General features: G+C 43.9%; 1 protein-coding gene across 1 annotated transcript; it reads right to left on the bottom strand.

The window, feature by feature from the left end:
- Positions 1-43,377: 43,377 nt before the first annotated feature.
- Positions 43,378-44,870, bottom strand: LOC105179578 (uncharacterized). The gene is made up of 2 exons (XM_011103217.2): positions 44,564-44,870; positions 43,378-44,348 (listed from the first exon to the last, which is right to left on the bottom strand). Exons 1-2 carry the CDS (start codon positions 44,868-44,870, stop codon positions 43,378-43,380), a joined length of 1,278 nt encoding a protein of 425 aa, XP_011101519.2.
- Positions 44,871-144,179: the final 99,309 nt, after the last annotated feature.

The raw sequence follows: 144,179 nt of genomic DNA, 5'->3' as shown, positions 1-144,179 counted from the left end.
ATGGAGATTGCCATGATTCGAACTAACATTATAGAGGACAATGAAGCAACTATGGCTCGTTTCTGGCATGGGCTCAATCGGGAAATCGCCGATGTTGTGGAGATGCACCACTATGTAGAACTTGAAGAGATGGTACACCAAGCCATCAAGGTGGAACAACAACTCAAGCGAAGAGGACATTTGAGGAAGACTTCTAACTCGTCGGCATTCGGTCCATGGAAGAACAACCCTAAGAAAGACACCCCTACTACATCAAGATTCAAGCAGGCAGATCCTAAACATGATGACAAAGTTGCTACCAAAAAGGTACAGCCTGAACCCAATTCTTCAAGAAATCGTGATATAAAGTGTTTCAAGTGCCAAGGAAAAGGACACATAGCAAGTGAGTGTCCTAACCGACGTACAATGATCTTCAACAATCATGGAGAGTTGGAAACCGAGGAAGAAATCATCGACAAAGAGGAATCATCAAAAGAAGATGGTGATGGAGAGTATGCCGAAGAAGGAGAATTGCTTGTTACTAGAAGAACCCTTAGTGCCCAGATGTTGGAGGAAGATAATTGCCAAAGAGAAAAACTTGTTCCATACACGCTGTCAAGTTCATAGAAAGGTATGTAGTATGATTATTGATGGTGGAAGTTGTTGCAATGTGGCAAGTACTGAATTGGTTCAAAAATTAAGTCTACCTACTTTCAAGCACCACCGCCCGTACAAGCTTCAATGGTTGAATGAGTGTGGAGAGCTGAAGGTGACCAAGCAAGTAAAGGTATTTTTTTCAATTGGAAGATATAAGGATGAGGTTTTATGTGATGTTGTACCAATGAAAGCATGCCACATACTGTTGGGAAGACCATGGCAGTTTGATAGGCAAGTAACACATGATGGATTCCAAAATCGTTACTCTTTTGTGCTTCGAGAAGAATCAATAACTCTCAATCCGATGACACCAAAACAAATTTTGCAAGATCAAATCTTGAGAGAAAAGAAAAGAGAGTGTGAGAAAAGGAAAGAGAAAGGAAAAGAAGAAAGTGAAAATGAGAGTGAAAAAAGAATGAAAGATTCAAAAGAGGGAGAAAAAGAGAGCAAAGTTGCGAGAAGAAAGAAAAAGGAGAGGGAAAAAGAAGAGAAAGAGAGTTTACTAGTTGCTAGGAAGAGTGAAATCAAGGAAGCTTTGTTTTCTCGACAAAACCTCATAGTACTTGTGTACAAAGAGGCTATGTTGAATTCTTACGACCTAACCTCTTCTTTGCCTAGTGTTGTTACATCTCTTTTGCAGGATTATGAAGATGTCTTTCCGGATGAGATGCCACCAGGTTTGCCACCCATTCGAGGAATAAAACATCAAATTGACTTCATTCCGGGAGCATCCTTGCCAAACCGCCCAGCATATCGTACCAATCCCAAAGAAACCAAAGAGATTCAAAGGCAAATCTAAGAATGGATGGCCAAAGGTTATGTGAAGGAGAGCCTTAGTCCTTGTGCAGTTCCGGTGTTGCTCGTACCTAAGAAGGATGGCACATGGCGGATGTGTGTCGATTGTCGAGCCATTAACAACATAACGATAAGATATCGCCACCCTATTCCTAGGATAGACGATATGCTTGATGAGTTAAATGGTTCAACTATCTTTTCTAAAATTGATTTAAAAAGTGGTTATCATCAAATTAGAATAAAAGAAGGAGATGAGTGGAAAACCGCTTTCAAAACAAAGCAAGGGCTTTATGAGTGGTTAGTTATGCCATTTGGACTTAGTAATGCACCTAGTACATGTATGAGATTGATGAATCATGTTTTGCGTGCATTTATAGGCAAATTTGTGGTTGTGTACTTTGATGACATCCTTGTTTATAGTAGGACTTTGGAAGAGCATGTAACACATTTAAAACAAGTCCTAGAGGTTCTAAGAAAGGAAAGGTTGTTTGGAAACTTGAAAAAGTGTGACTTTTGCACTAACAAAGTTATTTTCCTTGGTTTTGTTGTAAGTAGTGAAGGAAACACAGTTGACGAAGAAAAGGTCAAAGCTATTCAAGATTGGCCAACCCCCACCACTATTGGAGAAGTGAGGAGCTTTCACGGTCTTGCAAGCTTTTATAGGCGATTTGTGAAGGACTTTAGCACCATGGCAGCCCCATTGAACGAGTTAACCAAGAAAAATGTTCCATTCAAGTGGGGAAACGCACAAGAGAAAGCCTTTCAAGCTATAAAAGAGAAGCTTACCCATGCACCTTTGCTAGCCCTTCCCGTCTTTGGTAAGACTTTTGAAATTGAATGTGATGCAAGTGGGATTGGCATAGGAGGAGTTCTTATGCAAGGAGGTAGGCCGGTTGCATATTTTAGTGAGAAATTAAGTGGGCCAACACTTAACTACCCTACATATGACAAGGAGCTTTATGCATTGGTTAGAGTATTGGAAACTTGGCAACATTATTTGTGGCCAAAAGAGTTTGTAATACATTCTGATCATGAAGCACTCAAGTATATTAAAAGTCAAAGCAAGCTTAGCCGTCGACATGCAAAGTGGGTAGAGTTTATTGAGTCATTTCCATATGTGATCAAGCACAAGAAAGGTAAGGAGAACATTGTTGCTGATGCACTTTGAAGAAGGTATGTTTTACTTTCAATAATGGATGCTAAAATTCTTGGTTTTGAGCTCATCAAAGATTTGTATGCTAATGATGTTGATTTTGGTAAAGTGTTTGGAAATTCTATTTGCATGATGGATTTTTATTTCGAGCCAACCAGCTTTGTGTTACTAATTGTTCTATTCGTTCATTATTGTTAAAGGAAGCACATTCTGGGGGTTTGATGGGTCACTTTGGTATTTCTAAAACTTTGGGAGTCTTGAGCGAACACTTTTATTGGGCAAAGATGCATAGAGATGTTGAAAAGTTTGTGGGAAAATGCATAGTTTGTCATAAGGCAAAGTCAAAGCTTAATCCCCATGGATTGTACATGCCCCTCCCTATTCCTAGTGTACCTTGGGAAGATATTTCAATGGACTTTGTTTTGGGATTACCTAGGTCTAAGAGGGGGAGAGATTCTATTTTTGTTGTTGTAGACAGGTTTTCCAAAATGGCACACTTTATAGCATGCCATAAAGTTGATGATGCCTCTAATATTGCTAATCTTTTCTTTCAGGAAATTGTGAGGCTTCATGGTATGCCAAGGACTACAGTGTCCGATCGAGATGCCAAGTTCCTTAGCTACTTTTGGAAAACTTTGTGGGGCAAGCTTGGAACTAAGTTGCTTTTCTCTACTGCTTGCCATCCACAAACCGATGGGCAAACTGAGGTGGTCAATAGGACACTTTCGACATTGTTGAGAACAATTGTGAAAAAGAACTTAAGGAGTTGGGAAGAGTGTCTACCGCATGTCGAGTTTGCGTACAATAGGGCTATCCACTCCACTACTAAGTTTTCACCCTTTCAGATTGTTTATTGTTTTAATCCTCTTGCACCTATTGATTTAATTCCCTTGCCTTTGCAGGAGAGAGTAAATATGGATGGAAAGAAACGTGCTGAATTTGTCAAGCAAATCCATGAAAAGGTCAAAAGTAATATTGAGAGAATGACTCAACAGTACATGAACCGAGCGAACAAGGGAAGGAAACGAGTTATCTTTGAACCGGGAGACTTAGTATGGTTGCATCTTAGAAAAGAGAGGTTTCCCGACAAAAGGAAGTCCAAGCTCATGCCAAGAGGGGATGGACCATTCCGAGTCCTTGAAAGAATTAATGACAATTCTTACAAACTTGATTTACCTGGTCAGTATGGAGTAAGTGCTACTTTTAATGTTTCTGATCTTTCTCCCTTTTATGATGCAGATAATGAAGAGTCGAGGACGACTCCTTTTCAAGAAGGGGAGGATGATAGAAATATCAAGCGCGTCCAACAAGCAAAAGAAATTCAAGAGTCAATGGACCAAGATTTAACCATTGGAAGTGGGCCAATGACAAGAGAAAGGTTGAAGAGAATGCAAGAAGTAATTCAAGCCCAATCCAACTTAGTCCTTGCTAATGGGATCAAGTCACAATCGGAGGCCCAACATATGAGCTTAATTTCATTAATTCAAGCCCAAGGAAGCCCACAGTAGGAGCCCAACTCGTCCAAGTGCAGCCATGTGGTCAAAAGAGACCTTTCAACTACATTCAAAGTGCATTTATACACCAATTCTCGGATTCACATGGTCATGCATGGGTTTTACTCGGTTATGACCAAGAATGCATAGTTTTTAGTTATTTTTGACCAAGTATTGAATGTACGTCCACCAAGGAGTCACTTGGGGATATGAAAGGTTAATTTGGAAGTGTTTTAGGCCTATAAAAGGCACATACCAGCCATGCATGTGGGATACGATCGAAATATTCAAGAATTGATCTAGTTTATAAAATATTGAGTTTCTCTTACTTTGGAGAGTTATACACTTGTTTTAGCTTTTGTGAAACCTTTGCTTTGTCAATCTAGTCTATTAGATTGGTGATTCAAATTCACATAGCCTCCAATTCGTGCTCGACCCAAGTGTGTCGTTGTGTGGATTGGTTTACTCGTGCTCGTGGTTGGTTGAATGTTCTAAGTAGTAGGTCACGTTCATATAACGTGGTTGACTATTTACATTCCTCAGGTCACGAACCACTTTATCCATTTCTAGCCTACGCCGTAAAGATCGGGCCACCCATGGTCAATACCATATCATGTGGTATCAGAGCCTAAGTTGATACGGTAGGCTTTCTTTATTTCATTTGATTTACCTTGAATCTTTTATCTACCACCACAATCTTCCGTACCTCCCCCCTATTGTTATATTTAAAAAAACAAAAGAAAAACAGCAAAAAGAAAAGCTCAAAAAAAAAAAAGGAGAGCAGCAAAAAAAAAATATAGAAACAAAAAAAAAAATCGTTCATCACTTTACTTTGCTATTATCTTTGTAAGCCAATTGGTCTTCATTTCCCCAGTTATACCGAACTTCTTTAGACCTTAGCTACGGGTGAGTGTAAAGCGTCCACATACGCATACTTGGTTGAGAAAAGAATTGGCATTTGTGTTTGAGTCACTAGATAAAGCATTGAGTTTCACAAGAGCTTAGATTAGAGAGTGTTGAGTGAAGTGAGACTATTATTGAGGGCCAAAAGTGTGAGCCTATTAAGTGAGGAGTGAAACACGAGGGGAAAAATAAAGAGAGAAAAAAAGAGTGTGGCAAGAATTTGGTGAGGTTCCTATAAAAACACAAAAAAAAAAAAAAAATATTTTACTAAATGACAGAAAATCGAGATAAAGGAGTTGCTCAAGCAAGTGATGACAACAACTCGGGACAAACGATGCAAGGTGGGGTCGATGCATTCCATATGCAAGCCTTAGTAAGCCACTTTGAGAAGTTGCTTGACCGTAAACTAGAAGGACTTCATGAAAGATTGGATCAAGTAGAGAATCAAGTAGCCGGTCCAAGAGCTACAAATCAAAGACATGCTGTAAATCCACGTCCTCAACCCCCTATTTATAATGAGTATTTGGAGGATCCAAGCGATGGAGAAGAATATGAGGACATTCGGCCAAGAAGATTGAATCGGCCAAGAGATAGACCGAGACGACCTAGAGGAAGACGGTGGCCTAGGAGGAGTTAAGGTCACCATTCCTTCATTTAAAGGAAAGAGTGATCCCGAAGTGTATTTAGAGTGGGAGATGCGTGTCGAGCAAATCTTTTCATGCCACAACTACTCGGAGAGTAAAAAGGTAAAACTCGCAGCCCTTAAGTTTACTGATTATGATCTTGTTTGGTGGGATCAAATGCAAAAGGAACGGGTTAGGAATGGTGAACGTCCCATCACAACATGGGAAGAGATGAGAGCAACCATGAGGAGAAGGTTCGTTCCATCCTATTATCGTCGTGAGCTTCACAACCATCTCCAACGTCTTACTCAAGGTTCTAAAAGTGTTGATGAGTACTACAAGGAGATGGAGATTGCCATGATTCGAACTAACATTATAGAGGACAATGAAGCAACTATGGCTCGTTTCTTGCATGGGCTCAATCGGGAAATCGCCGATGTTGTGGAGATGCACCACTATGTAGAACTTGAAGAGATGGTACACCAAGCCATCAAGGTGGAACAACAACTCAAGCGAAGAGGACATTTGAGGAAGACTTCTAACTCGTCGGCATTCGGTCCATGGAAGAACAACCCTAAGAAAGACACCCCTACTACATCAAGATTCAAGCAGGCAGATCCTAAACATGATGACAAAGTTGCTACCAAAAAGGTACAGCCTGAGCCCAATTCTTTAAGAAATCGTGATATAAAGTGTTTCAAGTGCCAAGGAAAAGGACACATAGCAAGTGAGTGTCCTAACCGACGTACAATGATCTTCAACAATCATGGAGAGTTGGAAACCGAGGAAGAAATCATCGACAAAGAGGAATCATCAAAAGAAGATGGTGATGGAGAGTATGCCGAAGAAGGAGAATTGCTTGTTACTAGAAGAACCCTTAGTGGCCAGATGTTGGAGGAAGATAATTGCCAAAGAGAAAACTTGTTCCATACACGCTGTCAAGTTCATAGAAAGGTATGTAGTATGATTATTGATGGTGGAAGTTGTTGCAATGTGGCAAGTACTGAATTGGTTCAAAAATTAAGTCTACCTACTTTCAAGCACCACCGCCCGTACAAGCTTCAATGGTTGAATGAGTGTGGAGAGCTGAAGGTGACCAAGCAAGTAAAGGTATTTTTTTCAATTGGAAGATATAAGGATGAGGTTTTATGTGATGTTGTACCAATGAAAGCATGCCACATACTGTTGGGAAGACCATGGCAGTTTGATAGGCAAGTAACACATGATGGATTCCAAAATCGTTACTCTTTTGTGCTTCGAGAAGAATCAATAACTCTCAATCCGATGACACCAAAACAAATTTTGCAAGATCAAATCTTGAGAGAAAAGAAAAGAGAGTGTGAGAAAAGGAAAGAGAAAGGAAAAGAAGAAAGTGAAAATGAGAGTGAAAAAAGAATGAAAGATTCAAAAGAGGGAGAAAAAGAGAGCAAAGTTGCGAGAAGAAAGAAAAAGGAGAGGGAAAAAGAAGAGAAAGAGAGTTTACTAGTTGCTAGGAAGAGTGAAATCAAGGAAGCTTTGTTTTCTCGACAAAACCTCATAGTACTTGTGTACAAAGAGGCTATGTTGAATTCTTACGACCTAACCTCTTCTTTGCCTAGTGTTGTTACATCTCTTTTGCAGGATTATGAAGATGTCTTTCCGGATGAGATGCCACCAGGTTTGCCACCCATTCGAGGGATAGAACATCAAATTGACTTCATTCCGGGAGCATCCTTGCCAAACCGCCCAGCATATCGTACCAATCCCGAAGAAACCAAAGAGATTCAAAGGCAAATCCAAGAATGGATGGCCAAAGGTTATGTGAAGGAGAGCCTTAGTCCTTGTGCAGTTCCGGTGTTGCTCGTACCTAAGAAGGATGGCACATGGCGGATGTGTGTCGATTGTCGAGCCATTAACAACATAACGATAAGATATCGCCACCCTATTCCTAGGATAGACGATATGCTTGATGAGTTAAATGGTTCAACTATCTTTTCTAAAATTGATTTAAAAAGTGGTTATCATCAAATTAGAATAAAAGAAGGAGATGAGTGGAAAACCGCTTTCAAAACAAAGCAAGGGCTTTATGAGTGGTTAGTTATGCCATTTGGACTTAGTAATGCACCTAGTACATGTATGAGATTGATGAATCATGTTTTGCGTGCATTTATAGGCAAATTTGTGGTTGTGTACTTTGATGACATCCTTGTTTATAGTAGGACTTTGGAAGAGCATGTAACACATTTAAAACAAGTCCTAGAGGTTCTAAGAAAGGAAAGGTTGTTTGGAAACTTGAAAAAGTGTGACTTTTGCACTAACAAAGTTATTTTCCTTGGTTTTGTTGTAAGTAGTGAAGGAAACACAGTTGACGAAGAAAAGGTCAAAGCTATTCAAGATTGGCCAACCCCCACCACTATTGGAGAAGTGAGGAGCTTTCACGGTCTTGCAAGCTTTTATAGGCGATTTGTGAAGGACTTTAGCACCATGGCAGCCCCATTGAACGAGTTAACCAAGAAAAATGTTCCATTCAAGTGGGGAAACGCACAAGAGAAAGCCTTTCAAGCTATAAAAGAGAAGCTTACCCATGCACCTTTGCTAGCCCTTCCCGTCTTTGGTAAGACTTTTGAAATTGAATGTGATGCAAGTGGGATTGGCATAGGAGGAGTTCTTATGCAAGGAGGTAGGCCGGTTGCATATTTTAGTGAGAAATTAAGTGGGCCAACACTTAACTACCCTACATATGACAAGGAGCTTTATGCATTGGTTAGAGTATTGGAAACTTGGCAACATTATTTGTGGCCAAAAGAGTTTGTAATACATTCTGATCATGAAGCACTCAAGTATATTAAAAGTCAAAGCAAGCTTAGCCGTCGACATGCAAAGTGGGTAGAGTTTATTGAGTCATTTCCATATGTGATCAAGCACAAGAAAGGTAAGGAGAACATTGTTGCTGATGCACTTTGAAGAAGGTATGTTTTACTTTCAATAATGGATGCTAAAATTCTTGGTTTTGAGCTCATCAAAGATTTGTATGCTAATGATGTTGATTTTGGTAAAGTGTTTGGAAATTCTATTTGCATGATGGATTTTTATTTCGAGCCAACCAGCTTTGTGTTCCTAATTGTTCTATTCGTTCATTATTGTTAAAGGAAGCACATTCTGGGGGTTTGATGGGTCACTTTGGTATTTCTAAAACTCTGGGAGTCTTGAGCGAACACTTTTATTGGGCAAAGATGCGTAGAGATGTTGAAAAGTTTGTGGGAAAATGCATAGTTTGTCATAAGGCAAAGTCAAAGCTTAATCCCCATGGATTGTACATGCCCCTCCCTATTCCTGGTGTACCTTGGGAAGATATTTCAATGGACTTTGTTTTGGGATTACCTAGGTCTAAGAGGGGGAGAGATTCTATTTTTGTTGTTGTAGACAGGTTTTCCAAAATGGCACACTTTATAGCATGCCATAAAGTTGATGATGCCTCTAATATTGCTAATCTTTTCTTTCAGGAAATTGTGAGGCTTCATGGTATGCCAAGGACTATAGTGTCCGATCGAGATGCCAAGTTCCTTAGCTACTTTTGGAAAACTTTGTGGGGCAAGCTTGGAACTAAGTTGCTTTTCTCTACTGCTTGCCATCCACAAACCGATGGGCAAATTGAGGTGGTCAATAGGACACTTTCGACATTGTTGAGAACAATTGTGAAAAAGAACTTAAGGAGTTGGGAAGAGTGTCTACCGCATGTCGAGTTTGCGTACAATAGGGCTATCCACTCCACTACTAAGTTTTCACCCTTTCAGATTGTTTATGGTTTTAATCCTCTTGCACCTATTGATTTAATTCCCTTGCCTTTGCAGGAGAGAGTAAATATGGATGGAAAGAAACGTGCTGAATTTGTCAAGCAAATCCATGAAAAGGTCAAAAGTAATATTGAGAGAATGACTCAACAGTACATGAACCGAGCGAACAAGGGAAGGAAACGAGTTATCTTTGAACCGGGAGACTTAGTATGGTTGCATCTTAGAAAAGAGAGGTTTCCCGACAAAAGGAAGTCCAAGCTCATGCCAAGAGGGGATGGACCATTCCGAGTCCTTGAAAGAATTAATGACAATTCTTACAAACTTGATTTACCTGGTCAGTATGGAGTAAGTGCTACTTTTAAAATTTCTGATCTTTCTCCTTTTTATGATGCAGATAATGAAGAGTCGAGGACGACTCCTTTTCAAGAAGGGGAGGATGATAGGAATATCAAGGGCGTCCAACAAACAAAAGAAATTCAAGATCCAATGGACCAAGATTTAACCATTGGAAGTGGGCCAATGACAAGAGAAAGGTTGAAGAGAATGCAAGAAGTAATTCAAGCCCAATCCAAGTTAGTCCTTGCTAATGGGATCAAGTCACAATCGGAGGCCCAACATGTGAGCTTAATTTCATTAATTCAAGCCCAAGGAAGCCCACAATAGGAGCCCAACTCGTCCAAGTGCAGCCATGTGGTCAAAAGAGACCTTTCAACTACATTCAAAGTGCATTTATACACCGATTCTCGGATTCACATGGTCATGCATGGGTCTTACTCGGTTATGACCAAGAATGCATAGTTTTTAGTTATTTTTGACCAAGTATTGAATGTACGTCCACCAAGGAGTCACTTGGGGATATGAAAGATTAATTTGGAAGTGTTTTAGGCCTATAAAAGGCACATACCAGCCATGCATGTGGGATACGATCGAAATATTCAAGAATTGATCTAGTTTATAAAATATTGAGTTTCTCTTACTTTGGAGAGTTATACACTTGTTTTAGCTTTTGTGAAACCTTTGCTTTGTCAATCTAGTCTATTAGATTGGTGATTCAAATTCACATAGCCTCCAATTCGTGCTCGACCCAAGTGTGTCGTTGTGTGGATTGGTTTACTCGTGCTCGTGGTTGGTTGAATGTTCTAAGTAGTAGGTCACGTTCATATAACATGGTTGACTATTTACATTCCTCAGGTCACGAACCACTTTATCCATTTCTAGCCTACGCCGTAAAGATCGGGCCACCCATGGTCAATACCATATCACCTCGTGTTTCACTCCTCACTTAATAGGCTCACACTTTTGGCCCTCAATAATAGTCTCACTTCACTCAACACTCTCTAATCTAAGCTCTTGTGAAACTCAATGCTTTATTTAGTGACTCAAACACAAATGCCAATTCTTTTCTCAACCAAGTATGCGTATGTGGACGCTTCACACTCACCCGTAGCTAGAGAAAGGTCTAAAGAAGTTCAGTATAACTGGGGAAATGAAGACCAATTGGCTTGCAAAGATAATAGCAAAGTAAAATAATGAACGATTTTTTTTTTGTTTCTATTTTTTTTTTTGTTTTTTGCTGCTCTCCTTTTTTTTTTGGGCTTTTCTTTTTGCTGTTTTTCTTTTGTTTTTTTTTAAATATAACAACAGGGGGAAGGTACGGAAGATTGTGGAGGTAGATAAAAGATTCAAGGTAAATCAAATGAAATAAAGAAAGCCTACCGTATCAACTTAGGCTCTGATACCACATGATATGGTATTGACCATGGGTGGCCTGATCTTTACAGCGTAGGCTAGAAATAGATAAAGTGGTTCGTGACCTGAGGAATGTAAATAGTCAACCACGTTATATGAACGTGACCTACTACTTAGAACATTCAACCAACCACGAGCACGAGTAAACCAATCCACACAACGACACACTTGGGTCGAGCACGAATTGGAGGCTATGTGAATATGAATCACCAATCTAATAGACTAGATTGACAAAGCAAAGGTTTCACAAAAGCTAAAACAAGTGTATAACTCTCCAAAGTAAGAGAACACTCAATATTTTATAAACTAGATCAATTCTTGAATATTTCGATTGTATCCCGCATGCATGGCTGGTATGTGCCTTTTATAGGCCTAAAACACTTCCAAATTAACCTTTCATATCCCCAAGTGACTCCTTGGTGGACGTACATTCAATACTTGGTCAAACATAACTAAAAACTATGCATTCTTGGTCATAACCGAGTAAAACCCATGCATGACCATGTGAATCCGAGAATTGGTGTATAAATGCACTTTGAATGTAGTTGAAAGGTCTCTTTTGACCACATGGCTGCACTTGGACGAGTTGGGCTCCTATTGTGGGCTTCCTTGGGCTTGAATTAATGAAATTAAGCTCACATGTTGGGCCTACGATTGTGACTTGATCCCATTAGCAAGGACTAAGTTGGATTGGGCTTGAATTACTTATTGCATTCTCTTCAACCTTTCTCTTGTCATTGGCCCACTTCCAATGGTTAAATCTTGGTCCATTGGATTTTGAATTTCTTTTGCTTGTTGGACGCCCTCGATATTCCTATCAAAAATGGTGGTAAGGCACCGGCGACGCTCCAGCTTCCCGCGACGGTGACTGTTCGTGTTCCAATGACGGCGATTGGCGGAAATGGTGATTTCTCTTGTCGTCCGGCCATTCTTGGTGCTCGGAAAGCTGCTGGGAACGAGTCCGCATCTGCTAGAGCCCCTGGCGCGCTTTTCCGGCGGTTTGGTGAGTGGACGGAGCCTACTAGGGCTGATGTCATCCATGATGCAAGGGCTGATGTCATCCATGATGCTAGGGCTGATGTCACCAATTTTATGGGGGAAAAACAGCAACTTGGAGGAATAATTGACACCAATTCCCTTGTTTATTGGGAACATTCCGCTTCACACTGGTTCTAATGGGATTGTTAATGATAAAATTGCTGATGCATTCAACAACTCGTCCAGGAAAACGCTATCTTTCATTGCCCAACGAAGCAAAATGGGGAGGTTGTAGTTCGCCCTTCACTTCATACGGTGCGTGACGGAGCCAAACGATGGAAATCTACGGCAGTGGGATACTTTATGGGTAAGCGGCCGTACTATCACCACTTAAAGGAGTTTGCCCATTCGATTTGGCCGGCGCTACGAGAGGTCACAGCAACTGCTAATGGCTTCTTTTTCTTCCAATTTAAAACGGAAATCGATATGGAGGAGGTCATAGAAGGGGGGCCATGGCTATTTCAGGGCCAACCAATTGTGCTGCAAAAGTGGGAACCGGGTATGGCTATGAGAAAGTTGAAGCATACACAAGTGCTGTCTGGATAAAACTGCGACACCTTCCATTGGAATTCTGGACGACGGAAGGACTGATTACTGTGGCTAGCGGTGTGGGTAAGCCTCTATACCCTGACGCGATAACGAGGGCATGCACGAGATTGGACTTCGCTCGTGTATGTGTGATGATTGATGTTACTCAGAAATTGGAAAAACATATTATCATAATGACGCCAGATGAAGATGGTGGAGAAACCCCATGCAAAGTTGAGATCGAGTATGAATGGCTTCCCCCTAAATGCATAGGATGCATGGCGTTGGGTCACTCGGAGAAGGAGTGTTCATTGACCAAACCTCAGAAACAGACAAAGCCTCCGGTGAAAGTGTATGTACCAAAAGCCAATGTACCCCTTCCACCAGCCCCTGAGGAGAGAGAAAAGAAACATAAGACCGTGGTTGTGGTGGAGGATAAAGTGAAAGGAGATGAAGGTACAAAACAGAATAAATGCTACACCTCATCGCAGAAAGAGAAGGGTAAGGAAGTGGTTACTTTTAATCCCTTTGATGCTCTGAATTCACTGGACGACGCAGAAGAGAATACTAGGGGTCCTAACACATGCAGCCCCTCTAGTAGTGATCCATGTTGAATCTCGCGGTGTGGAATGTCCGGGGGCTGAATAAGAGAGACCATCAGCTCGCATTAAAGGACCTTATCTCGGAATACAGGTTAGATTTTATGGGCATCTTAGAAACTCGCGTGCGTGTTAACAACGTCATGCATATTCAGTCTTTTTTGCTTCCTCATTGGAAATGGTTTGTTGATTATGCAACTGTGGGTAACTGTATTTGGGTAGCGTGGGATGATAATGTTGTGGACGTCCATATTCTTGATTTGGGGAACCAATTTATGCACTGTCGTGTCACTCATAGGGCAGATAGTGAATCCCTCATAATCACTATTGTTTATGGTGCCTCTCAGATGATTGATCGCAGAAGTTTATGGAATACCTTGGAAATTTTAGCTCGAGAGCACTCGGATGAGCCCTGGCTGGTGGGGGGGACTTCAATGCGGTCCGAGAAATGAATGAGGTGTGTGGAGCTTCTGGGGATATAAGGATGGCCATGGAAGAATTCAATGTTGGTATTCAGGAGGCCGGGCTAATACCCTTGCCTATGCAGGGGGAATGGTATACTTGGCACAATTGCAGCACAAACTCGCGGAGTCTATGGAAGAGATTGGATCGAATCCTTATTAATGATAGATGGCTTGCGAGGTTCCCTTCCTCATGTTATCATTGCCTTTTACCGCGGACTTCTGACCACTTGCCGCTTCTACTGCATGGGGACAGGCAAAATCAAACAGGAGGTATGTTTCGATTTGACAACTACCTAACACACTCACCTGAATTTACCCCCAGTGTGCCGAATATCTGGCAGAATATAATCGTTGGGGTGCCTATGTTTGCGGTAACACGTAAACTTAAAGCATTGAAGCCAGTCTTCAGAGAGCAAAGGAGGAAGAAGGGGGATTTGACTCTAAACGTTCAATTAGCTAAAGGCTTTCTAGATGAGGCACAACAGCTGGTGAGTTCAGATAGACAGAATGAGGCCTTTCTACTATTAGAACACTGTTGCCTCCTGGTTTATGCAAAAGCGGCAAAACTGGAACAAATCATGCTGCAACAGCGAGCCAAGATGTAGTGGATGAAGGGGGGTGACCAATGCTCCCGAATTTTCTTTCGTAAAATTGCCAAGAGAAGGGTGGCAAGGAGGATACTCAGATTAATGATGACAACGGGACCATCCACACTGAACCAGAAAAGATTATCAATGAATTTGTTTGTTACTATCAAAATCTCGGTAACAGACGTCAGATTACGCTAGATATTGGCTTTCTCAGACCGTGGGCAAGACATATTCTTTCTAATGAAAGAGGCTGGCCATCTTATATTGGCGTTTACACCGGATGACGTGAAGCAAGTAGTATTTGACATTGCAGATGACAAGGCCCCGGGACCTGATGGATACTCATAAGGATTCTTTAAAGCAGCCTGGCCAGTGGTGGGACAGGAAGTTACAAAGGCGGTACTAGAATTCTTTAGTACCGGTAAACTACTCAAACAGGTCAACTCCACACTTTTGGCACTTATCCCAAAGGTACACACTCCTATGACTGTTGGTGATTTTAGGCCAATTTCATGCTGTAATGTGTTATACAAAATTATTGCGAAATTACTTGTCCAGCGGTTGAGTGTGGTTCTAGACAAGATAATTAGTCCCTGTCAGGGAGCGTTTATCCCAGGCGTAGCATTGGGGACAACATTTTGTTGGCACAGGAACTGCTCACGGGATACAACCAGGTGAGGCTTCCACCTCGTTGTACCCTAAAAGTCGACATCAGGAATGCATATGATACTGTAGAGTGGGATTTCCTACTTGCGGTCTTGCAATTTTTTGGATTCCCCCAAACGTTCACCAGGTGGATTGAGGAGTGTGTAACGACGGCGGCATTTTCGATTGGTCTTAATGGAAACCCTCACGGTTTCTTTGCAGGAGCACATGGATTAAGACAGGGAGACCCTCTATCGCCCTTTCTCTTTGTTCTCGTTATGGAAGTCTTGCATTTGGGATTAATGCAACTTATTGAGAATGATTTGCAATTCTCTTATCACTGGAAATGTGAGCCGGCCAAATTCTTCCAGTTGGGATTCGCAGACGATCTCCTGCTTTTCTGTAGAGCTGACTTGAATTCACTCAGGATCCTCAAGAGGGGGTTGGACCGATTTGCAGAATGGTCGGGACTTCGGCTGAATTTACAAAAAAGTCATGTCATTATCTCTCGATCGGCGCAAGGTTGGAAGGATCAGATTTTAACAATTATGGGCTTTCGAGAGGGCCAACTACCAATGAGGTACTTAGGTCTCCCTCTACTGTCTTCTAGATTGTCTATATCCGATTGTCAACCACTTCTATTGAAATTTGATGCTCGCATTAATGGCTGGGAAGGAATTTCATTATCATATGCTGGACGTATACAAATCATTAAATCTATACTTTCAGCAATGAGCATTTATTGGGCGTCTGCATTCATCTTACCGAAGGCTATTATTAAACAAATTGAGAAACGGCTCAGAACTTTTCTTTGGAAAGGCACTTCTATGTCGGGATACGCCAAGGTAGCGTGGAAGGATGTGTGTAAACCAACTAAAGAAGGAGGCCAAGGAATTAAGGATATCGGTATCCTTAACCGCTCATTAATAGCAAAGAAGTTATGTGATGTTATTAGATGTGACCGAACATCTATATGGGTTGAATGGTTGAAGCAGACACGATTGCACAACACTTCAATTTGGACAATTAATGAGAAGGGAGGATCATGGGGATTGCGGAAATTGCTCCGACTTCGCAGCTCTATACTACCTATGACAGAGTTTCTTATTGGAGAGGGGAGGTCATTCTACTTGTGGAAGGACCCGTGGCACCACTTGGGCCCACTTATTGCTAGATCCCAAGGGGACCGAGCCTCCTAGGAGTTGATGAGTCCGCCAAACTACAAGTAGTCATTAATGAGGGGCAATGGCAGTGGCCCTTCATTACCGATTTGGAATGTATGGAGATTAAATACATGTTACCCCAGATTCATGGAGGGGATGACAGGATCAACTGGCGGTTTTCAGAGGGACGGCCCACTACACAATCCCTATACAGACTTTTCTGTCCACCTGGATCGAAAGTAGGATGGTCTTCACTACTTTCGGGTTCTTTGAAGATTCCCCGTCATAACTTCATTCTTTAGTTAGCAATTTAGGAGAAGCTACCGACAACTGATAAACCATGGATGACGCATCTGGGGGGATGTATTCTCTGTGACGAGGGTGCAGCGGAGACACACACTCACATGTTCTTCCGATGTCGATATAGCAGAGGATGCCTTGCAGATATACGACATCATACCCGATTTGTTGGCCCAATCGTGAGTGGACAAGAGACGTGGAATGGGCATTGAGGAAGTGGAGGGGGAAGCATATTGTTAATGTTGCTTATCGAGCATTACTTGGTGCATGCATATACCATATATGGCGAGAGAGGAATTTGAGACGATTTGAGCACACCCATCGGCCGGAAGCTGTATTAGCTACTCGCATCATAGAAGACGTTAGACAAAGGATAATTAGTATTAATCTTTCCAGTTCTATTAGTACATGTGCACTCTATAGACTTTGGCGTATCCCTTGGTCTGTTGGGGGTACCACCATTTGATTGTTGTACTTTGTACTTTTTACCTATTTTTTTAATGAAACTTACATTTCCCCGAAAAAAGAGTCTGGTTGCGCGACTTCCCCTACCACTGTTAAATAGCACCCTCTTTCTTCCCTTAGTATAGTAAGCTGGCGGGCTTTACCTAAGAGAATGCCTTCACTCCACTCCACCTTCAGACGCCTATGGCGAACTAAGGTACCATTAGGAGTATGAATTTCCCTTTTACTTACTAAATAAGGAAAGAAAGTCTAGTAGAGGCACTATTAACATATAGTATAGGTAAGGAAGGAGAGGCCATTTACTGGATCCTTCGCTTGGGATCACCACCTGGGCCTTTTAGGGCGTGTGACTTTATGAACAGAGAGAAAGGACTCATTGTGGGGAAATCCAGTAGCTGGAAGAGTCACTCCCTTTCCCATGTCTTATGGTCTTCCAGTTGAGATTGACAGTTCCGAGTCAGATTCTGATTTCGAGAAGGAGGAACTGAACTCCGATTGTGATGGCGGCTGCCTAAGAAGGATGGAGAATAGGGCGTCAAGGTCCTGTGGCCATTGAATAGAAAGAAGTGGTCTTCAAGGCCAATGGTAGAAGCGGTAGAAGCATTGAAAGCAATGTTCCTGGTAGAGAAAAATACAGACATGCTGCCACCCTTATAGATAGATAAATACACTAAGACATCCTCCCACCATAATACAAGCAGAGAATAACACATGAAGTCAAGTCGAGCAAGATTCTGAGAAGAAAGCTGGGGGTAAACAACAACTGAAGAGCGGGGAAATCAGAGAGACAAGTGGAGAGCAGAGATGCTAGCACAGAAGTAGGGAATGCAACCAACCAACCAAACAAACAATAAAATACATATTATAGGAGTGCAAAACAAAAAAATGGACTCTCAATTTTCTCTCAATTCTCTTTCACACACCCGCACACCTTCGATTTCACACACTAAACCCCAAGTCCAAAATGTTCCGGCCGGCAGCCATGGGAACGACGGCGATGAGGCGGCCGACGACGAGGGGGTTGACGATGATGGTTTCCGGCAAGAGACAGTCCGGCGTGGGCAAGTTTCCGGCCAAATACATGATAAAATCGCAAATCCGCCATTGATGGAGGTTCAGATCGAGGAGATTAATGGCGATTCTGATACTCTCCTATGCTGGCATGGTGATAAGGATGGCAAGGGAATCATTTCCGATGGAAAAGCAGTTGATTTAGGCCCTGGTTCGTCACTTTCAGAATTAGGGTTTTGCGCCGCCCACGAAGATGAAACGACGCCCGTGGAAGCCGAAAAGTCGGTTGAGGTAGACGAAGCGACGACTACTGTTATGGAGGCTGTGGCTATGGCAGACGACAGCCGTACGAATGGCGAGGGTGAAGGAGTAATACCCATCGAAAAAGATCCAATCTTGACACGTGGAAGATGAAGACCTAGTGCGACACCCTAATCTAGGGTTTGACAGCGCAAATCTGAACGAAAACCATGGAGAATGGCTGAAATCCTCTTTCAATATGGCTGAATTCCTTCGTCTTGCACACAAGGTAATTGATAAAACCGACCATGAATCAGTGGCAGCCCTTGAGAAACTTCGAATAAAATGGGAAATGCGATTTGGCAAGGTTGCGATGCTGCGTTGTTTTCCGCCGGAGAGGATGATGCCGAGGACAACAGATCCTGCTCGTGCGAGGCGCCAGGCCTACCGGAGTCTTCTGCCTGCGAGCACGATGGGGAAGACGACAGAAAACGATGGGGCCGATGGACTGACGATGGCGGAAACTTCGCAGCCGGCGAAGTTAGTTGCTGGAAACCTCCTCCGGCGATCTGAGACGGTGCAAACAGGTTTTCCGACTGAACCGCCGGCGAGAGACGTGGACAGTGAGGTGGCGATCGGATCTGGGGATGTGGACGATGATGTGGAGCCCAACTCAGCGGCTGACTTGGCACAAAGATTGGATGTAACTTCTGATGACATCAGCCTCGCTAGGGCTCATGTCAGCAATGATAGAGATGACATTAGGGCTTATGTCAGCAGTGATGCTGCTGCTGATGTCATCAATGATGTAGGAAAAAATCAACTTCTTGACAACATAATGGCAGAGAACGTGGAGTGTAACATGGCGAAGGAAAAATCATTTGTTGCTCCAGTACAAACGGGATTGTACGTGGGTATATTCCGTTGAATGCATATCCCGAACCAATTATTGACAATAAAATTGCGCATGCATTTAACCACTCATCGCGGAAGACCCTCAAGTTCATTGCTCCAACACTACAAAATGGAGAGGTGATTGTGAGACCGACGTTAGACACTATCAGAAATGGGTCTAAGCGCTGGAAAACTACCGCGGTCGGATACTTTTTGGGGAAACGCTCGTACTTTCACCATTTGAAGGAATATGCGTTATCAGTTTGGCCGGGGTTAAGAGAGGTAACTGGTACTACTAACGGTTTCTTTTTCTTACAGTTTAAGTCAGTTGCAGATATGGAAGATATTATTGAAGGAGGGCCGTGGCTATTTCAGGGGCAGCCTATTGTTCTTCAAAAATGGGAGTCGGGAATGGTACTGAGGAAACTTAAACATACACAGGTTCCTGTCTGGGTCAAATTGCGCCACCTTCCGGTGGAGTTGTGGACGGAGGAGGGACTCAGCATAGTGGCTAGTGGAGTGGGTAAACCTTTATACCCAGATGCGATCACGAAAGCATGCACGAGACTGGATTTCGCTCGTGTATGCGTTATGCTGGATGTGAATTCGAAAATGCCAAAGCACATTATTATTATGACACCTGATGAGGAAGGAGGAGAAGTACCATGCAAAGTTGATGTGGAGTATGAATGGCTACCCCCGAGATGCACTAGCTGTATGACATTGGGACACTCAGCCAAGGAGTGCACTGTCAACAAACCCAAATGTATCAAACCACCGGTTAATGTGTATGTACCCAAAGTGGGAGCACTGCGAGGCCCAATGGTGACTGAAAGAACAAGAGACCACCCAACACCTCACACTGTGGCGAAGCAGACAGAAGACCGTGGTACCCGTCCAACTGCAGTGGGACCCAGTCGGGAAGAGAGAGGTAAAGAGATTGTTACATATAACTCTTTCGATGCGCTACAATTACTTGATAGTGCAGAAGGTTCATCAAGGGGTCCTAAGCGAAGCAACCCCGTACCTGGGGACCCATGTTAAACCTTGCCATATGGAACGTACGTGGCCTGAACAAGAGGGATCATCAGCTAGCGGTCAAGGATATCATTGCTGAGTTCAGGTTACACTTTATTGGTCTCCTAGAAACACGTGTTCGCATTAATAACTGTGCTAGTATACAATCATTTTTGATACCTCATTGGAAATGGTTTATGGATTATGACAATATTGGAAATCGGATATGGATTGCTTGGGATTATAACTATACTGATGTGGATATTATTGAGGTGGGAAACCAGTTTATACACTGCCGTGTCACTATTAGAGCATTACAAGAGTATGTTGATATTACTATTGTGTATGGTGCTACTGAGGTGTTTGATAGGCGAGAATTATGGGCCTCTCTAGAATCCTTAGCTGTCCAATGCATTAAAATTCCCTGGCTGGTTGGAGGTGACTTCAATGCAGTCAGGGATCTTAGTGAGGTATGTGGTACGTCGGGAGATATAAGAGTGGCAATGGAGGAATTTAATACATGCCTACAAAATACTGCGCTTTTGCCACTACCGATGCAGGGTGAATGGTACACATGGCATAATCGTAGTGCTAGCCCTCGCAACCTGTGGAAGCGACTTGATCGTATGCTAACCAATGATACATGGACTTTGCGGTTTCCATCAGTATTCTACCAATGCCTCAATCCACGGACATCGGATCACTCGCCGATGGTGGTTAATAGGGATAAGCAGCAGCGATTTGGAGATATGTTCCGGTTTGACAACTTCCTTACTCTATTACCAGATTTTATTCCTAGTGTGCAGAGTATATGGCAGCAACAAATAGTGGGAGTGCCTATGTTCTCAGTCACCCGCAAACTCAAGGCACTCAAACCTATTTTTCAAGAACAGAGGAGAAATAAAAGGGATCTTTCTCACAATGTTGAGTTGGCAAGGGGGTTCCTGGAGCAGGCCTAAGTGCTGGTAAGCTCGAACAGATAGGATGAGCTTATTCTTCTGTTGGAGCACTGCAGTCGGCTTGTGTATGCTAAGGCGGCCGAATTGGAGAGGATCATGCTGCAGCAGAGGGCAAAGATGGAATGGATGAAGGGTGGTGACCAGTGCTCCAGAGTGTTCTTTCGTAAAATTGCCTAAAGAAGGACTGCTAGACGGATCATGCAAATTAATGATGCCCAAGGAATTACAATAACGGAACCAAATGCAGTCATACGTGAATTTATCTCCTATTATCAATCCTTACTAGGAGGAGACAGGCGTCAGAGGATGATGGACCTTCGGTTTCTTCGACCTTGGGCGAGGCATATCATAACAACTGAGGAGGCAGGCCACCTACTTGAACCGTTCAGTGCAGAGGATATAAAAAAAGCTGTGTTTGACATCGAGGATAGAGCACCTGGACCTGATGGGTATTCATCAGGATTCTATAAAAAAGCATGGCCGGTGGTGGGACAGGAGATAACGAAGGCAGTACTGGATTTCTTTTCTACGGGGAAGCTTCTTAAACAGATTAATAGCACAATATTGACGGTTATCCCCAAGGTACACTCTCCCACATCTGTTGCAGATTTTCGCCCTATCTCCTGTTGTAACGTACTTTATAAAATCATTGCTAAACTTATTGTCCAAAAATTGAGTGTGATATTGGACAAGATTATCAGCCCCTGCCAGGCAGCGTTTGTCCCTGGTCGGAGCATAGGGGATAATGTTATGTTAGCACAGGAACTCTTCACTGGTTATAATCAGGCCCGACTCCCACCGAGATGTGCTTTGAAAGTTGACATTCGGAAGGCGTATGACACTGTCGAATGGGATTTCCTGCTATCGGTGCTTCAGCTTTTCGGTTTCCCAGAGACTTTCAGTCGATGGGTTGAGGAGTGTATCAGTTCACCTTCCTTTTCGGTGGGGATGAACGGAAAGCCACATGGATATTTTGCGGGTGCCAGAGGGCTTCGACAGGGCGACCCCTTATCACCATATCTCTTCGTCCTTGTGATGGAGGTTCTACATATGGGAATACTACAGCTGATCGAGCAGGACATGAACTTCGCATTCCATTGGAAGTGTGACGATCTTAGAATCTTCCAACTGGGGTTTGCTGATGACTTACTCCTATTCTGCCGGGCCAATACTGCATTTGTTCGGGTCTTCAAATCCGGATTAGATAGATTTGCTGATTGGTCGGGGTTACGCCTCAATGTTGAAAAAAACCACATCATCATATCCCGATCAGCCCAGAATATACGAGAGGAGCTACTTGCGGTGTTGGGGTTTCAGGAAGGCCACTTACTGATGAGGTATCTGGGTCTACCATTGATCTCTTCTCGATTATCTATTGCCGACTGCCAACCATTACTGAGTAAGATCGATACACGGATCAATGGTTGGGAGGGATTGGCACTGTCATATGCCGGCAGGGTACAAATCATTAAGTCTGTTCTTGTGGCTATGGGTGTCTATTGGGCTTCAGCATTTATTTTGCCAAAAGGGGTCATTAAAAACATTGAGAAGCGATTGCGAGGCTTCTTATGGAGAGGTACGGGAAATAGTGGATACCCTAAAGTTGCATGGAAGGAGATTTGCAAACCGAAGGAGGAGGGAGGCCTTGGCCTTAAGGATATGGGAACTCTTAATCGAGCATTGATGTGCAAAAAACTCTGTGAAGTCATCCGATGTGATAGGACTTCTATTTGGGTCGAGTGGCTGTGGCATGGCAGACTACGAGATGATTCGATATGGACTATCCCGGAGAATCGTGGACCATGGGGATGGAGAAAAATGTTGAGGTTGAGAGGCTAGTTACGCTCAGTGGTGGAATATCGCATTGGTGATGGAAGTGATTTTTTCTTATGGAGGATCCCTGGCATCACCTTGGGCCCCTCCTAGACAGATTTCCGTGGGGACCCAACAGTCTGGGATTGCATGAGTCTACCATGCTAAGCTCGGTTATCTGTGAGGGTCATTGGCACTGGCCATTGATCACGGACATGGAATGCGTGGAGATTGCACACGTGCTGCCTCGGATCCATGGGGGTACAGATCGTATTATATGGAAAGGCTCGAGTGGGAAACCCACTACCCAGGAGTTCTATCGGGCTATGATACCAGCAGGACCGAAAGTAGGTTGGATTTCACTACTTTCGGGTTCTTTAAAGATCCCGCGACATTTGTTTATCCTTTGGCTAGCTATCCTGGAGAAGCTCGCAACGACGGATAAACCATGGCTTTCCCATCTTGGGTGCTGCGTTCTGTGCAATGAAGACATGGTAGAGTCACATAACCACCTGTTTTTCCACTGCAGATTTAGTAGAAGATGCCTCAGTAGTATTCGGCGCATTGTACGATTCCAGTGGCCTAATCGGGATTGGGTCAGTGATGTTGAATGGGGTGCAAGAAAATGGCGTGGGAAGGACATCATCAATATATCCTACCGATAACTGCTTCGATCGTGTGTATACCATATTTGGAGGGAGAGAAATCTGATATGTTTTGAGCACGAGGAGAGGCCCCCGAGTGTAGTGGCCAACTTAATAGTAGAAGATGTTCGGCAACGTATACTCAGTATTAAGCTTCCTAGCTCTATTAGCACATGTGCCTTGTATAGACTGTGGCGTATCCCTTGGCCTGTCGAGGGAAGCGCCTAATGAGGGACACTGTTGTACTATACTTTCTTCTTAATGAAAATTACACTTACCCAAAAAAAAAATACATATTATAGATAATTAATAAATAAATAATATAAGTATATTTTAGATACTAATAAAATGCAAATAAAACTAAGAACACTCGGAACTCGGATGCAAGCAAGCAAACCGAACGCATGCAGTCGATTGGCAGACGGCGGGGCGACTAGTAACCTGTACGAAAAGCAAGCTAAGAAAACGAACACTGGAACCCGAAACAAGAGGACAAAAGTGAGAGAAGAGATGGGGAAAGCATTCAACACGAAAAGGGGGAGTGGGCCATACCACTCAATGGCACGCGAGCACAACTAATGAATCAATCCAGTAATGAGATAAATCATTGGAAAGAATAGGCGGAAGAGCGAGATAAGAAAGCAAAAACTCATAAACAGAAGAGCTCACAGAACAACCAGATCCATTATGATATATTGGGAATAAGTAATAAAAGACAATCGGCTCATGGTAAAACTTCATATGGGTTCGATCAAAATTTTCTTTTCAAGTGAGAAGGATTGGTCTCATCTCTTCCTGGAAAGCCTAAACCTGCAGGACCTGGCCTCAGCAATTCAAGTAGCAGAAGGCTTTTTGCCCTATAGAGAAGGAGTAGCGTGGTGATGATAAAAGAGAGACTGCTCCTACCAAGGCAAAGCAATCGGGAAAACCTTTTAAGGCGGACTCAGGATGCTTCATCGGCGGCGGGCCACATCGTGCTCGCGACTGCCCAAAGAAGGGTCGATGTAATTGAGCTCTTATTGCTGGGGACGAGCAAGCTGAACCCTCTAGGGTTAATCCCCTGCAGCTTCTCAATGCCATCCGACACGAGAAGAAGTCTTCCTTTAATGGGTTAATGTATGTAGATGTCGTGGTGAACGGTTAAACCCTAGCACGTGGAGAAGGGGTGCTTTAAGCTCCACTCCTTTCCTTCTGCTTGAAGCTATCAAAAAAGTCTGATTCCAGCTATTAGCAATCAATTCCCCTTGCTTTGGAATTCGATTTTGAACCTACCTTTTCCAAGCCAAGGAATCGAATCCATTGACAAAAATCCCCTCTATCGCTCCGACAGATAGAAGTTCTGGCTCGGGAATAAATATCTGTTGGAGTTCAAGTGGAAGGCACTTGCCCGGTTCAAGTACGCTAAATACGGTATCAATAATGCATGGCCAACCAACTTCGTAGCTCGATCTTAGACTTTGTTCGGTAAGAGATTTCTACTTACACAAGTTGGAAGATTCCATTCACGAAGGAAGTATTTGAAAAAGAGAATGCGAGACAGAATTGGTTAGCCAGTTTGGTAGCCGAATCTCCCGTCTCTTTTTAAGCCGTAATTCTTGCCTTACAAGAGCTGCACTAAACAAATGGAAAGATCGATCTCTGAATCATATGAAATGCAGTTCAGTGGAATTCATGTGAAAATCGAAATCTGAAAACAAAGAAAGAAGAAAATGAAATTAGCGAAGATTGGTCTACTGGTTTACGAGATTACTGTTTAGCAAACGAGCTGAGACCAATCAATCTCACCTACGATCCTACGATCTGCTCTATAAGACACCTCAATAAGGAAAAAGAAAAGAAAGGATGAGGCAACGTAGGCAGTTCCATCCACATCTATTCAATTCGTTATTCCATTCCGGCTGCTTTCAGTCGAATCTTCGTTCTCGGTAGTTGATTCCTAGCCCCCAGTTTGACTCACTTCTCTTTCCTTCTTTTATGCGGGCATCAAAGTTGAGGCAGGATTCGAGTCAACAGTTGACCCAGCATCCTTGTCATCACAACAAGAGCCAAAGCCCGTGGACGGGGTGTAAGCCATTGATCTATAACCAGTAGACCGGAAGGTGGGAGGCACTACCTTTTTATGGTAAATGGTATGAAGCACCGGAATTCCTTCTTAAGCTGCTGGTTGGGGTGCTCCCTGTAGAAAAGCACGCAGCGAGAAAGACAAGTACCATACAAGGTAGCATAGATCGGTAGGGCAACAGGCAAGAGCCATCCAAAAGCCATTAAAGGTAAGCGCAGGCGTAGTCTTTAAGCCGTTCTATTTTCTTTGGTTTACCCATAAAGACCTGGAGCACCGGTTGCTAAGGCATAGGCAAGAGCGAAGACAGAAAGAAAGGCATAAGCACTGGAAGCAAAGGTAGAGGCTGAGGCGCCTAAGGCAGCAGAAGTGAAGGCATTGGGAAAGAGACAAGATCGAATGGACTTTGTTGACACTGACTATGCAACTAGAGAATCTGAAACAAGCTAGGCTAGGGAACTGGAAGTTATGCTGTCCATGCTCCTATCTATACTGCAGCTTTCACTCTACCAACGGAATCCTCATCTATATTTGGATAGGAACCTAAACCAGTAACTGAATCCTTATCTGTCGAGGCTACTAGCTATCGGCCTGTAAGGTATGCGTAGCGAGGAATTGGTTGCTAAATATCGTATCCGATTCCTCGCTATTTGTTTGCGGGATATCGGTTGTTCGGGGGGAGCGGGGATGTAGCTAGGGGGTTCGGGGGGATGTGCCCCCCTGAAACTGATATTGATAAAAGAGAAGAAGTTTGTAACGCGGATTAGCTATCATCTTCTTTCTCTTGAAAGCGAGTGCTTCCGCACGAACGAATGAGAAGTTGTTCTTTCTTCTTCTTGTTCTCTGCATTCGTTTCTTCTGTAGCGGGTTCGGCCCGCCTTAAATCATGGGTATGGAGCCAGCCTCGCTTCACAGCGTGGGGGAAGATCGGTTGAGAATCCCCCGAGGGTTTTTTTTTTGGGTAAAGGTAAGTTTCATTAAAGAAAAAGGAGTATAGTACAACAATCAAGTGGTGTCTCCCTCGACAGACCAAGGGATACGCCAAAGTCTATAGAGCGCACATGTGCTAATTGAACATGATAGATTAATACTAAGTATTCTCTGTCTAACATCATCAACTATGCAGGTAGCTAATACATGTTCCGGTCGTTGGGTGTATTCAAAGCGTCTCAGGTTCCTCTCTCGCCAAATGTGGTATATGCATGCACTAAGTAAGGCTCGATAAGCAATATTAACGATATGCTTTCCCCTCCACTTCCTCGAAGCCCATTCCACGTCTCTTTTCCACTTGCGATTGGGCCAAGAGAATCGAACATGTTGGCGTACAGCTGCAAGGCATTTTCTACTATATTGACATCGGAAGAACATGTGAGTGTGTGTCTCCATTGTACCCTCATCACAAAGGATACATCCACCTAAGTGGGTCATCCAAGCTTTATCGGTAGTCGGTAGCTTCTCCTGAATTGCTAACCAAAGGATGAAATTATGTCTGGGGATCTTCAATGAACCTGAAAGTAGTGAAGACCATCCTACTTTTGGTCCAGGTGGGCAGAAAAGTCTGTATAGTGATTGTGTGGTGAGTCGTCCCTCTGGGAATCTCCAGTTGATCCTGTCGTCACCTCTGTGAATCTGAGGTAATGTGTAAATGATCTCCATACATTCCAAATCAGTTATAAAAGGCCACTGCCATTGTCCCTCATCAATAACTACTTGAAGTTTGGCGGATTCATCAAGTCCCAAAAGACTTGGTCCTCGTGGGAATCTAGCAATAAGGGGGCCCAAGTGGTGCCATGGATCCTTACACAAGAAGAATGTCCGTCCCTCCCCAGTGAGAAACTCCGTCATAGGTAGTATGGAACTTTGGAGTAGAAGCAGTTTTCGCCATCCCCATGATCCTCCCTTCTCGTTAATTGCCCAAATTGAGTTATCGCGCAGTCTTCCATGCTTCAACCACTCAACCCATATAGATGTTCGGTCGCATCTGATAACATCACAAAGCTTCTTTGCCATTAAGGCGCGGTTAAGTATACCGATATCCTTAATTCCTTGGCCTCCTTCCACAATCGGTTTGCACACATCCTTCCACGCTACCTTGGCGTATCCCGATGTATAAGTGCCTTTCCACAGAAAATTTCTAAGTCGTTTCTCAATTTTTTTAATAATAGCCTTTGGTAATATGAATGCAGATGCCCAGTATATGCTCATTGCTGATAGTACGGATTTAATGATTTGTACGCGTCCCGCATATGATAATGAAATCCCCTCCCAGCCTTTAATACGAGCATCAATTTTCAATAAAAGTGGCTGACAATCGGCTATAGACAATCTGGAAGATAGAAGAGGGATTCCCAAGTACCTCATTGGTAGGTGGCCCTCCTGGAACCCCATAGCTGCTAAGATCTGATCCTTCCATCCTTGCGCTGATCGGGATATAATGACATGGCTTTTTTGTACGTTCAGCCGAAGTCCAAACCATTCTGCAAATCGATCCAATCCCATCTTGAGGACTCTGAGAGAGTCCAAGTCAGCTCTACAGAAAAGCAGGAGGTCATCAGCGAATCCCAGCTGGAATACTTTGGCCGACTCACATTTCCAATGGTAAGTGAATTGCATATCCTGCTCGATGAGTTGCAAAAATCCCAAATGCAATACTTCCATAACGAGAACAAAAAGATAGGGGGATAGTGGGTCTCCCTGTCTTAATCCACGTGCTCCTGCAAAGAAACCGTGAGGGTTTCCATTAAAGCCAATTGAGAATGAGGCCGTCGTTACACACTCCTCAATCCACTTTGTGAATGTTTGTGGGAAGCCAAACAATTGCAAGACTGCAAGTGGGAAGTCCCACTCCACCGTATCGTATGCCTTCCTAATATCAACTTTCAGAGCACACCGAGGTGGTAGCCTCATCTGATTGTAGCCTGTGAACAATTCCTGTGCCAATAAAATATTGTCCCTAATGCTACGCCTTGGAATAAACGCTCCCTGACAGGGACTGATTATCTTGTCCAGAACCACACTTAACCGTTGGACAAGTAATTTTGCAATAATTTTGTATAACACATTACAGCACGAAATTGGTCTATAATCTCCAACAGTCATAGGAGTGTGTACCTTTGGGATTAGAGCCAAAATTGTGGAGTTGACTTACTTGAGTAATTTGCCGGTACTAAAGAAGTCTAGTACCGCCTTTGTAACTTCTTGTCCCACCATTGGCCATGCTGCTTTAAAGAAGCCAGATGAATACCCATCAGGCCCCGGTGCCTTGTCTTCTGCTATATCAAAAACCGCTTGCTTCACATCAGCCGGAGTGAAAATCGAAATAAGATTGCTAGCCTCTTCATTAGAAAGAATATGCCTAGCCCACGGTCTGAGAAATCCAATATCTATAAGTATCTGTCTTCTGTTACCGCCCAAGAGGTTTTGGTAGTAATGGACAAATTCATTGATGATCTCTCCTGGTTCTGTGTGGCTTGTCCCATAATCATCATTGATCTGCAATATCCTCCTCGCCACTCTTCTCTGGGCAATTTTACGAAAGAAAATTCGGGTGCATTGGTCACCTTCCTTCATCCACTGTATTTTGGCTCTCTGTTGCAACATGATTTGTTCCAGTTTTACCGCTTTTGCATAAACCAGTCGGCAGCAGTGTTCTAGCTGTAAAAGTGCCTCATTCTGTCTATCATTGCTCACCAGCTGTTGCGCCTCATCAAGAAATCCTTTGGCTAATTGAACATTGAGTGTTAAATCCCCCTTCTTTCTCCTTTGTTCCCTGAAAAGACCGGCTTTAGTGCTTTAAGTTTACGTATTACCGCAAACATAGGAACCCCAATAATTGAATGTTGCCAAATATTCTGCACACTGGGGATAAATTCAGGTGAGTGTGTTAGGTAGTTGTCAAATCGAAACATACCTCCGCCTGTTTGTTGATGATGTTGCATGTCCCCATGTATTACAAGTGGCGAGTGGTCAGAAGTCCGCGGCAATAGGCTATGATAACACGAGGATCTATCATTAATGAGGATCCGATCCAATCTCTTCCATAGACTCCGAGAGCTCGTACTACAATTATGCCAAGTATACCATTCACCCTGCATGGGCAATTGTATTAACCCGGCCTCCTGGATAGCAGCATTATATTCTTCCATGGCCGTCCTTATATCACCAGAAACTCCACACACTTCATTCATTTCTCGAACTGCATTGAAATCCCCCCCACACCAGCCAGGGATTATCCCTCTACTCCCGAGCCAATGTTTCCAAAGTATTCCATAAACTCCTACGATCAATCATCTCAGAGGCACCATAAACAACGGTGATAGTGAGGGATTCACTATCAGCCCTATTAGTGACGCGACAATGCACAAATTGATTCCCCAATTCAAGAATATGAACATCAACAACATTGTCATCCCATGTTACCCAAATACGGTTACCCACAGACACATAATCAACAAACCATTTCCAATGAGGGAGCAAAAACGACTGAATATGCATAATATTTTTAAAATGAACACGAGTTTCTAATATGCCCATAAAATGTAACCTGTGTTCCGAGACAAGGTCCTTAACTGCGAGCTGATGGTCTCTCTTATTCAGCCCCCGGACATTCCACACCACGATGTTCAACATGGATTATTACTAGAGGGGCTGCATGTGTTAGGACCCCTAATAATCTCTTCTGCATCGTCAATTAGATTCAAAGTACCAAATGGATTATAAATAATCTCTTCCTTACCCTTCTCCTTGTGATATGAGGGTTCACATTCATCGTGTTCAACACTTTTATCTCCTCTAGTGGCATCATTCACCTCAACCATGGTCTCGCGTTTCTTTTGCCTTTCCTTGGGGGCTGGTGGTTGCAGGACGTTTGTTTTTGGTACATACACTTTTACTGGGGGCTTTGTTTGTTTATGAGGTTTAGTCGACGTACACTCCTTCACCGAGTGTCCCAATGTCATGCATCCTGTGCATTTAGGTGGAAGCCATTCATACTCGATATCAATCTTGCATGGGGTTTCCCCGCCATCTTCATCTGGTGTCATTATAACAATATGATTTTGTATTTTCTGAGTAACGTCAATCATCACGCATACACGAGCGAAATCCAGTCTCGTGCATGCCCTCGTTATCGCATCTGGGTATAGAGGCTTACCCACACCGCTTGCAACAATACTCAAACCTTCCGTCGTCCAGAATTCCATTGGAAGGTGTCTCAATTTTATCCAGACAGGCACTTGTATATGCTTCAATTTTCTCATAGCCATGCCCGGTTTCCACTTTTGCAATACAATTGGTTGTCCCTGAAATAGCCATGGACCCCCTTCAATGACGTCCTCCATATCAATTTCCGTTTTAAATTGGAAAAAAAAGAAACCATTAGCTGTTGCCGTGACCTCTCGAAGTGCTGGCAAAACCGAATGTGCAAACTCCTTCAAGTGGTGAAAGTATGGCCGTTTTGCCATAAAATAACCAACGGCCGTAGCCTTCCATCTTTTGGATCCTTCACACACCGTATCAATTGTAGGGCGAACTATAACATTTGGATCCTTCCTCAAAGGCTTTTTCTTTGCGGTAGCTACAACATTTTCCTAATTTCTTGATTTGGATTTTCTACATATCCTATCGCTGACGAGTTGAGAAGAGTGGCGATGATCGGATTTTCTTCTATGGTTTTTATTCCTACTTCGAGTTCTCTAAGGGGGCGTTCGAGTTATCCCTTTCCCTCTTCTTTCTCTAATGCCTATGTAGATCGATCACTAGGGAATTCTTTGAAGAGAATGAAGAAGGCCGGTCTTGGCATCTTACTTAGGAAACTACTGCTGAAGTAGAAAGAAGAAAGTCTGTCGCTAGCGGGGAAGGAATGGGAAAAGAGGGTCGATGTAATTGAGAGGCTTGAGCTTTCGAATTAAGCTTACAATTGAGGTCCGTGAGAAGCTTGTAAGTTTTGCTTTAAGCTATAGGCTTCCCTAGAGGGATGAGGTGGTCGTACCGCTTCTGGGACCACGATATGCGCCACCAGGGGCTGTTTTTTCGACAGGAGTTGCCTCCACAGGTAAGCTTGTTCTTCTCCCTCTTTCCTTCTTTATTCGAGAGTAATCTTGGCTTCTTCTTCTCGATGATGTCCCTGTGAGTGAAGCAGTACTCCTCTTCCGTAGTGAATCCTGAAATAAAATAATAAATATATGCTTTTTACCTTTACTCTGTAGGAGATTGCGTGTGAGATACCGCTGACTTAAAAGAAAAAGCTGGAGATACTCCTCCCAAAGGGCACTAGGAGACTAGACATATTACGTTATGGGCACTGGATCTCGGGGCACTCAGACTAGTGATAATGGAAATCCTCCTTAGTATGGAACAGCGATTCGAAATGAAGCTGTCAATCATAAACCAGAACACTACCAAGAACATTCCAAAGAACCTCCTAAAGCCAAGGCCGGATGAGAAAGGCGAAACCAGTTCCCAACAGGCTTGAAAGTTAGATAACCAAATCACGGGAAAAGCTCCCCTCAATTACATCGACCCTCAAGCCGAATCTGGTTGCGGATGTCCGGCAGATGAAAGGCAAAGGAGTTGCCTACTCTGTACTTCCAATCCAAATAAAGCCGACTCTATCTCAGCCTAAGTCGAGAAAGCTTGACGCTGACTTTGTCTTCAAAAAAGAGAAGATTGGCATTATCATTTCCCATGCCTTAAGTTAAGGGCTGTCCTGTTAGTACCAATAAAAAAGGCTATTAGCCAGAATAAGGTAACCACGGACAGAGAACAAGCTGAGGAAGGTCGACTTGATAGTCTTTATTCCCACCAGGATAGTGGGAATCTGATTCATTGATTTAATTGAACCTAGCGGGTAGCGCGCTACTTCAAATTTCCTGTGTAACCGGGCCCGAAGCCACTTAACGGGAGACTACTTTTCTTCTCTTTCTGTCTATCAGAAAAAGGATTCTCAGTCTTCTAAGTCGTAGAGTAGAGGGCAATTGCCTTTTCTTTGAGGTATAGGGGCAGAATGTCTATCTGGTTGTGTTCCCATTCGCCGTAGCGCTTATTGTTGTAAGTGGATTCTAGAAAGGCAGTGAGTTCCCCAGGAGAGGCAACTCAACAGGAGCTGCTATAGAATCCGAATCTGGCTTTGCTGCACTTTACTTTTTTCTTTCTGGCGTGACTGCTTTCTTTGCTAGATGGGATCGATCCTAGACCTAGTCGCTTTGCACCAAAGGTGGTATAGTTATCGTATTCTAAGTAGAGGATCCCACTTCCTATCTTTCCTAGGAGGGTAGGGTACTTCGATGAACCGAGAATCAGTAATATAATACAAATAAGGGAGCGTCGGAAGAAGCTGACTTTAAAGTTGAGCTCTGTGGGAAAAAATTGAATAAAACAATTCGTAATGCGTAGATCTCAAATAATCACGTTATACCGAAAACAAGAAATTCAATTAACAAAAGAAATGAAATGAAAAATAATAAGTGTTGCTAACTTAGATTATCTAGTTCTCTTCTAATAAGATATTTCATGAGGTAGAGAGAATTTCTTTTTTCATTTATGCAACCTTTTATGAGTTCGCTTTCACGAGCTGAATTCCCTCCAAAGCCAGATGAGAATTAATATATATCTAAATATTTTTTTTTTCGGTAATGGTAAATTTCATTACTAAAAATATGGTACAGTACAACAATTAATTGGGTAGTCCCTCGACAGGCCAAGGGATACGCCATTGTCTATAAAGAGCCCATGTACTAATCGAACTGGAAAGATTAAGGCTCAGAATCCTCTGCCTAACATCATCAATAATATGAGAAGCCAATACATTAGGCGGGTGTTCACTTTGCTGGAATCGTCTGGAGTTTCTTTCTCGCCACAAATGGTAAACCAATGACCCAAGTAACGCTCGGTATGCTGCATTGATGATATGCTTCCCTCTCCATTTTTTTACTGCCCATTCCACATCCATTGCCCATGTGCGATTGGGCCAATCGAATCGAATTATTTCCCGTATGGCTATAAGGCATCTTCTGCTATATCGGTGTGTTATGTGAAGCTGTCATGCTTTCAAGCAAGGATCTTCGGACTCACTTGGATTCAAGAAAGAGCTTTTGGCCAACCTACCCTGTCTAAGTCCCTCAACCGATACCGTCCTCGATCCCTATAAAGAGCTAGTCGGGCATAAGACCTGGTAATCTTACATCGGTGGTGGTCTAGTATGAATCTGGAGCTTCCCTCATTTCCTCTCTTATACGAGGTCTGGTTTGTCTTTGTTATAGTGGAAGGGCTTAAGCCAATCCCAGGGCTATGATTATGATTAAAATGGGCTTCCTCTATGATAAAGAAGTAGGATGCGTAGAAGGATAGGAGACCGGTATACGAGGCAAAAACCATCCCCAGAAGCAGTATCAGTAGCCGCTGCCTACAAAGAAGAAGCTGCCCCTGCTGAAGCAAAGATTCCAAGATCGGGATAGGTTAGAGGAAAAGTTCAAAGAAGCAGGTTTTACCTAAATGTAAGTTAGTATGTGTACGAGTAGACGTGTGAGCTAGAAAACCCTTCTTTTGAAGCTTCGAAAGTAGGATCTCTGCCCTCGCTACCCCCCCCCCCCCCCGCATTTAGTAAGTCTTTGGGCTTGGGGAAATGTAGGTGTGCTGACCTAGAAAGAGTTGAGTTGAGGATGTAGATTATCGAAGTAATGGGTTACGTAAAGCAGAAGACGTTGGGTTTTTTGCCTCGGACTCGGATAAGGCTCATACACGAAGGAAGCAAAGAACTGGCAGTCTATTGTGACAGGGTCGGGTAAGTTATGAAGCGGAGTAAGGTAGGCCTTCTGATATGGGTTCACCCTCCTAACAAGGGCTAGAAGGCCAGACAGTCATATAGGGATAGAGTTCCTTGCCGGCGTATTCTTTTTTTTTTGATAAATGTAAGTTTCATTAAGTAAAATGAAATAGTAGTACAGTACAACAGTGTGGTTATCAGCTGGTTTCTCCCTCGACAGGCCAAGGGATACGCCACAGTCTATATAAAGCTCTTGTACTGACTGATCTAGGTAGAGAGATACTAAGGATCTCTTGTTGTACTGTATTACCTTTTACATAATGAAACTTACATTTACCCAAAAAAGAGATACTAAGGATCCACTGCTTGATATCCTCAACAATCAATAAAGCCATGGTGCTAGGTGTCCTCTCGATGTGCTTGAATCTTCTCAAGTTTCTCTCCCTCCAAATGTGGTAAACACATGATGCTAATAGTGCTTGATAAGATATGTTAATGATTTTAGACCAATTTCATGCTGCAATGTTTTATACAAGATCATTGCGAAACTACTTGTCCAAAAAATTAATGTGCTGCTGGACAAGATAGTTAGCCCCTGTTAGACAGCTTTTATTCCGGGAAGAAGCATTGGGGACAACATTATGTCAGCCCAGGATTATTCTCGAGATATAACCAGATGCGCCTACCCCCGAGATGCACACTCAAAGTGGATATCAGGAAGGCCTATGATACGGTGGAGTGGGACTTCCTGTTAGCAGTTTTGCAGTTGTTCGGGTTTCCACCTACATTTACAAGGTGGATTGAGGAGTGTGTTTCCACGACATCATTCTCGATTGGGCTCAATGGAAAACCTCATGGGTTCTTTTCTGGAGCGAGAGGACTACGACAGGGAGACCCACTTTCTCCTTATCTGTTTGTCCTTGTTATGGAAGATTTACATCTGGGATTCTTGCAACGAATTGAACAGGACCTCCAATTCACTTATCATTGGAAGTGTGAGAGTTCTAAGGTTTTTCAGATGGGATTTGCAGACGACCTCCTCTTACTTTGTAGAGCTAACTTAGACTCCATTAGAGTCTTCAAAGAGGGATTGGACTAGTTTGCAGAGTGGTCGGGCCTTCGGCTGAATGTTCAAAAAAGTCACTTAATCATTTCACGTTCGGCTCAAAATTTGAAGGACCAGATGTTGGATATTTTGGGCTTTCAGGAGGGCCACCTTCCAATAAGGTATCTGGGTCTTCCCTTAATCTCGTCTAGGTTGTCCATCTCTGATTGCCAACCGCTTATCTAAAAAATTGATGCACGTATTAATGGATGGGAAGGGATTTCATTATCATATGCTGGGCGGGTACAAATCATCAAATCTATGTTTTCAGCATTGAGTTTATATTGGGCTTTTGCATTCATATTACCTAAGAAAGTCATCAATGAAATTGAGAAGAGGTTGAGGACTTTCCTATGGAAGGGTACGACGTCTAGTGGGTACGCCAAGGTAGCCTGGAAAGATGTGTGTCGACCGATGGATGAGGGGGGACTTGGGTTCAAGGACATCTCCACCTTGAATCGCGCATTAATGAGCAAGAAATTATGTGATGTTATCCAGTGTGACAGGACATCCATATGGGTTCAGTGGCTCTACCAAGACCGATTACGTGAAAGATCGATTTGGACTATCAGTGAACATGGAGGTTCTTGGGGATGGCGGAAAATACTCAGGCTTCATCCTTTCCTTCGCTCTATCGTGGATTACCAGATTGGAAATGGAGACAGATTCTTTGTTTGGCAGGACCCGTGGCATCACTTGGGTCCACTTTTCGAGCGATTCCCTCAAGGTCCTCGCCATCTTAGACTTGAAGAATCAGCAAAACTCAGGTCGGTGATTTCAGCAGGAGAATGGCAATGGCCTACCTTCACGGACTTTAAATGTTTGGAGATCACACATAACCTACCGCTTATTTTTGAAGGTGAGGATCGGGTGGTGTGGAGATGTGACGAAGGGCAACCTACTACTCAGGCCCTCTACCGATTTTTCGATCACTCTGAGCCGAAAGTAGGATGGTCTTCACTACTTTCAGGCTCCTTGAAGATTCCTCGTCATTCGTTCATCCTATGGCTCGCAATCCTTGGCAAACTACCCACCACGGACAAACCATGGCTATCTCACCTAGGGGTGTGCATATTGTGCGATGAGGGAGCTACGGAATCTCATCCACATTTATTCTTCCGATGCAGATTTAGTCGTCAGTGCCTTTATGAGATTCGCAGAAGGATTCGCTTTCACTGGCCCAATAGAGATTGGGCAACAGATATTGAATGGGCGACACGGAAATGGAGAGGTAAGCACATTATCAATGGAGCTTACCGTACACTACTTGCATCGTGTGTCTACCACATACGGAGGGAGAGGAACTTGAGGAGATTTGAACATACCGAGCAGACACCGGCCACTTTGAGTATCCTAATCATCGATGACGTCAAGCAGAGGATTCTTAGCATTGATTTAGCATCGTCAGTCAGTACACGAGCATTGTATAGATTATGGCGTATCCCTTGGGTAGAGGGAGAAACCATTTGATGATCCCATGTTGTACTGTACCATTACTCTTTATTAATGAAATTTACATTTACCAAAAAAAATAAAAATAAAAAAAATAAGATATGTTAACAATGTGTTTACCTCTCCATTTTTGGGAAGCCCATTCAATATCCGTTATCCAGTCTCTATTGGGCCAAGAATATCGTACCATTCTCCGGATAGCTGTGAGCACTGTCGACTAAAGCTCTTGTACTTGCCGGCGTATTCTCAGATCCAAGGCCTCTAATCAGTACTGAAGTAGGACTTTGGGGGCTTATCATCCAGCTATTTGGGCTAACCGGTTCAACAAGAGCAAGAGAAATTCTTTTTTTTTTTTTTTTTGGTAAATGTAAATTTCATTAATAAAGAGTAATGGTACAGTACAACATGTGATCATCAAATGGTTTCTCCCTCAACCCAAGGGATACGCCATAATCTATACAATGCTCGTGTACTGACTGACGAAGTTAAATCAACGCTAAGAATCCTCTGCCTGACGTCATCGACAATTAGGATACTCAATGTGGCCGGTGTCCGCTCAGTGTGTTCAAATCTCCTCAAATTTCTCTCCCTCCATATGTGGTAGACACATGATGCAAGTAGTGTACGGTAAGCGCTATAAATAATGTGCTTACCTCTCCATTTTCGCGTCGCCCATTCAATATCTATTGCCCAATCCCTGTTAGGCCAGTGAAAACGAATCCATCTGCGAATCTCAAAAAGGCATTGACGACTAAATCTGCATTGGAAGAATAAATGTGAATGAGATTCTGTAGCTCCCTCATCGCACAATATGCATACCCCCAGGTGAGATAGCCATGATTTGTCCGTGGTAGGTAGTTTGCCAAGGATTGCGAGCCATAAGATGAAGGAATGACGAGGAATCTTCAAGGAGCCCGAAAGTAGTGAAGACCATCCTACTTTCGGCTCGGGGGGATCAAATAATCGGTAGAGGGCCTGAGTAGTAGGTTTCCCTTCATCACATCTCCACACCACCCGATCCTCACCTCCAAGAATAAGCGGTAGGTTATGTGTGATCTCCAAACATTCGAAGTCCGTGATGGTAGGCCATTGCCACTCTCCTGCTGAAATCACCAAACTGAGTTTTGCAGATTCTTCAAGTCTAAGATGACGTGGACCACGAGGGAACCGCTCAATAAGTGGACCCAAGTGATGCTACGGGTCCTGCCAAACAAAGAATCTATCTCCATTTTCAATCTGGTAATCCACGATAGAGTGAAGAAAAGGACAGCCTGAGCATTTTCCGCCATCCCCAAGAACCTCCATGTTCACGGACAGTCCAAATTGATGTGTCCCGTAATCGGTCTTGGTAAAGCCATTGAACCCAGATGGATGTCCAGTCACACCGGATAACATCACATAATTTCTTGCTCATTAATGCGCGATTCAAGGTAGAGATGTCCTTGAACTCGAGTTCCCCCTCGTCTGTCGGTCGACACACATCTTTCCAGGCTACCTTGTCGTAGCCACTAGACGTCGTACCCTTCCATAGGAAATTCCTCAACCTCTTCTCAATTTCATTGATAACTTTCTTAGGTAGTATGAATGCAGATACCCAATATAAGCTCAATGTCGAAAGTACGGATTTGACGATTTGTACCCGCCCAGCATATGATAACGAAATCCCTTCCCATCTAGTAATGCGTGCATCAATTTTTGAAATAAGAGGCTGACAGTCAGAGATAGACAGTCTAGAAGAGATTAAGGGGAGACCCAGATACTTCATCGGTAGATGCCCCTTTTGGGGTTTGGACTTAACCTCAACTCTCATTCGATTTGTTTTGAGGATCTAATTCTGGTTAATTGAAAACCTCGTTCAATACAAATCTCATTTTTACATCTTTGTCCGGCCAATTTATGCTTTGAAAGATAATGATAATCATAAGCACCAACCACAAGCGTGTAAAGAGTCTTTCTTCTTGCTAAATCGAGAATTAGGTCAAAATCATCACCTCCGCGGGGATCGCTATGCCACAACAATGTCTTTGTTTAAGAAGTTCCTTTTCAAAGCCCAAGTGGGGAGTACTGCCCAAGAGCTTGCATCAGAAGATATGCTCGAGAAGGACATTCGCTACCTAGTAAAAAAGGATGAAATCCAGCCCCAAGCGTACCTGGAGCTACCTTTACCGGATCCTTAGATTAGAGGTCTGCCTGTCCAGCGGCGGTCCCTGAAAATCTTTCAATACGGCGGCACCCCGCTTTCCAGGTGGCACTCAGAAAAGGAAAGCTAGCTCTGGGGCTAAGCTATTACAGAAAGAAAGTCCAGAATCTCAGAACATAAGTCAAAGCAGTTGACAAGAAAAGGTCGGTGCCATCTCTGCGCTTACTTACGCTTCGAGCGACTTCTTCAATCAAAATCAAACTATTCTCTTTTTGGGCGACGCTTTCTGCTTACTCTTAGAGTTACCCTTCTCAGAAGCTTATAGCCAGTCTGAGTATTGCTTTTAGATAGAAAAGGGGAAAGCAAATACTGGAACAACGAGCAGGCAGCCCTCTCTTCAACCACTCCTGTGGTAGGAACATTTTCTTTTCTTCGAACAGGAGAACATTCTGACTTTCAATTGTTGGAAAGGCTAGTGGCTGGTGCCATCCCCATCTCACTTCCTCCTATAGAACTGGGTGATTCTATTACTCTTCGCCTCCTCTTCTCTATTCTAGAAGGAGAGCGGATAAGACCCGCGGCGGGACAAGTCGCTTTCAATGGTGATGAAAGAAGGGGAAATGCCTGTACGGTCAATATATTCTTCTTGCTTACTCGCTCAGCTCTATATACTCACTATATTGGTTAGCTCGTTCGCTTTCAGACTGCTACCTGCTCGATCTATTACTATTAGCTAAAAAACCCTTTCTTTGCATCCTTGCATCCCTAGGACTTATAAAGTATACCTTTAAGTAGAGCTTAAAGGAAGTAATCACTCACTCAGGTGGAAAGCCGGTAAATGAACCTTTAAGTAGCTTTCCTAAAAGCTTATCTTACCTCTCACTGAGCCACCTACCTGCGCCTTAAATCAGTCTTTGCTCCTTTCTGGCTGCAGGGATTACCTACCGTAAGCAAGTAAATCCACTTCTATGCTCTATTTCTATTTCTCGTTCACTCCGTTCCACTCGTTTGGGAAGCTAGATCATTCAACATGCTTTCTTAGCTTAGCTGGAAAGATAATGAGACTTCTTCTCTTATTACAGCTTAAGTACATTATATATATAAGATAGAATCTCATGCATGCTTGGAAGTTAAGTTACTCTAAAGGATTGTCTTAGGTGCTAGAAGCAGCTTGAGGACTCGCTACCCTTACTCTTCCTTTCCGGCTGGCTTCTCCCCTTACTGCTACCTCCTATCAGGGTTCATTCATAACTCAGCACTAAACTTTAACAGTAGAGTTTAGCTAAAGCTATCTTCTTTTCTAGTAAAGCATAATCTGCTTACCTGCATCCAATCCACTTTGGTGACTCGCTGCTAACACTAGATGCTTAGCTATTCATACTCGCTTTCAATGAGCTTGCTATCAGCTAGGGAAGCTCCCCCTCTCACTACGTTCCTCTTCTAGCATTGCTAGATCTTCTCACCGTCTGATTCATACCTAGTTCTTGAACTAGAAACATCTCACTTCTGTTTACTCAGACGCCTCTTTCTTATCGAAGGCTCTGGCAGCTTCCACTCATTGGCAGCGACTCTTACCACTGCAACCTAGGCACTCAGGCCTTGGAGCTGATCTGTCAGTCCACCGTTACCACAAACCTATACTTTGAAGTGAAGCGACTTCGTTCATTCCCGAGTCATTAATAGCCAGAGGTCATGCTGATCCTGTAATGGCACATCAGCTTACTGATTCCTTAATAAGCATTCATTCCAGGACTTTACCAGTTTTTTTTTTGTTTGGGTAAATGTAAGTTTCATTATGTAAAAGGTAATACAGTACAACAAGATTAACGTCAATCGGTTTCTCCCTCGACAGGCCAAGGGATACGCCATAGTCTATATAATGCACGTGTACTGACTGATTTAGCTAAATTAACACTTAGGATCCTCTGTCTGACATCTTCAGTTATCAAGATACTCAAGGTGGTCGGTGTCCTTTCGGTGTGTTCAAATCGCCTCAAGTATCTCTCTCGCCAAATATGGTATATGCATGCACCAAGTAAGGCTCGATAAGCTATATTAACAATATGCTTCCCCCTCCATTTCCTCGATGCCCATTCTACATCTCTTGCCCACTCACGGTTGGGCCAAGAAAATCGAACTTGTTGTCGTATAGCTGCAAGGCATCGTCTGCTAAATCGGCATCGGAAGAACATATGTGTGTGTGTCTCCGCATTCCCCTCATCACAAAGGATACATCCGCCAAGATGATTCATCCAAGGTTTGTCTGTCGTAGGTAACTTCTCCTGAATGGCTAACCAGAGAATAAAGTTAAGTCGCAGAATCTTCAATGAACCCGAGAGTAGTGAATACCAACCTACTTTGGGTCCTGGTGGACTGAAAAGCCTGTATAGGGATTGTGTGGTGGGTCGTCCCTCTGAGAATCTCCAGTTGATCCTGTCATCTCCTCCGTGAATCTGAGGTAGTGTATAAATGATCTCCATACATTCCAAATCAGTAATAAGAGGCCATTGCCATTGCCCCTCATCAATAACTACTTGAAGTTCGGCTGATTTATCAAGTCCCAAGAGTCTCGGTCCACGTGGGAATCTAGTAATAAGAGGGCCCAAGTGGTGCCAAGGGTCCTTCCATAAGAAGAATGAGTTCCCCTCTCCAATAATAAACTCCGTCATGGGCAGGATGGATCTTCGAAGTCGTAGTGTCTTTCGCCATCCCCATGATCCTCCTTCTCATTAATCATCCATATAGAATTATCACGTAGTCGTCCATGCTTCAGCCACCCAACCCAAATAGATGTTCGGTCACATCTGATAACGTCACATAACTTTTTTTCCATTAATGCACGGTTAAGGATACCTACATCCTTGATCCCTTGGCCTCCTTCCATATGCGGTTTACACACATCCTTCCATGCTACCTTAGCGTAGCCCGATGTATAATTGCCTTTCCACAAAAAATTTCTGAGGCGTTTCTCAATTTGTTTAATAAGAGTCTTCGGTAAAGTGAAAGCAGATGCCCAGTATGTGCTCATTGCTGATAGAACAGATTTAATGATTTGTATGCGTCCAGCATATGATAATGAGATACCCTCCCAACCATTAATGCGAGCATCAATTTTCAAAAGAAGTGGCTGACAGTCATTTATAGTCAATCTAGAAGATAGAAGAGGGAGACCCAAGTACCTCATTGGTAATTGGCCCTCCTGGAATCCCATAACTGCTAAGATCTGATCCTTCCAACCTTGTGCTGATCGGGATATAATGACATGGCTTTTGTGTATATTCAGACGAAGTCCTGACCAGTCTGCAAATCGATCCAACCCCATCTTGAGAAGCCTGAGAGAATCTAAGTCAACTGTACAGAAGAGTAAGAGATCATCTGCAAATCCCAACTGAAATATTTTGGTCGGCTCACATTTCCAGTGATAAGAGAATTGCATATCCTGCTCGATAGTTTACTGCAATCCCAAGTGGAAAACTTCCATAATAAGGACAAAAAGATAGGGGGTCTCCCTGTCTTAGTCCACGTGCTCCTGCGAAGAAATTGTGCGGGTTTCCATTAAGCCCAATTGAGAATGATGCCGTCGTTACACACTCCTCTATCCATCTTGTGAACATTTGTGGGAAACCAAACAATTGCATGACTGCTAATAGGAAGTCCCATTCTACAGTATCATATGCCTTCCTTATATCAACTTTCAGAGCACATCGAGGTGGGAGCCTCACCTGATTATAACCCGTGAGCAATTCCTGTGCCAGCAAAATATTATCCCCAATGCTACGCCCTGGGATAAGCGCTCCTTGACAAGGGCTAACAATATTGTCCAGAACTCCACTCATCCTTTTGACAAGCAATTTCGCAATGATTTTGTATAACACATTACAACACGAAATCGGTCTAAAGTCTCCAACAGTTATAGGAGTGTGTACCTTTGGAATCAGACTCAACAGTGTGGCGTTGACTTGTTTGAGTAGTTTACCGGAACTAAAGAATCCCAGTATCGCCTTTGTAACTTCCTGACCCACCACTGGCCAAGTTACTTTAAAGAAACCTGATGAATATCCATCAGGTCCAGGAGCCTTGTCTTCTGTCAAATACTGCATTCTTTACATCATCTGGTGTAAACGCCGGTATAAGATAGTTAGTCTCCTCATTTGAAAATACATGTCTAGCCCACGGTCTAAGAAAACCAATATCCATCGTAGTCTGTCGTCTGTTACCTCCCAAGAGGTCTTTGTAGTAACTCACGAATTCATTGATAATCTCTGCTGTTTCTGTATGGATAGTCCCATTATCATCATTGATCTGCAAAATCCTCCTCGCCACTCTTCTCTGGGCTATTTTACGAAAGAAAATCCGGGAGCACTGGTCACCTCCTTTCATCCACTGCATTGGCTCGTTGTTGCATCATGATTTGCTCCTGTTTTACTGCTTTAGCATATACTATTCGGCAACAGTGTTCTAACTGTAAAAGTACTTCGTTCTGTCTATCATATCTCACCAGATCTTGTGCCTCATCAAGAAATCCTTTGGCTAGTTGAACATTGAGTGTTAAGCCCCCCTTCTTCCTCCTTTGTTCTCTAAAGACCGGTTTCAAAGCTTTAAGTTTATGTGTTACCGCAAACATAGGAGTCCCAATGATTCTATGCTGCCAAATATTCTGTACATTGGGAATGAATTCAGGTGAGCGTGTAAGGTAGTTATCAAATCGAAACATCCCTACTCTTGTTTGATTTTGTGTATCTCCATGTAGTACTAGCGGCGAGTGGTCAGAAGTTCGCGACAAAAGGCTATGATAACTAGAGGAAGGAAATCGTGCGAACCATCTATCATTAATAAGGATACGATCCAATCTCTTCCAAAGACTCCGCGAGTTCGTGTTGCAATTATGCCAGGTATACCATTCACCCTGCATAGGCAAAGGTATTAACCCGGCCTCCTGAATACCGGCATTGAATTCTTCCATGGCCATCCTAATATCACCAGAAATTCCACATACCTCATTCATTTCTCGGACTGCATTAAAGTCCCCCCCTACTAGCCAGGGCTCGTCCGAGTGTTCATGTGCCAATGTTTCCAGAATAGTCCATAAGTTCCTACGATCAATCATCTCAGAGGCACCATAAACGATAGTAATAATGAGCGATTTACTGTCAGTCCTATTAGTGACACGACAATGCATAAGTTGATTCCTTGAATCAAGTATATGAACATCAACAACATTTGCATCCCACGCTACCAAAATACGGTTACCCACAGATGCATAATCAATAAACCATTTCCAATGAGGAAGCAAAAACGACTGAATATTCAAAGCATTATTGATACGAACACGAGTTTCTAATATGTCAATAAAATGTAACCTCTATTCCGAGACTAGATCCTTTACTGCGAGCTGATGGTCTCTTTTATTCAGCCCCCGGACGTTCCATACTGCTATGTTCAACATGGGTCACTACTAGAGGGGTTGCATGTGTTAGGACCCCTAGTAGTGTCGTCTGCGTCATCAAGAAAATTCAATGCCTCAAATGGATTATAGATAACTACTTCCTTACCTTTCTCTTTATGTGATGACGTTTCTCGTTCTTCCTGTTCAACACCATGATTTTTCTTTGGTACTTTATCCACCTCAACTACAAAATCATGTTTCTTTTGTTGCTCCTTGGGTTTAGGTGGAGGAGGGACGTTGGATTTAGGTACATACACTTTAACCGGCGGCTTTGTATGTTTCTGAGTTTTTTTCATTGAACAATCCTTCACCGAGTGACCCAGTGTCAGGCATCCTGTGCATTTAGGGGGGAGCCATTCATACTCAATATCAATCTTGCATGGGGTTTCCCCACCCTCCTCATCTGGCGTCATTATAATAATATGATTTGTTAATGTCTGATTAACATCGATCATCACGCATACACGAGCGAAATCCAGTCTCGTGCATGCCCTCGTTATTGCATCAGGGTATAAAGGCCTACCCAAACCACTACAATACTCAATCCGTCCGTCGTCCAGAATTCCATAGGAAGGTGTCTCAGTTTTATCCATACTGGCACTTGTGTATGCTTCAATTTTCTCATAACCATACCAGGTTCCCATTTTTGCAAAACTATCGGCTGTTCCTGGAATAGCCACGGTCCTCCTTCAATTATTTCCTCCATATCAATTTCAGATTTAAATTGAAAGAAGAAGAAGCCATTATCAGTTGCAGTGACTTCTTGTAATGCCGGCCAAATGGAATGGAAACATATTATCAAGTGATAATAATAAGGTCTTTTTCCCAAAAGGTATCCTACTGCGTGTAAAACAAAAAATGGACAACAAAAATTCTCTCTCTACAATTTCTCTCTCACACACTAGCACACCCAAATCACACACATGCAACCCTAATCCCACATCTTCATCAACACCGGCCGGTGAAGACGCCGGCGACGAGGAAACGGACGTCGGAGAGTTGGGGGACGGCGACGAGCAGAACGTGGAGACTGCCCTGGTGGATTTCGAAGGGGAACAGCCGCGTACGGTTGCGGAAAACGAATGGTCGCGCGAACTCCAGCCGGCGACGGACGAAGATTTTTACGAATCTAATGGCAATCAGACGTTCATGGAGATGAATGGAGCCCAACCATATGAAAAAGATGGAAACTTGCGGCCGGAATCGTCTGGTTCAAAATTAGGGTTTAGCGCCGCCATGGAAGACGCCATTGACGAGAACTCAGAATTATCAGCGAATGAACGATTTAATATCGACGAGTTTCTTCACTTAACGAACAAGGTGATCGACAAAGGAGACGCTCAGTCCATGGAAGCGCTAGTGGAACTCAAACGGAGATGGGTGGCGCGATGTGGATGCGAACGGTCGCGGTTGGAAGTCGAACAGCCTAGGCTGCCGGCGACTGATATTAGTGTCGATTCGTATCCTCTTGCCCGCGACTTCAGGCAGACCTTCCGACAACGTCTTAGGACGAAGCAACAGTCGATGGAAATTAGAAATTTGAAATCGGCGGCCGATCAGTTTTCGAGGGCTATTCGCTGCGTGCGTGCTGCTGAGAAGGCGCCGGAATTTCTCCGGCCGACCACTGTATACCATCAGCCGGCGATGGACACACCTGCAGACGAAGAAGCGGTTGTGGGAGAGAGTACAGAAGTTTTTCCGCTGGCTACAGTACCTGCGTCCGCCGCTACAGAAACTGCTGCTGCAAATCCGAATTCTGCTACAGTGCCGGCTGCTACAGTAACGGATTCCTACACCTCCAACAATTTTCGAAACGGTAAGGTTGCTAATTCACATACGGGCATTTTTGTTGGGAATATTCCGCTTCAAACAATGTTGGATGATTGTTTTGGTGATGATAAAATTGCATGTGCGTTCAGTAACTCAACCCGGAAAACACTTTCATATGTTGAACCGATGAGGCAAAATGGAGAGGTTGTGGTTCGGCCATCTTTGGACATCGTTCGTGATGGATCAAAACGATGGCAATCAACTGCAGTTGGATATTTTCTTGGGAAGCGACCATATTTTTTTTTTTTTGGGTAAATGTAAATTTCATTAATAAAGAGTAATGGTACAGTACAACATGGATTATCAACTGGTTTCTCCCTCTACCCAAGGGATACGCCATAATCTATACAATGCTCGTGTACTGACTGACGATGCTAAATCAACGCTAAGAATCCTCTGTCTGACGTCATTGATGATTAGTATGCTCAATGTGGCCGGTGTCCGTTCAGTATGATCAAAGAATATTACCACCACTTAAAAGAATATGCTCATTCGGTGTGGCCGGCACTTCGTGAAGTCAATGCTACAGCTAATGGTTTCTTTTTCTTTCAATTCAAATCAGTAATTGACATGGAGGAGGTGATCGAGGGGGGACCGTGGCTATTTCAAGGACAACCAATAGTTCTCCAGAAATGGGAACCAGGGATGGCCATGAGGAAACTGAAACATACACAAGCGCCCTTTTGGATCAAGCTTAGGCACCTTCCGATGGAATTTTGGACAACAGATGGATTGAGTACAGTTGCGAGTGGAGTAGGAAAACCACTTTATCCGGATGCGATAACCAGAGCATGCACGAGACTGGACTTCGCTCGAGTATGCGTGATGGTGGACGTCTCACAGAATTTACCAAATCATGTCATCATCATGACTCCAGATGAAGATGGCGGGGAGACACCATGCAAAGTGGACGTCGAATACGAATGGCTCCCAAAAAAATGCTTGGATTGTATGACAATGGGGCACTCGACTAAGGAATGTCCACTTACTAAACCCAAGAAAACAACAAAACCACCGGTGGCTGTGTATGTACCAAAACCTTTGAACGCCCGGGCCACAACCGAACCCGTTAGGGTACAGAAGCCGCGCCAGGACCGTGAGGTGGTTAATGGAATGAAGAATGGTGATAACCCTACTAAAAAATAATACTACTAGACAGGATAATCGGGGTAAGGAAGTGGTCATTTATAATGCGTTTGAAGCTCTACATATTATTGACGATACAGATGAGCAATCTGGGGGTCCTAATACAAGCAGCCCCATTGGACATGACCCATGCTGAATATTGCCGTCTGGAATGTACGTGGGCTGAATAAACGAGACCATCAGCTCGCTTTAAAGGATCTCGTCTCGGAATACAGGTTACTCTTCTTGGGCATCCTTGAAACTCGCGTTCGTATTACTAATGTGATGCATATTCAATCTTTTCTACTACCTCAATGGAAATGGTTTGTTGACTATGCAAATGTGGGAAACCGTATATGGCTTGCATGGGATGATAATGCTATTGATGTTCATATTCTTGATTTGGGTGAACAATTCATACATTGTCGAGTCACGAATAGGGCTGACAATGAAATTGTTATCATTACTGTTGTTTATGGTGCTTCTGAAGTGAGTGGTCGACGTGCCCTATGGAATTCTCTACAAACCCTTGCCCCACAGTGCATGGACGTTCCATGGCTGGTGGGAGGAGATTTCAATGCAGTCCGCGAGATTAATGAGGTGTGTGGCATCTCGGGAGATATAAGGATTGCTATGGAAGATTTCAACAATAGTATTCAGGAAGCTGGATTGTTGCCAATGCCTATGCAAGGTGAATGGTATACTTGGCACAATTGCAGCACGTATACGAGGAGCCTATGGAAACGGTTGGATAGGATACTCATCAATGATCGCTGGCTAGCACGGTTTCCTACTTCATCATATCATAGTCTTACACCCCGTACTTCGGACCACTCACCGTTGGTCTTATTTGGGGACTCACAGCATCATAATAATGGAGGTATGTTTCGGTTCGATAATTACCTAACCCTATCGCCTGATTTTATCCCCAGTGTCCAGAATATTTGGCAACATGAGGTGATTGGTGTGCCTATGTATGCGGTGACACGTAAACTTAAGGCCCTGAAACCGGTCTTCAGACAACAAAGGAGGAATAAAGGGGATTTGTCACATAACGTCCAATTGGCGAAGGGATTTCTTGAGGAGGCACAAAACTTGGTGAGCTCGGACAGACAAAATGGACTATTCCTCTACCTTGAACACTGCTGTCGTTTTGTGTATGCTAAAGCGGTCAAGATAGAACAAATTATGCTACAGCAAAGAGCTAAGATGCAGTGGATGAAGGGGGGTGACCAATGTTCCAGGGGTTTCTTCCGCAAGATCGCTCAAAGAAGGGCGGCGAGGAGGATATTGCAGATCAATGATGAAAATGGAAGCACTCACGCAGAACCGGAGGAGGTTATACATGAGTTTGTATCCTATTATCAAAACCTCTTAGGAGGTAACAGACGTCAAACATTGGTGGATATTACCTATCTCAGACCTTGGGCGAGGCATATTATTACCAATGAGGAGGCAAGCCAGTTATGTTTACCTTTTACACCGGAAGATGTGAAGAATGCCGTGTTCGACATTTCTGAGGACAAGGCTCCAGGCCCTGATGGATACTCATCTGGATTCTTTAAAGCAGCCTGGCCAGTGGTGGGGACCGAGGTTACAAGGGCGGTACTGAATTTCTTCACCACCGGGAAACTTCTTAAGCAAGTTAACTCTACATTATTGGCTTTAATCCCAAAGGTACATAATCCTATGACTGTTGGTGATTTTAGACCTATATCATGCTGCAATGTTTTATATAAGATCATTGCTAAATTACTTGTCCAACGATTGAGTCTGGTGCTGGACAAGTTAATCAATCCGAGTCAGGCAGCGTTTATCCCGGGACGAAGCATTGGAGACAACATTCTGCTTGCTCAGGAACTGTTCACGGGATATAATCAGACGCGACTTCCCCCTAGATGCGCAGTTAAAGTGGACATTAGAAAGGCCTATGACACGGTTGAATGGGACTTCCTTGTGGCGACCATGCAACTATTTGGGTTTCCACCAACCTTCACAAGGTGGATAGAGGAATGCATCTCGACGACCTCTTTTTCGGTTGGACTTAATGGAAATCCTCATGGGTTCTTTGATGGAACGAGAGGACTTCGTCAGGGAGATCCCTTATCCCCATTCCTGTTTGTGCTTGTTATGGAAGTTCTGCATATTGGTTATCTGCAATTAATTGAGCAGGATATGCAATTCACATATCACTGGAAGTGTGAGATAGCAAGAGTATTCCAACTGGGATTTGCGGATGATCTCCTGCTGTTTTGTAGAGCTGATTTGGACTCGGTCAGAGTCCTTAAGGTGGGACTGGACCGATTTGCTGAATGGTCGGGCCTTCGGTTGAATATTCAAAAGAGCCACATTATTATATCCCGGTCTGCACACGAAAGGAAAGGTCAGTTGCTATCGCTCTTGGGATTTCAGGAGGGACATCTCCCGATGAGGTACTTAGGCCTTCCTTTAATCTCATCTAGATTGACTATATCAGACTGTCAGCCACTTTTGTCCAAAATTGATGCACGTATTGCGGGATGGGAGGGTATGTCGCTATCATATGCTGGGCGGGTACAAATCATTAAATCTGTACTTTCAGCATTGAGGATTTATTGGGCTTCTGCATTCATACTACCGAAGGCGATCATTAAGGAAGTTGAGAAACGCCTTCGAAGGTTCCTTTGGAAAGGCACCTCAATGACTGGTTATGCCAAAGTTGCGTGGAAGGATGTTTTCAAACCGATTGGGCAAGGAGGCCTAGGAATAAAAGATATTGATGCGCTGAACCGAGCACTAATGACTAAGAAGTTGTATGATGTCATTAGATGTGACCGAACGTCTATCTGGGTTGAGTGGCTACAGCTCGGACGACTACACAATAATTCCATTTGGACTGTTGACGAGAAGGGTGGATCGTGGGGTTGGAGAAAGCTGCTTCGTCTACGCAGCCTTATCAAACAAATGGTGGAGTGTTGTATTGGAGATGGGAGGAACTTCTTTCTGTGGAAGGATCCATGGCATCACCTTGGCCCCCTGATTTCTCGATTTCCACGAGGACCGAGTTTACTTGGGCTTGATGAATCTACCAAGCTCAATACGGTTGTCGATGAGGGCCAATGGCACTGGCCCCTCATAACGGATTTGGAATGCCTTCAGCTTATTTATACACTACCCCAGATCCATGGTGGAGAAGATAGAATCATTTGGCGTTTCCCGGATGGCCGACCCACAGCCCAAGCCCTATACAGACTTATCTGCCCGCCCGGACCAAAAGTAGGTTGGACGTCACTATTTTCGGGTTCACTAAATATCCCACGACATTGTTTTATCCTATGGATGGCTTTTCAGGAAAAACTACCAACGACAGACAAACCCTGGCTCACACACATTGGAGGGTGTATTCTTTGTGATGAAGAAACAACCGAGACACATAATCATTTATTCTTCCGATGCCGATATAGCAGAAGATGCCTTATAGCCATTCGGGAAATAATTCGATTCGATTGGCCCAATCTCACATGGGCAATGGATGTGGAATGGGCAGTAAAAAAATGGAGAGGGAAGCATATCATCAATGCAGCATACCGAGCGTTACTTGGGTCATTGGTTTACCATTTGTGGCGAGAAAGAAACTCCAGACGATTCCAGCAAAGTGAACACCCGCCTAATGTATTGGCTTCTCATATTATTGATGATGTTAGGCAGAGGATTCTGAGCCTTAATCTTTCCAGTTCGATTAGTACATGGGCTCTTTATAGACTATGGCGTATCCCTTGGTCTGTCGAGGGAATACCCAATTAATTGTTGTACTGTACCATATTTTTATTAATGAAATTTAGCATTACCGAAAAAAAAAAGGTATCCTACTGCCGTAGTTTGCCATCGTTTTGACCCATCTCGTACAGTTTCTAAAGATGGTCGAACAATAATTTCCCCATTTTGTCTCGGTGGGGCTATGTAATTTAACGTTTTACGAGACGAATTGTTAAATGCATCGGCAGTAAATAACGGAACAGGTACAATTTTCCTCCCAATATTGCTGTTTTTTTCCATTGCAGAGATGATGTCATGCCCCATGTCAGCAGAAGTGACATCAGCAGCAAGGTCAGCGCTTACATCAGCAGGATATTTAGAGCTTACGTCAGCAACTGCATCAGCAAAAGTCAACTTCGTCGGAATCGCGTTTTAACCCTCAGTCATCGGGCGGAGATCTGCTGTTCTGGTCGGAACAGTACCAGAACCCAAGATAACATGTCTGTTCCTCATTTCCATGTCTGTCCGGTCAACAATCTCGCCGGAAAATCGAAATCCCGACGAAGAAACTCCATCCATGATCGCAGTAGTTGTTTCTTGAGTCTAGATCCTTGTCGCCGGAGGACGGATGTTCTTAATGTCTTTGCGTATCCCTCGAACCAGAGGAGGTTCTGTTATCGGCTCCGGTGCCGAAAATCTGTTCGTATCATTCTCCTTTCCAAATCGTGTCTTCCATTTTGTTTGCAAATCTTCTAGTGCTTTTAGCGATTCAAAATCACCAGCACCATGGCTTTATTGATTGTTGAGGATATCAGACAGCGATCCTTAGTATCTCTCTACCTAGATCAGTCAGTACACGAGCTTTATATAGACTGTGGCGTATCCCTTGGCCTGTCGAGGGAGAAACCAGCTGCTACCCACACTGTTGTACTGTACCACTATTTTATTTTACTTAATGAAACTTACATTTACCAAAATCACCAGCATCTATAACAGTGCGTGCTGATCGAATGAACTCACCCATATTAAACGTACCTGGTTGTCGTCCGCCATTGTTGTTCATCAAGGGTGCGCCGCCAAACCCTAGTTTTGGGCGGCGCACCAGTTCGCCAACGTTAACAGCCAAGTTTGAATCTTGCTCGGTTGGCATGGTTTCTCCGTCTTTAGATCTCTCAAAACCATCATCAGCTATGCCTAATCTTTTCGGAGTCGATTCGTCTTCCATGGGCGTCTTTTCTTCTTCCCCGTCTGCGCGAAGCCCTAGTTTTGAAGTTGACGAACAAGCGGCTAGATCTGCTGTTTTCCCAACCAGGTTATTCTCCTTATCATCTCCAGTACGATTCCAGTATGTATACTCGCCGGTCTTCTTCTCCAATCCATTCTCGTTCATTGGCGACTTTTCGGTTTCCATGTGAGAGTCTTCGCCGGAGAACTAATCTAGATCTGCTGCCTTTCGCGGTCATCTTCACCATCGACTGCTTCTTCGTCGGTCGGAGTCCCATCATCGTCGCCGGCGGTTGGAGGATTTGAAACGGCTTTTGTGTGTGTTTTTGGATGTGTGAAAGTGTGTGTTAGGCTAGAGAGAGAGTTTTTAGAGAGAGAATTTTTTCTATCCATCCTCCCCAAGAAAGTTATTTGTAGTTATTGACTTTACCAGTTACAACCCCATATGGAGTCCGCCCAAGGGAGTGATCCAATCCAATGGGTCACTGGGCCCGCCGCTTTCTCAATCGAAAATGGAAACTGTCAAGATTTTTTTTTTTCGGGTAAATGTAAGTTTCATTATGTAAAAGGTAATACAGTACAAGGGATACGCCATAGTCTATATAATGCACATGTACTGACTGATTTAGCTAAATTAGCATTTAGGATCCTCTGTCTGACGTCTTCAGTTATCAAGATACTCAAGGTGGTCGATGTCCTTTCGGTGTGTTCAAATCGCCTCAAGTTTCTCTCTCGCCAAATATGGTATATGCATGCACCAAGTAAGGCTCGATAAGCTATATTAACAATATGCTTCCCCCTCCATTTCCTCGATGCCCATTCTACATCTCTTGCCCACTCACGATTGGGCCAAGAAAATCGAACTTGTTGTCGTATAGCTGCAAGGCATCGTCTGCTAAATCGGCATCGGAAGAACATATGTGTGTGTGTCTCCGCATTCCCCTCATCACAAAGGATACATCCGCCAAGATGATTCATCCAAGGTTTGTCTGTCGTAGGTAACTTCTCCTGAATGGCTAACCAGAGAATAAAGTTATGTCGCGGAATCTTCAATGAACCCGAGAGTAGTGAATACCAACCTACGTTCGGTCCTGGTGGACTGAAAAGCCTGTATAGGGATTGTGTGGTGGGTCGTCCCGCTGGGAATCTCCAGTTGATCCTGTCATCTCCTCCGTGAATCTGAGGTAGTGTATAAATGATCTCCATACATTCCAAATCAGTAATAAGAGGCCACTGCCATTGCCCCTCATCAATAACTACTTGAAGTTTGGCTGATTTATCAAGTCCCAAGAGTCTCGGTCCACGTGAGAATCTAGTAATAAGAGGGCCCAAGTGGTGCCACGGGTCCTTCCATAAGAAGAATGAGTTCCCCTCTCCAATAATAAACTCCGGCATGGGCAGGATGGATCTTCGAAGGTGTAGTATCTTTCGCCATCCCCATGATCCTCCCTTCTCATTAATCCTCCATATAGAATTTTCACGTAGTCGTCCATGCTTCAGCCACTCAACCCAAATAGATGTTCGGCACATCTGATAACGTCACATAACTTTTTTGCCATTAATGCACGGTTAAGGATACCTATATCCTTGATCCCTTGGCCTCCTTCCATATGCGGTTTACACACATCCTTCCATGCTACCTTAGCGTAGCCCGATGTATAATTGCCTTTCCACAAAAAATTTCTGAGGCGTTTCTCAATTTGTTTAGTAACAGTCTTGGGTAAAATGAAAGCAGATGCCCAGTATGTGCTCATTGCTGATAGAACAGATTTTATGATTTGTATGCGTCCAGCATATGATAATGAGATACCCTCCCAACCATTAATGCGAGCATCAATTTTCAAAAGAAGTGGCTGACAGTCATTTATAGTCAATCTAGAAGATAGAAGAGGGAGACCCAAGTACCTCATTGGTAATTGGCCCTCCTGAAATCCCATAACTGCTAAGATCTGATCCTTCCAACCTTGTGCTGACCGGGATATAATGACATGGCTTCTGTGTATATTCAGACGAAGTCCTGACCAGTCTGCAAATCGATGCAACCCCATCTTGAGAAGCCTGAGAGAATCTAAGTCAGCTTTACAGAAGAGTAACAGATCATCTGCAAATCCCAACTGGAATATTTTGGTCGGCTCTTTCCAGTGATAAGAGAATTGCATATCCTGCTCGATAGTTTGCTGCAATCCCAAGTGGAAAACTTCCATAATAAGGACAAAAAGATAGGGGGATAGAGGGTCTCCCTGTCTTAGTCCACGTGCTCCTGCGAAGAAATCCTGCGGGTTTCCATTAAGCCCAATTGAGAATGATGCCGTCGTTACACACTCCTCTATCCATCTTGTGAACATTTGTGGGAAACCAAACAATTGCATGACTGCTAATAGGAAGTCTCATTCTACAGTATCATATGCCTTCCTTATATCAACTTTCAGAACTCATCGAGGTGGGAGCCTCACCTGATTATAGCCCGTGAGCAATTCCTGTGCCAACAAAATATTATCCCCAATGCTACGCCCTGGGATAAACGCTCCTTGACAAGGACTAATAGTATTGTCCAGAACTCCACTCAACCTTTTGACAAGCAATTTCGCAATTATTTTGTATAACACATTACAACACGAAATCGGTCTAAAGTCTCCAACAGTCATTGGAGTGTGTACCTATGGAATCAGACTCAACAGTGTGGGTTGACTTGTTTGAGTAGTTTACCGGAGCTAAAGAATTCCAGTATCGCCTTTGTAACTTCCTGACCCACCAACTAGCCAAGCTGCTTTAAAGAAACCTGATGAATATCCATCAGGTCCCGGAGCATTGTCCTCTGCAATGTCAAATACTGCATTCTTTACATCATCTGGTGTAAACGCCGTTATAAGATAGTTAGTCTCCTCATTTGAAAGTACATGTCTACCCCACGGTCTAAGAAAACCAATATCCATCGTAGTCTGTCGTCTGTTATCTCCCAAGAGGTCTTTGTAGTAACTCACGAATTCATTGATAATCTCTGTTGTTTCTGTATGATAGTCCCATTATGATCATTGATCTGCAAAATCCTCCTCGCCACTCTTCTCTGGGCAATTTTATGAAAGAAAATCCGGGAGCACTGGTCCCCTCCTTTCATCCACTGCATCTTGGCTTGTTGTTGCAGCATGATTTGCTCCTGTTTTACTGCTTTAGCATATACTATTCGGCAACAGTGTTCTAACTGTAAAAGTACTTCTTTCTGTCTATCATATCTCACCAGATCTTGTGCCTCATCAAGAAATCCTTTGGCTAGTTGAACATTGAGTGTTAAGTCCCCCTTCTTTCTCCTTTGTTCTCTAAAGACCGGTTTCAAAGCTTTAAGTTTTACGTGTTACCGCAAACATAGGAGTCCCAATGATTCTATGCTGCCAAATATTCTGTACATTGGGAATGAATTCAGGTGAGCGTGTAAGGTAGTTATCAAATCGAAACATCCCTCCTCTTGTTTGATTTTGTGTATCTCCATGTAGTACTAGCGGCGAGTGGTCAGAAGTTCGCGACAAAAGGCTATGATAACTAGAGGAAGGAAATCGTGCGAGCCATCTATCATTAATAAGGATACGATCCAATCTCTTCCAAAGACTTCGCGAGTTCGTGCTGCAATTATGCCGGGTATACCATTCACCCTGCATAGGCAATGGTATTAACCCGGCCTCCTGAATACCGGCATTGAATTCTTCCATGGCCATCCTAATATCACCAGAAATTCCACATACCTCATTCATTTCTCGGACTGCATTAAAGTCCCCCCCTACTAGCCAGGGCTCGTCCGAGTGTTCACGTTCCAATGTTTCCAGAATAGTCCATAAGTTCCTACGATCAATCATCTTAGAGGCACCATAAACGACAGTAATAATGAGCGATTTACTGTTAGTCCTATTAGTGACACGACAATGCATAAATTGATTCCCTGAATCAAGTATATGAACATCAACAACATTTGCATCCCATGCTACCCAAATACGGTTACCCACAGATGCATAATCAATAAACCATTTCCAATGAGGAAGCAGAAACGACTGAATATTCAAAGCATTATTGATACGAACCCGAAACTGTCAAGATTAGCGTACTGATATTATTGACGATGTTAGGCAGAGGATATTGAGTCTTAATCTTTCTAGTTCGATTAGTACATGTGCTCTATATAGACTATGGCGTATCCCTTGGCCTGTCGAGGGAATACCCAATTAATTGTTGTACTGTACCATATTTTTCATTTATGAAATTTACCATTACCGAAAAAAAAGATTAGCGTACTGAACGATTTCGATTATTATCTATGTTATTTCAGGATTGATTTTCGTTGATCAGATCGAGCACATAGGCCTAATTAGTGAGCGGAGCGCTTTGCAAGAGTAGGAAAGCAAAGTCTTATTAATACAATTGTATCAAGCTATTTTCGATCTCTTGTCTATGTAGATACGGTCGATCTGAGATCTCATGTCTATAAAGACTGTCGAGCTATCGCTCTCATGATTCTCTAAAGTGCATTCTATAGAGTGACATCTCACATTGTATGGAAAGCGTATTCTCGTCTATTGATAGTTGGATATGAAAGCTAGCCATTCTATGCTATGAACATTACAGCGATTCCTGTGGGAAGCACTTATCTTTCATTACCTAAGCCGGCACTCTGGATTAGTGCCCAGTCTCCAGAGTAGCTTTCCATAAAAGATCCAGTTTTCCAAGTGGAGTTACAAATAGGAGGAATAAATACCTGCCGAAGACTTATAGGCAAGGAAAGTGAGTAACTAGGGCTTATACGGAAACTGAAATCTACGAGTGTTTGGCAATGATTCTGGATCAATTATTCGTTTTATGAACGCTTTAGTTTAGTTCACCATAATCTGCGCATCGAAAAGTCGGTTTTTTAGCATGAAAATAAGCCAATTAATCGACCTTGAATGTGGTCAAGTTGAAGGGGCTTCTTAGTCGGTCCATGGGACGGAAGCCTCCGCATCACACGTCCCAGCGATAGGCAGAGACCAAGATTTTACCACCAGCTAGAAGATTTTAGTACCTTTGTTAGCCGGGGCTATGTTTAATATTAATCTCTCTACAAGTCTTCTAGGCTATCCTAGTTGATAGCAAAAGTCCTGGCGTAAGGCCTAAGTGAGCCATATTTGTTTTGTTCATACAGCACGTGCCGTTCCTACCGACTCCGTTAACCTTAAGCTCTAGTTCTCACTTCTCGCAGCTCCGTTCACCCCCTCTGGGGATTCTTCTTTCATACTACGTCTTTCAACACTTTCTTTTCTTTTAGATCCTTCTGCTTTGATGCTTCTATTAGCGCTACTACTCCTAGATATTAAATTTTGAAGTGCATGGCTACGGGTAGGAGGTAAAAAGAAAATAAGGTCTTTCTTCACTAGCTAAAATCTCTGTTTGGATGAAAATTGTTTGGGATTCTTCCAATACTGAGATAGCGAACTAGTACACCACCTTCTATTCTTAGCCGCAGAGAGCCCTCGTCTAGTTGGCTTAGCCACACCGGTCAAGGGCCTTTTTTATCATGATTGGGAGACTACTCAGGAGAAATTCTTCAGCAGAAGACTCACAACACAAAGGGATACTGACAAGGCCAAAAACCTTTCTGATACGAATTCGGGCACTCGTGCTTCCTTTTCCGCTTCGCGGAATTAAGAGATCTTTGAAGAACTAAGAATTTCTTTATTGGTCTCAGGCCTCGTCTTCATACTCGACACATGCCTGTTGTTTCGGGTGCTCTTGCCGGGGAAGATTTGAATGAGAAAATTCGGCTTAAGCGAGTGCCTTTCCTGGTTCTTTCACTTTAAGTCAACTAAGAAAGCGTTACCTTTCAGTTAGCCCTCCTTCCATGGCACCTAGACACTTTGAATCAAGGCTACGCCCCCTTAGGCTATTAGTGAAAGCGGAATCACACACCCAAGTGCTAGGAGTTCGAGTTAAGCTTAAACAGCCTTCCCCAGCTCTCTCTCAATCTCATGAGTTCAAACCGGGGCAAGAGATCCACGAGAATCTCTTCCTGATTGGAGGCCTTACGACAATGGTTCACAGACAGACTGCTGAGGCAATATAAATCCTGTTATCCTAATAGTCAATGTTATATTCGTAGATGAGGCTGCAAGAATCATCACCTTCTTTTCTTTGCCTACTCTCTTCTGCTATCTCCTTTTTTCCGGCCCGAAAAGTTGTCAATGATTCTGAAATGGATTATGATTCCCAAAAGTAGAAAATAAGAAGAATCAGGAGCCCTTGATTCCTTGTTCTTAGGAGTCTTCTAGACTTGAAGACTGCTGCTGAGAGTGAGTTGAAGCCAGGCGAAATAGAAGATAGAGATTGCTAGCTTCACACCTAAGGAAAGAAAGACAAAGCCAAGGCAGGAAAGCAAAGAGAGAGGTATTAGATCTTATAGAATAATAAGGTATCCGTCTTAGAGAGAAGGCAGGCTTGGAAAAGTCCTGTGATCAGTGATGAGATGCAGACTGAAATGACCAGTCAGCCGGCTTGATCGACTAATCAAGAAGCCACCAAGGCATGAGAAAGACTTAGAAGCAGAGATGGGAGAGAATGAGACAAGCAGCGTAAGAAAGGTTCAGAAGGATGCTGGTGAGAGTTCTTCAAGTAAAGCCAACCAGAGAAAATCTTCGACCAGAAGGAGTTCGAGTTTAGAACGCTACCAGATAAGGTGAATATGGTATTCAGTTTGCTACTCATTTTTTGAAGCTAAACCTGGTCAGCCAAGTGTTATAGACGTTAATGTGTCATTATTGTAGAGGAAATAAAATAGCCCTGAGTTGGGCCTAGATCGGTCGTGGAATCAAGTAGACCACCCAAGACTAATGACAGAGAGAAGGAATCCGCCACTTTCGTTCTATAAAAGTCTTCAGATAGTATGATCTATGATCCAGCATTGAAAACCCCTTTCTATCTTATATATCTTAGCTTAGCCCACTTCGATGGATCTCGCCCTATATCTAATATCTAAAGATTCTATTGCTAGAACTTATCAACATCCTTATAACACCCACCTCTATGAATAGGTTTTGGTTGGTATTTGGTTGACAACCCTTCTTGTTGACCAGGGAAGAATTGTAACGGATCTCAGAGCTAATGAACCACTATGGCCTCCAGGATAACTATACAATCTAATTTATCTGTGCTTCTGACACTATAAATTGACAAGCTAACTTAGAATAAACAGCACAACCAAGGAGTAATACCCTAACAGAAGCAGAAGGGAGATAGAACAAGAAGGGATCCCACTAGGCTAGCACTTGCTGTCACTGCACCTTCTCAGGTCAATCACAATCTTCGATTATATAGGCAGCAACCTAATCTAGCTACGAGTTTAGCTTTGTCAATGCACTCAGAAACCTGCTCAATAGAGGCTAGGCTAGATCCTCTAGCTTTACACTAAGTCAATCTAGTAGAAGTTAGTTTAAACACTCGAAACAATAAACATCGGTTCGAGGATAAAAAGCCCTTCCGAGAGGCAAGAAATTGGACCCTTGGCCCTAGACCGAGTGAGCGGCAACAATGTCCTCCCTGGTTTCATACCTTGGAATTTCAATAGAATTCCTTTTCTTTCTTCTGCTTTAGCTCAAGAAAAGAAAGCAGAAAAGTCTTTTTTATAGGGCTCCAGAAAGAGTCAGGCACGATAAAGCAGATATAAGAAAAGGAAATCAGACTTCAATACGCTAGCCACTTAACCCTACCTTTCTCACCGGAAGATGTGAAACTAGCCATTTTTGACATTGCCGAGGATAAGGCTCCGGGCCCTGATGGTTTCTCGTCCGGCTTCTTCAAGGCAGCTTGGCCAGTTGTGGGTACAGAAGTTACAAGGGCGGTATTGGATTTCTTTACTACGGGGAAACTCCTTAAACAAGTTAACACCACACTTTTGGCATTGATCCCCAAGGTACATACTCCTATGTCTGTCAATGATTTTAGACCAATCTCATGCTGTAATGTTTTATATAAGGTCATTACTAAACTGCTTGTCCAACGGTTGAGTATGGTTCTGGACAAGTTAATCAGTCCCTGCCAAACAGCCTTCATCCCGGGAAGAAGCATAGGGGACAATATTTTGTTAGCACAGGAACTGTTCACAGGATATAATCAGATACGCCTTCCCCCAAGATGTGCACTTAAAGTGGATATTAGAAAGGCCTACGACACAGTCGAGTGGGACTTCCTTACTGCAGTTTTACAGTTCTTCAACTTTCCAACTACATTCATTAGATGGATTGAGGAGTGCATTACGACGGCCTCATTTTCGATTGGCCTCAATGGAAAACCTCACGGGTTTTTTAATGGGGCGAGAGGTCAACGCCAAGGAGACCCTTTATCTCCTTACCTCTTTGTGCTTGTCATGGAAATTCTACATTTGGAATTCTTACAACTTATTGAACAGGACATGCAATTCACCTACCATTGGAAGTGTGAGCCAGCTAGGGTATTCCAATTGGTTTTGCAGATGATCTCCTTCTCTTTTGCGGAGCTGATATGGACTCAGTCAGAGTGTTCAAGATAGGACTGGACAGATTTGCAGAGTGGTCAGGCCTCCAGTTGAATATACAAAAGAGCCACCTTAAATGAGCAAGAAATTATGTGATGTTATCCAGTGTGACAGGACATCCATATGGGTTCAGTGGCTCTACCAAGACCGATTACGTGAGAGATCGATTTGGACTATCCGTGAACATGGAGGTTCTTGGGGATGGCGAAAAATACTCAGGCTACGTCCTTTCCTTCGCGCTATCGTGGATTACCAGATTGGAAATGGAGACAGATTCTTTGTTTGGCAGGACCCGTGGCATCACTTGGGTCCACTTATCGAGCGATTCCCTCAAGGTCCCCGCCATCTTAGACTTGAAGAATCAGCAAAACTCAACTTGGTGATTTCAGCAGGAGAATGGCAATGGCCTACCATCACTGACTTTGAATGTTTGGAAATCACACATAACCTACCGCTTATTTTTGGAGGAGAGGATCGGGTCGTGTGGAGATGTGACGAAGGGCAACCTACTACTCAGGCCCTCTACCGATTATTCGCTCACCCTGAGCCGAAAGTAGGATGGTCTTCACTACTTTTGGGCTCCTTGAAGATTCCTCGTCATTCGTTCATCTTATGGCTAGCAATCCTTGGCAAACTACCTACCACAGACAAATCATGGCTATCTCACCTGGGGGTGTGCATATTGTGCGATGAGGGAGCTACGGAATCTCATCCACATTTATTCTTCCGATGCAGATTTAGTCGTCAGTGCCTTTATGAGATTCGCAGAAGGATTCGCTTTCACTGGCCCAATAGAGATTGGGCAACAGATATTGAATGGGCGACACGGAAATGGAGAGGTAAGCACATTATCAATAGAGCTTACCGTACACTACTGGCAGCGTGTGTCTACCACATATGGAAGGAGAGGAACTTGAGGAGATTTGATCATACTGAGCGGACACCGGCCACATTGAGCATCCTAATCATCAATGACGTCAGACAGAGGATTCTTAGCGTTGATTTAGCATCGTCAGTCAGTACACGAGCATTGTATAGATTATGGCGTATCCCTTGTGTAGAGGGAGAAACCAGTTGATAATCCCATGTTGTACTGTACCATTACTCCTTATTAATGAAATTTACATTTACCCAAAAAAAAAAAAGAGCCACCTTATTCTATCTCGGTCTGCACAAGATAGGAGAGAACAGATGTTAGCAGTGCTGGGTTTTCAAGAGGGGCATCTCCCGATGAGGTACTTGGGTCTCCCACTACTCTCATCTAGATTGTCTATCTCCGACTGTCAGCCACTTCTATCTAAAATTGATGCACGTATTACTGGATGGGAAGGAATATCATTATCATATGCTGGGCGGGTACAGATCATCAAATCTGTACTCTCAACACTAAGCTTGTATTGGGCATCTGCATTTATCTTACCAAAGGCTGTCATTAAGGAAGTGGAGAAATGCCTTCGAACATTCCTATGGAAAGGAACCTCTATGACGGGATATGCCAAAGTAGCGTGGAAAGATATTTGCAAACCGGTTGAAGAAGGGGGTTTAGGAATTAAAGATATTGGTATTCTTAATCGTGCCTTAATGACAAAAAAATTGTGCGATGTCATTAGATGCGACCGAACATCTATCTGGGTTGAGTGGTTGCAGCACGGACGATTACGGAATAACTCCATATGGACAGTTGGCAAACATGGAGGATCGTGGGGTTGGCGAAAAATGCTTCGTCTGCGCAGATCTATCCAACCAATGGTGGAGCTTCATATTGGAGATGGGAGAAGCTTCTATCTGTGGAAGGATCCATGGCATCAACTTGGACCCCTACTTCCTAGATTTCCACGCGGACCGAGCTTACTTGGACTTGAAGACTCCACTAAACTTTCTTCGGTCATTGACGGAGGCCAATGGTACTGGCCCCTTATCACGGATCTGGAATGCCTTCAAATCACATATACACTACCCCAGATTCATGGAGGCGAGGATAGAATCATTTGGCGATTTCCTGAGGGGCAACCCACTACCCAAGAACTTTACCGACTCTTTTGCCCGCCTGAACCGAAAGTGGGCTGGATTTCACTACTTTCGGGACCTTTGAAGATTCCACGCCATTCATTTATCTTATGGATGGCTATCCAGGAAAAGTTACCGACAACTGACAGACCATGGCTCACACACCTTGGTGGGTGTATTCTTTGTAACGAGGAGGCATTGGAGACGCATAGCCACCTCTTCTTCCGATGCCGATTCAGTAGATTATGCCTTGCAGCTGTTCGTCGAATTATTCGAGTCCCTTGGCCCAACCGGGAATGGGGAAGGGACGTCGAATGGGCAGTAAGAAAATGGAGAGGGAAGCATATTATTAACTCAGCCTATCGAGCACTACTTGGATCACTCGTCTACCATATATGGCAAGAAAGAAACTTGAGACGATTCCAGCAAATTGAACATCCGGCAAACGTTTTGGCTTCTTTCATTGTAGATGATATTAGACAGAGGATCTTGAGTATTAATATGTCTAATTCCATTAGCACAATTGCTCTTTACAGATTGTGGCGTATCCCTTGGCCTGTCGAGGGATAAACCAATTGACTGTTGTACTGTAACTTTATTATCTTAATGCAAATTACATTTACCAAAAAAAGAAGCATGAAAGCTGTTTTTCCTAAAAAGAAAAGGTAATGCCTACTCTCCTTAAAGTAGAGCTCGATTAACATCGATCCTATCACATTGAAAGAATTTCTCCCAAAAAGGTTCTATCATCATGTATTTCACTCAAATGATGCACTTTCATGTTGTACTATGCATGGTGAAGAAGTTGCTCAACAAGAAGATGATTCCTCTCAAGCGCTCATTCATGCACCTGTGGAAGGGTTATCTCACACTTGTGCAAATAATTCTCTTTCATGTGTGGCCAACATCACTTTTTGTTTTGGGTAAATGTAAGTTTCATTAAGTAAAACAAGTAGTACAGTACAACAATGTGATCATCAGTTGGTTTCTCCCTCGTCAGGCCAAGGGATACGCTATAGTCTATATAAAGCTCGTGTACTGACTGATGCAGGTAAGCTAATGATAAGGATTCGCTGTCTAATATCCTCAACTATCAATAATGCCATGGTGCTCGTTGTCTTCTCGGTGTGCTCAAATCGTCTCAAATTTCTCTCCCTCCAAATGTGGTAAACACATGCTGCTAATAGTGCTCGATAAGACATGTTAACAATGTGTTTACCTCTCCATTTCTGGGAAGCCCAGTCAACATCCGTTTGCCAGTCTCTATTGGGCCAGGAAAATCGTACCATTCTTCGTATTGCTGCAAGACACTATCGACTGAATCTGCACTGAAAAAATAGGTGTCCATGTGTCTCCATCGCTCCCTCGGTACATAGAATACAAGGGCCAAGGTGGGCTAACCACGGTTTGTCCGTCGTGGCCAACTTGCCAAGAATAGCAAGCCAAAGGATGAATAAGTGACGTGGGATCTTCAGTGATCCCGAAAGTAGTGAAGACCAGCCTACTTTCGGTCCTGGGGGATCGATTAACCTATACCGAGTCTGAGATGTGGGATACCTCTGCTCAAATCTCCAGATGATACGGTCTTCCCCTCCATGGATCATGGGCAATGAATGTGTGATTTCCAAACACTCAAAATCTGTGATAAGAGGCCACTGCCATTCTCCTCCACTAATCACTGTACTGAGTTTGGCTGATTCCTCTATTCCAAGTAGCGTCGGTCCCCGTGGGAATGAGTCAGTAAGAGGGCCAATGCGAGCATCAATTTTCAAAAGAAGTGGCTGATAGTCATTTATAGTCAATCTAGAAGATAGAAGAGGGAGACCCAAGTACCTCATTGGTAATTGGCCCTCCTGAAATCCCATAACTGCTAAGATCTGATCCTTCCAACCTTGTGCTGATCGGGATATAATGACATGGCTCTGTGTATATTCAAACGAAGTCCTGACCAGTCTGCAAATCGATCCAACCCCATCTTGAGAAGCCTGAGAGAATCTAAGTCAGCTTTACAGAAGAGTAAGAGATCATCTGCAAATCCCAACTGGAATACTTTGGTCGGCTCACATTTCCAGTGATAAGAGAATTGCATATCCTGCTCGATAGTTTGCTGCAATCCCAAGTGGAAAACTTCCATAGTAAGGACAAAAAGATAGGGGGATAGAGGGTCTCCCTGTCTTAGTCCACGTGCTCCTGCGAAGAAATCCTGCGGGTTTCCATTAAGCCCAATTGAGAATGATGCCGTCGTTACACACTCCTCTATCCATCTTGTGAACATTTGTGGGAAACCAAACAATTGCATGACTGCTAATAGGAAGCCTTCCTTATATCAACTTTCAGAACTCATCGAGGTGGGAGCCTCACCTGATTATAGCCCGTGAGCAATTCCTGTGCCAGCAAAATATTATCCCCAATGCTACGCCCTGGGATAAACGCTCCTTGACAAGGACTAATAGTATTGTCCAGAACTCCACTCAACCTTTTGACAAGCAATTTCGCAATGATTTTGTATAACACATTACAACACGAAATCGGTCTAAAGTCTCCAACAGTCATAGGAGTGTGTACCTTTGGAATCAGACTCAACAGTGTGGCGTTGACTTGTTTCAGTAGTTTACCGGAACTAAAGAATTCCAGTATCGCCTTTGTAACTTCCTGACCCACCAACTAGCCAAGCTGCTTTAAAGAAACCTGATGAATATCCATCAGGTCCCGGAGCCTTATCCTCTGCAATGTCAAATACTGCATTCTTTACATCATCTGGTGTAAACGCTGATATAAGATAGTTAGTCTTGTCATTTGAAAGTACATGTCTACCCCACGGTCTAAGAAAACCAATATCCATCGTATGATAGTTAATCTCTGTTGTTTCTGTATGATAGTCTCATTATCATCATTGATCTGCAAAATCCTCCTCGCCACTCTACTCTGGGCTATTTTACGAAAGAAAATCCGGGAGCACTGGTCCCCTCCTTTCATCCACTGCATCTTGGCTCGTTGTTGCAGCATGATTTGCTCCTGTTTTACTACTTTAGCATATACTATTCGGCAACAGTGTTCTAACTGTAAAAGTACTTCGTTCTGTCTATCATATCTCACCAGATCTTGTGCCTCATCAAGAAATCCTTTGGCTAGTTGAACATTGAGTGTTAAGTCCCCCTTCTTTCTCCTTTGTTCTCTAAAGACCGGTTTCAAAGCTTTAAGTTTACGTGTTACCGCAAACATAGGAGTCCTAATGATTCTATGCTGCCAAATATTCTGTACATTGGGAATGAATTCAGGTGAGCGTGTAAGGTAGTTATCAAATCGAAACATCCCTCCTCTTGTTTGATTTTGTGTATCTCCATGTAGTACTAGCAGCGAGTGGTCAGAAGTTCGCGACAAAAGCCTATGATAACTAGAGGAAGGAAATCGTGCGAGCCATCTATCATTAATAAGGATACGATCCAATCTCTTCCAAAGACTCCGCGAGTTCGTGCTGCAATTATGCCGGGTATACCATTCACCGTGCATTGGCAATGGTATTAACCCGGCCTCCTGAATACCGGCATTGAATTCTTCCATGGCCATCCTAATATCACCAGAAATTCCACATACCTCATTCATTTCTCGGACTGCATTAAAGTCCCCCCCTACTAGCCAGGGCTCGTCCGAGTGTTCACGTGCCAATGTTTCCAGAATAGTCCATAAGTTCCTACGATCAATCATCTTAGAGGCACCATAAACGACAGTAATAATGAGCGATTTACTGTTAGTCCTATTAGTGACACGACAATGCATAAATTGATTCCCTGAATCAAGTATATGAACATCAACAACATTTGCATCCCACGCTACCCAAATACGGTTACCCACAGATGCATAATCAATAAACCATTTCCAATGAGGAAGCAGAAACGACTGAATATTCAAAGCATTATTGATACGAACCCGAAACTGTCAAGATTAGCATACTGATATTATTGACGATGTTAGGCAGAGGATATTGAGTCTTAATCTTTCTAGTTCGATTAGTACATGTGCTCTATATAGACTATGGCGTATCCCTTGGCCTGTCGAGGGAATACCCAATTAATTGTTGTACTGTACCATATTTTTCATTTATGAAAATTACCATTATCGAAAAAAAAGATTAGCGTACTGAACGATTTCGATTATTATCTATGTTATTTTAGGATTGATTTTCGTTCATCAGATCGAGCACATAGGCCTAATTAGTGAGCGGAGCGCTTTGCAAGAGTAGGAAAGCAAAAGTCTTATTGATACAATTGTATCAAGCTATTTTCGATCTCTTGTCTCTGTAGATACGGTCGATCTGAGATCTCATGTCTATAAAGACTGTCGAGCTATCGCTCTCATGATTCTCTAAAGTGCATTCTATAGAGTGACATCTCACATTGTATGGAAAGCGTATTCTCGTCTATTGATAGCTGGATATGAAAGCTAGCCATTCTATGCTATGAACATTACAGCGATTCCTGTGGGAAGCACTTATCTTTCATTACCTGAGCAGGCACTCTGGATTAGTGCCCAGTCTCCAGTGTAGCTTTCCATAAAAGATCCAGTTTTCCAAGTGGAGTTACAAATAGGAGGAATAAATACCTGCCGAAGACTTATAGGCAAGGAAGTGAGTAACTAGGGCTTATGCGGAAACTGAAATCTATGAGTGTTTGGCAATGATTCTGGATCAATTATTCGTTTTATGAACGCTTTAGTTTAGTTCACTATAATCTGCGCATCGAAAAGTCGGTTTTTTAGCATGAAAATAAGCCAATTAATCGACCTTGAATGTGGTCAAGTTGAAGGGGCTTCTTAGTCGGTCCTTGCGACGGAAGCCTCCGCATCACACGTCCCAGCGATAGGCAGAGACCAAGATTTTACCACCAGCTAGAAGATTTTAGTACCTTTGTTAGCGGGCCTATGTTTAATATTAATCTCTCTACAAGTCTTCTAGGCTATCCTAGTTGATAGCAAAAGTCCTGGCGTAAGGCCTAAGTGAGCCATATTTGTTTTGTTCATACAGCACGTGCCGTTCCTACCGACTCCGTTAACCTTAAGCTCTAGTTCTCACTTCTCGCAGCTCCGTTCACCCCCTCTGGGGATTCTGCTTTCATACTACGTCTTTCAACACTTTCTTTTCTTTCAGATCCTTCTGCTTTGATGCTTCGATTAGCGCTACTACTCCTAGATATTGAATTTTGAAGTGCATGGCTACGGGTAGGAGGTAAAAAGAAAATAAGGTCTTTCTTCACTAGCTAAAATCTCTGTTTGGATGAAAATTGTTTGGGATTCTTCCAATACTGAGATAGCGAACTAGTACACCACCTTCTATTCTTAGCCGCAGAGAGCCCTCGTCTAGTTGGCTTAGCCACACCGGTCAAGGGCCTTTTTTATCATGTTTGGGAGACTACTTAGGAGAAATTCTTCAGCAGAAGACTCACAACACAAAGGGATACTGACAAGGCCAAAAACCTTTTTGATACGTATTCGGGCACTCGTGCTTCCTTTTCCGCTTCGCGGAATTAAGAGATCTTTGAAGAACTAAGAATTTCTTTATTGGTCTCTGGCCTCGTCTTCATACTCGACACATGCCTGTTGTTTCGGGTGCTCTTGCCGGGGAAGATTTGAATGAGAAAATTCGGCTTAAGCGAGTGCCTTTCCTGGTTCTTTCACTTTAAGTCAACTAAGAAAGCGTTACCTTTCAGTTAGCCCTCCTTCCATGGTACCTAGACACTTTGAATCAAGGCTACGCCCCCTTAGGCTATTAGTGAAAGCGGAACCACACACCCAAGTGCTAGGAGTTCGAGTTAAGCTTAAACAGCCTTCCCCAGCTCTCTCTCAATCTCATGAGTTCAAACCGGGGCAAGCGGTCCACGAGAATCTCTTCCTTGCATAGGCTCAGTACTTCTTACTGATTGGAGGCCTTACGACAATGGTTCACAGACAGACTGTTGAGGCAATATAAATCCTGTTATCCTAATAGTCAATGTTATATTCGTAGATGAGGCTGCAAGAATCATCATCTTCTTTTCTTTGCCTACTCTCTTCTGCTATCTCCTTTTTTCCGGCCCGAAAAGTTGTCAATGATTCTGAAATGGATTATGATTCCCAAAAGTAGAAAATAAGAAGAATCAGGAGCCCTTGATTCCTTGATCTTAGGAGTCTCCTAGACTTGAAGACTGCTGCTGAGAGTGAGTTGAAGCCAGGCGAAATAGAAGATAGAGATTGCTAGCTTCACACCTAAGGAAAGAAAGACAAAGCCAAGGCAGGAAAGCAAAGAGAGAGGTATTAGATCTTATAGAATAATAAGGTATCCGTCTTAGAGAGAAGGCAGGCTAGGAAAAGTCCTGTGATCAGTGATGAGATGCAGACTGAAATGACCAGTCAGCCGGCTTGATCGACTAATCAAGAAGCCACCAAGGCATGAGAAAGACTCAGAAGCAGAGATGGGAGAGAATGAGACAAGCAGCGTAAGAAAGGTTCAGAAGGATGCTGGTGAGAGTTCTTCAAGTAAAGCCAACCAGAGAAAATCTTTGACCAGAAGGAGTTCGAGTTTAGAACGCTACCAGATAAGGTGAATATGGTATTCAGTTTGCTACTCATTTTTTGAAGCTAAACCTGGTCAGCCAAGTGTTATAGACGTTAATGTGTCATTATTGTAGAGGAAATAAAATAGCCCTGAGTTGGGCCTAGATCGGTCGTGGAATCAAGTAGACCACCCAAGACTAATGAAAGAGAGAAGGAATCCGCCACTTTCGTTCTATAAAACTCTTCAGATAGTATGATCTATGATCCAGCATTGAAAACCCCTTTCTATCTTATATATCTTAGCTTAGCCCACTTCGATGGATCTCGCCCTATATCTAATATCTAAAGATTCTATTGCTAGAACTTATCAACATCCCTATAACACCCACCTCTATGAATAGGTTTTGGTTGGTATTTGGTTGACAACCCTTCTTGTTGACCATGGAAGAATTGTAACGGATCTCAGAGCTAATGAACCACTATGGCCTCCAGGATAACTATACAATCTAATTTATCTGTGCTTCTGACACTATAAATTGACAAGCTAACTTAGAATAAACAGCACAACCAAGGAGTAATACCCCAACAGAAGCAGAAGGGAGATAGAACAAGAAGGGATCCCACTAGGCTAGCACTTGCTGTCACTGCACCTTCTCAGGTCAATCACAATCTTCGATTATATAGGCAGCAACCTAATCTAGCTACGAGTTTAGCTTTGTCAATGCACTCAGAAACCTGCTTAATAGAGGCTAGGCTAGATCCTCTAGCTTTACACTAAGTCAATCTAGTAGAAGTTAGTTTAAACACTCGAAACAATAAACATCGGTTCGAGGATAAAAAGCCCTTCCGAGAGGCAAGAAATTGGACCCTTGGCCCTAGACCGGGTGAGCGTTCAACATTGTCCTCCCTAGTTTCATACCTTGGAATTTCAATAGAATTCCTTTTCTTTCTTCTGCTTTAGCTCAAGAAAAGAAAGCAGAAAAGTCTTTTTTATAGGGCTCCAGAAAGAGTCAGGCACGATAAAGCAGATATAAGAAAAGGAAATCAGACTTCAATGCGCTTGCTCTGAGACAGGCTAGAACCCCTTCGGCAGAAGCATGTAAGCTGTTTTTCCTAAAAAGAAAAGGTAATGCCTATTCTCCTTAAAGTAGAGCTCAATTAACATCGATCCTATCACAATGAAAGAATTTCACCCAAAAAGGTTCTATCATCATGTATTTCACTCAAATCATGTACTTTCATGTTGTACTACGCATGGTGAAGAAGTTGCTCAACGAGAAGATGATTCCTCTCAAGCGCTCATTCATGCACCTGTAGAAGGGTTATCTCACACTTGTGCAAATAATTCTCTTTCATGTGTGGCCAACATCACTTTTTTTTCTGGGTAAATGTAAGTTTCATTAAGTAAAAAAAGTAGTACAGTACAACAATGTGATCATCAGTTGGTTTCTCCTTCGTCAGGCCAAGGGATACGCCATAGTCTATATAAAGCTCGTGTACTGACTGATGTAGGTAAGCTAATGCTAAGGATTCGCTGTCTAATATCCTCAACTATCAATAATGCCATGGTGCTCGTTGTCCTCTCGGTGTGCTCAAATCGTCTCAAGTTTCTCTCCCTCCAAATATGGTAAACACATGCTGCTAATAGTGCTCGATAAGACATGTTAACAATGTGTTTACCTCTCCATTTCTGGGAAGCCCAGTCAACATCCGTTTGCCAGTCTCTATTGGGCCAGGAAAATCGTACCATTCTTCGTATTGCTGCAAGACACTGTCGACTGAATCTGCACTGAAAAAATAGGTGTCCATGTGTCTCCATCGCTCCCTCGGTACATAGAATACAAGGGCCAAGGTGGGCTAATCACGGTTTGTCCGTCGTGGCCAACTTGCCAAGAATAGCAAGCCAAAGGATGAATAAGTGACGTGGGATCTTCAGTGATCCCGAAAGTAGTGAAGACCAGCCTACTTTCGGTCCTGGGGGATCGATTAACCTATACAGAGCTTGAGATGTGGGATACGCCTGCTCAAATCTCCAGATGATACGGTCTTCCCCTCTATGGATCGTGGGCAATGAATGTGTGATTTCCAAACACTCAAAATCTGTGATAAGAGGCCACTGCCATTCTCCTCCACTATCTGTACTGAGTTTGGCTGATTCCTCTATTCCGAGTAGCCTCGGTCCCTGTGGGAATGTGTCACTAAGAGGGCCAAGATAATGCCACGGGTCCTGCCAAAGGTAGAATCTCCTCCCATCTCCGATCTGATAGTCGACCATAGGCCGGAGGAAAACCCGTAGACGTAGAATTTTCCGCCAACTCCATGAGGCTCCATGCTCCCGAATCGTCCAAATGGAAGTGTCTCGTAACCGTCCCCGATATAGCCATTCCACCCATATTGAGGTCCTATCGCACATAATGATAACACATAGTTTCTTCATCATTAATGCACGATTCAAGATAGGAATATCCTTGAATCCTAATCCTCCCTCATCCGTCGGTCGACATAGATCCTTCCATGCTACCTTTGCATAACCGGTAGTTGTTGTCCCCTTCCACAAGAATGTTCGCAGCCTCTTTTCAATTTCATTTGTAACTTTCTTTGGCAAGATGAATGCCGATGCCCAATATAAACTCAGCGACGTGAGTACAGATTTTATAATTTGCACCCTACCGGCATATGAAATAGCCATTCCCTCCCAACCAGCAATACGCTTATCAATTTTCAACAATAATGGATGACAATCAGCAATCGTTAATCGAGAAGATAAAAGAGGCAATCCCAAGTACCTCATCAGTAAGACTCCCTCTTGAAACCCGAGTGTTGCCAGCATCTCCTCGCGTAATCCTTGTGCTGACCGTGAGATAATAAGATGGCTTTTCTGCACGTTCAGCCTGAGACCCGACCATTCAGCAAAGCGATCCAATCCAGTTTTGAAGGTTCCAATAGAATTCATATCAGCTTTACAAAATAGCAGCAAATCATCAGCAAATCTCAACTGAAAACCCTAGCTGTATCACATTTCCAGTGGAAGGAAAATAATTCATTCTGGTCAATCAACTGTAGGAAACCCAAGTGAAGGACTTCCATCACAAGCACGAACAAGTATGGTGATAGAGGATCACCCTGTCGAAGCCCTCTGGCCCCCTTAAAGAAACTATGAGGTTTCCCATTCAGCCCAACAGAAAACGAGGGTGTTGTGACACACACCTCAGTCCACTTCACGAAAGGAGAAGGGAACCCAAATAACTCCATCACAGTAAATCCACTAAACCAAAAAAATCAATGGACTCTCCAAATTCTCTCTCTTCTATCTCACACACTACTACACCGCACAAAACACACACTAACTTCCAATCCATGCACGAGGCGGCTGATGACTTGGCTGACGATGAAGACGGGCTGGCCGACGAGGAGAACATCGAGGAGGGTCGTGGCAGCCCAAAACCAGCCGGCGCCGGTGAGAAACAGGCCATTTCCGGCGACAAAGAAGACGAACAGGTGGATCTCGTTTTTCCAGAATTCGACGCCGGATTTTCGCCGGCGGTTAAGAGCTTAACCGTTGGGGAAGAGAACAGCATTGATTCTGTGGCAAACGCAGGAAGTTTGAAGGAGAAATCAATAGCTTTCTCGCAGATTTCGAAACTAGGGTTTTCAAAAACCGAAGAGGCGCGCGGCAATTCTACGCCAAATCTGACTGGTTTTCCATCCGGCGAGGATAGTTTTGGAGTCGTCAGGGTTGATACATCAATGCCCAAGGAGAAAGGTTGCATCTTGACGTCGGATAATGAGGTTACAAGTGCGCCGCCATACCTAGGGTTTTCTGCAACAAATTTGGAGGAAGAAGACGAAGCGTCTAACGGCGCTTCTAGGCGTAACCATGGCAGCAATACTTCACAGAGGGTAGATCGAACCAATCCGATGGCAATAGGAGGAAATCTGAGGTCTGAGGATGATAATATTATGCGTCGGCCAATCCTAGGGTTTCGAGGCGCTCCTCCCACCGGTAACAATGGCGGACGGGCTTCAAGCCCTTTCAATTTTTATGAGTTTTTACGCCTTGCCCACTCTGTTTTGGATGCTGGAGATGAAAAATCCATGAAGGCCTTGGAGGAACTGAAAATCAAATAGAACGAGCGATTCGGACGAGCAGCTACAAACCGCTGCTTTCCGCCACCGGTGGCGCAACCAAAGGAACCCGAACTGGTGCGTGGAGTGAGAAAGGCCATTAGATGTCTTGTGCCGCTATCTAAAACGGAAAAGACGACCGGAATTCTTGGGGAAAACAGCAGATCTACTGCCGGAAACACGCGGATTCCAGATTCCGATGGGCTGCCGGAAACCGAGAAGGCGACCGGACGACTGGAGGGGAAGGTTGGCACTGACATGGATTCTCGCGTGGCAGGTGAGGTGGCGCGGCCTTTGTCAACTGATGATGTCAGCCCTAGGTCTTCTGCTGATGTCAGCCCTGGATGTGCTGATGTCAGCCCTAAATCAGCTGCTGATGTCAGCCCTGGATGTGCTGATGTCAGCCCTAAGTCAGCTGCTGATGTCAGCCCTAAGTCAGCACATGACATCATGCCAGCATTTTCTACTGATGTGTCACGTGGGATTCGTGATGACGTGGCACATATCCGTTCGAATTCTCCTCCTCCACCGAGTACTCCTACCGGGTTGTTTGTTGGAAATATACCACTGCATACGTGTCCGAATTTGACAGTTGAGGACAAAATAACGCATGCTTTCAATAACTCTACTCGGAAAACACTCTCATATGTTGCTCCTACAATACAAAATGGTGAAGTGGTTGTGAGACCCACACTTGATACTATTCGCAACGGATCTACTCGTTGGAGAACCACTGCAGTTGGTTATTTTCTCGGAAAAAGACAATACTATCATCATGTGAAAGAATTTGCCTTATCAGTGTGGCCAGGTCTTCGGGAGGTCACGGCCACAATACACGGATTTTTCTTCTTCCAATTCAAAACAGTGGCACATATGGAAGAAATCATAGAAGGTGGACCATGGTTGTTCCAAGGACAACCGATTGTACTACAAAAATGGGTACCGGGGATGGTGATGAGGAAACTAAAACATACACAGGTTCCCGTATGGATCAAGTTGAGACACTTGCCAGTTGAGCTATGGACGGAGGAGGGACTCAGCATAGTAGCCAGCAGTATCGGCAAACCACTATACCCGGACGCGATTACGAGAGCATGCACGAGATTGGACTTCGCTCGTGTATGCGTGATGCTAGATGTGCACTCAAAAATACATAAACATATTATTATCATGGCACCGAATGAGGAAGGAGGCGAAACACCGTGAAAAGTAGACGTGGAATATGAATGGTTACCTCCCAAATGCACATGTTGTATGACGCTAGGACACGCGGCAAAAGACTGTGCTATCAACAAGGCATCCAAACCAGTTAAGCCTTCGGTCTCCGTAAACGTTCCTATAAAGGGACCTTCCCAACCACCTCCTGTGGCTGATCGGGATATACCTCGACCTGCTCGAGAGGTAGAAACACAAAGAGAGGGTCGTGAAGTTAGTGCTGGCCCAAGTCGTGAGGAAAGGGGAAAGGCAATTATCATCTATAATGCTTTTGATGCATTACATCAACTTGAAGATACAGAAGAATTGATTCGGGGTCCTAAGCAAAGCAGCCCCATACCCGGTGATCCATGTTGAATGCAGCAATATGGAATGTACGTGGCCTGAACAAACGAGACCATCAGCTGGCAGTTAAAGACATCGTTGCTGAGTTCAGGTTACAATTCCTTGGTTTCCTTGAAACTCGCGTTCGTACTAATAACGTTTCGCATATTCAAGCTTTTTTATTACCTCAATGGAAATAGTTTGTGGATTATGGACTGACTGGTAATCGTGTTTGGATTGCTTGGGACGATAATTTTATTGATGTCGATGTTATTGAGTGTGGCACACAATTTATCCACTGTCATGTTAATATCCGGGCTCTTCAGGAGTCTATTGTGATTACTGTTATTTATGGGGCTAATGAGGTGGTCGAGAGGCGGGAGTTATGGGGTTCCTTGGAGACTATCGCCATGCAATGTATTGATATCTCGTGGCTTGTTGGTGGGAATTTCAATGCAGTGCGTGATCTTAGTGAAATCTGTGGGGCATCAGGAGATATTCATATGGCTATGGAAGAGTTTAATATTTGTATCCAGAACGCAGGATTACTACCATTACCCATGTAGGGAGAATGGTATACGTGGCATAATTGCAGTGCTAATCCACGGAATCTGTGGAAAAGATTGGATCGAATGCTGATCAATGATACATGGATGGATCGGTTCTCGACCTCATTTTACACTAGCCTTACCCCACGTACTTCAGATCACTCACCGCTGGTGCTATACTGGGATAGTCGACAACATTATAGAGGTATGTTTCGATTCGATAATTACCTCGCCCTATCACCAGAGTTTATTCCCAGTGTGCAGCAGGTTTGGCAGCATAACATCATAGGGGTGTCTATGTAAGCGGTAACTAGGAAACTCAAAGCACTTAAACCGGTGTTGAGAGAGTAGAGGAGGAAAAAGGGGGACTTATCACACAGTGTCCAGCTGGCGAAAGGGTTTCTTGAGACGGCGCAATTGCTTGTTACTTTAAACAGGCGGGATGAACTATTCCTACAGCTGGAACACTGTTGCCGGTTAGTACTAGCTAAAGCAGCCAAACTTGAGCAGATTATGCTTCAACAGCGAGCAAAAATGCATTGGATGAAGGGGGGTGACTAGTGCTCCCGGGTATTCTTTCGTAAGATTGCTCAAAGGAGATCGGCAAGGAGAATCTTACAAATTAATGATGAGCATGGTGACACTCACACAGAACCAGGAGCAGTAGTCAATGAATTTGTCACATTCTATCAAAACCTACTAGGTGGGGAACGGAGACGAGCTGTGATAGACCTTCGGTTCTTGCGACCTTGCGAACTGTGTAGTATTTGGAGAGTGACATTCGAAAGGCATATGACACGGTGGAGTGGGACTTTATGATTGCTGTGATGGAGTTATTTGGGTTCCCTTCTCCTTTCGTGAAGTGGACTGAGGTTGTGTCACAACACCCTCGTTTTCTATTGGGTTGAATGGGAAACCTCATGGTTTCTTTAAGGGGGCCAGAGGGCTTCGACAGGGTGATCCTCTATCACCATACTTGTTCGTGCTTGTGATGGAAGTCCTTCACTTGGATTTCCTACAGTTGATTAACCAGAATGAATTATTTTCCTTCCACTGGAAATGTGATACAGCTAGGGTTTTCAGTTGGGATTTGCTGATGATTTGCTGCTATTTTGTAAAGCTGATATCAATTCTATTGGAACCTTCAAAACTGGATTGGATCGCTTTGCTGAATGGTCGGGTCTCAGGCTGAACGTGCAGAAAAGCCATCTTATTATCTCACGGTCAGCACAAGGATTACGCGAGGAGATGCTGGCAACACTCGGGTTTCAAGAGGGAGTCTTACCGATGAGGTACTTGGGATTGCCTCTTTTATCTTCTCGAGTAACGATCGCTGATTGTCATCCATTATTGTTGAAAATTGATAAGCGTGTTGCTGGTTGGGAGGGAATGGCTATTTCATATGCCGGTAGGGTGCAAATTATAAAATCTGTACTCATGTCGCTGAGTTTATATTGGGCATCGACATTCATCTTGCCAAAGAAAGTTACAAATGAAATTGAAAAGAGGCTGCGAACATTCTTGTGGAAGGGGACAACAACTACCGGTTATGCAAAGGTAGCATGGAAGGATCTATGTCGACCGACGGATGAGGGAGGATTAGGATTCAAGGATATTCCTATCTTGAATCGTGCATTAATGATGAAGAAACTATGTGATATCATTATGTGCGATAGGACCTCAATATGGGTGGACTGGCTATATCGGGGACGGTTACGAGACACTTCCATTTGGACGATTCGGGAGCATGGAGCCTCATGGAGTTGGCGGAAAGTTCTACATCTACGGGTTTTCCTCCGGCCTATGGTCGACTATCAAATCGGAGATGGGAGGAGATTCTACCTTTGGCAGGACCCGTGGCATTATCTTGGCCCTCTTAGTGACACATTCCCACGGGGACCGAGGCTATAGAGGAATCAGCCAAACTCAGTACAGTGATTAGTGGAGGAGAATGGCAATGGCCTCTTATCACAGATTTTGAGTGTTTGGAAATCACACATTCATTGCCCACGATCCATGGAGGGGAAGACCGTATCATCTGGAGATTTGAGTAGGGGTATCCCACATCTCAGGCTCTGTATAGGTTAATCGATCCCCCAGGACCGAAAGTAGGCTGGTCTTCACTACTTTCGAGATCACTGAAGATCCCACGTCACTTATTCATCCTATGGCTTGCTATTCTTGGCAAGTTGGCCACGACGGACAAACCGTGGTTAGCCCACCTTTGCCCTTGTATTCTATGTACCGAGGGAGCGATGGAGACACATGGACACCTATTTTTTCAGTGCAGATTCAGTCGACAGTGTCTTGCAGCAATACGAAGAATGGTACGATTTTCCTGGCCCAATAGAGACTGGCAAACGGATGTTGACTGGGCTTCCCAAAAATGGAGAGGTAAACACATTGTTAACATGTCTTATCGAGCACTATTAGCAGCATGTGTTTACCACATTTGGAGGGAGAGAAACTTGAGACGATTTGAGCACACCGAGAGGACAACGAGCACCATGGCATTATTGATAGTTGAGGATATTAGACAGCGAATCCTTAGCATTAGCTTACCTACATCAGTCAGTACACGAGCTTTATATAGACTATGGCGTATCCCTTGGCCTGACGAGGGAGAAACCAACTGATGATCACATTGTTGTACTGTACTACTATTTTTACTTAATGAAACTTACATTTACCCAAAAAAAAAAACTCCATCACAGCAATCATAAAGTCCCACTCCACCGTGTCATGTGCCTTTCGAATGTCCACTTTCAAAGCACACCGGGGCAGTAGACGGGCCTGGTTGTATCCCGTAAACAGCTCCTGCGCCAACATAATATTGTCTCCAATGCTTCGTCCGGGCACAAATGCCGCTTGGCACGGACTAATTAATTTGTCCAGTATCACACTCAACCGTTGGACAATGAGCTTGGCAATTATCTTATACAACACATTACAACAAGATATAGGACGAAACTCATTAACGGTCATAGGGGAATGTACCTTTGGTATAAGCGCCAAAAGTGTAGTATTTATCTGCTTCAAAAGCCGGCCCGTATTAAAGAAATCCAGCACTGCCGAAGACACCTCATGCCCCACTATAGGCCATGCAGCTTTGAAAAAGCCCGATGAATACCCATCCGGCCCTGGTGCCTTATCCTCATCAATGTCGAAAACCGCCTGTTTGACATCTGCTGGTGTGAATGGTACGAGTAAAGAGCTAGCATCCTCTTCACTCAATAGATGTCTAGCCCAAGGTCGCAAGAACCGAATGTCTATCACAGCTTGTCTCCATTCCCCACCTAGAAGGCTGTGATAGAATGTGACAAATTCATTGACTACTGCTCCTGGTTTTGTGTGAGTGTCTCCATGCTCATCATTAATTTGTAAGATTCTCCTTGCCGATCTCCTTTGAGCAATCTTACGAAAGAATACCCGGGAGCACTGGTCACCCCCCTTCATCCATTGTAGTTTTGCTCGTTGTTGAAGCATAATCTGCTCAAGTTTGGCTGCTTTAGCTAGTACTAACCGGCAATAGTGTTCCAGCTGTAGGAATAGTTCATCCCGCCTGTTTAAAGTAACAAGCAATTGCGCCATCTCAAGAAACCCTTTCGCCAACTAGACATTGTGTGATAAGTCCCCCTTTTTCCTCCTCTGCTCTCTAAACACTGGTTTAAGTGCTTTGAGTTTCCTAGTTACCGCATACATAGACACCCCTATGATGTTATGCTGCCAAACCTGCTGCACACTGGGAATAAACTCTGGTGATAGGGCGAGGTAATTATCGAATCGAAACATACCTCCATAATGTTGTCGATTATCCCCGTATAGCACCAGCGGTGAGTGATCTGAAGTACGTGGGGTAAGGCTAGTGTAAAATGAGGTCGAGAACCGATCCATCCATGTATCATTGATCAGCATTCGATCCAATCTTTTCCACAGATTCCGTGGATTAGCACTGCAATTATGCCCCGTATACCATTCTCCCTGCATGGGTAATGGTAGTAATCCTGCGTTCTGGATACAAATATTAAACTCTTCCATAGCCATATGAATATCTCCTGATGCCCCACAGATTTCACTAAGATCACGCACTGCATTGAAATCCCCACCAAAAAGCCACGAGATATCAATACATTGCATGGCGATAGTCTCCAAGGAACGCCATAACTCCCGCCTCTCGACCACCTCATTAGCCCCATAAATAACAGTAATCACAATAGACTCCTGAAGAGCCAGGATATTAACATGACAGTGGATAAATTGTGTGCCACACTCAATAACATCGACATCAATAAAATTATCGTCCCAAGCAATCCAAACACGATTACCAGTCAGTCCATAATCCACAAACCATTTCCATTGAGGTGATAAAAAAGCTTGAATATGCGAAACGTTATTAGTACGAACGCGAGTTTCAAGGAGACCAAGGAATTGTAACCTGAACTCAGCAACGATGTCTTTAACTGCCAGTTGATGGTCTCGTTTGTTCAGGCCACGTACATTCCATATTGCTGCATTCAACATGGATCACCGGGTATGGGGCTGCTTAGCTTAGGACCCCGAATCAATTCTTCTGTATCTTCAAGTTGATGTAATGCATCAAAAGCATTATAGATGATAATTGCCTTTCCCCTTTCCTCACGACTTGGGCCAGCAGTAACTTCACGACCCTCTCTTTGTGTTTCTACCTTTCGAGCAGGTCGAGGTATATCCCGGTCAGGCACAGGAGGTGGTTGGGAAGGTCCCTTTATAGGAACGTATACGGAGACCGAAGGCTTAACTGGTTTGGATGCCTTGTTGATAGCACAGTCTTTTGCCGCGTGTCCTAGCGTCATACAACATGTGCATTTGGGAGGTAACCATTCATATTCCACGTCTACTTTGCACGGTGTTTCGCCTCCTTCCTCATCCGGTGCCATGATAATAATATGTTTATGTATTTTTGAGTGCACATCTAGCATCACGCATACACGAGCGAAGTCCAGTCTCGTGCATGCTCTCGTAATCGCGTCCGGGTATAGTGGTTTGCCGATACCGCTGGCTACTATGCTGAGTCCCTCCTCCGTCCATAGCTCAACTGGCAAGTGTCTCAACTTGATTCATACGGGAACCTGTGTATGTTTTAGTTTCCTCATCACCATCCTCGGTACCCATTTTTGTAGTACAATCGGTTGTCCTTGGAACAACCATGGTCAACCTTCTATGATTTCTTCCATATGCGCCACTGTCTTGAATTGGAAGAAGAAAAATCCGTGTATTGTGGCCGTGACCTCCCGAAGACCTGGCCACACTGATAAGGCAAATTCTTTCACATGATGATAGTATGGTCTTTTTCCGAGAAAATAACCAACTGCAGTGGTTCTCCAACGAGTAGATCCGTTGCGAATAGTATCAAGTGTGGGTCTCACAACCACTTCACCATTTTGTATTGTAGGAGCAACATATGAGAGTGTTTTCCGAGTAGAGTTATTGAAAGCATGCGTTATTTTGTCCTCAACTGTCAAATTCGGACAGGTATGCAGTGGTATATTTCCAACAAACAACCCGGTAGGAGTACTCGGTGGAGGAGGAGAAATCGAACGGATATGTGCCACGTCATCACGAATCCCACATGACACATCAGTAGAAAATGCTGGCATGATGTCATGTGCTGACTTAGGGCTGACATCAGCAGCTGACTTAGGGCTGACATCAGCACATCCAGGGCTGACATCAGCAGCTGATTTAGGGCTGACATCAGCACATCCAGGGCTGACATCAGCAGAAGACCTAGGGCTGACATCATCAGTTGACAAAGGCCGCGCCACCTCACCTGCCACGCGAGAATCCATGTCAGTGCCAACCTTCCCCTCCAGTCGTCCGGTCGCCTTCTCGGTTTCCGGCAGCCCATCGGAATCTGGAATCCGCGTGTTTCCGGCAGTAGATCTGCTGTTTTCCCCAAGAATTCCGGTCGTCTTTTCCGTTTTAGATAGCGGCACAAGACATCTAATGGCCTTTCTCACTCCACGCACCAGTTCGGGTTCCTTTGGTTGCGCCACCGGTGGCGAAAAGCAGCGGTTTGTAGCTGCTCGTCCGAATCGCTCGTTCTATTTGATTTTCAGTTCCTCCAAGGCCTTCATGGATTTTTCATCTCCAGCATCCAAAACAGAGTGGGCAAGGCGTAAAAACTCATAAAAATTGAAAGGGCTTGAAGCCCGTCCGCCATTGTTACCGGTGGGAGGAGCGCCTCGAAACCCTAGGATTGGCCGACGCATAATATTATCATCCTCAGACCTCAGATTTCCTCCTATTGCCATCGGATTGGTTCGATCTACCCTCTGTGAAGTATTGCTGCCATGGTTACGCCTAGAAGCGCCGTTAGACGCTTCGTCTTCTTCCTCCAAATTTGTTGCAGAAAACCCTAGGTATGGCGGCGCACTTGTAACCTCATTATCCGACGTCAAGATGCAACCTTTCTCCTTGGGCATTGATGTATCAACCCTGACGACTCCAAAACTGCCCTCGCCGGACGGAAAACCAGTCAGATTTGGCGTAGAATTGCCGCGCGCCTCTTCGGTTTTCGAAAACCCTAGTTTCGAAATCTGCGAGAAAGCTATTGATTTCTCCTTCAAACTTCCCGCGTTTGCCACTGAATCAATGTTGTTCTCTTCCCCAACGGTTAAGCTCATATCCGCCGGCGAAAATCCGGCGTCAAATGCTTCTTTGTCGCCGGAAACGGCCTGTTTCTCACCGGCGCCGGCTGGTTTTGGGCTGCCACGACCCTCCTCGATGTTCTCCTTGTCGGCCAGCCCGTCTTCATCGTCGGCCAAGTCATCAGCCGCCTCGTGCATGGATTGGAAGTTAGTGTGTGTTTTGTGCGGTGTAGTAGTGTGTGAGAGAGAAGAGAGAGAATTTGGAGAGTCCATTGATCATTGTTTTGTGGTAAGCCAACATCACTTTCACAGATGAAGATTTGCTGCTTGGTTCAACGCCCCATAACCGTCGCTTGTTTGGGACTGGCTACACTCGTGAACAAAGGGTGAATAGGGTCTTATTGGATGGAGGCTCAGCTATTAATATTCTACTCCTTCGCACGATGAAGGAACTTGGCATCTCAATGGATGAGCTTGAACATAGCCCTTTTTTTAATGATTCAAAGGTGAAACCAAAGGGGGCAAAGCAATTAGTTTAGCCCTATGGCAATAGATAATGAGAAGACTGAATTCATTCACCTTAAATGTGAGAAGTGAGAGGTTTGGATGCAATTGAAAGAGATAGTGTTGGGTGCCTTAATTTTTAGAACATGTATTTGTGGTACAGAGTCCGTTAGATCAAGGTATTTCAGTTATGTGTTTTAAATAAATACTCATCTCCTTTCGTCCTTCCTAACAGGAACGAGTTGCGAGGTCAAACTCTTTGTTGAATTAACTCAAACCAGCTACAAAAGCCCTAAGAGATTGAAGAGTGAATTCACAAGAAAAAGTCTTATGAAAGACGTATCTTAGATGTTTTATCCAACCGTTCGTAACCTCACTCCTTTGGCTTGCCCTTGGGTTTCCTAATAACAGAACTCTTCAATAGACGAGGAATGCCATACTCTATGTTCTCTTTCCATAGGCAATTTAACATTGAGGATGTGACATCTTAAGTGTTAAGGGCTTTTCAAAGTTGGATCACCGACCGCCTTTGAGACTGTCTAACTCCCTCCCTTGCCGCTACTCCTTTGCTTCAGAAGAGAGACGAGTGGCGTAAGCCTTGAGACCCTGAAGGGTCGACCGCTGAGAAGTGGATTCAAACTACGGATACGCAGCCCTACTAATAGAAGGGGCAGAGACCAGCAACTTTTTTAACAACACACAAGCTATATCTTCACGTCCATGAGAACCAACGGCCAAAGTCATAAAGAAGTCATCCATGCGTCATGTTTGAAGCTCTGAAATGACCTTTAGCCTCTCCCCGGTTCTATGTACCAGCCCCCTCGAATCAGAGAAGGAACCGAGAGACGCAGGAATCGAAGTCAAATTCACACTCATACGAATTTCAGGGCCCAACAAGATGCTCAGTCTCACCTGCTATTGCTGGATCTTTTCCATTTTTAACTAGAAGAAGGTGATTTACCAAAGGTATCGAATGAGCTATCCCCTCATAAAGGAAGCTAGCAAGTAAGCCAGGTGCTGGTGTATGATATTTCTATAGTAAGTAAGTTGACTTTGCAAACCCTGTACGCTCTAACCCTCTATCTAGTCAGCCAATTCTTACTCCCGCCCTATAACCTGTAAGCCATTGAGTCAGTCCACTGGGATCGAAAATTTGAAGGAAAAAAGGGAAGACAGAAGGAAGGATTGGACTGGTGCTATAGTTTTCCCTTTTTCTAGAGGAGGATATAAAAAGAGTATTGAGTCAGCCAATGATAGCGAGCAAGCAAGCCTAGCCTTCTATCTTTCAATCTCCTGATGTAACCATAAAATGTACAAAGGATTGTGTATGTGACTTATCTATCGGGACATTCAGCTGGTACTTATCGTACAGCTTCGAGGACTGTGGGCTCAAGCAACTTTATAAGACGAAGGAAGAGAAGAGATGTTGCGCACAAACTCTTATGGTAGAAAGGAAAACTCTTTCTTGTACGCAAACGGACGAAGAATCCACTCTCTCTCTTTTTTGGTCAGTTAGGAATAAGAATCTAAGTATGAAATGAAATCATAAATGACTTAAATGAACATCCGAAGCAGGCAAGATAGGAGCATGAGCATCCAAACCAAACCCATATCAGAAGCCATAACGAGATCAATCAATTAGTCTTCGCTAAAGAAGATGCCTCTAAGCTGGAGCTTGAAACTCAATCAAAAGCGACAGGAAATAAGCGCTTTCTAGGGCTGTTGTGCCCGGACCAGAACAAAGAGAGAAACTCAACCTGAGACCTCTGGAAAGTCTACTTTTAGGTCAATGTCAATAGGAATCAACTCACGAATGAAGACAGACCAGCAAGAAAATGTATGTGCGATCTAACGAACGAGAAGCGAGTCTAGAACAACGGAGCAAGGAAACGTATGTGAGTGAATGCATTGGCCGGTTCTCATGCCTAATGTCTAAGCCGGAGGTCCCTCCTGACAACTGTATTTTTTTCCGTTCACTCCTCACTCTACTAACGCGGGGTAAGTTATTATTGATATCCGACTGCCGGTGTCGGTACCTATGACTGTGGAATGCTTTTTTTATGTTATTCAAAGAGGAACTCAAAGTCTAGTTTTACTTCAGCCATGGTGGACAGGAGAAGCAAAGAAGAGTGAAGGCGAAGTGCACCTGAGCTAGAAGCATTCCACCACCTAGCAGCGCTTGAGGAACAAAGAATATGACAACTTTACTAACAGGATGGTATCTCGGTGTGGAAGAGCTGTTCCTCTTATTAGTTCCGTCGAATGCTTATGTTCCAAGTAAGCGGTATGGATTCTCCAACCAAGGCTCGTGTTACCGGGATGACTAGTTGAAGCCGCTCTCCATGGATGGTTGCATCTCCTACAAGTTTTGAACCCGTCCTGTGATAGAAGGGTTTAGTAGGTCTTCTAAAGTGATTGTTTTCACTTATAGGGGGGATTAGACGTGACACGGAAAGTGAGGAAAGCTAGCCAAGTAAGGAAGCGAACCCAGGCATAGAAGGGAACCAAGTGGGGAAGCTAAGCCAAGACTATCTCATTCAGAAAGAGGGCATCACCTTCTTAGTAGCTATAGGCTCTTGTTAACATTCATTCCCAATCAAAGAGCTGAAAGAAGAACTAATCTCATCATGTAAATCAGGAATGTCTCAATTTATTGGATAATGCGAGCCTTCTATTCTTCTTTGAATTCCCAGGTAAGGAAAAGAAAGGAAAGGAGGAAAGCCGAAGGCAACTCCATAGGGACGCTCGGACTTCCTAGAATAGCCTAGTCTAATAGAAGAATAGAGCGAGGGGGGGCTTCCTTTGATCGGGCAACTCTCTCTTCATTAATAACCGACGCCTATCTGATATTGCCGGATCAATCAACTACCCTTACCTTCCCATGCATGCTACTTCACTCCTTCTCTTCTTTAAGGTCAGGAGAAAGAGTGCGCTCTTCATCAACTCATTTCTCTAGGCTTCGAACTCAATTTCAATCCGACTAACTCTTCAGCCCATCTCTTCTTTATCTCTCATCCGTGCCAATCAAAGAAAAAGGAATAGTTCAATCCGAATCCTTCCTGTTCGCGTTCTTAACTCGTCTTAATCTTCAAATGGGAACTCAAAGTATTCCTCTTTCTCTGCCCTTGCATCAAATCCAAAGAGCTGCTAAGCGAGGAAAGAAAGAAATTGATCTCGCATTTTTCTAAATGAGAATCTGCATCAATCCGGGCAGCCCTAGGCCGAGTTAGCTTATTTTTTTGGGTAAATGTAAATTTCATTAATAAAGAGTAATGGTACAGTACAACATGTGATCATCAAATGGTTTCTCCCTCAACCCAAGGGATACGCCATAATCTATACAGTGTTCGTGTACTGACTGACGAAGCTAAATCAACACTAAGAATCCTCTGCCTGACGTCATCTACGATTAGGATACTCAAAGTGGCCGGTGTCCGCTCAGTGTGTTCAAATCTCCTCAAGTTTCTTTCCCTCCATATGTGGTAGACACACGATGCAAGTAGCGTACGGTAACCGCTATTAATAATGTGCTTACCTCTCCATTTCCGTGTCGCCCATTCAGTATCTATTGCCCAATCCCTGTTGAGCCAGTGAAAACGAATCCATCTGCGAATCTCAAAGAGGCACTGACGACTAAATCTGCATCGGAAGAATAAATGTGAATGAGATTCCATAGCTCTCTCATCGCACAATATGCATACCCCCAGGTGGGATAGCCATGATTTGTCCGTGGTGGGTAGTTTGCCGAGGATTGCGAGCCATAAGATGAATGAATGACGAGGAATCTTCTAGGAGCCCGAAAGTAGTGAAGACCATCCTAGTTTCGGCTCAGGGGGATCAAATAATCGATAGAGTGTCTGAGTAGTAGGTTGTCCTTCGTCGCATCTCCATATCACCCGATCCTCACCTCCAAGAATAAGTGGTAGGTTATGTGTGATCTCCAAACATTCGAAGTCCGTGATGGTAGGCCATTGCCACTCTCCTGCTGAAATCACAGAACTGAGCTTAGCTGATTCTTCAAGTCTAAGATGGCGTGGACCATGAGGGAACCGCTCAATAAGTGGACCCAAGTGATGCCACGGGTCCTGCCAAACAAAGAATCTACCTCCATTTCCAATCTGGTAATCCACAATAGAGCGAAGAAAAGGACGGAGCCTGAGTATTTTCCGCCATCCCCAAGAACCTCCATGTTCGCGGACAGTCCAAATTGATGTGTCCCGTAACCGGTCTTGGTAAAGCCATTGAACCCAGATGGATGTCCTGTCACACTGGATAATATCACATAATTTCTTGCTCATTAATGCGTGATTCAAGGTAGAGATGTCCTTGAACCCAAGTCCCCCCTCATCTGCTGGCCGACACACATCTTTCCAGGCTACCTTTGCGTAGCCGCTAGACGTTGTACCCTTCCATAGGAAATTCCTCAACCTCTTCTCAATTTCCTTGATAACTTTCTTAGGTAATATGAATGCAGATGCCCAGTATAAACTTAATGTCGAAAGCATGGATTTGATGATTTGTACTCGCCCAGCATATGATAACGATATCCCTTCCCATCCAGTAATGCGTGCATCAATTTTTGAAATAAGAGGTTGACAGTCAGAGATAGACAGTCTAGAAGAGAATAAGGGGAGACCAAGATATCTCAATGGTAGGTGCCCCTCTTGGAATCCCAAAATCTCCAACATCTGATCTTTCAATTCTTGAGCCGAACGGGAGATGATTAAGTGGCTTTTGTAAACATTCAGCCAAAGACCCGACAATTCCGCAAACCATTCCAATCCCTCCTTGAATACTCTGATGGAGTCAAAGTCAGCTCTGCAGAAAAGAAGTAGGTCGTCTGCAAATCCCAACTGAAAAACCTTGGAACTCTCACACTTCAAATGATAGGTGAATTGCATGTCCTGCTCAATTCGTTGCAGGAATCCCAAATGTAAAGCTTCCATAACGACAACAAACAGGTAAGGAGATAGTGGGTCTCCCTGTCGTAATCCTCTTGCTCCAGTAAAGAACCCATGAGCTTTTTCCATTGAGACCACTCGAGAATGATGTCGTAGAAACACACTCCTCGATCCACCTTGTGAATTTAGTTGGGAATCCGAATAACTGCAAAACTGCTAATAAGAAGTCCCATTCCACCGTATCATAGGCCTTTCTGATATCCACTTTAAGCGCGCATCTGGGAGGTAGGCGCATCTGGTTATAGCCTGAGAATAGTTCCTGGGCAAGCATAATGTTGTCTCCAATGCTTCTTCCCGGAATAAAAGCTGTTTGACAGGGGCTAATAATCTTGTCTAGCAAGCTACTTAGTCTCTGAACAAGTAGTTTTGCAATGATCTTGTATAAAACATTGCAGCATGAAATCGGTCTAAAATCATTAACCGACATAGGAGTGTGTACCTTTGGTATTAGAGTCAAAATCGTGGAGTTGATCTGTTTTAGTAGTTTTTCGGTAGTAAAGAAGTCCAGAACCGCCCTCGTTACTTCTTCCCCCACCACAGGCCAAGTCGCCTTGAAAAACCCTGACGAGTAACCATCAGGTCCCGGCGCTTTGTCTTCAGCGATATCAAACACTGCTTGCTTCACATCATCCGGTGAGAATGGTAGCAGTAAGTGGCTAGCTTCCTCATCAGTAATACAGTGCCTCGCCCATGGTCTAAGGTATCGAATATCCACTGTGAACTGTCGTCTGGTACCTCCTAAAAGGTTCTGAAAGTATGAGACAAACTCATGGGCGACCTCTCCTTGATCCGTGTGTGTGGTACCATTCTCATCATTGATCTGCAAGATTCTCCTCATTACTCATCTCTGAGCGATCTTACGAAAGAAAACCTGGGAACATTGGTCTCCATCTTTCATCCACTGCATCTTAGCTCTTTGTTGCAACATAATTTGTTCGAGTTTTGCCGCTTTAGCATAAATTATTCGACAGCAATGTTCCAAGAGTAAGTAGAGCTCATTCTGTCTGTCAGAGCTCACCAATTGTTGTGCCTCATCGAGAAAACTTTTTGCTAATTGGACGATCAGAGTCAGATCCCCCTTATTCCTTCTCTGTAGTCGGAAGACCGGTTTAAGTGCCTTCAGTTTAGGGGTCACGGCATACATAGGTATACCAATAACCTCATGATGCCAAATGTTCTGCACATTGGGAATGAAATCAGGTGAACGGGCCAGATAGTTATGAAATCGAAACATACCCCCTCCATTATGTTGTTGTGTATCCCCATGTAGAACCAGTGGCGAGTGGTCAGACGTCCGTGGTGTAAGGCTGTGATAGGATGAGGTAGGGAACCTTGCCAGCCAACGATCATTAATAAGGATCCGATCCAACCGCTTCCATAACGATCATTAATAAGGCCGAGTTAGCTTAACTACAAAGAATTACCCGTTAGCTCCTTATAAGGGAATCCACTTAGCTACAACATCCATTCTTTATTACCCTGACAGTTTAGCAGAGGAAATAAATACCCTATATGACGAATTGTTAGCATGAATGCCTATAAGCCTCAATTACATCGAGCCTCTCCTTAACAGTCGAGCACTTCATACCTGTTATTCACAAATCAGTCGAAGACTATGCTCACTGGGATTCCCCTTCCTACTAAGCTGAACAACTGAAAGAGGGATCTCAATATGACTCCATACCCATAGTCTAGGTTCCGTTAAGAATGAAGGGATATGACCAAACAGCCTTCTTATCCCTTGTTAGCTGAAAGCAAGAACCGTCACAAACTACCTTGTCCTGAAATCCCACCTTTCCGATATGACGAATAGTTGAATCCACTTCTTAGGCCTTGCCCGGATTTAGATGCGTCACTTTGATCCGAAGCGAACGATGCCTTAACTGATGAGTGACGAAGGTAGCTAATCTCCATCGCATTATCCAAGAAGCCCTCTTTTCCGAGTTTGGAAAGCAGCTAATTGAAAAGGATGAGCTAGTTAATTAGCCAAGAAAGACTAAGAAGAAGAATGACGGATTGGGAATTCTCGGACTAAACCCCGTAATCTTCCTGTCTCTAGTCGAGCGGTAGCGAGCAGAAGAAGAAGCGAAGCTACAGCAGTCCCATTCCTTCTTATCTCCGTAAGACATAGAAGAGAGTTCAGCTAGCTTTCCGTAACGGGCTACTAACTACGACTTTGCTTCCCTATATCAGCAGCACGTCGAAGGTCTTCGTCAGGTGTCGGAAGAACATTTAGATTGTGGTCTATGAACTCAATACCAGATAAAGAAGCAGCGAACAACTGAAAGAATAGAGGGAAGGTAGCATTGCTTTCACACTTCTCTCTTCGTCATTCTAAAGCAAGGAATGAAGTAGCCCGTATAGCAAGAAGGAAGGGTATAGGAAATGCAATGAACTTCATCGTAATAGATAGATCATAATTGAATGCGTCGAACTCGTATATTTAGAGTGACCCCTCTATGCCTACTCTACTAATGACGGCATCTAATTATTAATATCGTCATAAATAGTAGGCACGATGCCAATTCCACTCCATTATGAGCTTTCCTAATTCTCCTAGTTGTGCCTAATGGTCCGAGGAATGATAATGACGGCTACGATACGAAGGAAGCCGAAGAAGAGGTAGCAACTGTCATACTATAATAAAGGCAGTCGCAACTAGATCCAGGTTAATCTAACTCATGTGCTATTAACTCAATTCTGAAATGTAGCTACTTCCTTCCGGCATCTTACGCTCAATTCATATTGTTGTTGTCAAGTCTTGGACTCTGTTAAAATAGGAATCTGTAAAGTGTTCCATCAACTCCCTGCTGCTTCTCAATTCCCGATTCAATCAGTGCCAGAGGAATTCGGATGAAAGAAAGTCTCGTAGGAAAGGGAGCCAATGATAGATGCTTTGAAATAGCGTAATAGAAAGAAAGATTGTCTCAATATCAAGGCAAGTCTAATGCGAGTAATTGAATCAATCCCATCCCTGGAATTTCCGGAAGAGTCACTCGCCAGAGCAGAGGAAAGGAATTCGGAACTCAATCACCAAGTTAACCTTCCCATTGTCTATGCCAGCAACAAAGGAAGAGGTGAGCTACCAACTCGTCACCTCCCCTCTCATTCCACTTCTGTCTGTTCTTTCATTGCTATTCTTTCATTGTCAAGTGTCGGACTCTGGTCTTTTTGGAACAAGAAACTTCAGTTTTGCTTTGGATGTGCAGGCACAAGAGTCCGGGTGTTGTTTTGTGGAGAAGGGCATTGTTTTCCACTCTATTAAGAGGTTCCCATCGATCAATTCATTCATTACAAAGGGATAGAGTTAGTTCACATTGTAGTAGTATAGGCCCTCGCCATATGGTATGTATGTATCTGCATGACCGCCGTAGTAGGCACTAAGACATCCTCCCACCATTAATCGTCCAATACACTAACACTTGAAGCAACACACGTACTAAAGTTTATGATGCTGATATTTTAACTAAGCGAGATAATACTATATCAATGGAGCGGAAGAAAAATAAACAAGTACAATAAGACTGGATAATCAGAAGAGCGGGGAAATCAGAGAGACAAGCTCCAATGCAAGAACTCCCTTTATATGAAGTTCTTCCGTACGTCTTGGATGTCCTTGAAGTCTGCGAGGAAGGGTATAATGCTTAAAAGAAAGAACCTTATTCTATATATCCTTACTCTCAGACTTTATCATCACTCTAGAACCAGCACCAGTGATTAGATAGCGCGCTTCCTCTAGCTTGTTTAGAACCTTCCCATACTGATAATGAAATAGATCTAGCTCAAGTACTAGGTCTACCCCTATTCTAGAACCTACAGCACTGGTGGGATTACTATCTCCTTGAACACTGGTTTGTTGGTAGAATGAGTCCTAAAAAAAAGGCTGGGCAGGGACTAAGAACCTTATGAGAGCACGCCTTCTTTATATATCTCGTTGGAGAAAGATCATCAAACAATGTCATAAAGAAGAAGATATGCTTGGCCTTTCTGCTACCATTGGTAACATTTTGTAGTCGATCTTGACCTCGCTACACACATCTATCTGACCCCTTCTTTGAGGGCCCTTTTGCGTACCATTAGGAATTAGGCTTCTTGCAAGACTCTGTCTCTTGAAAGGTAGCTCTAGCCGTTGCTAGAAGGTGTATGGATTCTGACTTTGACCAGGAATGCAAACGACCTATGACCTCTGAAAAATAAACCCATAATCTATGGGTTCTACCACATAACAATATAAATAATGGCATAAAAGCCTTCACTTCAGTAAATGTCTCGAAACCGCTTCCTCATGATTGAAAAGGCTACTCCGTGTGCAAAGAGCGAAGCCCTATCGTACGAGTGAAGCTCAAAGCAGGAATCGGCAGACTGTCTCTATCTAGATAGATTATATGGATGTTGATCTCTCTCTTTATTGGACCAAAGAGTGGCTCTCCGCGAAGTTCGTTCCGATGCCTGTCGTGCCTTGCAAGATTGAGCTGGTACCAAAGCAACGAGAAGAAAAAGAATATAATCTCTGCTGCCCATAACATAAAGGGGCTCATTACTCGTTTTCGTATTGGATTGGGATGGGACTATCCATACATTTCACTACTCCTTTCAAGCTTAGTTCGTAGTTTAAGGAAGGTATTGTATCCCGAGATCTATGTGAAGAGAATTCGGTGAGTGAAGATTACACCCGGCCCCGTCTCCTCTTTCCTGTAGAGGAATGGATTGACCATGTGCTTACAGTGCCTTGTAGAAAGCATAGCCTCATTGTTCACTCACTTTTTTATATAAAAAAACAGCTGCTTTCACTCTCTTTTTGCTCCCTGGCTGGTATGCTTGGCTGACTTGGATCGGTTATGGCCTTCTTGTTGCCATGGAGGCTTCTTTCGATCGCTTTGTCACTGATTCTAATTTATATGGGCATACCGGATTTCTGCTTTTGTGATCAAGATGACAATCTTGACGTTGAGCTACGTTTAGGCCAGCCTGGCGCTGCTTCTGCTTCACAACATGAAGATCCACTAGTGTACAAGAGGGGAAGTACCACATCAAACATCATGGCTTACTTAAAAAGGGTAGGTGGAGCGACTAACACCTTATCGGCTAAAGGATTGGCAAAATCTCTGGGGGTTGACACAACGATCGAGATCGAACTGGACACCCAACATAATATTATTTACCAACTCTGTATAGTTGACGAAAAAACATCTTTAAAGCAAGCAAAAAGGGATCTTTTGGATGTTTGGAAGCGGAAAGCAATTCTAACTTAAACAGAAGGAATTAGCCTAGACAGAGAACCTCGGACTAAGAATTCTTAAAGTATGGGGTAGGATGAAGAAAGTAACATTAACCATAATATACCTTGCTATAGGCACGGCAGAGCCAGCTAACTCGGAGTTGCTACTAGACAGAAGAGCGCTTTGCTACTCGTTTAGAGGATCTATACAACTATAAGTAAGTAGACTAGGGGAACTCACTACTCCAGCTAAGGGAAAGGAAGAGAGAACGTAGTCACACGAGTGAACGAGTTGTATACGAAAGAGAGGAATGGAATAGCTCTTCAAGGCTTTACTACGAAAGAAGCCGCGAGGTTGGTTGTTCTGGTTAAGAAGATCCTTGCTATCACTTTTTTAACCTTTATAGAGTCACCAGCTAATCATAAAGCCCCAGGTGCGTAAGTAAGCTACCGTAGTTCCAAGTTCGTTGGATTGCCTTCCAAAGGTTCTTATGACCTTGCCTGGGAGTAGTGCGCTTAGCGTCGGTCCTTCTACAGCAAAAGGTGATCAAACCCACTTGATCCATTCTTTTGATTGCGCTAGCATCATCTGATACGGCAACAGAGATTCTTCCAACTTCGCTCTCAGGGGCGAACTTGCCAGTATGCACTGCTTGAGTTCACGGTGGATGGCTTCCCGAACCTAAGAGTGTGGTGAGCGAACAATCACTGGCAATGGAGTATTGAATTCACAATGGATCAGTAACTGAAAGAACTCATCTGCGACAAGAGCAACTACTTAACTAAGCTGAAAGCAGTCCCATAGCGGTCAGTTGATAAGGAAAGTTTAACACCATTCCCGTTTTACTTTATGGTCGAGCGACTTTCTCTTCGATGCACCTGGAGTTCTTTCGGCATGGGCAACAACCTTCTTTTCTGTCGAGTCCCTGGATGGGCGGATCTTCTTTCTCTTTCTAGCTAGGGGTCTCCCGAACAGCCTCTTCTATCAAACCGAAAGCGGACGGACACTAAGGCAGCCTTTCTTCCATTCCTCCAATCAGGTTTCGATGCATGAATCCTTCCTCCGATGAGCCAGGTTACCCTAAGATAGATAGTGGTTTTGTAATGGGATTTTTTTAAACTGACCTTCTTCTTCTCTGTATGTGTCTTATTCTCTATTCTAAGAGCTAATATGGCATCCAATCTAGCACCCTCTTTTCTTCCTTCAAACCTTCAATCTTTCACGACCGACTTCCAGTAGCCAGTATCGTAATTCATTCTTCTCCTTGCTGACTTTGCAGGGGCTAATTCGGCTATTAAGCCTTTCGACTGGTATGAGTTCCTAAAGCAGTAAACCATGTATGAGCTTCCCCCTTGCTTTCCTGGCTTGGCCACTAGCAAGAAAGCTCATGTATTAAAATACTCCGAATATATAAAAGAAAAACTCCCATTCCGCGATAAGAAAGGGATTCCCTCAATTACATAGTTAAAGACTCCCAATCCCTTGTCTTCTTCTTTCTATTATGTCTCCAAGCTCTTCAACCCTTTAGTCGAGACTTTTGCCTGCTATTCCCTAAAAAAGAATGGAATCCGTCGTTCGCTACCTTTACTTTACAGAAGACCGATAGTTAGGAGCTGGCTTGAGAGCTGACGAAGCCTAAGTCAGGAATTTCCCTCTAGGATTGGAACTACTTTTTATCTCTAAACCTTCCTTCTTCCCTCTCCGTGGGGTATGAAAGGGGTAAGCTGCTAGAATCTCTTGCCTGGTACAAGTGCCTGATCGGAACAAGAGCAGACCACCACCAGCTCCAGTAGTAAAGCAAAGAGAGGGATGAGAGTACCCTAGGGATGCAACTGGGCCAAGTCGTGAGGAGAGGGGTAAGGCGCTTGTTATATATAATACATTTGATGCACTTCAGCTATTGGATGATACAAATGAGTCATCTCGGGGTCCTAAGCATAGCAGCCCCATGCCTAGTGATCCATGTTGAATGGAGCAATATGGAATGTTCGTGGCCTGAACAAAAGAGATCATCAGCTAGCAGTCAAAGACATCGTTGCTGAGTTCAGGTTACAATTCCTCGGTCTCCTTGAAACTTGTGTTCGTATCAATAATGTATCTCATATTCAGGCTTTTTTACTACCTCAATGAAAATGGTTTGTGGATTATGGATCGTCTGGAAATCGGGTTTGGATAGCGTGGGATGAAAATTTTATTGATGTTGATGTGGTTAAATGTGGCACACAGTTTATTCACTGTCACGTTTTTTTTTGGGTAAATGTAAATTTCATTAATAAAGAGTAATGGTACAGTACAACATGTGATCATCAAATGGTTTCTCCCTCAACCCAAGGGATACGCCATAATCTATACAGTGTTCGTGTACTGACTGACGAAGCTAAATCAACACTAAGAATCCTCTGCCTGACATCATCTACGATTAGGATACTCAAAGTGGCCGGTGTCCGCTCAATGTGTTCAAATCTCCTCAAGTTTCTTTCCCTCCATATGTGGTAGACACACGATGCAAGTAGCGTACGGTAACCGCTATTAATAATGTGCTCACCTCTCCATTTCCGTGTCGCCCATTCAGTATCTGTTGCCCAATCCCTATTGAGCCAGTGAAAACGAATCCATCTGCGAATCTCAAAGAGGCACTGACGACTAAATCTGCATCGGAAGAATAAATGTGAATGAGATTCCATAGCTCTCTCATCGCACAATATGCATACCCCCAGGTGGGATAGCCATGATTTGTCCGTGGTGGGTAGTTTGCCGAGGATTGCGAGCCATAAGATGAATGAATGACGGGGAATCTTCTAGGAGCCCGAAAGTAGTGAAGACCATCCTAGTTTCGGCTCAGGGGGATCAAATAATCGATAGAGTGTCTGAGTAGTAGGTTGTCCTTCGTCGCATCTCCATATCACCCGATCCTCACCTCCAAGAATAAGTGGTAGGTTATGTGTGATCTCCAAACATTCGAAGTCCGTGATGGTAGGCCATTGCCACTCTCCTGCTGAAATCACAGAACTGAGCTTAGCTGATTCTTCAAGTCTAAGATGGCGTGGACCATGAGGGAACCGCTCAATAAGTGGACCCAAGTGATGCCACGGGTCCTGCCAAACAAAGAATCTACCTCCATTTCCAATCTGGTAATCCACAATAGAGCGAAGAAAAGGACGGAGCCTGAGTATTTTCCGCCATCCCCAAGAACCTCCATGTTCACGGACAGTCCAAATTGATGTGTCCCGTAACCGGTCTTGGTAAAGCCATTGAGCCCAGATGGATGTCCTGTCACACTGGATAATATCACATAATTTCTTGCTCATTAATGCGTGATTCAAGGTAGAGATGTCCTTGAACCCAAGTCCCCCCTCATCTGCTGGCCGACACACATCTTTCCAGGCTACCTTTGCGTAGCCGCTAGACGTTGTACCCTTCCATAGGAAATTCCTCAACCTCTTCTCAATTTCCTTGATAACTTTCTTAGGTAATATGAATGCAGATGCCCAGTATAAACTTAATGTCGAAAGCACGGATTTGATGATTTGTACTCGCCCAGCATATGATAACGATATCCCTTCCCATCCAATAATGCGTGCATCAATTTTTGAAATAAGAGGTTGACAGTCAGAGATAGACAGTCTAGAAGAGATTAAGGGGAGACCAAGATACCTCATTGGTAGGTGCCCCTCTTGGAATCCCAAAATCTCCAACAACTGATCTTTCAATTCTTGAGCCGAACGGGAGATGATTAAGTGGCTTTTTTGAACATTCAACCAAAGGCCCGACAACTCCGCAAACCATTCCAATCCCTCCTTGAAAGTAGTAGGTCGTCTGCAAATCCCAACTGAAAAATCTTGGAACTCCACACTTCAAATGATAGGTGAATTGCATGTCCTGCTCAATTCGTTGCAGGAATCCCAAATGTAAAGCTTCCATAACGAGAACAAACAGGTAAGGAGATAGTGGGTCTCCCTGTCGTAATCCTCTTGCTCCAGTAAAGAACCCATGAGGTTTTCCATTGAGACCAATCGAGAATGATGTCGTAGAAACACACTCCTCGATCCAACCTTGTGAATTTAGTTGGGAATCCGAATATCTACAAAACTGCTAACAAGAAGTCCCATTCCACCGTATCATAAGCCTTTCTGATATCCACTTTCTGATATTCCAACCGCTTCCATAAACTCCGCGCGGTTGTACTGCAATTATGCCATGTGAACCATTCACCTTGCATTGAAAGTGGAATCAGGTCCGCCTCCATAATTCCGGTGTTAAATTCTTCTATGGCCATCCTTATATCTCCTAAAATGCCACATACCTCATTAAGTTCTCGCACTGCATTAAAATCCCCTCCCACCAGCCACGGGATGTCTGAGCATTGCTGTGCAAGTGTCTCCAGTGTAGTCCACAAAATCCGACGGTCAATCACCTCAGATGCACCATATACAATAGTAACAAAGACATTTTCATTGACAGCTCTACTAGTGATACGACAGTGCACGAATTGATCACCCAGGTCAAGTACATGGACATCAAGAAAATTCTCATCCCATGCTAGCCATATACGATTTCCAATGGAATTATAATCAGTAAACCAGTTCCATTGAGGTAGCAAATAGGACTGTATATGCATAATATTATTCTGTTGAACACGCGTTTCAAGTATGCCAAGAAATTTAACCTGAATTCTGAGACAAGGTCCTTTAATGCAAGCTGATGGTCTCGTTTGTTCAGCCCACGAACATTCCACACTGCTAGGTTCAACATGGATCATGATTAATGGGGCTGCTTGTGTTAGGACCCCTCGAGGATTCACCTGCGTCATCAATTAATTGCAAAGCATCAAAGGCATTATAAATAACCAATGCCTTACCCCTATCATCGTGTTTGTCAGGTTTGCGTTCCCTAAGCATTCTCCCTCCCACGTCTTGGTATATCAACCATTGTCTGTCTCATCGGTTTTCTGCTCTTTTCATTGTTTGGTTGTGGTAGAGGAGTGTTTTGTTTTTGCCACATACACAGCTACTGGTGGTTTACTCGGTTTGTGAATTTTGTTCAGCGGACAATCCTTTGTCATGTGCCCCAAAATCATACAATTTGTGCATTTTGGAGGGAGCCATTCGTATTCAACATCAACTTTACAAGGTGTTTCCCCTCCATTTTCATCCGGTGTCATGACTATGATATGTTTTGGCAACGTTTGTGCAACATCAATCATCACACATACAGGAGCGAAATCCAATCTCGTGCATGCTCTCGTTATTGCATCCGGGTAAAGAGGTCTACCCACTCCACTAGCAACCGTAGTCAATCCATCAGTAGTCCAATATTCCATTGGAAGGTGTCTAAGTTTAATCCAAATAGGTACATGCTTATGTTGGAGCTTTCTCATGGCCATACCTGGTTTCCACTTTTGCAAAACTATTGGTTGTCCTTGGAACAACCAAGGTCCCCCTTCGATCACGTCTTCCATATCAATGAGTGTTTTAAATTGGAAGAAAAAGAATCCATTAGCTGTCGCTGTGACCTCCCTCAGAGCTGGCCACACCGAATGAGCGTATTCCTTCAGATGATGATAATACGGCTTTTTCCCTAGAAAATATCCAACAGCCGTATTTTTCCAACGCTTGGATCCATCACGTACTGTGTCCAAGGACGGCCGGACTACAATTTCCCCATTTTCAACCGTTGGGGCGATGAATGATAACGTTTTACGAGACGAATTATTGAACTCGTGGGCAATTTTATCTTCATGAATCGCAATAGGGCTAACATGTAGCGGTATGTTCCCAACAAATAATCCAGTCGGAATAGTTCTATATTGCTTAGGAAAAATTCTGCAATTTTCCACTTCATTGATGACATCACGCCTGACATCATCAGGGCTTACATCATGGTTGACATCATTAGGGCTTACATCATGAATGGCATCATTAGGGCTTACATCATGGCTGACATCATCAGGGCTTATATCATGGCTGACATCATCACGGCTTACATCATGGCTGACATCATTAGGGCTTACATCATGGCTGACCTCATTAGGGCTTACATCATGGCTGACCTCATGCGCCTTCTCACTCTCCAATTCAGCCTCCATGTCAACCAAATGCGTCGCCACATCAGCTTCTACCTTTCCCACGTAGTCATCCACGTCAGCAACCCGCCGCACGTCACTCGTCGTCGGAAGTCCAACGGTCGCCGGCGGAATCCCGTTCTCGTCATTTCTGTGCGAATCCGCCGGTGGAGATGTTGCAATTTTCTTTCCTCGCACAGCCATTCGACGGTGGACTGCCAAACCACTACCCCCAGCCCCCGTTTTCGTCGTCCCCGGCGCTGTAAGTCTCCGGCAGGCTTGTCGCAACTCGCGGGCAAACGGGTGGTCGTCTGTCTTCAAGTTCTCCGCCGGCAAACACGATTTCGCGATCCCAAATCTAGCCTCCCAACGTCGTTTCAACTCCTTCAGCGCATCAATGGCCTAGGCGGCGTGAAAACCAGATCCAAAACCCGATTGTTCTCCGGCCAAAACTCCATTTTTCCTCGTCAACAAAAGGTCCTTCCACTCCCCCAGACGTTGGGCTGCCATGGGATTGCGAAGAGTTGCCGTCGGCCGCCGGAAAAATCGAGCCCGATTCTTCATCTTCCATGGCGAGGTCTGGTTTTTCTCCAATAAAACCAGCAATAGTTGTCGCCCTTGGCTCCCCTTCTTCATCTACAATACTTCCGTCATCCTCCGGTGGCTCGCCGCCGTCTCCCACCTCTCCGGCCAGCGGATTTTTAGAGATAGGGCTAGTGTGTGTTTTTGATGGTGTATTAGTGTGTGTGAGAGAAGAATGAGATTTTGGAGGGTCCATTTTTTTGAGAGAGAATTTTTATTTTTTTTTCTCTTTCACTGTCATGTTCATATCCATGCACTTCATGAATCCATTACTATTACTGTTATTTATGGGGCAAATGAGCTAGTAGAGAGGAGGGCATTATGGAGTTCCATGGAGACTATTGCTATGCAGTGTACCGATATCCCGTGGCTTGTTGGAGGGGATTTCAATACAGTGCGCGACCTTAGTGAAATCTGTGGTGTATCAGGAGATATTCGAATGGCCATGGAAGACTTTAACACTTGCATCCAGAATACAGGATTATTACCATTACCCATGTAGGGAGAATGGTACACATGGCATAATTGTAGTGCCGGGCCACGAAACCTCTGGAAAAGACTGGATCGCATGCTGATCAATGATAGATGGATGGCTCAGTTCCCGACATCATATTATTCTTCTCTCACAGCACGCACTTCAGACCACTATCCAATGGTGTTATGCGGGGATAGACAACAACAACTTGGAGGTATGTTTCAATTCGATAATTACCTTGCCCTATCTCCAGAATTTACTCCCAGTGTACAGCAGGTCTGGCAACATAACATTATAGGGACACCTATGTATGCCGTAACAAGGAAACTCAAAGCACTTAAACCGGTGTTTAGAGAGCAAAGGAGGAAAAAGGGGGACTTATCACACAATGTCCAACTGGCAAAAGGGTTTCTTGAGATGGCGCAAGTACTTGTTACTTCAAACAGGCAGGATGAACTTTTCCTACAATTGGAACACTGCTGCCGGGTAGTACTAGCTAAAGCAGCTAAACTTGAACAGATTATGCTTCAACAGAGATAAAAAATGCAGTGGATGGTGCTCACGGGTGTTCTTTCGTAAGATTGCTCAAAGGAGATCGGCGAGGAGAATCTTACAAATCAATGATGACAATGGAACCACTCACACAGATCCAGGAGCAGTAACTAATGAGTTTGTCATGTACTACCAAAATTTACTTGGTGGGGAACGAAGAAGAGACATGATAGATCTTCGATTCCTGCGACCATGGGCTAGACATATATTGAGTGAAGATGATGTCAACTCCTTAGTCTTGCCATTTACACAGACGGATGTCAAGCAGGCGATTTTTGACATTGCGGAAGATAAGGCACCTGGGCCGGACGGGTATTCATCGGGCTTCTTCAAAGCTGCATGGCCTATAGTGGGGCAGGAGGTGTCTTCGGCAGTATTGGATTTCTTTAATACGAGCCGAATTTTGAAACAGATAAATACTACACTTTTGGCGCTCATACCAAAGGTACATTCCCCTATGAATGTTGGTGATTTCCGTCCTATATCTTGCTGCAATGTACTGTACAAGATTATTGCCAAACTCCTTGTCCAACGATTGAGTGGGATACTAGACAAACTTATTAGTCCGTGCCAAGCGGCGTTTGTGCCCGGACGAAGCATAGGAGACAATATTATGTTGGCAGGAATTGTTTACGGGATATAACCAGACTCATCTACCACCCCAGTGTGCTTTAAAAGTGGACATTCGGAAGGCATATGATACGGTGGAGTGGGACTTCCTGATAGCTGTGATGGAATTATTTGGGTTCCCCCATACATTTGTGAAATGGATTGAGGAGTGTGTCACAACACCCTCATTTTCTGTTGGGCTTAATAGGAAACCTCACGGCTTCTTTACGGTGGCCAGAGGGCTTTGGTAGGGTGATCCTCTATCACCGTACTTGTTCGTGCTTGTGATGGAAGTCCTACAGTTGGGTTTCCTACAGTTGATTGACCAGGATGAATTATTTTCCTTTCATTGGAAGTGTGATGCAGCCAGGATTTTTCAGCTGGGATTTGCTGATGATTTGTTGCTATTCTGCCGTGCCGATATGAACTCTATTGGAGTATTTAAAATAGGATTGGATCGCTTTGTTGAATGGTCGGGGCTCAAGCTTAATGTGCAGAAAAGCCACCTCATTATCTCACGTTCAGCACAAGGATTACGAGAAGAGATGCTGGAAGTACTCGGGTTTCAAGAGGGAGTCCTACCGACGAGGTATTTGGGGCTACCTCTTTTATCTTCTCGATTAACAATTGCTGATTGTAACCCATTATTGTTGAAAATTGATAAACACATTGCGGGTTGGGAGGGTATGGCTCTTTCTTATGCTGCTAGGGTGCAGATTATTAAATCTGTACTCTTGTCGCTGAGTTTATATTGGTCATCTGCGTTCATCCTGCCAAAGAAAGTTACTAACGAAATTGAGAAGAGACTGCGAACTTTCTTGTGGAAGGGGACAACAAACAGTGGTTATGCGAAGGTAGCATGGAAAGATCTATGCCGACCGAAAGATGAGGGAGGACTAGGATTCAAAGATATTGCTATCTTGAATCGCGCATTAATGACAAAGAAACTCAATGATATCATCAGATGCGATAGGACCACAATTTGGGTTGAATGGCTTTACCAGGGTCGATTACGAGACACCTCCATTTGGACGATTAGGGAGCATGGAGGCTCATGGGGTTGACGGAAAATTCTACGTCTATGGGTTTTCCTCCGCCCTATGGTGGACTATCAGATCGGCGATGGGCGAACTTTTTACCTTTGGCAGGATCTGTGACATTATCTCGGACCGCTCAGTGTCACATTCCCACGGGGACCGAGGCTACTCAGAATGGAGGAATCAGCCAGACTAAGCACGGTGATTAATGAAGGAGAGTGGCAGTGGCCCCCTATCACAGATTTTGAGTGTCTGGAGATCACACATGATTTACCCACAATCCATGGAGGGGAGGATCGAATTATTTGGAGATTTGATCAGGGAAAACCCACAACTCAGGCTCTATATAGGCTTTTTGATCCCCCAGGACCGAAAGTAGGCTGGTCTTCACTACTTTCAGGATCACTGAAGATTCCACATCATTTGTTCATCCTGTGGCTTGCTATTCTAGGCAAATTGGCTACGACCGACAAATCATGGTTAGCACACCTTGGCCCATGTATTCTATGTAATGAGGAAGCGACAGAGACACATGACCACTTATTCTTTCAGTACAGATTTAGTCGACAGTGTCTCACAGCAATGCGGAGAGTGGTACGATATCCTTGGCCCAATAGAGATTGGATAACGGATATTGAATGGGCTTCCCAAAGATGGAGAGGTAAACACATTGTTAACATATCTTATCGAGAGCTATTAGCATCATGTGTTTACCACATTTGGAGGGAGAGAAACTTGAGATGATTCGAGCACACCGAGAGGACACCTAGCACCATGGCTTTATTGATTGTTGAGGATATCAGGCAGCGGATCCTTAGTATCTCTCTACCTAGATCAGTCAGTACACGAGCTTTATATAGATTGTGGCGTATCCCTTGGCCTGTCGAGGGAGAAACCAGCTGATAACCACACTATTGTACTGTACTACTATTTTACTTTACTTAATGAAACTTACATTTACCAAAAAAAAAGAATCTCTTGCCTGGTGACTCGATCGGCTGTCTCCCCTTCTTCCTCTTCATAGGGCCTTTTCCCAGCAGCTACGAGGTCTATATCCCAGCTGTCCCATCGGTACAAAGGATTGATGTGCTATGTTCCTAAAAAGATTTGCTTTAGCTCTAGTTTCCCCATTAGGGATCGGGCTAGATCACAAGCCTGTCACCACTTCTCTCAAAAGCTACTAATCGGGCTTTCACTTTCCTTTTCATGAGTTCGAAGTTTCACCAACCCAACCTGTGAGCAAGCCCGCGAGTCATTTCAGGACTAAGTCCGAAAGCACTGAATCAGACTTAGAAGGCCGGCCTTCTTCCAGCAAGGGAATGGAGGCAGACATTCAAGAAGTCATGACATTGGATCTCACCCACCTCATCTTATGGCATTGATGAAAGGGCACAACAGGCCAATGAAAAGAAAAAATAGCTCATCTAGACATACGATCTCTCTTTAGTAGCAAGAAGAGGTCAGGCTATGCCTAATAGTTAATAGGTAGCACTAGACCCTGTCATTGGATTCTTATCTATCATCCGATCTCACACCATCTCTGAGCCCAACCGGAGGAGAGGGAAGAGTCTTTTATCTTATCTGATGTTTTCTTTCTGTGGAATGCTTCACTCTAACATCGGGTTCAAGACTGTAAGGGGCTGGCAACCCCGTTAGAAGATAAAGTAGAGTAGCGAGCAGCTTCGTCTTCTGCCGCTGGATAGGAAATGAACCCATGTCAACAGCAGTAAGGAATAGACTCAGTCATTTACCCTAAAAACGGATTTTCGTAATAGTAGGAGGCAATGTCAATTGTTGCATTAGATAGATAGAGAGAAACCTATCTTCTTGAAGAAGCCAATAAGATCAAATCGTTTGTACACTTTTTGCTCTTTGACGGCCTTAGGCTGAAGGAAGAGATTAAAGCTGATAATTCATCATGAAATTTGGAGAGTTTTAAAGCTTTGACTTCAGGACACGGCTTCTTCCAGTTCGAATTTTTTGTCTTTGCAGCAAAGTCTGGGCGCTGGTCCAATCAAAGAGGATTGATATGTCCAGACTAGAGGTTGAAAAAGTGGGGTTTGGGGCCTTATGCCGGGTTGGGAAAGTAAATACTGATTTTCCATTCGTACTCGTTCACTTTCAAAGGCGCTAGCCGTTGACTAGCCAACCAGAAAGACATTTATAAAGAAGCCAAAGCGACGTACCTACCGAATTCCACGACTTCGATAGCCAAGCATTATGTTCCAACACCGGCCAACTCCCATTCGATTCGAACTGGAAGAGGAGCCGCAACAGACCAAGCAAGGGATTTACCCCAACAGAAGAAAGCCCAGATATCTGAATTGAGCACTCGTACTTCGCTACCTTTCCAGATGCAGAACAAAGGGCCGTGCGAGTTAGATTCAATTCATTTTCCGACCTTAACCACTCTATAAATAGAAAAAGAGGGTGTCTTCCCCTTAAGAGTAGTTTAGTGCGAATGCGGTTGATATGGCTATTCCATAAAGACTTGTTTGTCTTGCACCTCAATAGTTTTATCTACGGAACCAATTGGTTACCTTTGAGGCGTATATTCGGCACTTCGACGCCACCGCGGATTTTCGAAAACCCCTTTGGACGATGGTTTTTCGATTCTCTCTCTCTCGCTTGAAGAATGGGATGAACGGGCGCCTGTCTTCGATCAATAGGAAAGACTTTATATGCTTATTCTATGATATTAGTAGCAGATCTTTCCCCCAATCCCAAAACTATAAATAGCTTAATAAAAGAGAACTGGTAGCCCTTCTTTCAATCGAAAGGAGGGTAGCGCAGCAGCGGTGACACATATGCCAACAAGGGGGTAAAGCAGAACAAGAAAGCTCTTTGTAAGGAAAGCTCAGTTCCCCAAAGAAGACCTGTACTTAGAATATGCCGAATCCAACCCTTGTTGATAGTTAAGTAGGAGATAAGAGCGCTTCCCTTTCATTGGTGCGTTGGCTGCACTCCCTGACCAGTAACTGACGAAGAGACAGGCCCCTTCTCCTAATAGTCTTAGAAAGAGACAGGAAAGACTTTTAAGACAAGAACCAGAGGCGATCAGCTCAGCGGAAAGAGAGGGCAAGCGGTGCTTTACCTCCTAACACTCATAACACTCCTTCCATAAGCTAACCAGCATACTTTCTATGTTGAATAGAAGGCAGGTCTCTTTCTTTTTGAATGAACTAAACCACCCCTCCAACGCAAAGCAAGAGAGGGTAGCGCAAAAGCCGTTGCGCTAACTCTGCTCCAGCCACTCGATTGATAAGGAGAGGAGCGAAGGTAACTGATAATCCTTGGGATTCTTATTACAGTGAGAACCCCATTTCACTAATCACCAGGGAGGACATAAGTTCTCCAATTCGCATGTCTTACTCAAAATCGATAGATAGGTTGGTAGAGAGGGGGAATTGCATGATATGACCAACGAAGGCCTTTGGAAAGCCCCTTGTGGGAGGGGAGGCGCGTAGAAGGTCTCATTATCTTAACAAGACGGCACAACGGTACACAAGACAGGATTTCCAATAGATGGAAAAACAGGCCCTTGAAAGGTGTAAAAGTAAGTAGAGCCCACTTACGGAGAAATGTCTTTTTTGTTAGATAACCATAAGCAGGTGGTGCTCCTTGAGAGCCCTAGATGAGACTTGAAGAAGCTAGCCAAATAACAGTAATTTCCGCTTTGGCCAGGAGGGGAAAACTAGTAATGGACCACAAAGCCTATTGAGGCTTTAACTGAAAATGAATCCGATTAATTGATCAACTTCAACGGGATTTCGACAAGCCAAAAGGAAAGGGTGTAAAGCCAAGCCGATGATTAGACTGATTTAGGGAATGGCATCTTCTACCAGGATCTCTGATTGAACGGGGTTCCTCATGTCTGTCCAACAGAACAAAAAGCCGAAGCTATTTTTCAAGAATCGCTGGGGATGCAGTAAATAAGAGATTCTCCAATTCCTGATGTATTTGATCTCGAGGCTGCTAAGGCAGCATGTGAAATGAAAGATGTTGTTCTCATTCCAGTCTCTGTCTAATCTTCTTCCTAGCTGCTATTGAATCCACTGCTAGAATGGAAGAATCCCCAGCTCTTATTCTTGGATTTCTACTAAGGTAAGGCTCGGGACTGAACTAACTGCTAGGCTTTCCTTGCCTTGTCCAATAGGCTATTTGCAGGATAAGGCGAGACAGATAGAGATCTCTCATTAAGAGAGGACGGGACTGATTCATAGATGTGGGAAGGAAAGGTTTAGGTAGCCCTAGCCTACGATTTCAGAGAAATTCCCAGGTTTCCAGTGAGTGGCCTAAAGTAAAGGACGGTCTTAGGTTGATGCTACATAAGTCCTGAATGCCTATAAGTATAATAGGGGGAATGGAATAAAGGCTGTTCTTGCGATATCGAAACGGATTTCTTTATAGAATGACTTAAAGCTTGAAGGTGGCCAGTTAGTCCAAGAGATCGGACATCGGTTGTTGGAAAGTGCAGATGACTTGAATCCATAGTCAAAGATATACCCAAGGATAGTCAATCCGATTCCTTATAAAAAAAATCATTCTACTATAGAAGTTCCCCTTTAGGGAAATATATACTCTCATAAAGTGTCCCGCTAAAACAAGAGCATTCTAGTATAAGGGTTCGGCACGAAGCCGATGTTTCTTTTGTGCCAGCAAGAAAACCCCTGCGCTTCTAACGCGCAACGGCTTTCGCGCTAGCGCGCTTGTTCCCGCCAAAGAAAAAGAAAAGGCAGTTGAGGAAGCAGGAGATCGAAAGATCAGTAACTAGCCGTCAGAGATGAAGAATGATACTAGGTTAATGGAATGGTCCGAGATGGAGACTCCAGGGAGGGAACCTCGAAAGGGCATGCGAAGAGCATGCCAAGGAAGAAAGGAAGCGAGACCGGGAAGGCGACACCCCACAGTGCTTAGCCAAGAGTGGATCACGAGGCATTGCAGCCCGACCCCGCGAAGCCGGGCACATACGCGCTGTAAGGTCCTTCCTTTTTCCCTGACATGATTCCCTTGCATTCTATTATGTAATGGCTTCAACCGCTCCTGAATCGGCATAAGGCGTAAGAAGTCGGACGGCCTTAAATGCGACTCATCCCGGCTGATGGGGCTCATCTGATGTCGGCAGGGTTCGGTCTGGTAGGGAGGTCTCAATATTCATTACGAGCCTCTATTCTAAGGTCAGGTACCTATCCTTCTTTTGAACCAAGATGATCACCACCTTATCTTATTTGCAGGTTCGAATAGGAGGTTGTTGTTCGTTTGGAACTAGCAGGGCTGTTCAAACCAGGAGCCGGAAACTCATCAGTCGTTTAAGTAGGAATCGAAGCTGGGGGCTCCAATGAGCCTGATGAAGAGGAGGCTAGAAATGTTGGGATACCTTACGAGTACATGGGCAAGAAGCAAGTTTGCTTGCAAGCAGATTCTGACAATCCAGTCTATGAGAAGTCGGGATCGGCTTTCTCAATTCAACTAGCGGAGTTAGTGATGAAGCGACCCAAAACAAAGGAAGAGGGAATTTAGAGAGGGCCCATGAGAAATCGTCTGTTGCCGAGATCCAGTGAGGCTGAACCACAGAAGCGGGAGGAGTATTATGTTGACGAGAAAAAAGGAGCCTTCTCAGGGCTGGGAGACGAGCTATTTGATGGACAAAAAAAATAATATAGAGAGTGATAAGCAAGCAGAGCCAACGGAGCAAAAATAGGGTTCTACCAGAGCGGAGCGAGGTGTATTCGAGTAAGAGAGTAAGTGCTAGATCCGCGAAAGGCAGGTAAGAGATTCATTTAGCAAAAATAGGGCAAAGCAAACAAAACAGAGAGAAGTTTTTCCTTGAAACACAGGGCTTAGTACTTAGGATGAGGCAAGTCCAGCTGCTGAGAAAGAAGCAGCACAAGAGCATAGATAAATAGAAAAACTCAGCTTCCAGAGTCAATCCTAGTCTGTATTTCCCAGCGATAGAATGAGAGAGTTTATTACGAAGTTGTGTATTCCGGAATGGACACATTGAAAACCATTCGACCTCATTGGGCACTCAACAGCTTCCTAAAGTGCACTCGCTCATTAGTCGTAAGACTAAAGCACTCCTCTCAATCCAGCTAGCAATGGATATGGATATTCTGCAAGCTATTTACTTTTCTCTCGCTCAATTACATCGATCCTAGCAAGAAAACGGATGCGCGGGCAATGTATGTGGAATGGGCAGTAAAAAAATGGAGAGGGAAGCATATCATCAATGCAACATACCGAGCGTTACTTGGGTCATTGGTTTACCATTTGTGGCGAGAAAGAAACTCCAGACGGTTCCAGCAAAGTGAACACCCGCCTAATGTATTGGCTTCTCATATTATTGATGATGTTAGGCAGAGGATTTTGAGCCTTAATCTTTCCAGTTCGATTAGTACATGTGCTCTTTATAGACTATGGCGTATCCCTTGGCCTGTCGAGGGACTACCCAATTAATTGTTGTACTATACCATATTTTTCATTAATGAAATTTACCATTACAAAAAAAAAAAAAAAAAAAATGGATGCGCGGGGTTAGCTTTAGGCTTTCGCGCTAGCGCGCTCATCCCTTTAAAGTTCCCTTTAAAGTTTCCTCTCTCCTGAGCTTGAAATAGAGAGGCTGGGCTAGGTGTCAATGTAAAGTGGTTCTCCAAAATGTTGGAATATGCTCTATCTATGGTACCTAACTAGCCTTTCACTACAGCTCTTTCATCAACTCTTCCTCTTTCGCATATCTTCACTACTGTCAGATAGCTAGTAAGTAGTTCTAGCATTTCCAGTTGTGATAGTTGTTGTCCGAGCTCTTGTCCTTACTCTGTGATTCAAGACAAATAATATAGGCTAGAGTTGCTTTCCCGAGTGAAAAGGGTATAGTGGAATCTCCGAACGAACACTACGAATCTCTATGCTCGTGCTTTCCGGGAAGGCTGGTCCGGTCAGTCCTTCTCCAATTAGCATCTCGCCTGATCGTCTGCTGAGTGAATAGCAGCAAGTGCTAGTTCAAGTCAGTAATCATTTGATGCGCAGGATCTTTACTGTGAGGAGTATGAAAAGATGAAGTACGACAGATATTAGAGCGTTAGTTTAAGTGATTCAAATCAGTGAACTGTACTCGTCCGAGCCAGCGGGTAAGGTGAACCAGACCGGGCAGGTGAAAGAACAAGGAAAGTAGAGAGATTCAGATTCGGATAGGCGAGTCAAGGCGTTTGTGTGAAAACTCTATCTGTCTAAAATAGAGATGGGGAAGGTGTTCAGTTAGTAAGGCAATCTCTGATTGAACGCATCCCTCGAATTTGTCAATTTCTTCTCGAATAAGGAGAGGACGCTTGAAATAACCTTTCAAAAAGAGATCCAGATAACGTTATCATGATGTTGTGGTAGTGCAAAAATTCTCTCACTAAAATATTTTCTCTCTAAAAAATGTACCCCCCAAAATCTCATTCTTCATCATCCTCACTTCCGGCCGGCGACGGGGAGACTGCCAGCGAGGCTCCGGCGGATTGCGACGGAGACGGAACAGTGCCCGGCCGGCGAAAGAAGAACAACAAAGGACGAAGGGAAAACCCAGCTGCGCGTGTAGAAGACGAGAAGTCGGGACCTTCACCGCCAGCTGAAACGGCCGATTTTCCGCCGACTGAGGGTAGACTTTGTGTCCCTTTGGGCTTAGATGAGCGTTCGACGGTGAAAGGAGGGAGTTTGGGAGCTGAAACGGCGATTTCAGATCCGACCGTTGGAGGCGACGCGAGCTTGAAAGGCGGCCATGGCGGATCGTCGTCTTCTTTGTTCAATCTGAACGAATTTCTGAATGTTGCCAACCGCGTCATTGACCATGGAGATGAGGCAGCCATGGCTGCCCTGAACGAACTTAAAACCCGATGGCAAACGTTTTTTGGAGACGACGCCGAGCCGCGGCAAATGAAGACGATGGAGCGCAGCCGCGACCGACCAGCGACCGGTGGCCTTCGCAAGGCTGTGCGATGCCTTATCCCACCAGATCCAGAGCACACAACGGTCAAAAATGGTGGCAAGGCACCGGCGACGCTTCAGCTCCCTGCGACGGTGACTGTTCGTGTTCCTTCGACGGCGACTGTCGGAAACGGACACTTCTCTTGTCGTCCGGCCATTCTTGGTGGTCGGAAAGCTGCTGGGAACGAGTCCGCAGCTGCTAGAATCCCTGGCGCGCTTTTCCGGCAGCTGGGTGAGTGGACGGAGCCTTCGCCAGCAACCGATGACGTGTGCCGGAAAGACGACGTGGACGGCTATGTGGACACGACTGGAGGTGATGTGGCGGCGGAGGTTGGTGATAAGGACGCTGAGGTGGAAAAAGAGAGGGTGGCTGACATCAGCCCTACTAGGGCTAATGTCATCTATGATGCAAGGGCTGAGGTCATCCATGATGCAAGGGCTGATGTCATACTTGATGCTAGGGCTGATGTCATCCATGATGCTAGGGCTGAGGTCATCCATGATGCTAGGGCTGATGTCATTGCTTACACATCTGATGATGTCACTGCATACACAACTGCTGATGTCATCAATCCTAGGGCTGACATCATCAATCTTGTGGGGGAAAAAACCAGTAATTTGGAGAAAAAATCGGTACCCGCTCCTTTGTTTATTGGGAACATTCCGCTTCACACTGGTTCTAACGGGATTGTTAATGATAAAATTGCTGATGCTTTCAACAATTCGACCCGGAAAACGCTATCTTTCATTGCCCCAACGAAGCAAAATGGGGAGGTTGTTGTTCGTCCGTCACTTGATACTGTGCGAGACGGATCCAAACGATGGAAATCTACGGCGGTGGGATACTTTATGGGAAAGCGGCCGTACTACCACCACTTAAAGGAGTTTGCCCATTCGGTTTGGCCGGCGCTACGAGAGGTCACAGCAACGGCTAATGGTTTCTTTTTCTTCCAATTTAAAACGGAAATTGATATGGAGGAGGTCATAGAAGGGGGGCCATGGCTATTTCACGGACAACCAATCGTATTGCAAAAGTGGGAACCGGCTATGGCTATGAGAAAGTTGAAGCATACTCAAGTGCCTGTCTGGATAAAACTGCGACACCTTCCATTGGAATTCTGGACGACGGAAGGATTGAGTACTGTGGCTAGCGGTGTGGGTAAGCCACTATACCCTGATGCGATAACGAGGGCATGCACGAGACTGGACTTCACTCGTGTATGCGTGATGATTGATGTTACTCAGAAAATTGAAAAACATATTATCATAATGACGCCAGATGAAGATGGTGGGGAAACCCCATGCAAGGTTGATATTGAATATGAATGGCTTCCCCCTAAATGCACAGGATGCATGACGTTGGGTCACTCGGTGAAGGAGTGTTCGTTGATCAACACTCGGAAACAGACAAAACCTCCGGTGAAAGTGTATGTACCAAAAGCAAATGTCCCCCCTCCACCAGTCGCCGAGGAGAGAGAAAAGAAACACAAGACTGTGGTTGTAGTGGAGAATAAAATGAGAGGAGATGAAGGTACAAAACAGAATAAATGCTACACCTCCCGCAGAAAGAGAAGGGTAAGGAAGTGGTTACTTTTAATCCTTTTGATGCTCTGAACTCTCTGGACGACGCAGAAGAGAACACTAGGGGTCCTAACACATGCAGCCCCTCTAGTAGTGATCCATGTTGAATCTCGCGGTGTGGAATGTCCGGGGGCTGAATAAGAGAGACCATCAGCTCGCATTAAAGAACCTTATCTCGGAATACAGGTTAGATTTTATGGGCATTTTAGAAACTCGTGTGCGTATTAACAACGTCATGCATATTCAGTCTTTCTTGCTTCCTCATTGGAAATGGTTTGTTGACTATGCAATTGTGGGTAACCGTATTTGGGTAGCGTGGGATGATAATGTTGTGGACGTCCATATTCTTGACTTGGGGAACCAATTTATGCACTGTCATGTCACTCATAGGGCAGATAGTGAATCCCTCATAATCACTATTGTTTATGGTGCCTCTGAGATGATTGATCGCAGAAATTTATGGAATACCTTGGAAATATTAGCTCGAGAGCACTCGGATGAGCCCTGGCTGGTGGGGGGGGACTTCAACGCGGTCCGAGAAATGAATGAGGTGTGTGGAACTTCTGGGGATATAAGGATGGCCCTGGAAGAATTCAATGTTGGTATTCAGGAGGCCGGGTTAATACCCTTGCCTATGCAGGGGGAATGGTTTACTTGGCACAACTGCAGCACGAACTCGCGGAGTCTATGGAAGAGATTAGATCGAATCCTTATTAATGATAGATGGCTTGCGAGGTTCCCTTCCTCATGTTATCATTGCCTTTTACCGAGGACTTCTGACCACTCGCTGCTTCTACTGCATGGGGACAGGCAAACTCAAACAGGAGGTATGTTTCGATTTGACAACTACCTAACACACTCACCTGAATTCATCCCCAGTGTGCAGAATATCTGGCAGAATACAATCGTTGGGGTGCCCATGTTTGCGGTAACACGTAAAACTTAAAGCATTGAAGCCGGTATTCAGAGAGCAAAGGAGGAAGAAGGGGGATTTAACTCTAAACGTTCAATTAGCTAAAGGCTTTCTTGATGAGGCACAACAGCTGGTGAGCTCAGATAGACAGAATGAGGCCTTTCTACTATTAGAACACTGTTGCCGCATGGTTTATGCAAAAGCGGCAAAACTGGAACAAATCATGCTGCAATAGCGAGCCAAGATGCAGTGGCTAAAGGGGGGTGACCAATGCTCCCGAATTTTCTTTCGTAAAATTGCCAAGAGAAGGGTGGCAAGGAGGATACTACAGATTAATGATGACAACGGGACCATCCACACTGAACCAGAAGAGATTATCAATGAATTTGTCTTTTACTATCAAAATCTTTTGGGCGGTAACAGACGTCAGATAACGCTAGATATTGGCTTTCTCAGACCGTGGGCAAGACATATTCTTTCGAATGAAGAGGCTGGTCATCTTATATTGGCGTTTACTCCGGATGATGTGAAGCAAGCAGTATTTGACATTGCAGATGACAAGGCCCCGGGACCTGATGGATACTCATCAGGATTCTTTAAAGCAGCCTGGCCAGTGGTGGGACAGGAAGTTACAAAGGCGGTACTGGAATTCTTTAGTACCGGTAAACTACTTAAACAAGTCAACTCCACACTTCTGGCACTAACCCCAAAGGTACACACTCCTATGACTGTTGGTGATTTTAGGCCAATTTCATGCTGTAATGTGTTATACAAAATTATTGCGAAGTTACATGTCCAGCGGTTGAGGGTGGTCCTGGACAAGATTATTAGTCCCTGTCAGGGAGCGTTTATTCCAGGGCGTAGCATTGAGGACAATATTTTGTTGGCACAGGAGCTACTCACGGGATACAACCAGGTGAGGCTTCCACCTCGTTGTACCCTAAAAGTCGATATCAGGAAGGCATATGATACTGTAGAGTGGGATTTCCTACTTGCGGTCTTGCAACTATTTAGATTCCCCCAAACGTTCACCAGGTGGATTGAGGAGTGTGTAACGACGGCGGCTTTTTCGATTGGTCTTAATGGAAACCCTCACGGTTTCTTTGCAGGAGCACGTGGATTAAGACAGGGAGACCCTCTATCGCCCTATCTCTTTGTTCTCGTTATGGAAGTCTTGCATTTGGGATTATTACAACTTATTGAGCAGGATTTGCAATTCTCTTATCACTGGAAATGTGAGCTGGCCAAAGTCTTCCAGTTGGGATTCGCAGACGACCTCCTGCTTTTCTGTAGAGCCGACTTGAATTCACTCAAGACCCTCAAGAGGGGGTTGGACCGATTTGCAGAATGGTCGGGACTACGGCTGAATGTACAAAAAAGTCATGTCATTATCTCTCGATCGGCACAAGGTTGGAAGGATCAGATTTTAACAATAATGGGCTTCCAAGAGGGCCAACTACCAATGAGGTACTTGGGTCTCCCCCTACTATCTTCTAGATTGTCTATATCCGATTGTCAACCACTTCTCTTGAAAATTGATGCTCGCATTAATGGCTGGGAAGGAATTTCATTATCATATGCTGGACGTATACAAATCATTAAATCTGTACTTTCAGCAATGAGCATTTATTGGGCGTCTGCATTCATCTTACCGAAGGCTATTATTAAACAAATTGAGAAACGGCTCAGAACTTTTCTTTGGAAAGGCACTTCTACGTCGGGTTACGCCAAGGTAGCGTGGAAGGATGTGTGTAAACCAATTAAAGAAGGTGGCCAAGGAATTAAGGATATCGGTATCCTTAACCGCTCATTAATAGCAAAAAAGTTATGTGATGTTATTAGATGTGACCGAACATCTATATGGGTTGAATGGTTGAAGCAGACACGATTGCACAACACTTCTATTTGGACAATTAATGAGAAGGGAGGATCATGGGGATGGCGAAAACTGCTCCGACTTCGCAGCTCTATACTACCTATGACAGAGTTTCTTATTGGAGAGGGGAGGTCATTCTACTTGTGGAAGGACCCGTGGCACCACTTGGGCCCACTTATTGCTAGATTCCCAAGGGGACCGAGCCTCTTAGGAATTGATGAATCTGCCAAACTACAAGTAGTCATTAATGAGGGGCAATGGCAATGGCCCTTCATTACCGATTTGGAATGTATGGAGATTATCCACATGTTACCCCAGATTCATGGAGGGGATGACAGGATCAACTGGCGGTTTTCAGAGGGACGACCCACTACACAATCCCTATATAGACTTTTCTGTCCACCTGGACCGAAAGTAGGATGGTCTTCACTACTTTCGGGTTCTTTGAAGATTCCCCGTCATAACTTCATTCTTTGGTTAGCAATTCAGGAGAAGCTACCGACAACTGATAAACCATGGATGACGCATCTAGGGGGATGTATTCTCTGTGACGAGGGTGCAGCGGAGACTCACACTCACATGTTCTTCCGATGTCGATATAGCAGAGTATGCCTTGCAGCTATACGACATCATATCCGATTTGCTTGGCCCAATCGTCAGTGGACAAAAGACGTGGAATGGGCATCGAGGAAGTGGAGGGGGAAGCATATTGTTAATGTTGCTTATCGAGCATTACTTGGTGCATGCATATACCATATTTGGCGAGAGAGGAATTTGAGACGATTTGAGCACACCCATCGGCCGGAAGCTGTATTAGCTACTTGCATCATAGAAGACGTTAGACAGAGGATAATTAGTATCAATCTTTCCAGTTCTATTAGTACATGTGCACTCTATAGAATTTGGCGTATCCCTTGGTCTGTTGGGGGTACCACCATTTGATTGTTGTACGTTGTACTTTGTACTCTTTACCTATTTTTTTAATGAAACTTACATTTACCCAAAAAAAAAAGAGATCCAGATAGGGGAAATCACACGGCTGGAGTTCCTCAAAGCCGAGGTTCTAAAGCAGCTAACCAATCTGGGACTCTTTCTTTCAAAGTATCAAGACCGATCTTCTCTTTTTTTCAAAAAACTGAATCTCGATTCAAATACAAGCAACTAGCCATGTTAAGCCAATCTCCAAGCTAAGTTCCTGGTGGGCCGGAAGGAAAAAGGGAAGCAAGAACTCTAGCAAGCATGGTTGCAGTCAATGGGTTGAAAGCAGGCAGATAGAAGGAGTAGGCTCTTTCACTAGAATCAATCCTCTGGTACTACTTCCTGTCTCTGTCTTCTCAATTACATCGAGCCTCTCTCTGATAGTCAAGCCAAGCACAAGCTGAGTAAACTTGTTTAGCTTTACTGCAAGTCTAAAGAAAGGGAGGGTCGATGTAATTGAGCTGGCTATTAGCTCACTTAAATCTCTTCACTCGCTCCGTAAACTTCGCTCGCCCTAGTCAAATCCAAATCTTCTTTCTTTGCGAGCGGAAGTCAGAACGCGAGATTCCTTTCTTTTACGCCTTATTAGTTATGAAAGCGGTAGGGCAAGTGAAACATTCTATCTTTGTCAGGCGGGCATGAAAAAAAGAAAGTTCTTGTTTCCGGGCAGGAAGAAGAGCAGGCAGTAAGTAAGGCAATTCCTTCCGGTAGTGGATGCTGATGAATCAGAGTAAAATCTATCTTTTCGGAAGCGAAGTCGTAACTTATACCGTTCCAAAGGATCGATGTAATTGAGCTCGACTGATAAGGAGAGGAGCGATGTAATTGAGTTATGGATAAATAGTTAGAACCATTCTTTCTTTGCGGTTACGGTAAGCAAGTCTATTAGTACACAACACTCGTTTATAAAAGATGAATAACTGACTTTACTGACGAGCGATGCACTTTGTCTTTTGGTTTTGAACTTCTAACATTTAAATAACTCTTAAGTAGGAACTCAAATCCCCTGCCTTAAGAAAGTCCAGTGCTAGTCGATCAAGGGCGATTAGGTCTGGCTTCCTTGATAAGGGAAAGAAGAGAATTCCCTGTTTATATCTGAAGGCCTTTGAAAACTCTAGCAAATAGGGTTTACTGAGCCCCCTGGAACTCTTGTTTTTAGGCTTGGACGACCCGGTTGAAAGATAGATAAGAGATCTGCTATTATATGTACACTCTTAGAGGAGAAATAACCCACTAGAACGAAATTCTTCTTGCTCCCCCGCATAGAACAGTAGTAATAGAACTTCGCAGCGGTGCGAAGCCTTTAAGCAATAAATCTTCTTTTGCCTCGAAACGGAGGGAAGTCCCCACGAAAGACCCCTCCTCCCTCTCTGGCTTATCAGTCTAGCAAGCGTCCTGCTTTGAATGAAAAAAAGTGCCAAAGCCTAAGACTGCAGAGGAAATTAAATAGAGTACTCTAGGGAAAGGAATCGATCTCTCTTTTGTTTAAGACTAGTTAGAGCGGGTTAGCGGAATCGTAAACCAAAGAAATTTTCCTATGGAAGGAGAAAGGCCCATCTTTCTCTATAGTACGAAGCACTCGTAGCACTTGCTGGGATCAATTCTTGGATCACTGAGAGGCATTCTAACAACTTATTCTCTTCCGAAAAACGTATTCTTACAAAGAAACTATGATATACTAAAAATAGAAAAAAGATGCTAACAGAAGAGAGTAGGCAAAGAAAAGACGATCAAGTGGGAAAGACTGACCCTTCAAGAGAGATGGAAGGCTTTCCAGTCCAGAAATCCCATAGATTCCCCTAGCTACCTTGCCAACAGAGTAACTGAATCGATAGTTCCCAAAGCTCCCGGGAATCTTGTCGATAGAAACCGACAATTGACTAGACTTCTGCTTGCATAGCTCAATTCTCACTGAACCCCAATCCCAAGTCCCAAAGCTTTTTAACGCACTACGACTATCCACCGAACACCGGTTCATTAAAGGGTTTACCCATGATTAAAAGGATCATTTACTCTTCAGATTGTGTTATGGGTTGACCCTATAGGGAAAACCTAACCCCTTTCTAGGGAACTTTTTTCTGACCTATTCACTAGAAGCTTGTACCGAGCCTTTGAATGGATTAGGGTTCTTCCCATTTACCCTTTCTTTTTCTAGTTTCTTATTCCGTGACTCAATCAGTTAGTTACTTAGTTAGTAAGAAAGAAGTGACCCTAACTCTTTTGGAAAAGCGGATTCGTTAGCGCTAACTCTTATCTTCTTCCTTCTTTCCTTTTCTCTGGACAAGGTAATGTAATTCCGGGTTCTCCTCCTGTCTTTGTTTCGGCCTTCCCCATTAGGGTAACTCTCAGCCCACATAGTTTGCAACCTAGGGTGGATAAAGAAATACAAGTTATTAATATTAGCGAGCCATCCATGTATGAGTTATCAGTGAGCCATTATTGGGAAGAGATAACCATAAGGGCTTCCTCACCCCTATTCATTCCCTATAATATCCAATCCTTGCTTCGAGGAGCAGGCTCAACTGTAAAGGAGAGATAGGGCATGGACAGTCTCCCATAACAAGAATAGGAATACGCGAGCCTTCCAATTCAACTCAGGCTCTAAAGGACACCCAATGGTGTGCTGCCATAGTTGAGGAATTCACTGCTCTTATGCGCAACAATACAAAAAGCTTGTACCTGCTCTGCTGTACCCAATCAGAATGTTGTCGGCTGCAAGTAGGCTTTCAGGATGAAACGACATTCTGCTGGCTCCATTGACAGATAGAAACCTCGTCTAGTCGCAATGGGCTTTCACCAATTTCATTACCTTGATTACACGGAGACTTTCCGCTTTTCATTCCTCATACCGGAAGAGAAGCCGATTATCCAAGCTGGACTGATTTCTTTACTGTTGATTCCGAATCGGTTTGGCAATTTTTTCTTTGATTCATTCCCTTGCGCTTGAACTAAGGGACAGGTGGAGGTGGGATTGATCCCACTTGGCTTAATGGAATTGATTCCAAAGGCTATCTAGAGTCGAGTCGGCCCCCTAAAGGATATCGCATAGCACGCCTCCCGTGCATTGAAGGCGGAGATCCTCTTTCTAAGGGAATGATTTTAGCACAGGGGCGTAGCGGTCAGACAGAAGAGTGCATGCCCCGAAGAGAAGTCTGTTCCTTTTGATTAGGACAGACTTCCTAGCCGAATAGCGACATGTTAGGAAAGAAGCTAACCACCCCGTAGACTTTCCGCTGCAGTTTCATAGTATCCTTACTTAACATCCTGTATAGGAGTGAAAGAATAATTAGAATGGTCTCTACTGGCTCACTGCCTTCTAAAAAGAACCCATAGTAGTTCACTCGGCCTACTCCCAGTAGCCCCCTTCCCTCACTCCCACGATAGAGAATGAAATCCATGGACAAAGGAGCGAAGCGATTGAATTTTGTCTATCTTTTAAGACATGAGGCTGACATCTTACCTGTCAGCTTAGGGAAGCCCCCTTTTAATGATTCAACAAATACCATAGCGGGCCCCGCTGTCAGACATTTCGTTCTCGAAGGTCCATGAAGGTGCATGGTACGTTGAAGTACAAGATCAAGCCGGTTGGCTATGGTAAGAGGGCATAGTGCTTGTACGCCTTGAGTACCTCTAAGTCACACCTTCTTTAGCCTGTCACGAAGACAGCCAGCTGGGAGAACCTCGTATTCGAGTGCTTTCTTATTCTTATAGGATGATTCTTGTAAATGGGAAAGGAAAGCACCGTTGACTTTTGTCACCCGAGAAGTTCTTGGGGCATGTCATCAAGGCGAGGAAGGTAGGGCATTTGCGGATTTAGAGTACGAGACGCCCTAAAAAGTCAGCATCATGGGGGCTAAGAACGGATGGAAATCTGATCTAGTATGTCAGATGGATTCATTGGATAAATCCATGTGGATTTGGGGAAAAAATGACTATTTGAAAAGTCCCGAGAACCAATGATTCAACACATCTACTCTATAGTTTAGAAGTTGGCTTTTTCATAGTCATAACTTTTCTTTATAGACGCCTGAAAGCGATGCGCAGAAGAAAGGTCATCCATACGAGCACAGCACACCAAGCCGAGCTTGTTACCCATCTAACTAAGTAAGTATAAGTAGCGATCAATGGGTTTAGCTACCGATCCAGCAATATCGGTGAAGAAGGGCTATTCCGCTTTACAAGCTCTTTCGTCGTGCGAGCTCCACAAAAAACCTTTCCGACTGAGGTTAGTTCGGGTATGACTGCGGTATGGTTTGGGTATAGCAGGGGTCAGGTCTCATTTCTTTGAACCTGAGGGAGGAGTGGTATTTGAGTTAAGGGGCTTTCCTTTGAGAGTGGATGTCTTAGTGCCTCTTCGACTTCCTAATCATGGTAGAAATGCCCTAGCAAGAAAACTCCTGCGCGAAAGCCGTTGCGCGTTAGGCTAAGCGCATCCGTTTTCTTGCTGGAGCAATGCCTTTGTTTGCCCAAGTCTCCTTCTAAAGAGAGTGACCCACTTATGCGAGTCTTGAGTGCAATCTCGTGTCACAATTAGACCTTATTCATATGCGGAAAAAAGTGAACAAACTCTACTTCTTTTATGAGTATGAGGCAAAGGTCTCGCAATTTCATCCCTGGAGTCGAGGATAACAACTCTTAGGACTGCAGCAATTGGAACTTCCACTGCCTAGAATCCAATTATAACAGAAACTGGATTGACCTTGCCAACTAAAATGAAAAAGGAACAAGAACTGGAATTGGATCTAAAACAACCATCGATGCATAAGATTAGACCTTTATCTAGCTCACTAGAAGTATAAGGCCAGGCCAAAGGACAACAACTTTCTAATAAGGTGCGTAAGATAGAGTTTAATAAGAAGAGCTTTATCCTGCATTGCGGAAGAACAACTCTCAATTTCTTCCTGCCTTACACGCTTAACAAGAAGGACTTACAACTCACTTCCTCATAGCTTGCATTCTATGCCATCTTCCTTCTACTCAAGAGATGCCCCTGCCCTTTCGATCTGAAATCCCTGTAGTCAAGCAAGCTAAGGCTTGTACTGCTATTCATAGAGTAATTGTTCTATCAGAATAGAATGTGATCGCCTGAAAGCGATTCCAGGAGAGCCTAGCATAGACTTGTGATGAAATCGCTTACCCCTTATTCTCTGCATGCTAAGGCTCAGTCTTTCTATATATTCTAGTTACCCATTCTTCTCCTCTAGGCTAACTTAACTCACTTTCATCACTACCCCCTGGAATGTGCCTATTCACTATTCCTCTTTCATGATAAGTGAGAAAAAATATCATACTCATTCGATCTTAAAGGCCATCCTCAAGGTATGAAACGTCAAGTAAAGCATATCTTTCGCAGCTCCAGTCATTTCATACCTTACCTTCTTGCCAAAGCGCTTTACCCAAAAGAGAATCAGGAACACCGGATGTCCGTTTCATGAACGCATGTCGTGACTTTCTTCTTCAATACTTCTATAGTGTAAGGTACCCTCATTGAGTTGAGTGAAGAAGATGCTTCGGTTACGCTTCCTAATAATCAACATCTGTCTTTGCACCAGAACGAGGGTCAATGTAATTAAGCTCTGACTTCGGGATAGCTGCTTCATAACCAAGATCTTTCAAGGAAGAACCGGGAATGCTTTAAGCAGTCCTTTTTCTTTGAACAGCAGAAAAGCATTATACCTCGGATGAGGAGTAGTTTAAACTAGAAGTCAAGGTTCGATGAAATTTCTTTCCTTCCGGTTGACTCAGATGCGATTCCATTAGTCTCTTGTTTAGCGAAGAACTATTAACGATGCGAGGAATAGCTAGCTAAAGTAGCCAGGGGAATCCCCCAAGGCTAAGGCATCGGTTGACTTTGTTCACTTTAATGAGTTAGCAGGCTTAGAAGAGATTACCGCTTTGGGAAAGGTTGTTTTCACGAGCTTATCTTAGCCTATCCTACAGTGACTCCGGATGAGTGAGACTAGCGCCTGCCTTTGAGACTGAGATGAGTGCCAAAGAGTTAGAATTAGCTGCTTCGGTCCCTATACCAGCGAACTACGTACTTTCCCTTGCGTCACAGGTATGTAACTCGCTCTAGACGAACGTGGGCTTACTTTCAAAGAGTGGTTAGGACTTAGCCTTCGGCTGTTACCAACTCGGGGTTGAACCCAATAACTTCGGTTCTGAGTGAGAAGCGAGAACATTCAAGCGGAGAGAGATTGTTTTTTTTTTTTTGGTAAAAGTAAGTTTCATTGAGTAAAAATGGTACAGTACAACAATATGGTTCCCAAATGGTTTATCCCTCGACAGGCCAAGGGATTCGCCATAATCGAAATAAAGCACGTGTACTGACTGATCTAGCGAGTGAGATGCTATGGATTCACTGTCTAATGTCCTCAATGATCAGTAATGCTATGGTAGTAGGCGTCCTCTCGGTGTGATCGAATCATCTCAGGTTTCTTTCCTTCCAAATGTGGTATACACATGCTGCAAGGAGTGCTCTATAAGACATGTTGATTATGTGTTTACCCCTCCATCTCTGTGAAGCCCATGTAATGTCATCCTTCCACTCTCTATTGGGCCATAAGAACCGTATCGTTCTTCGAATTTCCGTGAAACATCTTCGACTAAATCTGCATTGGAAGAATAAATATGCATGTGTCTCTGTCAGTCCTTCATTGCATAGGATACATGGGCCAAGGTGAGCAAGCCATGGTTTATCAGTCGTAGCCAACTTTTCTTGGATGGCAAGCCATAGAATAAATATGTGGCGTGGGATTTTGAGTGATCCCGAAAGTAGGAGTGAAGACCAGCCTACTTTCGGTCCTGGTGGGTCAAATAACTCATAGATAGCCTGTGTTGTTGGTCGATCATTCTCAAATTTCCAAATTATACGGTCTTCCCCTCCAAAAATAGTTGGTAGTACATGTGTGATCTCCAAACACTCAATATCCGTGATAATGGGCCACTGCCATACTCCTTCATGAATCACCGTGCTTAGTCTGGATGACTCATCTAGTCCAAGAATCCTCGGTCCTCGTGGGAAGGTGTCGCAAAGAGGGCCAAGGCCATGGATCCTGCCACAAGAAGAAATTCCTCCCATCTCCAATTCGGTAGTCTACCATGGTTCGGAGAAACATCCGTAATCGAAGGATTTTCCTCCATCCCCATGAGCCGCCATGGTCTGTAATCGTCCATATAGAGGTATGTTGTAAGCGTCCCTGGTACAACAACTCAACCCAAATCGATGTCCTGTCGCATCTAACGACATCACATAGTTTTTTTGTCATCAATGCACGGTTCAAGGTACTGATATCCTTGAATCCAAGTCCTCCCTCCTCCTTAGGTCGGCATATATCTTTCCACGCAACCTTGGCATATCCACTATTCGTCGTTCCCTTCTACAAGAAAGCTCGCAACCTTTTCTCAGTTTCATTAATAACTTTCTTTGGTAATATAGATGCCGATGACCAGTAAATACTCAGTGATATAAGTACAGATTTAATAATTTGTACTCTACCAGCATAAGATATAGTGGTACCTTCCCATCCAGCGATCTGTTTGTCAATCTTCAGTAATAGTGGACGGCAATCTGCAATAGTTAGTCGAGACGATATAAGTGGTAGCCCCAGATACCTCATTGGAAGAACCCCTTCCTGAAATCCGAGAAGTGTCAACATCTCCTCACGCAATGCTTGCGCTGAGCGTGATATAATCAAGTGGCTTTTCTGTACGTTCAGTCTAAGACCCGACCATTTGGCAAAACGATCCAAACCTGCTTTAAAGATTCTTAGAGAGTCCATATCAGCACGGCAAAATAATATCACATCATCAGCAAACCCCAACTGAAATATCCTGGCTGCCTCGCATTTCCAATGATAGGAAAATATCTCCTCCTGATCAATCAACTGCAGGAAACCCAGGTGCAGAACTTCCATCACAAGCACAAATAGGTAGGGTGATAAAGGGTCACCCTGCCGCAGTCCTCTGGCTCCTCGAAAGAATCCATGGGGCTTCCCATTTAGTCCAACAGAGAATGAAGATGTTGACACACACTCCTCAATCCACTTCACAAAAGTACTAGAGAACCCAAACATCTCAATGGCTGCTATTAAGAAATCCCAATCCACTGTGTCATATGCCTTCCGGATGTCGACTTTCAGAGCACATCTAGGAGGTAGACGAGTCTGGTTATATCCCGTAAAGAGTTCCTGTGCTAGCATGATGTTATCTCCAATGCTTCGTCCCGGCACAAATGCCGCTTGGCATGGGCTGATCAGTTTGTCCATTATCACACTCAACCTTTGGACAATGAGCTTTGCAATGATCTTACAAATCACATTACAGCATGCTATGGGTCGAAAATCACTAAGCGTTAGAGGGGAATGTACTTTTGGTATGAGCGCCAAAAGTGTAGTATTTATCTGCTTCAGAAGTCGGCCTGTACTAAAGAAGTCCAGTACTGCCGAAGTCACCTCCTATCCAACTATAGGCCATGCTGCTTTAAAGAAGCCCGATGAGTATCCGTTCGGGCCTGGGGCCTTGTCCTCATCAATGTCAAAAACCGCCTGTTTGACATCTGCTGGTGTGAACGGTAATAGTAAAGTGGTAGATTCCTCATTACTCAAAATGTGCCTAGCCCACGGTCTAAGAGTTCGAATATCAACACCTGTTCGTCGTCTGTCTCCCCCTAGTAGGTTCTAGTAATATGTGACAAACTCATTAATAACTTCTTCTGGATCAGTGTGAGTGGATCCCTGGGCATCGTTGATCTGGAAGATCCTTCTTGCTGATCTTCGTTGGGCAATCTTTTGAAAGAACACTCGAGAGCACTGATCACCTCCCTTCATCCACTGCATTTTCGCTCGTTGTTGTAGCATAATCTGTTCCAATTTTGTTGCTTTGGCCAGTACGAGTCGACAGCAGTGTTCTAGTTGAATGTATAGCTCATCTCGCCGTCTTGAGCTTACAAGTAGTTGTGCTGCTTCAAGAAACCCTTTTGCCATTTGGACATTGTGCGAGAGATCCCCCTTATTCCTCCTTTGCTCTCGGAAAATTGGTTTCAAAGCTTTGAGTTTGCGTGTCACGGCATACATAGGCGTACCCATAATGTTATGTTGCCATATATTCTGCACAGTAGAAATAAACTCAGGTAAGCGAGCGAGGTAGTTATCGAATCGGAACATACCTCCATATTGTTGTTGGCGGTCTTCATATAGTACCATCGGTGAGTGGTTTGAGGTGCATGGTGTAAGGACCGAGTAGAATGCGTTAGGGAACCGTGCCATCCATCTATCATGTATCAACATGCGGTCCAGTCTTTTCAAGAGGTTCCGGGGTGTCGCACTGTGGTTGTGCCATGTGTACCACTCTCCCTGCATGGGTAGTGGTAGTAATCCTGTATTCTGAATGGCTGAATTAAATTCTTCCATAGCTGTTCGGATATCCCCTGATGTGCCACATACTTCACTGAGGTCGCGAACTGAACTCAGCAACTATGTCTTTGACTGCCATCTGATGGTCTCGTTTGTTCAGGCCACGAACATTCCATATTGCTAAATTCAACATGGATCACTAGGTATGGGGCTGCTATGCTTAGGACCCCGAGACGACTCATCTGTATCATCCAGTAAGTGAAGTGCATCAAAAGTGTTGTATATAACAAGCGCCTTACCCCTCTCCTCACGACTTGGGCCGGTTATATCTCTAGTGTACTCACGTCCCTCTCTCTTCTTTTCTACCACTGGAGCTGGTGGTGGTCTACTCTTGTTCCGATCAGTCATATGTAGTGGCCAGGATGGTATATTAGTAGTATCTTCTTCCTCCCTAGGGTGGCTCCGATTCCGTTTAGTCCTTGTTGGTTCTTGCAGCGTCCCCATTTTAGGTACATATAGAGCAATCGGTGGTTTAGATGGTTTTGGTTTGTTGAGAACACAATCTTTAGCAGAGTGTCCCAATGTCATACAACTCTTGCATTTCTGTGGTAGCCATTCGTACTCAACGTCTACTTTATAAGGTGATTCTCCTCCGTCCTCATCCGGATTCATAATTATGATGTGCTTTGGTAAGTTTGAGGTCACATCCACCATTACGCATACACGAGCGAAGTCCAGTCTCGTGCATGCTCTCGTAATTGCATCCGGGTAAAGTGGTTTACCCACTCCACTAGCCACCGTACTAAGGCCTTCCTCTGTCCAAAACTCGACTGGAAGGTGACGTAGTTTGATCCACACAGGAACCTGTGTATGTTGTAGTTTTCGTAATACCATCCCTGGTTCCCATTTTTGAAGAACAATCGGCTGCCCCTGAAATAGCCACGGCCCTCCTTCTATGACATCTTCCATAGCAGCGACTGATTTGAACTGAAGGAAAAAAAATTCATTATTTGTACCCGTGACCTCCTTCAATTCCGGCCAAACCGACATCGCAAACTCTTTCAGATGATGAAAATATGGCCTTTTTCCTAGGAAATATCCCACCGCGGTAGTCTTCCATCGTTTGGATCCGTTTCTTATAATATCCAATGTTGGTCGGACTATTACCTCTCCATTTTGTACCGATGGAGCCACATAAGATAGGGTTTTGCGAGTTGAATTATGAAATGCATGAGCTATTTTGTCATCGATAATTGTGTCCGAGCATGCATGCAAAGGTATGTTTCCGACGAACAATCCCATTGGAGCACTAGAATTAAGGTTAGGATGCAGATTTTTTGTCTTCTTGTGCAGAGTGATGTCATCTGTGACATCAGCAGGTGATGGTATCATGCTTGCCTCAGCGGTGATGTCAACAGTATAGGTCATGCTTGCCTCAACAGTGATGTCATCAGCATAGGTCATTCCTGCATCATCGATGACTTCATCATCCTTGTCAACTTCCACCCTAGCATCCATCTCATCCTCCACGTCACACCCATGTGCCACGTCAGCCGTTTGTGTACAGTCACCAGATCTGATGGTCGGTCGCATCGCCGGAATTTCCATCGCCGGCGTTAGTGAAACTAACGTTTTTCCGGCGAAAAAATGAGGCTTCTCGGTCGCCGGCGCCTGTAGGTCTGAACCAGTCCGTTTACTAGCCGTTTCCGACGTCATATTGCTCTTTCCCGACGGCAGAATACACCTCCAAGCTTGGCGACGTGGTGGCGCGCCTCCTCCATGTAACTCGACCACCGACCGCAGCGAAGGAGAGTTTCTGAAACGCATTCTCCATCTGATTTTTAGATCTGTGAGGGCTGCAACTGTTTGTTCATCACCGTTGTCAATGACGGCGTTGGCTAATCTCAGAAATTCGTCAAGGTTGAAAGGTTCTTCCATTCGTCCGCCATTAATGGAAGCTTCTTCAAACCCTAGTTTTTGCGGCGCCTTTGAACGAGTCGAATCAGTGGTCAAGTTCTCTCCTTTCTCGTTCGTGGACAATGTTTCCATCTCCACAGACCCTTTGTTACCTTCATCGGCCGTGAAAACGCTGATTTCCGTCGACTTTTTCCGTCGTGACTCTTCGTCTCCTAGAAACCCTAATAATGGCGGCGACGAACCAGTCATCGTTTCCGCCTCCAAAACTCGTCCAAACACTGTAGAAACATCACTGCTTTTCTCCCCAACAATTTCTGTCTCAATAGCCGGCGAAATAGTGCCTTTTCCGGTCAGAAACCCCAAACCCGTCTCTTTAAATTTCTCGCCGGAAATTCATATTCCTCTCCACCGCCATCCAAGCCATCCCAGTCATCCATATCCCCTTCCTCCGGCATGTCGCCGTCGTCCTCCATATGGCCGGTCGTTTTTCCGCCGTCGCCGGTCGGAAATTTGTACATTAGGGTTTTGTGTGTGAAGTTGTAGGTGTGCTAGTGTGTGTAGGAGAGAGAATTTTTAGTGAGAGAATTTTTGCATGTTTTGCACTGATAACAATTTCATTGAGAGAGATTGTTCCCAGCATGGGTTCTTTGCCAGCAGTTCCCTCGAGCTAGCCTAAGAGCTAAGGGGAGGACTTACTTTGTTTTCTTTCCTACGCAAGTCTGGTTCTGTCTCGGGTAGTTCGAGTAGTAGTAGCGAGCCTGTATATACATATATTCTATTTCATCAGGATAAACACCCTTAGGAAAGGCTGAAAAGAGCCTTGTTGCTTGCTTGTCTAGCTCTGCTGCTCGTGAAGAGCTAGATCCATAACATTCACACCTGGCTACTCGCTCTGTTGTGGATTTAGTTTCAGGGTTTGTTTTGACTGATTCTTTAGTTGAAGCAACTGATGCCCTAACTTAACCCGCCTTAGCTTTGGTGCTTTCTATTTCTATAAGTAGTACTTGATCCCGGAAATAGGGTCAAGGGATAGGCTTGATGCCAGATCCACTTTTTTTTTTTTTTTTTTTTTTTGGTAAATGTAAGTATCATTAAGTAAAATGAAATAGTAGTACAGTACAACATTGTGGTTATCAGTTGGTTTCTCCCTCGACAGGCCAAGGGATACGCCATAGTCTATATAAAGCTCTTGTACTGACTGATCTAGGTAGAGAGATACTAAGGATCCGCTGCTTGATATCCTCAACTATCAATAAAGCCATGGTGCTAGGTGTCCTCTCGGTGTGCTCGAATCTTCTCAAGTTTCTCTCCCTCCAAATGTGGTAAACACATGATGCTAATAGTGCTCGATAAGATATGTTAACAATGTGTTTACCTCTCCATTTTTGGGAAGCCCATTCAATATCCATTTTCCAGTCTCTATTGGGCCAAGAATATCGTACCATTCTTCGGACAGCTGTGAGACACTGTCGACTAAATCTGCACTGAAAGAATAAGTGGCCATGTGTCTCTGTCGCTCCCTCATTACATAGAATACATGGGCCAAGGTGCGCTAGCCATGATTTGTCCGTTGTAGCCAATTTGCCTAGAATAGCAAGCCATAGGATGAACAAATGACGTGGAATCTTCAGTGATCCCGAAAGTAGTGAAGCCCAGCCTACTTTCGGTCCTGGGGGATCAAAAAGCCTATATAGAGCCTGGGTTGTAGGTTTACCCTGATCAAATCTCCAAATAATTCGGTCCTCCCCTCCATGAATTGTGGGTAAACCATGTGTGATCTCCAGACACTCAAAATCTGTGATAGGAGGCCACTGCCACTCTCCTTCACTAATAACCGTGCTCAATCTGGCTGATTCCTCTATTCTGAGTAGTCTCGGTCCCCGTGGGAATGTGACACTGAGTGGTCCGAGATAATGCCACGGGTCCTGCCAAAGGTAAAAAGTTCGCCCATCGCCAATCTGATAGTCCACCATAGGGCGGAGGAAAGCCCGTAGACGTAGAATTTTCCGCCAACCCCATGAGCCTCCATTCTCCCTAATCGTCCAAATGGAGGTGTCGCGTAATCGACCCTGGTAAAGCCATTCAACCCAAATTGAGGTCCTATCGCACCTGATGATATCACAGAGTTTCTTGGTCATTAATGTGCGATTCAAGATAGCAATATCTTTGAATCCTATTCCTCCCTCATCTTTCGGTCGGCAGAGGTCTATCCATGCTACCTTCGCATAACCACTGTTTGTTGTCCCCTTCCACAAGAAAGTTCGTAGTCTCTTCTCAATTTCGTTAGTAACTTTCTTTGGAAGTATGAACGCCGATGACCAATATAAACTCAGCGACAAGAGTACAGATTTAATAATCTGCACCCTACCAGCATAAGAAAGAGCCATACCCTCCCAACCCGCAATGCGTTTATCGATTTTCAACAATAGAGGGTTACAATCAGCAACTGTTAAACGAGAAGATAAAAGAGGTAGCCCTAAATACCTCATCGGTAGGACTCCCTCTTGAAATCCGAGTGCTTCCAACATCTCCTCTCGTAGTCCTTGTGCTGAACGTGAGATAATGAGGTGGCTTTTCTGCACATTTAGTCTGAGCCCCGACCATTCAGCAAAGCGATCCAATCCTGTCTTAAATACTCCAATAGAGTTCAAATCAGCACGGCAGAATAGTAACAAATCATCAGCAAAACCCAGCTGAAAAATCCTGGCTGCATCACACTTCCAATGAAAAGAAAATAATTCATCCTGGTCAATCAGCTGTAGGAAACCCAATTGTAGGACTTCCATCACAAGCACGAATAAGTATGGTGATAGAGGGTCTCCCTGCCGAAGCCCTCTAGCCCCCGTAAAGAAGCCGTGAGGTTTCCCGTTAAGCCCAACAGAAAATGAGGGTGTTGTGACACACTCCTCAATCCATTTCACGAATATATGAGGGAACCCAAATAACTCCATCACAGCAATTAGAAAATCCCACTCCACCGTATCATATGCCTTTCGAATGTCCACTTTTAGAGCACACCGGGGTGGTAGATGGGTCTGGTTATATCCCGTAAACAGTTCCTGTGCCAACATGATATTGTCTCCTATGCTACGTCCGGGCACGAACGCCGCTTGGCACGGACTAATAAGTTTGTCCAGTATCACACTCAATCGTTGGACAATGAGCTTGGCAATAATCTTGTACAGTACATTGCAGCAAGATATAGGACGGAAATCACCAACATTCATAGGAGAATGTACCTTTGGTATGAGCGCCAAAAGTGTAGTATTAATCTGCTTCAGAATTCGGCCTGTATGAAAGAAATCCAAGACTGCCGAAGACACCTCCTGCCCTATTATAGGCCATGCAGCTTTGAAGAAGCCCGATGAATACCCGTCCGGCCCAGGTGCCTTATCTTCAGCAATGTCAAAAATCGCTTGCTTGACATCCATATGAGTAAATGGCAAGACTAAGGAGTTGACATCATCTTCACTCAATAAATGTCTAGCCCATGGTCGCAGGAATCGAAGATCTATCATGTCTCTTCGTCGTTCCCCACCAAGTAAATTTTGATAGTACATGACAAACTCATTAATTACTGCTCCTGGATCTGTGTCATCATTGATTTGTAAGATTCTTCTCGCCGATCTCCTTTGAGCAATCTTACGAAAGAATACCCGGGAGCACTGGTCACCCCCCTTCATCCACTGCATTTTTGATCTCTGTTGTAGCATAATCTGTTCAAGTTTAGCTGCTTTAGCTAGTACTACCCGGCAGCAGTGTTCCAACTGTAGGAATAGTTCATCCTGCCTGTTTGAAGTAACAAGTACTTGCGCCATCTCAAGAAACCCTTTTGCCAGTTGGACATTGTGAGATAAGTCCCCCTTTTTCCTCCTCTGCTCTCTAAATATCGGTTTAAGTGCTTTGAGTTTCCTTGTTACGGCATACATGGGTGTCCCTATTATGTTATGTTGCCATACCTGTTGTACACTGGGAATAAATTCTGGAGATAGGGCGAGGTAATTATCGAATCGAAACATACCTCCTAATTGTTGTTGTATATCCCCACTTAACACCATTGGGGAGTGATCTGAAGTGCGTGCTGTGAGGGAAGAATAATATGATGTCGGGAACTGAGCCATCCATCTATCATTGATCAGCATGCGATCCAGTCTTTTCCAGAGGTTTCGTGGCCCGGCGCTGCAATTGTGCCATGTGTACCATTCGCCCTGCATGGGTAATGGTAATAATCCTGTATTCTGGATGCAAGTATTAAAGTCTTCCATGGCCATTCGAATATCTCCTGATACACCACAGATTTCACTAAGGTCTCGCACTGTATTGAAATCCCCTCCAACAAGCCACGGAATATCAGCACTCTGTATAGCAATAGTCTCCATGGAGTCCCATAACGCCCTCCTCTCTACCAACTCATTTGCCCCATAGATAACAGTAATAGCAATGGATTCATGAAGTGCACGGATATTAACATGACAGTGAATAAACTGTGTGCTACATTCAACCACATCAACATCAATAAAATTTTCATCCCACGCTATCCAAATCCGATTACCGGACGATCCATAATCCACAAACCATTTCCATTGAGGTAGTAAAAAAGCCTGAATATGAGATACGTTATTTATACGAACACGAGTTTCAAGGAGACCGAGGAATTGTAACCTGAACTCAGCAACGATGTCTTTGACTGCTAACTGATGATCTCGTTTGTTCAGGCCACGGACATTCCATACTGCTGCATTCAACATGGATCACAAGGCATGGGGCTGCTATGCTTAGGACCCCGAGACGACTCATCTGTATCATCTAATAGGTGAAGTGCGTCAAAAGTATTATATATAACAAGCGCCTTACCCCTTTCCTCACGACTAGGGCCGGCTGCATCTCTAGGGGATTCACGTCCCTCTCTCTGCTTTTCTACCACTCGAGCTGATGGTGGTCTGCTCATGTTCCGATCAGGCATATTTATTGGTCGGGATGGTTTATAAGTAGTATCACCTTCCTCCCTAGGATGGTTCCTACTCCGTTTAGGCATTGTTGGTTCTTGCGGCGTCCCCATTTTTGGTACATATACAGCAATCGGTGGTTTACCTGGTTTTGGTTTGTTGAGCATACACTCTTTGTCAGAGTGTCCCATTGTCATACATCTTTGGCACTTCTGGGGTAGCCATTCGTACTCGACATCGACCTTGCAAGGTGATTCTCCTCCATCCTCATCCGGTGTCATAATTATAATGTGCTTCGGTAAATTTGAGGTCACATCCAACATTACGCATACACGAGCGAAGTCCAGTCTCGTGCATGCTCTCGTAATTGCATCCGGGTAAAGTGGTTTACCCACTCCACTGGCTACCGTACTAAGGCCTTCATCTGTCCATAACTCGACTGGAAGGTGACGTAATTTGATCCACACAGGAACTTGAGTATGCTGTAGTTTCCTTAATACCATCCCTGGTTCCCATTTTTGAAGAACAATAGGCTGCCCCTGAAATAACCACGGCCCTCCTTCAATGACATCTTCCATAGCTGCGACTGATTTGAATTGTAAGAAAAAGAAACCATTATTTGTACCCGTGACCTCCTTCAAGTCCGGCCATACTGACATTGCAAATTCCTTCAGATGGTAAAAGTACGGTCTTTTCCCAAGGAAGTATCCGACAGCGGTGGCTCTCCATCGTTTAGACCCATTGCGTATAATATCCAATGTTGGGCGCACTATTACCTCCCCGTTTTGCATTGTTGGAGCCACATAGGATAGGGTCTTGCGAGTGGAGTTATGGAATGCATGAGCTATTTTGTCATTGATAATCGTGTCCGAACATGCATGTAACGGAATATTTCCAACAAACAATCCAGTTGGAGAGCTAGAAAAGTTAGAAAACTGTTTTCTTGTCTTCTTGTGACGAGTGACATCATCTATGACATCAACAGCTGATGCTGTCATGCCTGCATCAGCAGTGATGCCATCTGTAGTGATCTCAGCAGTGATGTCATCTGAAGTGATGTCAGCAGTGATGTCATCAGAGGTCATCCTAGCATCATCAGTGACGTCACCTTCCACGTCATCCGCCATAGCAGCTGCCAACTCACCATCCCCGTCACCAGCAATGGCCACGTCAGCCAGATGTGGAACTCGCCGTTCACCCGTCGCCGGCAAAACAGTCGCGTTTCCGGCGGAAATCCCAATCGCCGATGACTGTTTTTCTGAATCAGATGATATCAATGCATTTTCCGATTCCCCGCTGTTCATTCCCGACGGCAGAAGGCATCTCAATGCCGGTCGTAGCTTGCTAACTCGTGACGGCGCTCCTCTACTCTCAACGAACGAGCGCAGCGACGGTATGCTTCGGAATCTCTCCTTCCATCTATCTTTCAGATCTCTAATCGCTGCAATGGTTTTCTCGTCGCCTTTGTCAATGACCGCGTTCGCCAATCGCAAGAATTCTTCAAGGTTGAAAGGCTCAAACCTTCGTCCGCCATTAATGGAAGATGGAGCTTCACCAAACCCTAACGATGACGCCTGTATTGTTGCTTCTTTTCTCAACAGTCCTTCATCTTCAACCTCTGCAAAGCCGGTAGTATTTGCATCGGTCGTCAAAGATATCGGCGACGTTACAGTTTCGTCCGGTGACTTTTCGTTTTCTGCGTAAACTCGTCCCCGCGTCTGTTCGGTTTCATCAACCGCTTGTGGTTCCAATGGCGCAGCATACCCAAGCAAATTCGGCGCCGAAGCAGCCTCCTTTTCCGTGTCCATTGGCGCATTAATTCCGAGCAGTTGCGGCGCCGAAACGGCCGCTTTTTCCACGTTCGAGGAAGCGGCAAACCCTAGTAGTTGCGGCGCCGAAACAGCCGCTTTCTCCATCTCCAAGTCTCCTCGTTTCCCATGCGCAATTAATGTTGATGTCTCCCCAATCATCAGTTCCGATTTGTTCGCCTGAAAGTCGCCGGTGAAAGGCGCGGTTTGAACTGAAGCGGCCGCTTTTTCCGTGTCCAATGGCGCATCAATTCCGAGCAGTTGCGGCGCCGAAACGGCCGCTTTTTCCACGTCCGAGGGTGCGGCAAACCCTAGTAAATGCGGCGCCGTAGCAGCCGCTTTCTCCATCTCCAAGCCTCCTCTTTTCCCATGCGCAATTAATGTTGATGTCTCCCCAATCGTCGGTTCCGATTCGCTCCCCAAGGCGCCAGATCCACTTTTAGGGTTGACTCAACAGTTGAAGAAGGTTGTAATTTGACTAGTTGTTCTCTCTTTCCTGTGCTCGCTAACTTTTTCATCCGTGATAATTGACTAAACTCTGTCAGGTGCTATCTACGAAAACCAAAAGCTTCGGGTATCTTGAGGTTTAGAAGGACAGCATCCGATCGGGAGACAGACCCTTCAGCGGCATCTACTGTCTATCTTCTTAATTCAGCTTTCGCGCCTGGTGAATCGAAAAAGCCTAGTTATTTATCTTCGGAGACACGATTTAGCATTTAGTGGCAAAAACCCCTCTTGGGCGATCTTCTTATACGGACTTTATATCCCGTAAATAATATCTGACTTCTCGGCAAAGACCTACTCCAAATAGGTTGAGGAGGCATAAGTCAATGATGATGGCATCGAATGCATCTTTGAAAGGAAAGAAAAAGCTCTTGTCGCAATTATTGAATCAATAGTTAACCCAGAGTAGGCTGCTTGAAAAAAAGCTCTAAGCCTTTCGCTCTTCCCTTCTCAATCCCGGCTAACTTTTTTCTTAACTACCTTATTCATGAACCTTTTACCATTAAACAACGGGAGTTATGTCCTATCCCCCACGGTTATGCCCGATTTCAATTGAGGAGAATGATTGGACCTAACCCTTTATACAGGCTTGCTTCTTTTCCGGTTCGGGCTAGTTCGCAAAACCTAGACTTCCATGGCTCGCTTGGAAAACGTTCGTACGTTGCTAACCTCTTATTCTCCTCCTACCCTTGAACTCTTCTTGAATCGAGGAGTTAAAGCTCAGCTAGGGTTGTTCCTCTCTCCGATGCATGAGCGGAGAATAGCATTCTGATATTCTTTCTTAAGAAAACCTCAGTGGGGCATGCCCCAACCATAATCCAAGCGGGCCCAATGAGAAGAGACCCGCCCTCCCACTCTCTCTCATTTATTCAGCAAAAAAACTACATAACGGGGGCCCTTCCGTTCAGAGGTAGCGAATCCACTTTTTTATGTTTTCTGGGGGGATCCCTTGCATGACCAAGTCCAAAGTGGAACATACTTGTATAGTAAATATGCAGAAAATAGTAATGAATTTTCATTCTTTCCAATTCCAATAGGAAATATTATATCGGAGCCTTTTTGCACAACTCGCGGATTTGCCCTGTTCGTTTAAAGCGGAAAGCATCCTTTGGAGATCTGGAAAGGAAGACTCCCGATCTTTTTGTCGTCCTTGAAAGAATCTCTCTCGAATGACTTTTGTCAATTCCCATTTGGATAAAGAGATTTCATTTTTGCGATGATTTTATTTTTAACCGAAAAGTGGTAATAGCTATATCCCTTAATCGTGCTTGCTGCTTAGGGGTTGCTGCTGACGGTGCCGTCCTATTCGGCTTCTGGCTTCAGCCTCAGATTTGTGTTGCCTTTCGTCCTTCGCTTGCATCTAATAGCTTATAGGCTTCTTTCCTTGCTGCACTCATTCACTCCGGAAGTGACTACTTTACTTTCTTATACTAGCTATTTAAAGATCTATCTTATCTTGCTTACCGCGAATACTGAAAGAACTGGTGATTTACTGCTGCTCTTTGTGCTTATTTACCTTAGGGTCCCCTATGCAAGCATCATAACAGGCATTATAAGACTGTCTGTAGTGTAGGCCGTAGGATCTATTTCATTCATTTCTTTTAGTGTCAAGTCAGAACAAGAGAGAAAGAAAGGTTTTTATTCGTCAGCCAGCTAATCTTATGAAAAAATGAAAAAAAATCCAATAGATTTAAAGCTTCTTTTTTGGTAAATCAATTGCAAAATGTTTTTCTAGAATGCCCAATATCTCTTTTACATCTTCTAGGCGAAAATGTTCAATTTTCATAAGATCTTCTTGACTGTTATTCAAATCCAATAATGTATATATATTGGACCTTTTGAGGCAGTTATAGACCCTGGGAGACAATTCGGATTGATCAATAAAATTCGATTTCAATGCTATTTTCTTTTTGTTTTTTCTGAGTTTATCCAATTTATCGTGAAAAGTAAAAGGGGATAAAGGAACCGTGCGTTGATTGTCCTCTAAAGGTAAGTTTTCTTCTTCCTTATGTAAAAAGGGAATAAATAAATCAAGAAAATTTCGGGAGGCTTCATGAAGTGCTTCTTTCGGAGTTAAACTCCCATTTGTCCATATTTCGAGAAAGAGTATCTCTTATTTTTCATTCCCATTCCCATAGGAATGAATACTATGATTCACATTTTGAACAGGCATGAATACAACATCTATAGGATAACTTCCATCTTGAAAGTTATGTGGCATTTTTATAAGATATCCGCGATTTCTCTCGATATCTAATCCAATAGAAAAATGAATTGGTTCTGTCAAGCTAGCTATATGCTGTGTATTGTCAACGATTTCTACATAAGGTGGTAAGATGATATCTTGAGCAGTTAGATATTCAGGAGCCTTAACACAAATAGACGCGTCACAAGTTCCATATAGATTACTTCTCAATACAATTTCTTTCAAATTCATTAAAATTTCATGGACCAATTCTTGAATACCCGTTATAGTAGAATATTCATGGGGGACGTTCTCAGATTTTACACGTGTGATACATGTTCCTTCTATTTCTCCAAGCAAAGCTCTTCGCATGGCAATGCCTATTGTGTCGGCTTGGCCTTTCATAAGTGGAGACAGAATAAAGTGCCCATAATAAAGACGTTTACTGTCTGTTCTTGATTCAACACACTTCCACTGTAGTGTCCGAGTAGATACTGTTACTTTCTCTCGAACCATAGTAATATTTTTTTATTTGATTAGATTATTTATTTCTCTTGTTTCTCTGGAAATTTCTTCACTGTTCATTTCTACACACGTCTTTTTTTCGGAGGTCTACAGCCATTATGTGGCATAGGGGTTACATCCCATACATAAGTGAATAGTATACCACTTCTACGAATAGCATTTGCTGCTGCAGTTTGAGCGGCAAAGGGTGTCCCTCTTCTCGTACCCTTGAATCCACAAGTACCGGCCGAGGACCAGGAAACCACCCGACCCCAGACATCTGTAACTGTGACAATGGTATTATTGAAACTTGCTTGAACATGAATAACTCCCTTTGGTATTCTACGTGCACTCTTACGTGAACCAATACGTACATTCCTACGTGAACCAGTTCTCGGTACAGCTTTGGCCATATTGTATCATCTCATAAGTATGAGTCAGATATATATGGATATATCCATTTCATGTCAAAAGAGATTCTTTATTTGTACATTGAGCCCTTTAGCGAGTCTGACTATCCTTGTCTTTGTTTATGTCTCGGGTTGGAACAAATTACTATAATGCACCCCCGCCTACGGATTAGTCGACATTTTTCACAAATTTGACAAACGAAAGCTCTTATTTTCATATTTGTCATTCCTTATCTTAATTCTGAATCTACTTCTTGGTAGAAAATAAGTTTCTTCCAAGAATCAGAAATTAGACTCGAGAATCGATAGATCTCATTTGTGTACCGGGCCGTGGCACGACTCCAAGGGGATTGACAAGTTCTAAACGGAATATTTGAACTTACTTGGAATCCGCCACAAAGGATTGCCTAATCGTAGTTTGTCGGAAAAGAGTGGACAAGGAATGAAAATCGACATACTTATGTAGGATTCGTCTGTCTTATCTTTGAGCGTAGAACTCCAGCTTCGTATAGAGAGTTATCCAATGCCTACTCTTTCCTTTTTTCTATTTCTTCAAGGTCACTCTAATAAATGCATTCTGCTTTTCCTGCTATCTAATATAGACTTTTACAGCGGCTATCAGGTACGTGCTGCTAACTAGAGAGCACAAGACTGTCTCTCAAGTAGGGGACCTATTTTATTTGACACATCAAAATCAAAATAGAATATCATATATCCAAGTACAGGCTTTCTCCCTGAACTCCTGAGCTAAGGATTACATTTATTGCACCTTTGAACATGTCTCATCTAATTGAAGCGCATGATTCATCAAATAGTAGCGGATATTTGATTCAAGTAGCTCGACTTCTTTATCCATTCAAGTTATAGTGACTATCCATCCTTTTTGTTATTCTCATGTACTAGTAGGAAGTTCTTTGCCAGGATCAAAGTCTTCTTTAATCATCAGGAAGCTGATTTGAATAAAAAGTAAACATAGGATTAGGTCTCACCTGCGCTAGGGACTTTCATTGAATCAATCTCGATATGTCAATCGGAAGCTCAAGAATAGAGAGTATCTTCCTTTCAGTAGCCTCTGGTCTTGCAGTTGGGTTTCCTCGCCCAAAGCCTTCTAATGATTCCGTTAAGGAAAATATCCCATAATAAGATATACGAAATAGACGGATCAGACCGAACTGCCAATGCATTCATTCCATCTCCACCGGAATCACCCCTATGCATAGCTCCTTCCCTCTTCTATGAAGTTGAAGTGAAGCAAGCGAGCCTCTCGATCGAGGGAGAGCGATCTGAGTCAATTTATCCAGTATTTTAGGAAATGTTCGGGATAGATTCACGTTTTCCCTGTCTTTTATATATATATATAAATTAGCGCTTTTGTGGGCTACGGGTGGAGGGCTATGAGCTCGTTCTCTCAATCCTGGGGAAACAACTTCCTTAGCCTTAGTTGGAAGCTAAACCAAAGTGAAGCTTGTAGGTTCGTAGAGAAACCTATTTTGTAGATATACCCATAGATCCATGTTCCTGAACAGTCTCGGAGAAGGCCACCAGCACCCAACTTACCAGAATGTCCCGTTGCAGCACCATCTGTATTGAATTTGAACCAGCCAATGGAAGGAAATTCCCAAGCAATCCACTTGCTTACCTTTATACTTGGCTCAGTTTTATTCGAATAGAAAGCATAGACAGACATCCATCTTTATTCCTTATATTAGCGAATGGAAAGCTGAAGTGTGGAAGGAGACCCTGTCATTCAGTGAAAATATAGTAAGGTAAGGGGGAAGTCCAGTGGCTGAAGTGAAGTAAAAGAAAGAAAGGATGGCTGAGTGGCTTAAGTAAGGCATTGGTTTGCTAAATTGACATACAATATTACATATTCCCTCTTGGTGAGGTAGGCTCTCTCTCTTGATTAAGGGCTGATAGTTGGTTCATTAGGAAATCTTTATAAAAGACTGATATCCTTCTATCAAGGAGAGATTGATATATGAAATGATTAGAATTAGAATGATTCCAGTTACTCACAACGGTGCTACGATCAGGTCTTGTCTCTCCTCTCGCATCTGTGTCAACTGTCCGTTGCTGTATCAGTAGCGGAAAGCTTTACATTGAACCAGAGGAAAGAAGCCTCCTCCGACTCAAGCATTGGATTAGCTTCAGGCATTTCAGGATATTCTCGAGAAGACCAAGTTGAGTAAAGAGAATTTTATTGTAGAACCGGTCCCCCCGTTAGATCGAAAAAATGTATTACAAGCTCCCATGGAAAGCATTTTGATCAATTCATTCCACCAGCACCTTCTCTGCTCTTCAAACCTGCCCCTAGGCAAGGTCCTGGGGGAGTCGGGCGGAAGTTTGGATACTCTAGCGGGAAGTTAGCAGCTAAGGATCACCAAGATGCGAGACCCCCCCTTTCTTTTATAACTCTCTAGTAGCTCAGTTACGAAGAAACATCCTCTTATTAATACTTGCATGAGCGGATAGATCAGATATTGATGTAAGTAGTGAAAGAGGCGCGCCAACAAATAGGCTTGTTTTTCTTATCCTATGTGAGAAAGGGAATCCATCTATATTGTCCTTCCCGCTTCATTCTCTTTATCTTCCCGGCTGGCGCCTTTCTTCGATTAGACTGGGATTAAGACTCCTCGTCACTGGGCTAGCTCTTCCCCCCCGTTTGTCCCTACTCGAATGGGGGGAGCTACTCCCATAAGAGAGCTATGATCGGGCAAGTAGATACAGTAGAGCTCGCGCTTCTTTGATTCGATAGTCGGAACTCTTGGCCTCTGAGTCCATCTTAGGTGAGGTCTAACTCAAGAAAGATTAGTATTTGTACTTTTCTTTCCCTTTTCCCTGGGGAAGCTAATCAAAACTAATATGGCCCCTTCTCAAAGAGACTGCCCTTAGGACTCTATTAAGTAAAGTCATTTAACAGCGGATAGACACACGTTATGAAAACCCTCACACAAGGGAGGCTTTCGTTAAGATAATTCGCCCATACAATAGAACAAGGAGAGCATTCTTCGCTATGGCTACTTTAGGATTATTCCCGCCTTAGGGACCCCTACTGTGACAACAGCTATTACGCATCCCACATCAGATAATGCTATCGACGAAACAACCCTTTATCCAATCCAGCATATCACCACGACCTGGCGCGGAACTAATCTTCACTTTTCGACATCTGTAACGAAGCGTCCTAACAGCAGTTACACAGCCCCTTAATGTCTTAGATAGCTGTAAGTGAAATAAGGCTACTAAGTAGTAACTAGGAATGCGGCTAGCTCAGCTAGAATACTTACTTGCTCGTTATAAGGGGGGAGGCTAAAGCAGGGTAGCGAAACTAGGAACGGAGTTGGCTTGTTAGAGCTAGGCTGTTGAGTGAAAGTAAAGTAAGCGAGCTAGTCAGCTTGTTGTAGTTGCTATGGGAAACTGGAGTGAAACGAGTTGGCAGTAGAGACCATAGGAAGGAGCCACACCTGCGATCTTTCATCAAACGAGCATGCGTTCTAATGAGGGAATCAAGATGCTCAACCGGATACGACACTACCAAGTGTATACACCATGATAACCTCCAATGAATATTGATTCAAAGCATTTCTAAACTAGAATTTCTTTTCAATTTATTTTTTCCCTGTGCTCCTCTTATTATTCCTCCTGTTGAGTTGCCTTCACTTCCGTTACCTCGGTGTTTTCATGTCATTTCTCTCACAAGAGAGTTCTGCTCTTCCCGTAGGGCTTTGAGCCTGAGCTCTGCTTCCCTGAGTGGAGTGTCTGTCGGAAGTTTTTTCTAGAACCTTATAAGGACGCTCCTGTATAAATTTATATTCTTTCTCTATTTCGGAGAAAAGTTGGTGTAGTATGAATTCTCCAGCCATTGTTTGTTTTACTCTTTGAGTCTAAGGATTGATTTATTATCGAAAGAAGAATTTTTCGGCAAATGGCAGTTCTTGTTGATTCTCTATTTGCACTGTGGATAGTCTATTTTTTAGAGCGAGCGATGATTCAACAAATAATTCATCAGTTGTTGAATCATGCCATTTACATGATTCAACTTACTCTTCCCAGGAAGCTACTAATCTCACCGGCAGTTGAATCATGTCATTTAGGTGATTGATTCCACTTACATTAGTGTATGTAATATGAATACTAACATCACAGGAAGGTCGACTGCTATGTGCTAAAGGCTGCGGAATAAGAGCGGTAAGGCTTTCTGGATTCAACCCATCTTTTCTGGGCCTTGAATATTAAGCCCAATCTGTGGTTTTGTCATACAATAAGATCAAATTTGTTTGGACTCATTAGGTTTGGCCCATTACCTTTAGTTAGGCCGAACGTGTACACCTTTTGTTATGAAGATGTGATCTTATCCACCGATGTGATATGGTATTGACCATGGGTGGCCCGATCTTTACGGCGTAGGCTAGAAATGGATAAAGTGGTTCGTGACCTGAGGAATGTACATAGTCAACCACGTTATATGAACGTGACCTACTACTTAGAACATTCAACCAACCACGAGCACGAGTAAACCAATCCACACAACGACACACTTGGGTCGAGCACGAATTGGAGGCTATGTGAATTTGAATCACCAATCTAATAGACTAGATTGACAAAGCAAAGGTTTCACAAAAGCTAAAACAAGTGTATAACTCTCCAAAGTAAGAGAACACTCAATATTTTATAAACTAGATCAATTCTTGAATATTTCGATTGTATCCCGCATGCATGGCTGGTATGTGCCTTTTATAGGCCTAAAACACTTCCAAATTAACCTTTCATATCCCCAAGTGACTCCTTGGTGGACGTACATTCAATACTTGGTCAAAAATAACTAAAAACTATGCATTCTTGGTCATAACCGAGTAAAACCCATGCATGACCATGTGAATCCGAGAATTGGTGTATAAATGCACTTTGAATGTAGTTGAAAGGTCTCTTTTGACCACATGGCTGCACTTGGACGAGTTGGGCTCCTATTGTGGGCTTCCTTGGGCTTGAATTAATGAAATTAAGCTCACATGTTGGGCCTCCGATTGTGACTTGATCCCATTAGCAAGGACTAAGTTGGATTGGGCTTGAATTACTTCTTGCATTCTCTTCAACCTTTCTCTTGTCATTGGCCCACTTCCAATGGTTAAATCTTGGTCCATTGGATCTTGAATTTCTTTTGCTTGTTGGACGCCCTCGATATTACTATCACGATGGGTCTTGTTTTTTTTGGGTAAATGTAAATTTCATTAATAAAGAGTAATGGTACAGTACAACATGGGATTATCAACTGGTTTCTCCCTCTACCCAAGGGATACGCCATAATCTATACAATGCTCGTGTACTGACTGCCGATGCTAAATCAACGCTAAGAATCCTCTGTCTGACGTCATTGATGATTAGTATGCTCAATGTGGTCGGTGTCCGCTCAGTATGATCAAATCTCCTCAAGTTCCTCTCCTTCCATATGTGGTAGACACACGCTGCCAGTAGTGTACGGTAAGCTCTATTAATAATGTGCTTACCTCTCCATTTCCGTGTCGCCCATTCAATATCTGTTGCCCAATCTCTATTGGGCCAGTGAAAGCGAATCCTTCTGCGAATCTCATAAAGGCACTGACGACTAAATCTGCATCGGAAGAATAAATGTGGATGAGATTCCGTAGCTCCCTCATCGCACAGTATGCACACCCCCAGGTGAGATAGCCATGATTTGTCTGTGGTAGGAAGTCTGCCAAGGATTGCTAGCCATAAGATGAACGAATGGCGAGGAATCTTCAAGGAGCCCAAAAGTAGTGAAGACCATCCTACTTTCGGCTCGGGGTGAGTGAATAATCGGTAGAGGGCCTGAGTAGTAGGTTGCCCTTCATCACATCTCCACACCACCCGATCCTCTCCTCCGAAAATAAGCGGTAGGTTATGTGTGATTTCCAAACATTCAAAGTCAGTGATGGTAGGCCATTGCCATTCTCCTGCTGAAATCACCAAGCTGAGTTTTGCTGATTCTTCAAGTCTAAGATGGCGGGGACCTTGAGGGAATCGCTCGATAAGTGGACCCAAGTGATGCCACGGGTCCTGCCAAACAAAGAATCTGTCTCCATTTCCAATCTGGTAATCCATGATAGCGCGAAGGAAAGGACGTAGCCTGAGTATTTTTCGCCATCCCCAAGAACCTCCATGTTCACGGATAGTCCAAATCGATCTCTCACGTAATCGGTCTTGGTAGAGCCACTGAACCCATATGGATGTCCTGTCACACTGGATAACATCACATAGTTTCTTGCTCATTAATGCGCGATTCAAGGTGGAGATATCCTTGAACCCAAGTCCCCCCTCATCCATCGGTCGACACACATCTTTCCAGGCTACCTTAACGTACCCACTAGACGTCGTACCCTTCCATAGGAAAGTCCTCAACCTCTTCTCAATTTCATTGATGACTTTCTTAGGTAATATGAATACAGAAGCCCAATATAAGCTCAATGCTGAAAGCACAGATTTGATGATTTGTACCCGCCCAGCATATGATAATGAAATCCCTTCCCATCCATTAATACGTGCATCAATTTTTGAGATAAGCGGTTGGCAATCAGAGCTGGTCAGCCTAGACGAGATTAAGGGAAGACCCAGGTACCTCATTGGAAGGTGGCCCTCCTGAAAGCCCAAAATATCCAACATCTGGTCCTTCAAATTATGAGCCGAACGTGAAATGATTAAGTGACTTTTTTGGACATTCAACCGAAGGCCCGACAACTCCGCAAACCAGTCCAATCCCTCTTTGAAGACTCTGATGGAGTCTAAGTCAGCTTTGCACAGTAAGAGGAGGTCGTCTGCAAATCCCATCTGAAAAACCTTAGAACTCTCACACTTCCAATGATAAGTGAATTGGATGTCTTGTTCAATTCGTTGCAAGAATCCCAGATGTAAGGCTTCCATAACAAGAACAAACAGATAAGGAGAAAGTGGGTCTCCCTGTCGTAGTCCTCTCGCTCCAG

This window comes from Sesamum indicum, linkage group LG7 (assembly GCF_026168435.1).
Source record: "Sesamum indicum cultivar Baizhima isolate 11 linkage group LG7, ASM2616843v1, whole genome shotgun sequence".
In the NCBI taxonomy this organism is placed as follows: domain Eukaryota; kingdom Viridiplantae; phylum Streptophyta; class Magnoliopsida; order Lamiales; family Pedaliaceae; genus Sesamum; species Sesamum indicum.
The sequence above is the reverse complement of the archived record's forward strand: the minus strand, read 5'-3'. Positions and strand labels throughout refer to the sequence as shown.

Excerpts from the sequence above, each read along its gene's own strand:
- LOC105179578 (XM_011103217.2), bottom strand. The coding sequence starts at position 44,870 with ATGACGCCAGATGAGGAGGGTGGGGAAACCCCATGCAAGATTGATATT. Across the intron at positions 44,349-44,563 it reads GTCATCACATAAAGAGAAAG|AAACTCGTGTTCGTATCAAT; the intron begins GTAAGGAAGTAG and ends TTGACATATTAG.